General features: G+C 41.1%; 3 protein-coding genes and 1 long non-coding RNA gene across 12 annotated transcripts; 1 reads left to right on the top strand and 3 right to left on the bottom strand.

Annotated features, from left to right (window-relative positions):
- Positions 1-15243: 15243 nt before the first annotated feature.
- LOC120902189 (transmembrane protein 164) lies at positions 15244-72766 on the bottom strand. 9 transcript variants are annotated; one of them, XM_040310736.1, is made up of 8 exons: positions 72623-72743; positions 72436-72536; positions 71917-72200; positions 36427-36497; positions 35761-36336; positions 35483-35681; positions 35297-35397; positions 15244-16283 (listed from the first exon to the last, which is right to left on the bottom strand). In XM_040310736.1, the coding sequence occupies exons 5-8, from the start codon at positions 36325-36327 to the stop codon at positions 15921-15923; spliced, it is 1230 nt and encodes a 409-aa protein (XP_040166670.1). In that variant the 5' UTR covers positions 36328-36336; positions 36427-36497; positions 71917-72200; positions 72436-72536; positions 72623-72743; the 3' UTR covers positions 15244-15920. The 9 variants fall into 9 exon arrangements, with proteins under 9 accessions (XP_040166670.1, XP_040166675.1, XP_040166672.1 ...); XM_040310741.1 differs by lacking the exons at positions 72436-72536; positions 72623-72743 and adding an exon at positions 72750-72766 and having other exon boundaries at positions 71917-72031; XM_040310738.1 differs by having other exon boundaries at positions 71917-72031; positions 72436-72743.
- Positions 51973-52943, bottom strand: LOC120902190. Its single transcript, XM_040310745.1, has 2 exons — positions 52592-52943; positions 51973-52525 (listed from the first exon to the last, which is right to left on the bottom strand). The coding sequence occupies exons 1-2, from the start codon at positions 52700-52702 to the stop codon at positions 52256-52258; spliced, it is 381 nt and encodes a 126-aa protein (XP_040166679.1). The 5' UTR covers positions 52703-52943; the 3' UTR covers positions 51973-52255.
- Positions 72767-112570: 39804 nt separating the features above from the next.
- Positions 112571-118275, top strand: LOC120903629. Its single transcript, XR_005739629.1, has 2 exons — positions 112571-113640; positions 117391-118275. It is a non-coding gene; the product is annotated as an uncharacterized LOC120903629 (long non-coding RNA).
- Positions 118276-118939: 664 nt separating this feature from the next.
- On the bottom strand, positions 118940-122358 carry LOC120902860 (protein MMS22-like). Its single transcript, XM_040311907.1, has 2 exons — positions 120525-122358; positions 118940-120460 (listed from the first exon to the last, which is right to left on the bottom strand). Exons 1-2 carry the CDS (start codon positions 122281-122283, stop codon positions 119004-119006), a joined length of 3216 nt encoding a protein of 1071 aa, XP_040167841.1. The 5' UTR covers positions 122284-122358; the 3' UTR covers positions 118940-119003.
- Positions 122359-127008: the final 4650 nt, after the last annotated feature.

Here is a 127008-nt window from a genome sequence, read left to right as displayed (position 1 = left end):
AAAAGTTACCACCTGTACTGTGTATGGAATGGGCACGACTCCGAAAGCGATTGCGATCAGTGAACTTGTACCAGTTCGGAATGTGGATCGGCGAGCTTGCGGATGATCTGTGCGCGGTTATCGACATGCCCGAAGCCAGCACGGAGCAAGCTGAGAGGAGCGCACCACCCGTGCGTCATAATGTGCAACGGCATGCGCCACATCGACCCACGCCAATGCAGCCTCACCGTACCGTTCCATATGTACGTACTACTCCAGCTTACTGCAACGCCGTGGTACTCCAGGATGAGTCCAGCAGCGGTGTACCTTCATCGAGTAGCCACCCGGAGTCATCGTCGTGTATCCTCTGTGGGGGGACGTGCGTGTCGTTGCGCGTCTGTGAGAAGTTTCTCAGGACTACGGTAGCTGCCAGGAGGGCGTTCATCAACGAACGCAAACTGTGTCGCAGATGTCTCGAATACCACAACGGAAGATGCAACATCACAACTCCTTGTGGCGTAGATGGGTGCAGTATCTTGCATAATTCACTGCTGCATCAGGAAGGCACCCATGGTAAATCCGGTATGTCTAATGAAGCAAATAATAATTATTTTAATACACATTCAGGAGTGAACGAGAGCGTGCTGTTGAAGTACGTACCAGTGACGCTGTACGGGCCACGAGGAAAGGTGGAAACATTCGCTTTCATCGACGATGGCTCAACGTCAACGTTTATGGACCATGGGTTGATGGACGAACTTGGTCTTGAAGGCACGCCCCACCCTATCCAGCTTCATCGGACCGGTGACGCTACGAGAGAGGAAAGGGACTCGGTGCAGCTCTCGGTTAAAATATCGGGTAGACAGGGTTCGGCCACGCCGTATCTGCTAACCGATGTTCATACCGTGAAGGAATTGGCTCTCCCGAGACAATCGGTCAACACTTCCCAGCTTGCGGCAAAATATCAGCACCTACGGGGACTTCAGCTGCCGTCGTATGCGGATGCAGCACCACGCATCCTCATAGGGATAGACAATTGCATCCTTGGGCGTTCGTTGAAATGCTTTGAAGGGAAATGGGGGCAGCCGATCGTCTCAAACACTCGCCTAGGATGGGTAGCGTATGGGCCCTGTCCGATAGCGACCAATACACCAGGAGTTTCTTTGCAAGCTTTCCAAACACGGGCACGCGAGAGTTCCGTCGATCTCGTGACTGTTGAGTTGAATGCACGATCTTCGCCGCGAATCATTGACGTCAAAAGTGCAGAGCGTAGAAAGGTCGAAATTAGGGAACCAATTCGAGTGACAGCGGTACCGTGTATAGAAATGCGTTTCATAGAAAACACGGTATTTGGTACTTCGCCGCGTTGTACATATCTGAGGAAAGGCAGGATTGTTGTCTTAGACGGTTCACCAGGATGTAGTAGAAAACACTATACTCACTTGCCAATAGAGACGGTCAAAGAAGACGGTAAACAGGATAAACACCGGAGCGCCGATAACAATGCGGATTTGATGAATGTGGTGCGGTTGATTGAAGATAGTTACACGCATCGAAATCTTACTCGAATAGGCAGAATAGATTCGGAAAGGTCGAAGCGAATTACGAAACCACCAGCTGAAAAGAATAAGCGAGATAATTAACTGAACCGCGTATGAACTTACCTTTAGAAGCGTCGGCCGGGTAGAACCGCGTGTATGCACATTTCATTGTAGCGCGGAAGTAAACAAAGCAACGGAACAAGAGTCTGACAGATATGCGAGAGTGCGACAGCGATAGCTTCTCAATCGGGGGGACAATGGGGCCCTTTCCGTTTGAAACTCGTAGGCTAAAATTTCAGCCTGTCAGCTGTTTGCATTGTATAGCAGTTTTCGAGCAGCTATCTGAGGGAGTTTAATATACAGGTGGGCTTATCCCAAGGTGTATGAATTTACAAGACTGATTTTTATCGCTTCTGCTTCTGAATGCAGATTTTAAGAGTATTTTGAATATTCGTCAAGCCTCCAGAAAGCTTGTTTGAGCAAAAGTTTTCACCCGTTCTGCCAAAAAGTGACATTCAAATTTGATTATAAAAAATGCTATGTGACCACCTGGACTACATACACTTTGATTCCAGATTCGATCACCTGATTTCTTTAATGCACCTTGGGAAAAATGTAAACAACACCGTGTTTTCGAGCAGGTACTCGAATCTAATTCTAGCTTTTAGGCTAAAATTTTCTAGACTGAAAATCGCAGGCTAGTTTTTTGTGTGGTTTTGTATGGATTGTTTACATGATTTCAGCCTCCAACTGTCAAACTCCATACAAAAAACTAACTAGAATCGTGAAGGCCCCCAATTTTGGAAACATTTGTAAGGTTCCAACATCTGTCAGACCAGGCGATGTTTTGATCCGGTTCAAAACATATAAAAAGGGAGAAAAACCGCGAAGTCGGCCCTTAACGACAAAGCGAGCAAGTGTACAAACGATTATAAGAGAGAGAATAAAAAACACTAATTTTTTGGCACTGCGTAGAAGTAGCCTAAAGAATTTAATTCTCTCACTTTTTTTACACGGGAAGCAAACGTTCTCCAACAATTATTATTATTATTATTATTTATTTCGAAAGTTATCCAGCTGGCATAAGCTTACATAACTTACTTACTTCTATAGTTAATGCTAAAGAACAGTGCTAACAAAAACGCATAAAAAACATAACAAGTTTAACTGACAATCAACCAAATAAAAATAAAAAACAACATAAACTGTGGAAGCGTCGTATTAAGCTATGTAAAAAGGTCCGTAAATTGTTTAAGTTTGAGTTCAAGTCGACATTGTTTCCTAGCGAGTTATAGGCACTTATCATTTTTAATAAAAGATCGTTAGATCCAAAATTAGTCGATCTGAATTCTATGTTAAATAATGTCCTGGTTCTTAACATTCTACTGGGGGCCTGAAAGTTCAATTTACTCAGAATTGACGGGGCGTCTAAAGATCCGCTAACAAGTTTGTGTATAAATAAGCACTGTGCCGTCTTTCTTCTATGTTGCAGAGGTTCTAGTCCAAATAACAGGCACCTTGTACGGTAAGAGGGACAAACAGAATTACGAGACCACGGGAGACGGTAAAACAATGAACGAGTGAGCTTGCGTTGAACCGATTCTAGCCTATCTATTAAATATTGCTGTGTCGGAGTCCAAATAATACTAGCGAATTCTAAGGTAGGACGGACAATTGCACAATACAGAGCTTTTATACTGAATGGATCTTTGAAGTCTTTCGCAACACGCAAAATGAATCCTAACAAACGGAAGGCTTTTGAAAGTATTGCTTCATAGTGGTTCTGTAACGTTAGTCTGCTATCTAAATGAACGCCTAAATCGCGAATCACATTTTTACGCGGCACTGATCTATCATCAATTTTATAATCGTAAACAATGGGGGTTCTTTTTCTAGTGTAGGATATAACAGAGTATTTAGATATGTTGAGACGCATACAATTTGAATTACACCATGAGTTAAATCGAGTTAAGCAGTTTTGAAGAGTAAAACAATCGGTTTGATCTGATATCGGTAGAAACATTTTCATATCATCTGCATAAAACAATTTTTCGCAATCTGGTATAACATAAATAACATCGTTTATGAAAATGTTAAAAAGAATAGGTCCGAGAATACTGTCTTGTGGAACCCCGGACGTGTTGGTGAATGGTGCAGATATAGAGGAGGAAATATTCACTGTTATATACCTATCACTTAAATAACAGGAGAGCCAATGAAATAGCGCCCCATTTACTCCGTAGCTTGATAGTTTTGAAAATAGCATTGAGTAATTTACGGAGTCAAAGGCAGCACTGAAGTCGGTGTAGATTACGTCTACCTGTTTACCATTGTCCATTGCAGGATAGCAGGTGCTCAATAAAGAGAGAAGGTTTGTTTCAATTGAGCGGTTGGGTAGAAAGCCGTGCTGATCATTGGAGATTATATTTTTAAAACCACTTGATAGGTGTTTCGAAATGGTGATCTCAAAAATTTTGCTGACTGCACATAACATATAAAAACCACGGTAATTACATATGTCATTTCTATTTCTATTTTTTGTAAACCGGGAACATGAATGAAGATTTCCATGCTTGAGGGAAGCATTTCTGCTGCAAAGACTTGTTGAACAATGTGGTCAAGACAGGAGTTAAAGCATCTCTGCAGCGTTTGAAAATAGCACTGGGTATAGCGTCAGGCCCAGTAGCGAATGAAAGCTTCAACTCGTTGATAGCCGAGGCAATGTCAGCTTCAGACTAGTGGTGGGAGCTCGGAATCGGACATACCCGATTCCGATTCCGTGTTGGGGATCAATTCCGGAGCCGATTCCGATGCTGGAATCGATTCCGATTCCGGAGCCGATTCCGGAGCCGATTCCGGAGTCGATTCCGGAACCGATTCCGGAGCCGATTCCGGAGCCGATTCCGGAACCGATTCCTATTCCGGAGCCGATTCCGGAATCATCTTTGGAGCCGATTCTGGAATCATCTTTGGAGCCGATTCCGGAGTCGATTCCGATTCCGGAGCCGATTCCGGAATCGATTCCGGAAACTGATTCCGGACCTACTAGCCGGAATTGATTCCAGAAAACTGCGGAGCTAGCCGGAATCGATTCCGACAAAAACTTAATTTTTCCCATCACTACTTCAGACAGAACAGGAAGAGGAATGTCGGCAGCATCAGGTATATGGTTGGACGTAACAGCATTAGTGACTGGTGGCGAGTTACTCACGTATGTTGATGAAAAGTAATCAGCAAATGCTTGACTGATTTCAACATTACCGGTGTACGACCTTCCATTCAGAAGCATCATTGATGGAAGTCTGTTACTATCTCGTTTTTGTCGAGCAAAACTAAAAAACGTTCTTGGATCCCTTTTAAATCGGATTTCTATTTTTCTTACGTAGTTGGCGTAGGCTCGGCGATTAAATGTCTGGTACAGACGGGCAGCTTTAATAAATATTCTTCTATTGACCTCGTTCTTATGTTGACGGAACATTTTATGGAGTCTTTTTTTCTGTTTTCTCAAGTCTTTTAACCGTGAGTTAGACCAGGGTGGCTTGGTTGGGGTCCGATAACGAGGGACAAACTGATCGTAAAAGCTTGTGATTTTGTTTGTAAACAACAAAATGTTTTCCACACACCGAAGAGTGGAGCATAAAGCATTTATTGTGTGGGTGTCGTTGCAACGATCCGGTGCAAGGTAGATAACACCAACTATAAGAGAATTCGTAGGGGTTCTCAGTTGAATCCACAGACTCTCAGTTATGTTTGAGAGAGGAGTGCAAGGGCTAGAGGCAATTTTTTTTAACTGCAATAAGAACTCCCCCTCCTCTTGTCTTTGTACTATTAGTAGTGGAACGATCGGTACGGTAAACTGCGAAGCGGTTGTCGTCAAAAAGCATCGTCGAGCCATGTTTCAGTTAAAACTATAACGTCATATTCTGATTCATAACTTGCTGCATATAAATCAGCTGTTTTAGTGCGTAGCCCACGCACATTTTGATAATATATCGAAAGTTCACTCAGGGGAGGCTGTGAGTGTGTGATCGTTGGGAGAGTGTCGGAGAGCGAAACAGTATGATGTTCGGTGTTCGGGACGATCTGTGATCTCATAGTCATACTGGTGAGTTGTATATGGTATGTGGTGTAAAAAAATCGTTGATTTTTTTTATTACGGAACTCAAATTCGGCGTATACGAAACCGCGGGGCCAAGTTGCAGGTGAAAGTGCTTTATTATTAAGTGCATTTGGGAGACTGACCTTGAATGAGATGAATCGAAGCGTTGCAGGATCACGATCACGAGGAAGTATTTTTTTTACCATACAATTTTTAATTTTCAAGGCGATTGGTAATAAAAGTTGTCATATCTTCTTCAGTAACGTGCGGTGCGATGTGAGTGACAAACATCCATACTCGTGGCTCAACATTTGGAACGAAGCCTTCAAACGATGAACTTGCATCAGTTGCTGCACCGGTAAGCAATGCGTTTCGATGATTAAAGGAATGATTAGCCGAAGCAGCACTGCCAACACCGATTCTTCGTTGTGTTTGTTCGCGTGGTGAAGTAGATGAAAGAGTGTGAGTGATATTGCGTGTATGAGAACATCCAGGCAGCATTTCCGAAGAGCTCGTGGTATTGTGAATAGTTTTGACGGGATGGACAGGCGTAGTGTTCAGTCTAGTAGTGGAAGCCAATCTTTCGTTGAACTGTAAAGTGTTATTGGCATGGTTCCTAGTGAGTGTGTGAGGATATTCGGAATAGTTTGTGCGTATTCGTAGATCAATCTCTGCAATCATTTCTCTCTTCAACTCATTTAGTAGGTGAGATATTTCGTTCTTCATCTCACTAATCGTTTCGATGAGGCGGGGTGCCTTCTCACCAAGAACCAAGCCATTATCGGAGTTGTTGTTGGTGCACATATTGCAAATCCAAACAATATTATTGCTATGAGAAAAACTTTTTATGCTCGATTTTGGCATTTTCAGACACTTTGGATGGAAAACCTGTTTGCACGAAGAGATGTTCAAGTAACCGCCACATATGATAACTGCTTCCTCGGTGTCCAGTAAGCAAATCCGGCAGTGAGTCATGGTGAATTGACGAGCAATAGCACAACGCAGAGCACGACGAAAACAGGAAATTATACCCGAAACAGACCGATTTTAATGCCACTAATCAAGTGTTACAGCATACTACTGCAGCTAATTCTCTACTTTCAGAGTCTTCAAACTAGTGATACTACAAGCGCGATCACAATAACGCAAAAATTATCTGATTTGTACGGAGAAAACCTAAACCTGGTTATAAAAAAATGCTATGAGACCACCTGGACTACATACACTTTGATTCTATATTCCATCACCTTATTTCTTTAATCCCCCTTGGGAAAAATGTAAACAACACCGTGTTTTCAAGCAGGTACTCAAATCTAATTCTAGCTTTTAGGCTAGAATAATCTAGACAGAAAATCGCAGGCTATTTTTTGTGTGGTTTTGTATGATCGTTTACATGATTTCAGCCTCCAACTGTCAAACTCCATACAAAAAACTGACAAGAATTGTGAAGGACCCCATTACCAGATAAATGAAACGACAATCGACGCATTTTGACCATATCGAATTATGATCGTCTTTACACATAGTGTCATCTCTTGCGCTTCAGGGTCTCACGCTCAGAGCAAAAATTCTCCTATCTTCGCAACGGTGGGTGCGTTCAGCTGTGGAGGGCTGGAGGAGTGCGATTGTGTGTCTCATGCACACAGCGAAATTTTGGTCAACATCTCGATGGTGGGAGCGTTTTTCCATGGGATGGGGTAGTGGAGTACGAGTGTGTCGCATGATTCCTTTAAAACTAAGGCCAGGGGTAGCGAGAGGCATCAAAATGAGTTACTCTTTGCCAAGCGGGCTGCGGAAGAGACTGTTATAGGGGGCCTTCACGATTCTAGTTAGTTTTTTGTATGGAGTTTGACAGTTGGAGGCTGAAATCATGCAAACAATCCATACAAAACCACACAAAAAACTAGCCTGCGATTTTCAGTCTAGAAAATTTTAGCCTAAAAGCTAGAATTAGATTCGAGTACCTGCTCGAAAACACGGGTTTGTTTACATTTATCCCAAGGTGCATTAAAGAAATCAGGTGATCGAATCTGGAATCAAAGTGTATGTAGTTCAGGTGGTTTTATAACCAAATTTGAATATCACTTTTTGACAGAACGAGTGAAAACTTTTGCTCCAACGAGCTTTCTGGAGGCTTGACGAATACTCAAAACACTCTTAAAATCTTCATTCAGAAGCAGAAGCGATAAAAATCAGCCTTCTAAATTCATACACCTTGGGATAAGCCCACCTGTATATTATACTCACTTAGATAGCTGCTCGAAAACTGCTATACAGTGCAAACAGCTGACAGGCTGAAATTTCAGCCTACGAGCTTCAAACGGAAAGGGCCCCATAAACAGGTTTGAATAGCACTGGCAGTGTAGGATGGCTAGAGCTACACAATAAGTTTGAGAGATCGGAAGTGTAAAAATATGGGCGAAAGATAATTGGCCAAAATGATGGCAAAAAGTTGTAAAAAAAAAATGGCGGAAAGCGGAAAAACTATAAATAGGGCCGAATATAACACGAAACGTTCTTTTCGGATCGTATCTTTTGAGTACATAATCCAAAATGTTGGCTGGCCTTAAGTTGCCTAAAATTGTTATAGAACCTAATTGTAGGGCCGCACCCTGGCAGCTATCGAAAAAGACATTAGAGTCGAGCAAAAGTAAAGAGTTATGTAGAGTAGCACCATCAGGCTTCTCGAAAAAACCACACAAACATCAACTCGGACTTATCCTTGTTTTTAGAGTCTGATCCCTTGCTTGTTCGGTAGCTGCCAGAGCGCGCTCTAAGCAATATGTTTTGCATTTTATCCTATTTATTGTATATTATATTGTATTTCCTGGCTCATATAATGTGGATGTCAGTTAAGGCAATTGCTACTAGCTGGTTTGGGGGCCGTTTTTTTTAATTTTTTATTTTTATATAGAAACACAAGAAATTTTATCTCATTCATCAATTTACCAAAGAAGTGTCGTCATTGCAAAAATATTGAATTACTTCAATAGAAAGCGTGCTCCAAACCCCATTGTTTCTTAAGTATTACACTAGTAGCTATGATTTCTGAATGATTTATCGTGTCATTTGGGTTTGAAGTACTTTGTTAAATATGTGACTTTTCTTCAGACATGCTCGGACATAATCTAATGCACCTAGTACATTTGGGTTTTATTTTTATTTTTTAATTAATTGTGAATCAGAAACTATAATGCTTTGATTCCATACAAATATGTTTTAATTTAGTTATCATCAACTGTTATCATCATACAGTAAAAGTAATCAATGTACAGAGTGATTCAGTAGTCATTTACCATTGATATCTTTATATATTGACGCCGGTTTTCAATGAACTTTTTTGACATTTACTTTGCTATGCTGCTTATAATTGTTATGTAATAATTTTAATGTATTCTTGGTTACAAAGGCACGCCGAGTTTATTGATTAATAAATAAACAAAAATATAGTGTATCGGCGTTTAGGACAATTTCTTCTTAATAAAACAATTTAAACGACATAATGGTCTCTTGCTCAATTGCTTGGCATAGCTTGCAAAAAAAAAGAATTTCTATATTATACAACTAGGGTTATTTGCCAATTGTTGCACACTACCTGATTATTGCAAACTGCGTGTAAATTATAGTTTATTTAAATATTTATAAACATTGAAAACATGAAAGCTAACATTTTACATACAGGAATTTCCTTTAGAACTCAAGACCGCGGGATACTTTGATAAACCTGCGGGAGTTAATCGCAAGACTGCGGAACGATACTTGAAAACGTTGACGATACCGGGATCTGCGCATTTGTATCGTAAGACTGCGGCACACTATCGCATCCCAGAGACATATAACTTGACAGCCTTGGAGTTTTTTACAAATCTGCAAGAACTGTGTTTTTGAATAGGGTTAAATCAATATGTCTGTCTTTATTTATAATTTGTAACCTTCAAATAAAATATACATATTATTTTTCAAACCATACTGATGCATACAAGACACACATAACTTAAACAAAGTGGTTTTATCCATTTCATACAAAGGAAATTTGTTGGCTGTTTCTTTAAGTGTGCAAAAATTTTTCAAATTGCTCTATATTTTGATGTACAACAATTAAATGTTATCCTAGCATAATTACTTTTCCGCAATGGATTACAAAATTTAATCAACTAGGAAACTGATTGCACTATGTTTACCCGCTGTTTATAAGGTGAACCCGCAAATTTATTAAAAGAGCGATGAGTGTATTCGCGAGATGTCTTTATGGTAATATTGTCTGGTATCAGGCCGATTGTTGTTTGTGAGCAATTCAGTGACTGCTTAGAATTAATATATTGAATAAGTTTTGCGTTTGATTTAAATATGTTTCAAATAAGTTAAACTGATTCATTTATCACGCCCACACTGCATACAAATAAAATTTGAAAACAATTCATGAGATAGCCAGGTTTTCGCGTCAATTTTATGAACAACTATTTATTGGATTTAATTTAAAATACCAAATAATTTAACAAATATTTTACAGAGCTACTGGTCAGTAAATACAATATTGACACTGAAAAATACCGCGTGACTTTTTTTACACTGTTTTTATTGAAGTTGCTTACTTTTGGCTATGAAAATGTAATGCTTGTCACATCGCCCTGTTTTGCGAGCATTATTCTCATCAATGCTCTCAAATGCACCTTTCGCTCTAAGACGAACGCTTTGTTAAGGAGGTACTTGTTAAGGGAGGGCACCTTTACAGGGTTTTCGAGGATTATATAGACATGTTCAGCGAGATGTAGATTTGTTCAGGCATATAATAGACTCTTTCAGCGAGTTGTAGATGCGTTCAGGCATATAATAGACTCTTTCAGCGAGATATAGAATTGTTCGGAAGTAGGCGTAGACATGTTCAGCGATTCTGTAGAGCTGTCATTTGTTTTGTTTACACACTGTGCCGCAGGGTTCAATTTTTCATTCTTAAAAGTCCTAAAAGTAGCTAATACAGGGTTTTCGAGGATTACAGGGTTTTCAATGATATTATTGACGTGTTCAGCGAGTTGTTGATTCGTTCGGGCATATAATTGACACTTTCAACGAGATATTGAATTGTTCGGAAGCAGGCGTTGACAAGTTCGGCGATACTATAGAGCTGTCACTTTCGTACCCCTTGGACTGCAGCTTGGATCATTCTCATCAGAAGGTAAACAAACGGGTTTCGTAAAAATATGTTTGTTTTAACTAATTCATGAATTAAACAGCTTGGGGAATGATTATTAGCTACTTTTAGGACTTTTCAGAATGAAAAATTGAACCCTGCGGCACAGTGTGTAAACAAAACAAATGACAACACTACAGAATTGCTGAACTTGTCAACGCCTGCTTACGAACAATTCAATATCTCGCTGAAAGTGTCAATTATATGCCCGAACGAATCAACAACTCGCTGAACATGTCAATAATATCATTGAAAACCCTGTATATAGACATGTTCAGCGAGTTGTAGATTCGTTCAGGCATATAATAGACTCTTTCAGCGAGATATAGAATTGTTCGGATGTAGGTGTAGACATGTTCGGTTATACTGTAGAGCTGTCACTTTCGTACCCCTTGGACTGCAAGTTGGATCATTCTCATCAGAAGGTAAACAAACGGTTTTCGAAAAAATATGCTTTTTTCAACTAATTTATGTATTAAACAGCTTGGAGAATGATTATAAGCTACTTTTAGGACTTTGAAGAATGAAAAATTGAACCCTGCGGCACAGTGTGTAAACAAAACAAATGACAGCTCTACAGAATCGCTGAACATGTCTACACCTACATCCGAACAATTCTATATCTCGCTGAAAGAGTCTATTATATGCCTGAACGAATCTACAACTCGCTGAACATGTCTATATAATCCTCGAAAACCCTGTAATTACAGCATACTCTGTATTCAGAACTATTTGATAACTTTTTGATTGTTTGCCATTCCGTGACCAGGAACCACTACCGTATGCAACGGCCTTGTTGGAAGAACGAAAAGAATAGCTGGCATAAAATAGCACAGAACATTCTGCAACTGGGTAAAAGAAGTCCTATTTTTTAGATAAAAATCAAGTAATACAGTTTTTTTTCATCATTCTCTTAGATATAACCTACTTTACTTTTAGACTAAATTTAGCATCTGCTTTAAACCTTGTTTATCTATATGCAGGTGGATTTAATTTTTAATTATTCCAATCACGTAATTGCTGATTAGCTTGATTAATTGTTTTACCTTAATGTAATTTATACTAAAGACTGATTTTATCAATCTATCGAACGGCAATACTCTAATCATGAGCTCTTGAGTTATTTCACCGAATAGTTCCCAGTTCCTCTTTCTCTCTCGACTCCTATTTACTTTCAATTAAACACTGAGAGTAAAATGAAACATCCAACCGGCAAACACTGGTGCAATATGCATACCTTCCGTTGCTTATAACCCAGCGACAAATAATAAATGAGAACCTTGAATAAAATCAGCCATAGAACAAATAATTTTTACAATTAGGAGCAAAAAAATGTCTGGAATAGCAAAAAAAAGAATATTCGGCATCGCAAATAAATGAACACATTTTAACAGTCGTTTAAAGTTCATTATAGTTTAACCGAGTTCATTTGTGGTTCATTCCTGTTAAAATAAACGATCGTCAAAACAGGTAATGACTGCTCGGTATCGCATATAGGTAAACACGGGGAAAAATCGAACAGTATAATTAAACGACTGTTAATTTGTATCACATACGTTCTTGACAGTCGTTTGTTTAACGACGGCATGGGTTTAACGACTGTCTAACGATCAGTTAAAATTAACAAATGAACTCAACGCGTTCGCGATGCCAAATTCTAGGAATTTTTAATAACTGTGGTTAATTTGTAACAACTGTTAATTTTAAACCATTTCTTTCGCGATAGCGGCTAATGTTAGACTAAACTGTCAAATTTTTCACTTTCTGTCTATTCGTTCTAAACTCCTCGACTTTTTCTCTTTCACGGACCGTGGGAAAAAAGTGTCAACTAAAAAGCACATATTCAATAGTTGACAGTGAATCGAAGTTCAAGAAACACCACTACTAGGAACCAAAAACAGTTGCAAGATCCCTCGTATCTCGAATCTCCGCGTAAGTCGAATCTCGTGTTTTCCAGCCATAATATCACTAGTTCAATTTAATTTTAAGTTAGTTTTTAAATGTATGAATATACATTTAGCGAATTTGTAACATAATCATTATCACATCATTTGTTGGTGAAACAATAACGACTATCACAATTACATTTCGTAATTAGCAATAAGCAGATTAATTTCTATGGAAACCACGATTGGTAAGCGACACATAATTTTGATAGATTGTTTTCCTATTATATTAAGTTATCTAAATACGTATTCTTATCCAACCGTCATCGATTTGATTTAAAGGAAGTGTTCATAGAGATAGGAGACCCCCGTAAACCTAGTGTTAATGCAGACTGAAAAGAAAAATCGTATTTAAAATTTCCGCGTATGTCGTAGTTTCACTGCTTCGTGTTATGAATGGTTATATGAATGGTTTTTCTGGTTCAATTATTTGATAGAATTACGATTGAAAATTTAAAGCTCATATCTTCTTTTTATGAAATTCGACCAAAAGGAAGTTTATTTTGCATTTATTTTGCAATGTATGTGTCAAATCAAGTAGTACAAGTAGTACAAGTACAAGTAGCTAAAAAACTTTAAAATTTAGAAATCCGCGTATCTCCGAATTCGCGTATAACAACTACTGCTTTTCTCGGGGACTTCCTATGCTTTACATTCCAGATCATTTTCAATACTTGAATTATTCTCTGAATAGATAGTTTTTTGTAACTTGGTGGCTGACCTTAATCCAATTTTTATTTTTTGTTGTTTTTAAACGCTTGATTGCTTTCCAGAAATTCTTTTTAGGCTAGACATACCTTTCTACCGTTAAAACAAGGTGCATTAAAGAGATCTGGTGATGGAAAAGCGTCTTTAGGGATTACCATAATTGAGGAATCTCACGTCATTTTAAAATCATTAATTATTAGATTCCGTTAATGCAGCATAGCAAATAGAACATAATTTTTATCACTTTAGTGCAATTTTGCATGTTTATTGATGTTATCGGGAAAATGAGTCAAATTAACGATATTGTTGAGAATTTGTGTAGTTACGAAATCTAAATTCAAGTTAGTAAAATTACCTATTTCTCTTGAATCGTCTATGCGTCTCGTAGATAATGATAATTGAATGTAGAAAAAGTAATATAAACGATTATTTAATTGTCATCCTTGAATATTTCGTTAACACAGTGAATTATACATTAAATTCACGAAATATCACTCATTTTATTTACTCCTCAATCTCAATTTTAGTATTAAATAAGAGCTTGCAAGGCCCAAAATATGTTTAATCATTATTAGTATACAGTAATTCACAAAACATGTTTGATAAAATCCATCTACAATTTAAAAAAAAATTAAACACTGGTTTGAATCCCGGGGACCTTATGTCAAAATGCTCTATGTTCCATCATCTGATCTCCTTAATCAGCCTAAAATTTAAGCCAGAAAGCTGAAATTGTAGCCTGGCGGTGAACAATATTTATCATCCGTGCTGTATCCATTTGACAGTTACGTTCCGCTATATTATATTTCCCCATTTGTAAACAAACAAAGATGCATGTTAACACTGTGAGTGCCAGAACATTTTTGTATATGTTTCCCTAGGGGCTAAGCACTTTTTGTTTACATTATTGATGGCTATCATATATGATACTCATAGCCCCCAGGGAAGTATTACTGAATGTAAACAAACTAAAAAATGGTGAAAATAATTATTTTAAATACTATTTTGGTTGATTTATTGACGTTTTTTCATTGTTTTGCATGGTCTTGATAATTATATTGGCAAAACAACAGTTAAAATTTATGTATAGATTTGTTCTCAACAAGATGCTTCATTGAATGAGGATCAAGTAACTAACGTATGTTGTCATTTAAATAATAATTGAAATAATATCTGCTGTATATCAGATGTTTTTAAAACTCACATTATAACTAAAATATATGTGGCTACACTATATTAATCGAAAGAATTGTTATTTTGCATTTATATTCTTTTATTTTGACTATTTATGGTTATAGTTGGGTATATATGGTTAAGAATTATTATGTAAAAATAAATATAATACAAATTACAAACACCGTATAAATTGCAAAATTATGTATCATTTAGTTGATCTTTTTTTGCTAAAATTCATGACAATACCCCCAATCTGTAACAAGATATTAAGATTTGAAGTCAGTCATCCCTGGTTATCATACATGATAGACATGGCACCCCAGGAAACAAAACTGGCTATCATATATGATAGCAATGGCACTCAGAGTGTTAAATACGTTTGGTTTTCTTTATTTCTGTTTGAAATAGGTTAAACAGTCTGATTCCGAGTGGCGCGGTTCTCGACACACGCGGATTCCAAGATACGCGGTTTTCTAAATTTGACCATTTATATCTCAAATCAAAACAACGTTTGTTGTTTTGTTGAAAAATTGTAAAATACAAAATAAATTGTGTTTTTGCTTTCCGCATTTTAAGTATTTTTCTAAATATCTTTATTTTGTTGCACAAATCATTTTAATAAAATGATAAAATGTATACAAGTATCAAATTTAACAAAAAATATTCATTTATTATGTGCATTTTGGATGAAAAACGTGATATTCGAGATACGCAGATGCCTCGGGTACACAAAAACCATGTATCTCTGGATGTTCCTCAAGAACTTATAAATCAAAAAAATATCGAATCAAATAGTTTTTAATAATTATTAATTAATTATCTATATTTCACATGAAAGAATTCAATCATTTATGAGCATGAGTCTGCAGTGAGTCTTTTTTACATGTTTTTAAGGCTGAAATAATCAAGGCTGAAAATCTGATGCTATATGGTTTTATAGTAAGTGTTGAAATTATTTCAGCCGCCAAGTGTAAAACTCCTTATAAAAACATGACTTGAATCGTAAACCCCTCTATAATTAGAATTTATAAAACGATACGTACCGAATGTGGGATAAACTTCGAACATTGAAAACAAAAAAAATACAAAAATTATATTTTATATCATACTATTCCATGCACTTTCCTAGCATGGGAAAGATAATAGATTAAAATTGTAATTATTTTTATCTATGAACAGCCTTTATGTATATAGATACTGGACGTGAAATTTTCTCAACTATTGTTGACTATTATCTTAAGCCCGAGTATGCAACAAAGAATTTGAAATAGACTAAAACTGTCCTAGTCAATTTTACTAGTTTTTATAATAATATTATTCTCCTGCAAAATAGTTGATGCTTTCGCTGGTGATGACGATCTTGAAGATGGGCGAGATGAGGTAATAAGATGTGGAGGAAGCGATGTAGACGTACTCATAGCAGCAGCAGAAATTACTGTAGAAACGTCGGTTGGTTTTCCGTTTTTGATGAACGGTGGACGATTTATAATTGGCGAAGGCAGCGGACTGAACAGAAAAGTGATTATTTTGCAAAGTAGTGTGCATAGGATTGCCTCATGGAACACAGCATAAACACGGTAGTTGGAGCCTTCGAAAGGATCTTTCAGTGCTGGACAAAGCATGTGGTTCAGATTTACTTGTACGGGCTACAAAAAAGGAAGATAATTTAAGTTAATCTAAGTTCGTGCTATCTTTATGTTATGTGTTTGATGAATAATAAGCAAAAATTTATTTAAATTAAAACAAATTTAGTGGGTTGTTAAAAGTATTAGGTTTAATGAATCTTTCGTTGAGATTCATTTATATGAATATTCAGTGATGAGATTCAGGAGTCTTCAAAGATTCATGTATCTTCAAATATTCAAGAATCTCTAAAAAATCATGAATCTCTTGACTTGCCCGTTGTGGGTTCAATCTTCGCATGGACCGTCTCCCCGTAGCAAAACATACTATATTACTGCGTGGTACTTTCCAAGAAGTCTCGAAAGCCTAGGATAGGATGGCATAACCATGTGAGCTGTTATGCCAAGAAGAAGAATAATACAAAGTTAAAAGTTTATAATTTTATACAGATTTATGAATCCCTTGAGATTCATGAATCCTTAGTCATTCGTTAATCTTTAGAGATTTTAATTATTAATATCCAAGTTACCACACTGTAAATATCTTATTAGTATTTGTATGGGTTATTAGATACATAGCTAAGTAGTATTGCATTGATAGTGTTAGGTTTAATTATAAGTATGCGTGAACCACATATGTAATAGATATTTTCGTAGAATAAACCCAGTCTGTAAGCAACCTCCGAAGAGAAGCGACTCGACTCGATAACTGGCTCCCGAATAAAAAGAAAAAAAATAGTAAACGTATAAGCTCCTAGTACTGGAGTGAAGCTACCTTTAGCTGTCTTTGTTCAACCAGAGAATACGACATCCAGCCTTAGAGCTATCGCCTTCCAATTGGTGATTTGCGGTGTTGTAGCGCGAATAGGTGCGCTAATTTATTCATCGTGAAAGACCGTTCGATCATTTTTTTGTCTACGTCTACCTAGTTAGAATCTAGTTAGAAAAAAAGATGGAACAACGCCAAGAAGAAATGAAATTTTTCATACAAATGGGACAGGTCCCTGACATCCTTAAAATGTTGCCGGAATTTGACGGTAACCCGAAACATCTCAACACCTGGGTTGAGGATGTCGACGGAATATACAACTACTATTCCGCATTTGCAAATTGCCCGACGCAATTTGGAATAATAGAACGTACAGTGCGTAGAAAAATAATTGGTGCGGCATCGGACGCTTTACATGCCAGTAATGTAGGATTTGATTGGTCAGCAATCAAAGAAGTGTTGGTGAAGAAGTTCAGTGATCGTCGTGATTTGATGAGTTTAGATTACGAACTTACTACAATTAAGCGTAAGAACTATGAAAATATCGAATTATACTTCGGTAGAGTGAACGAACTTCTTACATTTATTACAAACCACATTCAAAATAATGTTAAGTATAATTCTCCTAACCATGCGTTTTTAGATTATTTTAAAGATAAAGCCGTAGATAGTTTTATAAGGGGATTAAATAGTGACTTAGGAATATATGTTAAAACAGCTGCGCCAGACAGCCTGAATAAGGCATATGAACTTTGTGTGGAGCTCGAAAAATTACGAAAAGGTACATCGGCACAAGGTTTCCTACCAACACAAAAGATCCCTCCGAAACAAAAACCGTACGCACCAATCCCGAGCGAAACGCACACGCGTCAAGAGCCGATGGAAGTAGATCGTACCATGCGTACACATTTGCATTATCAAAACCGGCCGGCTCAAGCTTACGCTCGCTAAGAGAATGATAGCACGGCAGCTCAGTGTAGCCCAACTTTTTTTGGGACAGACTCCAATACCAAGAGCCTGCCAAAGTAAAAAACAGTGGGTTAGTGTTGCCGTTTATTAAAGTGCCTACAGAACATGGTTTTATTAAACTCCTAGTTGATAGTGGTGCAAATATAAACATTATTTCGGAGAAGTGGGCAAATGTGATAGGCAGTGAAACAGTTAGAAGTGAAACAAAACAGTTTAAAAGTGTTGCCGGGATAGGAAGTGCTTCGCAAGTAGTTTTTCTTGATATTTTCTCTCCAGTGCTAGAAACAAAATATAAATTTGTGGTGTACAACTTTCACGACTTTTTTGATGGCATAATTGGAACTTAAATAGTATTTGCACACAATATCAATTTAATTACACGTTCCCGAGAGATCGAACTAACAAAGCCGGACAATAACAAGTATAAAATACCACTGCATTTCTATTATCCGAAAAAAATCTGTCGTGAGTATAGTAGTGTGACAATCGATCAGATACTTGACGTAGAATCTAACACAAACATCGCACACCTAACAGAAGAAGAGCGAGAATCTCTCGTTACAGTTCTTAACCAACACAGTCATGCTTTTCACGATACAGACTCAAAGCTGACGTGTACCACTAATGTCGAATGTCGAATAAGAACCACAGATGATGCACCGGTGTATCAAAAAAGCTATCCCTACCCCGTCGCTTATAAAAACGAAGTGGAACAGCAAATTTCAAAGATGTTAGCGGATGCAGTGGCGGATCTAACGGTAGGCGGACTAGGCGGTCGCCTGGGGCCCCGCCGATTTAGGGGCCCCGTAGATTGCCATTCTATAGTATGCCGTATGGACAGAGTACTAGCGACAAGGGCCCCTGGAGCCTGTGATTCACAAGAGCCTGTGACTGATGATCGAAGGGGCCCCCGACTGTTCAATCTCGCAACAGCAAGTTTAGCGCCGCTACTCCCCCCCCCAACAAAAACATTTACCATTTACAGGAGGCCTCAACTCGTCTTTCCGCCTAGGGCCCCCGATACCCTTAATCCGCCACTGAGCGGATGGTATTATTCGTCCTTCACGATCCGCCTGGAACTCGCCACTTTGGGTCGTTCAAAAAAAAAGGAAACAGTGAATGTTCTGACGGAGAGAAAAAGCTACGATTAGTGATCGATTATAGGCGTCTTAATCAAAAAACCATTTCTGAAAAATACCCTGTCCCAGACATACAAAATATTCTTGACCAGTTAGGTGGGAATAAATATTTCACTACACTCGACCTTGCTTCTAGTTTCCATCAAATTAAGGTCAATGATCTCGACATAGAAAAAACAGCATTCTCTGTTAATAGCGGAAAGTATGAGTTTTTACGAATGCCATTTGGCTTGAAAAATGCGCCAGCCATTTTCCAACGTGCAATAGACGATGTGTTTCGTGAACACATAGGAAAAATTTGCTATGTCTACATAGACGATCTTGTGGTTTTTGGACGCAATTTAACCGAACATATCCACAACTTAAAAGTAATTTTGTCCACTTTGGAAGAAGCGAATCTTAAAGTTCAGCTACAAAAATCGAAATTTCTGTGTCAAAGTGTGGAATATCTCGGTTATATAATTACGTTGGATGGAATAAGACCTAACCAAGCTAAGATATTGACCATAAAAAACTGGCCAAAACCAACTAACACAAAGGAATTAAGAAGTTTTTTAGGCATGGTCGGCTACTATCGACGGTTTATCAAAGGGTATGCTGATCTAACTAAACCCTTGTCTAACCATTTACGAGGAAAAAATAATTCTGATTCTTCGCCAATCGAACTTACATCAGAAGAGTTAAAATGTTTCGAAAGTATGAAACAGGTAATATCGGGAAACGATATTCTTACGTACCCAGACTTCGACAAACCCTTTCTGATAACAACTGATGCCTCTAACTACGCCATAGGCGCCGTGCTCAGTCAAGGTGAAGTGGGGAAGGATAAACCAATACATTTTGCCTCGCGAACGCTTAACAAAAGAGAAGAAAATTTTTCAGCGACTGAAAAAGATATGTTAGCAATTTATTGGTCGCTGAAAGTTTTTCGAAACTACATTTACGGTCAAAAGTTTAAAATCATAACAGACCATCAGCCTCTAACATTTTCACTATCGTCAAAAAACGTCAATACCAAACTAAAGCGCTGGAAATCTTACTTAGAGGAACACGACTACGAAATGGTGTATACACCTGGTAAAAATAACGTGGTTGCCGACGCGCTCAGTCGCGTTCAGATATTTAGCCTAACGTCAACTCAGCATTCTGCTGAAGAAGACAGCTCAGACATGATTGAATGTACAGAAGCTCCTCTTAACGCTTTCAAGCTTCAAATAGTGTTAGAGAAGGATGCTAATGAGGATACTCTAGTTTCCTATCCATTTCCCGGGTTCAAAACAGTAAAAATTAGAATGAACAAATTTACAGAACAATCTCTAACGGATATTATTAGGAAAAACTTCATTCCTAATAAATTAACCGGTTTTAATTGTTCAGAAGAAATCCTAGGAAAATTTAAAAATATTTTCAAAGTATATTCAAGCACAAGAATGTATAAGATACGTTTCACGCAAAATATTTTGAAGGATATTACGAACACAGAAGAACAAGAAAACATTATACAAGTTGAACACGAAAGGGCCCATCGAGGCATAGAGGAAAACAAACGTAAAATTTTGAGGAAATTTTATTTTCCCAAAATTACACAAAAAATTAGAAATTTCATCAAAGTTTGCGATACGTGCAATACATGCAAATATGATAGGCGTCCATTGAAAGTAGAAATACAGGAAATACCTATACCAAACCATCCTTTTGATATTTTGCACTTGGGAATATACCAGATAGACGGGGAAAGCTTTCTTTCAAGCGTTGATAAATTTTCGAAATTTGGGCGAATGATCCCCATTAAATCAAAACAAACGATTCATATTAGAAAAGCTTTCGAACAAACGATTACATCATATATAATTCCGTCTATTATAGTAACGGATAACGTAAAATCTTTTCTATCAGCAGAAATTTGAGGGATAATGCTAGACCTTAATATAACAGCTTACATCACACCAAGCAATAAATCAGAAGTTAATGGTCAAGTAGAACGCTTCCATTCTACGATTACCGAAATGTATCGCATACAAAAACGTCTGCAACCTAACTACTCAACTAAAAGGCGTATGGCGATAGTAGTAGGAAAATACAACGACACTATACATAGTGTAACTAAGAAAACCCCAAAAGAAATCGTTTTAGGAATTTCTCAAAATTCAGCATCCGTTGAGGAAATTGACGAAGTTAGAAATAGGAGTTATGATGAAGTAATTGTACAATTGAAAGAAGCTCAAAGCAAGCAATTAAAAACTCATAATAAACTAAGGCAAGTACCTCCGCAGTTAGAAGTAGGCCCAGAAAACTTTGTTAAAGATAAAGTCTTTAAGGGAAAAGAAAAGCCCATATTTAAGAGAAGTTTCGTCCAAGTTGACAAACGTGTCACTGTTCAAAATGAAAATAACCATAACATACACAAAACAAATGTCAAAAATTTGAACATCTCAAAATAACCATAAAACGATTTTTTGGCTTCAAAGTTGATTCAGGAGAATCAACACTAGAAGGATGGGGCAGTTACCACACTGTAAATATCTTATTAGTATTTGTATAGGTTATAAGATACATAGCTAAGTAGTATTGCGTTGATAATGTTAGGTTTAATTATAAGTATGCGTGAACCACATGTGTAATAGATATTTTCGTAGAATAAACCCAGTCTGTAAGCAACCTCCGAAGAACTCGAAAACTTTCATGAATCTTTCCAACTGAGATTCAGATTCATTTAATCATTCCAAAGATTCATTCAGTATCACTAATCTGAATCAGATTTACCCAACACGAGCAAGGGGTATGGGTGTATGTATCGCTTACATTGAATTTAAAAAAAATTAAAAGTGCCAAAAATCACAATGTTTCAAGCATATTTCATTTCAGATAAGGTATGAACACATTGCATGTGATTTGAAGATGGACTTTCAAAAACCGATTTAAAATTATACCACACATGCCACTATTGAATAACAGTGCAAACAGCTTTTTTTTGCGCACACTACTAAGCTAGCATTTCAATTGCCGAACAGATGGCAATAAAATTAATGAGATTGAACATTCATCGTTTTATGTGATGAAAAATCAGGAAAAGGTACAATTTATCAGAATAAATATTAAAACTGGAAAAACGGGAATTCGAAAAATTTGAATACTTAAGTTCACATTCGTGTAAATAACTTCAATTATTTAATTAAAATTTCCGAAAGAAAAACCATAGATCGTCAGCTTGATCTCATCTTGGCTAATCCTGTAGCAGTGTCGGCTTGCACTGCAGTCATCAATTCTACATCGCCACTCCTTAACATAAATGGCCAACTTACCGCAATTTAAGTTGAATTGGCTGTAACGTCTTTTCCTTTAAGATCGAGTAGTCAAGCCCATCATCCAGGTTGAGCTAGGCGCTTAAATGTTCGTAGATTTAACCAGTCGTACTATAAACAATTGCAGATAAACGGGGCAAGGACCAAACTGATGGTGGCAACATCAGCGGCCCTACCAATAAATAATCAGAATCTACGTAGGCGAGACGTACAGATAGGTGAACGCACTTTTGAAGTCGTCCCAGAATTCAACTATATCAAAGGGTAAAAGGTCAACAACGACAATCACATGGTAGCTAAGCTGCACGCAAGGATACTGGCTGCCAACCGGTCATGCTCCGGGTTTCCCTACCAAATGTGGCATATCTTTCCCTGAGAGCGAAGCTCAGACCCACGTAGGGGAGAGCGAAGTGGAACTTAAATGTTTTATGCAGCAAGTCAGGGGGTGCGTCAAGTAATCGCGCAGAGATGCCGATCGGTTCCTAGCAATGTTTTCCGTCACAAGGTGGTATTGGCACCTGTGCAGAGTGGCCGTTAGCAATGTCTCCCGTATCACGGTGGTGTTCTACCACTAGTGCAGAGTGACCGCTAGCAATGTCTCCCGTCACAAGGTGGTAGCCCAGTAGTGCAGAGAAGCCGATAGCAAGTCTCCCGTCTCAGAGTAAGCAGGTCCGCGAAGTGCAGAGTAACCGTTAGCAATGTCTCCCGTATCACGGTGGTATCATTCCACTAGTGCAGAGTGACCACTAGCAATGTTTCCCGACACACGGAAGGAGTAGGTCCACGAAGTGCAGAGAGATCGCTGAACCATAAATGTATCCCGTCGTGGAGAGCTTACACGCCCGTAGGACAAAACAGTGGGGTGTATTCAAGTGAAACATCAGTATACGTGAGAGTGCAGAGTACCGATTGGACTATAGTGGTCAAATAGCAGCCCGGTAATTCAACTCTGTAGCCGTGCAAAGGTATCCATCTTCCCAGAATACCGTACGGTTTACAGTTTTAACAAAAATGCAGTCACGGTAATTTCAACCCAACCCACTATATCCATTCAATGTATCCGTCAGGACTATGTATACCGATCGGAGTAGCCAAAGACAATTTTCGTCTAGTGTTGTTGGGGTGTACGCGCCCAGAGATGCCGTTCGGTTCCTAGCAATGTTTCCCGTCACAAGGTGGTATTGGCACCTGTGCAGAGTGACCGTTAGAAATGTCTCCCGTATCACGGTAGAGTTCTTCCACTAGTGCAGAGTGACCGCTAGCAATGTGTCCCGTCACGAGGTGGTAGCCCAGTAGTGCAGAGAAGCCGCTTTCAGCAATGTTTCCCGTCACAAGGTGGTATTGGCACCTGTGCAGAGTGGCCGTTAGCAATATCTCCCGTATCACGGTGGAGTTCTTCCACTAGTGCAGAGTGACCGCTAGCAATGTCACCCTCCACATTGGTGGTAGCTCAGTAGTGCCGAGAAGCCGCTGTAGCAAAGTCTCCCGTATCACGGTGGTATCATTCCACTAGTGCAGAGAGATCGCTGAACCGTGCAATGTGTCCCGTCGTGCGCACCCGTTCGACCAGATGGAACAAGTTGGGGTGCAAGTTGCAAGTTAACGCGTAGAGATGCCGTTCGGTTTAAAGCAATGTTTCCCGTGCAGAGTGACCGTTAGCAATGTCTCCCGTATCACGGTGGAGTTCTTCCACTAGTGCAGAGTGACCGCTAGCAATGTCTCCCGTCACATTGGTGGTAGCCCAGCAGTGCAGAGAAGCCGCTTTCAGCAATGTTTCCCGTCACAAGGTGGTATTGGCACCTGTGCAGAGTGACCGTTAGCAATGTCTCCCGTTTCACGGTGGAGTTCTTCCACTAGTGCAGAGTGACCGCTAGCAATATCTCCCGTCACAAGGTGGTAGCCCAGTAGTGCAGAGAAGCCGCTTTCAGCAATGTTTCCCGTCACAAGGTGGTATTGGCACTTGTGCAGAGTGACCGTTAGCAATGTCTCCCGTATCACGGTGGAGTTCTTTCACTAGTGCAGAGTAACCGCTAGCAATGTCTCCCGTCACATTGGTGATCGCAGAGAGATCGCTGAACCGTTCAATGTGTCCCGTCGTGGTGTGCTTGTACCGAGCACGTAGGATACACCTTGCTTTGTTGGTTTGGGATAGGAGTGGTCGTGCAACTGCCTCCACGCCGTAGAGTGCCAGTACGGATTGAAGGTCAACTTTAGCCGTTCAATGCATCAGTCGGTGGGTGTTCAGATGGCATCACAACTTCCCCTAGGTGCTCAAGTTGGTTGGGTTGTAAAACATGTACATATGCGCAGAGTATCGTACGTACTAGCAAAGTCTCCCGTAACGGTGGTTATGAATGAGTTCCATGCAGAGAGATCGTTAGTGCGTGCAATGTACCAGTCGATGTGTTATGTTCACGCATGCGCAGAGTATCGTACGCGAACTAGCAAAGTCTCCCGTCACGGTGGTTGAGAGTCGCATGCAGTGCAGAGAGATCGTTAGTTCCGTGCAATGTACCAGTCGATGTGTTATGTACGCTTATGCGCAGAGTATCGTACGAACTAGCAAAGTCTCCAGACAGACGTTGGGGGACACCCACCCCACGCAGTGCAGAGAGATCGTTAGTGCCGTGCAATGTACCAGTCGATGTGTTATGTACGCGCATGCGCAGAGTATCGTACGAACTAGCAAAGTCTCCAGACAGACGTTGGGGGACACCCACCCCACGCAGTGCAGAGAGATCGTTAGTGCGTGCAATGTACCAGTCGATGTGTCGTACCGGCATACAACCCCGCTTAGAGGCTCGTCACTCGAAGACGACAAGCAAGAGTGCGCAGAGTGAATGAATCACATTATTTCACGCTAGGCAACACCAGTTGATTTGTCGGTATTCGTTGGTAAGCTTTAGTGCATCCTCAGGAATGAAACAGTGGACGTGGAACGGTGAGTTGCAAATGTAACAGCTAATCAGGTCATGGGTGATTTGGGTTGCGCAAGAGTTGCAAGTATGCTCCATTTTGAAAAAAGAATTCGCCGGTCGATGCCTTGAGCGGTTAATAGACGCACTACGCGGATGATGCGACCGACGAGCAATTGAAGAAAAACAAGCAAAATTGCCAAAAGTATTATAATACGTTTTGGGCAAGCTCACTACACAAATTTTGTACTTAGAGATGACTGTTAAAATAACCGAAATACGGAAAATAATCACGGAGCTATACGTAAACACGTCTTACTATGCCGATTTGACAGCTGATATATGAAATAATATAAATATAAATGAAATAATATACAATTTGTAATGAACAACTAAGGTGTTTTTGCACTCAATATAATTTCATAAGGAACTAAGTTAGCTATCTTTTCTCTCAATTCATTGATTTTTATGATCACCACTTCCTTTGATTCTTTAACAAACAATTTCTAATGGACGACAAAATCTTGACAAAATGTCTGATGTGTTCATACCGAGATATTCATACCGAAATGGTTGATGATATTGACTGTGTCCGCTAGAACCGTCCAATCCCCAGGAACATAGCAGATCAAGATGCAAAATATTTGGGTTTTCTCCTTGATATTTTTGTATTATTTCTTCGTTTAGAATCTTTACAATCATTATTGCTGTATGATTCAAAAGTGATTGAAGCGTCGCTTATGCTTTGATTTTAGTATCTTTTATAAATTTATCGCTTAGTCCACAAGTTTTTCTTAGTGTGGCAATGTAACCCTACGATGAAAATTTATTTTTGGACGTCTAAGACATAATTGTATACTGTGCTTTCGAAAATGAATTGTTGATACAGCAAACCCAACCTTCTTCAGGGCTCACATTTCTGACATGGTTAGATGTTAAAAGTGATAAGCTTTGCGGATTTTTCAATACATTTTCAACAACCTTCATTATCTTCAAATCATTCTCCTCGGATGCAAATAATCTAACAGTTCTATATAGTTGTCAGCACGTTGCACACAAATTGTTAAACAATTTTTTTTGACCGTCCGGTGGGTTTTCTGGTGATTTCAAAAGAGCTGACATCGAATGATTTTTCTAGTCACGTTTTTTGTGAGGTTAAGAATTTTTGAAAAATTCTGTGAATTTTTTATGCGATCCTTAAGTGCCTGCTCTATTCTTAGAACTTTCCCTAACACAGCTGCACATTTTTTCCATCAATATTTATTCTGCTTTCGATGAATGTAAGAGCACATTCAACATTCATTCGCGAAGTGTTTTTTTTTGTTTTTTGAAGCACTGCACTATGTCACCATTTTGCATTTTGCACAATTAACTCCAATCGAACATTCACAAAACTTCCAACGTCAACTTGGATAACGGATTTCAGAATTACACAGAAGTAGCTTAATGATGATCAAAGAATCACAGTTTAAGAAACAAAAAAGTTTCTATGGTGAGGTCGGCCGCCAGGTGTGCCCTCTCCTCATCCCGAGAGCGCTGTAACCTCAACGTAATGTCATGGGCTGCATCTGCTATCCGGGTCCAGCTCACCTGGTTCCTGAAGCACGTGCCGTATTAGATTCTCTGGTCTCACCGAATCGGGCCCGTCTTCGCCCAACAATCGGTGCTGAACTTTCGCAAAACGCGGACACTCCAACAGCACGTGCTCTGCGTTTTCTGGGACACCGATGCAGTTTTGGCAGTCCGGGGACGACGTGAAACCTTTCTTGCAGAGGTACTCCCGAAAACATCCATGTCCCGAGAGCAGTTGCGCTCAGTGAGGATGAACTGCCTGAAATTGACAGCCAGGCTGCGATGTCAGGTATCACTCGGTACGTTCACCTCGTGTACCGACTGGCGTCATCGCTGGCTGCATCGGTATCCCATTCCTGCTGCCACAGGTTGATAGTGATTGTCGCGGTCCGGGGTGTGCTGGCGCGCGTACACCCGGGTGTCCGGCCGGATGAGGTGGCAGATTGGCGTGAGGCCGGCAAGGAGGGTGGCTGTGGCTGTCTCGTACCTAACGGTACAGAATGATCGAGCCACCCTCAATGCTGCTCTGCGCTGGACACGGTGCAGCATTTGCCGGCACTCGCTGATCTTTAGAGTTTCCGACCACATCGGGGCCGCGTACCGTATCACCGACTTCGCCACGTACGCCAGCAATCGGGCCTTCGACGCCCTCGGTCCGCTGTGGTCTTGCAGAAGGCAGGTTATAGCTGACACCATTTCAGCCGCTTTTTTGTTATCCTAGCGACGTGCGCCAAACGCAACGAAGGTGATCTGGAAACAGATCGGAGACTATGCCATCGAGAATTGCACGATCCATCTCCTTGGGTGTCCAGCTCCCCCGAATGCGAGCCATGACGGCACGATAACCAATCTTGAATTCATTTTCCTCTGCCAGGCGGATGAGCTCGTCGAGGCAGCCGCGTTTGATTGCCTTTATTGCACGTTGCAGCTCTGCCCTTGCCGACCGATGGTTTGCAGCAGCGATACTCCTCTCCTCAAGATCGGTCATCTGTTACATTCGGTCTCGTGCGGCCTTCTAGCTGTCTCGCAGGTTTGCCAGGAGGGGAGACCATCAAAAGGTGTTGCGATGTAAGTTATGGGTCGTTGATGCACGTTGCATGATCTCTGCACAAGCCGATAGCATGGCTGTGACCATTTCCTCCTGGCTCCCGGCGCATTGGGCAAAGTCCTAGCCTATCAGCGCCTCCAGGAATGCCGCTGCGGAGAGCTGCGTTAGCCTCCAACTCCTGCCAGAGTAACGAGTACGCTCCCGGCCGAAGGCGGAACGGCCTCGCTGAGATGCTGTTCAATGCTGCTGCTGCTGCTGACGTTGATGCTGACGCTGCTGTATACGCTGTTGCTGTCGCAGCTGCTGACGCTGCTGCTGCAACTGCTGCTACTGCTGGGGGGTGGAATGCTGCTATTGCTGATGCCAGAGGTCAGGCGTTGGTCCCGCAGTATACAGAAAGTACCGGTGATCAGACGCCGTATATCTCGTATGACTCCGGACGTGCTAGCGAGGGGCTCGTAAAGGAGACGTCGATGACGCTGGCATTGGCAACCGCGTTTCCATTGAATGTCGCCGTGCTTCCCCTGTTGAGCACAAACAGGTTGAGCTGCTGTTCTATTCCTAGCAGTTGCTCCCCACGTGGGTTGTCGCGCCTGCTACCCCACTCCACATGCCAGGGTTAGAAGTCGCCAGCGACGACAACGTGGGAGGCAGCTTGAAGTTGAACGACCTACAGGAACCGTTCAAACACTTCAGTGGTCTGTCAGGGCGGGGCGTAGCAGCTCAAAAAAAACGACGCGCTCGATCTGGGCGGCAACCAAGCTCGTGATGTCACTCAGCCACACCCTCTGGATTGGTAGTTCGCCAGCTGCCACCACTGCCACCTTCTTAGCTTCAAGGAAAATCTACCTGCCGTTGTTCCTCGGTGGACGGTAGATTTCCGAGAACAACAGCACGTCGATCTGCTTCTCCCTTGCTGCCTGCAGCACTAAGTCCTGAGCATGCTAACCACGACCCAGGTTCGCTTGCAAGACCCTCATTGGTCGGATCATTGGTACGCTGACCGAACGCTTTTGGTGTGGCCAAAAGTGTGCTGGCCACCACATTTGGCACATCTGGCCTCCGCCTTACAGGCCATGACCAAGTGCCCTTGCTGTCCACAGCGAATGCAGACGCAACTGGCAACGGCATTCACGCGCCAAGTGGTCTCGCTTTAAGCATCGGTAGCAAGGTAGCTTTTCCTGCGACGGAGGTGGAAGTAGTCGGACCTTGCAGACACAAAGCCCGAGCCTCAGCTGGTGCCGTTAAGCTGCTTGGCATTTTTATGCGGCAGGCGAACCCGAGCACGCTTCCACCCATCGGGAAGCTGCCACATGTCGATGCTGACATTGCCTGTGCCCGACTGGAGTTGTCTGTCGAGGGCTGCCTGTAGCTCGGCCTCGTCCGCCGTTGGATCCACATCATTCAACATCAGCGCTGCCATCTCCGTCACATGCCGAACAGCACCAGCACTCCCTACGATGGCTCTTACCTGCTGTAGCATGTACGACGCGTCCGCCGTCTTGCTCAGCGTAAGCCGCCACAGCTGCTTACGAGTGCGCCTTTCCCTCACAATGTAATATTTGAGCGACTTGTACTGATCATTGTTGTTTGCTGCCGCTCCCAAGTCTCTCCTTCGGCCAGAGATATCAGTTCCGGCGTGGGGCGTCGACGCGTCTGTTGCTGCTGTTGTTCTTTCTGTTCTGTCTTGATAGGGGCCTTGATGTGTAGAGCCCGACCTAAGCGTTTATAAGCGTCTGAACTGCAATACAAACTGCATGGGAACAATATCGCAATTTTTCACTGTTTTTCGTTTTTTTTCTTCATAAATCGTCCAAACTTAGGTAATTTAGGTGCTCTAGACACAATCCTGGCGCTTTAGAGTCGATTTAACCGCGTTTTAAAAAACTTTTTCACTAATTTAATGAGAGTGTGATGTATTCATGTGTTGTCACTGACAGATGTCAAAACCCCCTTTCAGATTCCTGAATCGCTTGTAGCCTGTGTAACAGCAAGGTGGATTAATAAGATATAGTGGCCCGCACGACAAAATCGAGCAGTTTTGTAGCTCGGATTTTCGATCACTTTCCACCAAAACCCGTTAAACATTGCGAGGGTTGCGTGTGGTATCGCTTTTGGCGGAAAGCGATCGAAAATCCGAGCTACAAAACTGCTCGATTTTGTCGTGCGGGAAGCGATCGAAAAAGCGAGCAGAAATGTCAGGGAAAACGCTTGGATTCCGATCGAAGAAATATATCAATCCAAAAATTTCAGCGCTGAAAATTTCGAAATATTTAATTTATAAATTTGCAACAATTTTGAATACGAAATATTTCACAGTCATGCGCTGTGAAATATGTTTGCAGTTTGAATTTGAGAAGTTTTCGATCGCTTTGCGCAACGGGTTCGATCGGTTCTTCGGACATTTCTACTCGCTTTCGCGATCGGTTTCGGCGGAAAGCGAGCTAGAAAGCGAGCTCAAAAACTGCTCGATTTTGTTGTGCGGGCTGTTTCGAGGCGGATTTTCGACACTTGGGGGACATAACTAAACTCTTGAAATAAGTTGGAAGGCGAAGGTTTTAGGCAGCGTAATGTCCTATCTTGGCAGTCCGAACGAATCTGACTTGCCACGGTCGGAATTGGTTTTATTTATACTCAATTTAGTTAAGGGTTTCTCACATTTGGTTCCGGGTTTTATGTTGGAAAGTTACTGTTTTCACTCAGCTAGTTACGTTTGTCTTTTGTTGACGAGAATGATGGTTCATGTCAGTAAGTTCCTGTTTTGGGTTTAATGCGTATACTGCTCCTGCTTTTGGTTATAATGCATAAACTGTTCCTTTTTATGTTGTACCTTTCGGTTGGTTTTGATAAGTGTGTCACAATTGTTTTTATATGAACGGTGTGGCCTGAATTCTTCTGGTTGCGTTGTTATGGTACGATCTGATTTGCTTAGTGTGTTATAATGAATGTGTTGGAATGGTGTGATTTGGCATTCCAGAGTGTGTTACAATGTGTCTATAACTGATAGTGTGTATTATAATAAGTTGTGTATAGCAGATATGCTACACTGATATTTTTAGCTTTTAAGTGGATTAAATGTATTAACAAGAATGGAATTTATACTGCATTGGACAATTTTTGAAGTATATGTTATTGATTTGACATATGATTTGTCAAATTTAGAAAATCGCGTATTTCCGAACCCGCGTAAGTCGAGAACCGCGTAACTCGGGAACAGACTGTAAGCCCAACATTATCCCCACGTCTCAGCCAACCAACTATTTTATTTGACTCACCTTCGTCGTCAATCATGCTGATGAACCCGTCGCTGATCCTCCTCGATTCAGCCAAGATCAGCTGCTCTTCAAATTCCAGCTCTCGTATCTCAAGCTCCAGCTTTCGTCGAGTCAAATTCCACATCCGAAGTTCCAAGGCACAAACAGCTCCGCTCGACTCCGCATGCTTGTCCGCCATCGTCCTCCCGGGTGTGTGGTGCGATGGCGTTGGCTGATGAACGTTCCGGGATGGCCGTCCGCAGTACGGTTCCCACAGAAGCGCCGTCCTGCGATGGCGCTGGTAGTTCAATGTCCTCGATGACCGCTCCAGATTCAACGTCCACTGCCCGTGGCACGGTTCCTGCCGAAGCGCATCTCTGCGATGGCGCTGGTTGTTGCACGTCCGCGGTGGCCGCTCCAGATGCACCGACCGCTGCCCGTGGCACGCGGATGCAGAAACTTCGCGGACCTCCGAAGTCAATCTATGCTGCGGTCCCCTCAGCAACAAAACTGCACCTAATGATGCGTGCGACCTTGAGTGGTCAACGCTCTCCAAAGACGAGGTTACCATCCAAGCTTGTCCAGTCGGCGCGAACGATCGGAAGTGAAGTGAATCCACGACCGGTGCAAGTGGCCTATGATCCAGTGCTCCCGTTTCGGGTTGCTGAGACTCGTTCGTTTGTGCTACCGCTGGAGGTGCTTTCAATTCGTGCTCGTGTTCCATAGTGAGAAATTACGTATGTTAGTGTAATGTGTAACTTGCACCTCAACTATTCTCTCGCCGTCCGACGTATCGTCTGTTGGTCGCGCTCCTAGGTGTTTCGCGGCCTTAACTGTCTTACGACACGGTTCACTCACGCAATCGAGTAAACGTGTAAAGTTACAAAACTTGTTGTTTTTTTTAATGTTGCGTTAGCAACGTCCGGTTGGGCCGGTCTGGTCGTCAACTCGTACGACGTAACAACATGCCCGTCATGGGTTCAAGTCCCGAATAGACCGTGCCCCCATACGTAGGACTGACTATCCTGCTATGGTAACAGTGTCTGCGTACAAACGGCACCCACGGGCCTGCCCACGCCCGAATGCAGAGCCTATTGCATACGATTCTATTTTTACCATTAACATGAGAGAGACAGGGTTTATACCCCGAACGTACACGAAAGGTACGCATGATGTACTCATCAGGATCTAAAGGCAAGGACAAGGCAAAAGAGACACAGAAAAGATTCCTCACGGCTACACATGTCCTCTAGACGCGTTGTCTTTGCGCCTCGCTCGGTATCACAACAGCATACAGCAGGTAAGCAGTACAAATGGTGCTACCTCATACGCACACATGTTTATCGAACACAACTATTCGGTTCGGCTCGGTAAACTTCACGAGGACGCCGGAACAAAAGGGCGCAGACTTTTTCATGATTTTGTGTGACTTCTGCTGTTTTGGACCACGCGTGTAGGCGCTGGCAATAAGTCACTGAAAGCCAAGCTCACTTCACGAAGTGGGTACAGGCAGGCCTTGACCGACAGCAGTTGTTGTGTGCCAAAGAAAAATAAGAGAAGCAACGTCCGAAATGAATCACTCGCGACGGTTAACGTTTTCTTAACTCCACTTTATCGATTTCAAATATAGCAGTACGTAACGGTGATATTGTAAAGGAGTTTTTAACACAAGTGCTTAAACAAATTCCACTGTTTCTAATCGGGCGTTAATTTCGGGAAAGAGAATGATTTGCAATTTTTCCAATTTATACCTTTCCATCATCGCGAATTCGCGGGTTTGCGAATTGCTCGACCTTCACCCCATCAGTCGAGCCTTAATGTGGATTAATGGCACCGCTTGACACTTGGGCTGGCATTCGATGTTTTTTTCCCATTATCAACAATAACAGTTATTTTAACAATAAATACATAATATTTCAAAAATATAATTCTTAAAGAGATAAAGCACTGATCTCAATCCTATAATCTCAAAATCCGTGTTTGAATTTGCAAAATCATGCAAAAGACCTCTGAAAAAAAAACACCTTGCGCGTTTGAAAAATCATATTGCCCCTGTGAAAAATAGCATCGGTGCGGTCAAACAAAAACTTTTAACTACTAAACTGAATCTTTTACTACTGAAATTGTTTTGCAGACATTCGATTCTGACTTGTAAAACCCTACATTAGGTTGAATCTTTTTTCAAACGACGCTCATGATCATACGCTTACAAAGTTCGGTAGATTTGTTGACACAGTGGTTGTAATAGGTTAAAAAACAAATATTGAAGAATATCCCAACAACCTTGAGATATTGTCTGGTTTCACTATCAATAAGAATTTTATCTGTTAGTCTATGAAATCAGTCTTCAACCCTTTAAAAGATTTTCCCGAGTGAGATTTTTCCGGGCTGTTCCTTTGTTCTCCGTTTCGATTAAATCGTCGCGTGGGGGGAGGGTGAAGGAGATAAAACAATGATAACAATGATTTGGTCTTTAGCGTCCTTGTAATTGTTATTGTTGTTATTATTGTGTTATTGTAACGCGTGTGACTATTTTTGTTATATTCCTATTGTACCCTTACATATATCGAGAGGGCTTATGAGGTCCGTCGATCATTTAATAAATATACAAATATACAATATAATATAATCGGCCTAAGCACAATTTTTCGTTCGAAAAAAATCGATAGGCGCTCACGTAAAACTGACAGTCGGCCTCAGCTCAATTTTTCGATAGAAAAAATTCGATTGATCCGACTGTCGTTTTGGTGTCATTTGACACTCATTTCGCCGCCAAGGAGTTCATTTTACTGAAAGGAAATAGTTATACTGTCAGTTTTACGTGAGCGCCTATCGAATTTTTAGATCGAGAAATTGTGCTGAGGCCGAGTATAATTATTTCTTTCATACTCCTACATGAAGTCGATTCCCATCGAGTTCGGTATTTAGTGTAGGCAAACCATTTTTTTAATTTAACAAATGATTTTTTATCACCCAAAATATGGAAAAAGAACCAACACATTTACCAACTTGGTTTTGCATAACGTTTTTCAAAAACATCAACCTTGATTTATGGCATTTTTCCGATATTCGATATTTTCCGCAGCACAATGCCTCGCGGACAGTATTACGAACAGTGATAGTCGTCGATATAAAATTTTACAAAATGACACTTTTTGAAGCATCGCATTCTAGGTTCACGCATTCATTCGACAATCACGGAAAAAATATCATTTGACACGATGATATTTTTCTGCTACATTCATTTGACTTTTTGATTTTGCCGTACCTCAAGTGAACTAGATCTTCATCGAAAATGGGTCCTTTTTCGTGTTTTCGGGTGAATTTCTATACTCCTGTAAGCGAACACTATTTTCCTGGTTGACTGAGTGAAAATATCAAATGGTCTAATGGCTAAGTATCAGTAAATGCACGATTAAGCAGTTCTGGCGTCTCATGAAAAATGTCAAATGACATTCATTCTACATTTTTTGCAATCATGTCATCGCAAAAGAATTGATCGAAAAATTATGCTGAGGCCGAATGACACATATTGCATATCGTCTTATGTGTTTGTATCGCAAAAAAGAAACGTTTTACAGAACGGGCCAAAATTATTTTCTTTTGTCAACTTTGTGTCATTATTTGATTACAGGGTTTTCCAAGTCACTTTCGAATAATTTCAACCAACAAAAAAACTTTTTAAGTTCTTCAACATGATTTTCTATACTTCATCGGCCTGATGCCATCGTTTTTTTTTCCACGGGGTTTGAAGCCGAATCGCATCAGCAGTTGACAGGTGAAGTGTTGAAAATCATGCTGAAGAAATTAAAAACTATTTTGATGGAAATGAAATGTAAGATCGATGTGGATTGACAATTTCATACGGTGAATAACAGTATCTACATTTGAAACTGTCTTGAAAGTCCCTGTATGGGTCTGTGAATTTTCTAAAAATTGTGGGACTGTCAAAGGGTTAAATAAGTTTAATATGATTCAACATAGACGTACAATTAATGATGATCTTAAGTAATTCTTAAAAAGAAATAAAATCAACAAAACCAAAATAAGTAGATGCCAAAAGACTCACAGATGCTATAACTTGCAGGATTCCAAAATGATAGAGTATCAAAGTAGCGTAACCAATAACGTTCCAAGTGAAATCATTTAGAGGTTCCATAATATAGACTCCTACAATGTACGATAAAAAGGTTTAAACATAGTAAATGGTGTGAGTATTCAAATAATACACATGTTACCCTTCCAGACAACTTACCTCCACTTTTTAATAAGAATATAGGTATAATACACATGAGTGCGTGTTGAATCCAGTAGATTGATGATTCAAGTGGTAGCTGGCGGCTATCAGTTTCTGGAAACATGAAGGCCAGTAATGGACCATTCAAATAGTTCATCTGTAGTCGAAAAAGTACGGTACTGCTTTTGGTTGATTTGTTACAGGCTAATAGATATATCTGAAAAAATTCAATTACAGTTAGTAAAGTAAAGACGATTAGTAACGAGAATATAGATGTTTTACCATAATTGGCTTACCTGCATTATGGTGGTAATATGGCACGGATTTAAAATGTAAATAACAGTTCTCGTTGCAAATTTAAATCCAAGCTCAACACCTAACGTTAATGTCATAGTAACAAGAAGAAATTGTTTACCCCAACTAGGAACAGAAAAGTCAACAGGAAATGCCATTCCTCGAACTGGCGTAGCACTTGGATGCAAGCATCGCTGACAATGAATATCTTCTACAATGCCACTAGCAATTGATGCTGAAGAGAATGAACGTTCTCGATGATGTGGCATAAGTAAATCTCGCGGTTCTTGTTCAACCATATTCCGTTGATAGTTTAAATTATTGAGATTATAATTGCTGGTGCTAAGTGTTCTATTACCGCTAAATGGACTACCGGAAAAGCGATCCATCTGCTGGTATGCGATCGGTTTTAGTCGGCTCACGGCGCACTTGATAGCTATTAGACACAACGGTATTATCACCATTGTTTCTACCAGTTTACGAACAGGTGATAAGTAATCAGCACATTCTGGACCAGCATTCCGAGGCACAGACCCGTTTACGCCATCGTACGCCCAACTGAGTAGCATTATGTCTAGCTAGAAGTTCAAAAACATTATTATTCATGTTATATAATTATTGTCTATTTGCATTACATTTGACGCAGCATATATATGTTAAATACGTACCTTGTGAATATTCAACAGGCAATCTGTGTCATCCAACTGTACAACTGAAATATTTTGTTAATACAATTCATCTGGAAGCAGAATACAAGATTGGCAGTATGAATGAAATCATCATTGAATAAAATTAAATTAACTTTTTGGTTCATAGGGCATTCGTAATAAATGAGATTCGAATAGATTTGCTACAGAATGCAGCAAATACTTAGGGTGTGAAAAGATAAACCGCGCTAAAATATGAGGATTTAGCAACTGAATGCTACATGTATCAGTGATTATTCACCTTTACTTAATGAAAACGTATATATACATTTTAAATATTTTTTTTTATTCAGGAGTAACGGTCCAAAAAGGCCGTATTGGTCAAAAGTAGAATATACAGATATATTTCATGGCGCTTCAACCCATACTGGCTGGGATACATTTTCTTCCCTGAGCCATGGAAGGGCACCTTATCCCGGGTGTAATCGGACGGTTTGGTTTTAATCAACCCAGTCCATGATTTTGTGATCCTATGAGCGTGGCGAAGGTCTACATCATTCGGATGTCGAGGTTGTCTATTCCACTTCAGTGTTTAAAATGGCATTGCTGGGGTCTGTATCGTTTGGATTCCAGGCATTTCAATAGATCCATCCATCAGAAGTGGTCCGAGTATTGTCCCGTTTAGTGGTCCAAATGACATTGCGAGGGTCTGTATCGTTGTAGTTTTTTCCATCAGTGGTCCGAGTGACATGGCGGGGGTCTGTATCGTTCCAGTTATCTAGTAAATTCTTGCAAGAACATCGTTCAAGCAAAGATCTTCTGTCTGCCGTCAATGCCGGTTACTCAGCCATACACATTGCATTCATTCATTCTTACATTCATGCATACATTCATCTATCACAAACACACAAGCAATGTACCACATGGACAAACAAGAGGAAGTAAGATAGGATGCAAGATTGCTGTTGCCAACAATGGGGCTCTTCACAATTCTAGTCATTTTTTTGTATGAGTTTGACAGTTGGAGTCTGAAATCATGTCAACACTCCACACAACCATACAAAACCACACACAAAACTAACCTGCAATTTTCAGTCTAGATTATTTTAGCCTCAAAGCTGGAATTAGATTCGAGTACCTGCTCGAAAAATGGCAAAACAAGGTGGTGTTTACATTTACTCCTAAGTGCATTAAAGAGATCTGGTGATGGAATCCAGAATCAAAGTGTATGTAGTCCAGGTGGTCTCATAGCATGTTTTTATAACCACATTGGAATATCGCTTTTTGACAGGATCGGTGAAATTTGTTGTTCGAACAAGCTTTCTGGAGGCTTACACGAATACACAAAACACTCAAAACGAATACACAAAATCTTCGTTCAGAAACAGAAGCGATAAAAATCAGCCTTCTAAATTCATACACCTTGGGATAAGCCCACCTGTATATTATACCCACTTAGATAGCTGCTCGAAACCCGCTATACAATGCAAATATCTGACAGGCTGAAATTTCAGCTTATGAACTTAAAACGGAAAGGGCCCCAATGTTGGTTGGTTCCGTTTTCATACAGAAATAGAATAAATTTTCATACAGTTTTCATACAGAAATAGAGTGATAGGAATAGTTCCGAAAATTGAGAAACGGAACGAACCTGCCAATCTGGAGAAAAAGAACGGAACGCGGAACGCAGGTTCAAGATAACCTATCATGTTCATGCGTTTTTCAGTTGCTCACTTTATTTATGAATAACTTGAAAGTATTAATTTAACACTGTGTAACATCTTTTATGTGCAATAATCACACAGTTTCAATTCATGAAAAGCTAAACAATAGCTTATTGAATGTGTAAAACTATTCTACTGCTAAAAGAAAAACGCTTAACTTAAGTATCCCGCTATACAGTGCATTTTATATTGAAAGGTCGATATATTGTGTTGTTTTCGTTTTTAACAAAAATTCATCATTTTTCTATTTTTATTTTTCTAATTAATGATTTAAATTAGAGTTGTTTTGCAACACACATAACGCTTATTGAACTAACATTTTTCAATAGAAGCAGTTAGCATCGAATCATCGGTCTATAACAAATACACATAGAGCGTTAAGTTGTTTCCGTAGGGTTGACATTATACTCTACGGTGCACTAACGGATTTTCCAATTTTCTGGTAGTGCACTATAATTGGTTATAAGAAAAGCGCTATTCCACGGGTCGATAAACTGTGTTTAATAAAGTATTGCGGAAGACTAAACGTGTCGTGCAACCAGAGATATGCGAAACGAAACGAAATTCTTTCTCGGGGATACTTCAAATTTCCTCCTTCAATCAGGTATTTACACTTAAAATGGAACTGCACGACTCTGGTAAGCTGGCACTAGTTATACTTTGAGAAGTACTAGGGTGCACCTGTAAGGAAACAAAATCATGATAGACCTTCATGATTTTGCATTTAGAACCTATCTCTTGTAGTGTTTTAAAGTTCTCGATTATCAAGGGATTTGATACTGTAGAGCGGACGAAAAGGCGAAGCGATAGTAGCTAAAAACGAAGCTTTAGTGGCATCACTCCGGACATCACTTAGAGTGACATGTTGTGAGTCGACTTCATGCTACCTAGTGCGATTCTAAGACAACGATACTCAATCCTCTCAAGTCGGATTAGATGCGACTTGACTGCCCAGTGGAAGCATATGCAACCATACTCCAAGACAGACAGTATCGTTGTCTTATATAGGTTAAGGACGTCTTTGGAATGTGCACTCCACCAGAGTCCGGTAATCGTTCTGAGAAAATTGATTCTTCTAGTACATTTCTGTACCAGATAGTCAATATGTGTCCTCCATACAATTTTGCTATCAAACCAAACCCCTAGGTATCGAAAAGATCTGGCAATGGATATCTTTTTACCATATAAAAAGATATCGACCTTTGGGTCAACCAAATTCAAGCGTCTATTACTCTCAGTGTTGTAAAAGAAAGAGAATTTCAGCATTTCCGTTTTCTCTGGAAAAAAACTCGATACCTAGGTTTGTCCTACACACTTCTAAATTGTTAAGTGTGGTTTGCAAAGGACTTTGAAGGTCGGCGATGTTGTTGCTGGCGACTGATACAACACCGTCGTCCGCCAATTGCCTTAGGTTACAGCCAGGTGCAAGGCATGCATCAATATCGTTCACATAAAAATTATACAACAAGGGGCTCAAACAGGACCCTTGTAGTAGTCCATAGTAACTGACTCTTCGAATTTTCATGTGGCCATTGTCGAAATTCATTGCCTTTTCCGAAAGAATAAGACGTTATTCAGTCTTGGGATTAAGCCCGCAGATTCTAATTTTTGACACAGAACAGTGACTGCCCAAGTAGCAGAGCCGAAGTTTTTCAGAGATTTTTCTGTGTGCCAAAGCGAGATGCCCTGTCTTCTCTCTCTAGATTTTGGACAGCAAACCGCCGCGCGTGTAGAGGTGTGTGCGTGTGACGAAAAACGATGGATGACAAACGCGAGCAGCGGGGTCTGAAGTCTTCGTTGGTCACACACACCAACTACCAGCGGATTGCGCTGCACCGTGTCTACCCATCTTTCTCGATCTACCATGATTTTTTCTGCTATCGCACTCATCCGGGTGTTAGGCATCCTCAGTCTGTCTAGAACTTTCGTTGTGGAAGGATGTGCGGGTGTGATGTGCGATTTCTTGTGTCCACTACTTTCCTTGTTTACGTTTTGCGCAGTGTTGCTTCTTATTCCATTGTGGAATGATTTATCCTAGCTACAGTATCGGACATTAAGATAGAACCCTGGTGTTTTCAACGCACCGTGCACTTGTTTTGCCACGTTACTTGTGTTTGTTTGTGTGTGTGTGTGTGTGTGTGTGTGTGTGTGTGTGTGTGTGTGTGTGTGTGTGTGTGTGTGTGTGTGTGTGTAGTAGAAAGAGAGTGTGCTTTTTAATGTGTATTTGCAAGTGCGCGGGTTTGTGTCTGAAAAACGTAGCTTGCCATGATGTCATATTGCGTTGATAGTATTCTGATAAAGTGTGTTATCATGTGAAACATCGTGCGTTTACTCTTGGATAAAAACTAAAGTTTGCATCGACAGCAGCGCTTGTTCCTCGGACGAAAACGCAGGTGTGCTGTTTCATGAATGTGAATGCGACACCGGTGCGAAATGGAAACGCGCTCAATAGCAATGAACTCGGCATTCCCTCACAGGTGTTTCTCCAGTGCACGCCATTGAAAGGCCTTCGTGCATCTCTGCGTTGAACGTTGTGTGCGCATGGAAAACTTGGTGCGTGCATTCAGCTGGTGCGCGGTTGTTCTTTTCAATGGGCGTTTTGTTTCATGAGCGCGGCAGTATTCTGTTCTCGATTTTGAAGGGAAGACAATTACTCGCGTACTCGTTGATAGTTTTATCCATGCGATGTTGTCGCTGCTCGACAACGATGTGATTCATCGCGTATAGAAGTAGAACGCAGGCAGAGCACGGGATCAGCCGTGTCCAAGTTTTTATCCAGCCCGTTCTTGACGGTCCAAGCAAGCAATGTTAGTAACAATGGGTCGAGGTAAACATTGTACCGATTATCAGCGCCATATGATAAACCGAATGGCGGCTGCTGACATTAGGCGCAAAACGATCGAGTTCGTAATGGAACGATCGCGCACTTTTGTGGCAAACGCGCTTCGGACAACCGAAACGTGCTTAGACAACCGAAACGCGCTTGGACAACCGAAACGCGCAAGTCAACCGGACGTCCTCAGAAGACCACGGCGAAAGAAGACCGTAAAATTGTTAATATATCGAAAACACACTGATCGCGAGGGCGGTGGTCCTGCTTATTACATCAAAAACCTAACCCAAAACACAAAAAACTACTAACAAAACTATCCGAAACGACCTACTTGTGAAACAAACACACCCACAAATACACATTCACACATACATACACACATACACACCCACACATGCACACACACACACATGAACACACACACATACACACACATGCACACACACACACAAACACAAACACACAAACCACACATAAATCTGTCCCAACGGATGCATGCTGCGTTGAAAACACTAGGGTCCTATCATTCTGTCCGATACTGTAACTTGTTGAGGTAAGTTTCTTGATCTCATATGTGCTTCAATGTACTAATTCAACTAATGCTTATCGTCTTCAAAGTTACAGGTGCATGCGCCATTCATCAACACCTACCTGTTGGCATCATCAACAATCTTCAAAGTGGGTGACGGAAAGAAATTGTTTTCCAGTTTTAAAATATTAAGGTAAGTGTTGCTCTCATCATATACGTAAAACTATCCAAAGTAATACGTACTACATGCAATAATTATTGGTTCATTTTTATTGACAGCGTTCAGCACAACTCAGCCACAAAACAACGCACTGGATTACGCTAAGAACCTGTCGAAACGCGCGCAGCCCCTGGGCGCAGTAGGAGAAAGGAAGAACGAGAGGAGAAAACTAAAGCCAGCGCGCAGCTCTGATGGTACCCCGGACGCGGTAAGAAGAAAAAAGATCGAGAGGAGGAAGAACGGTAAATTTGAAAGGGGGAGACCGTTCTGCCGTCTCCACAGTGTGAGTATGCCAAAGCACGTGTTGGAAGGGAGAGAAAAAGTGTGGAATAAACCGCATGCGAATGTGAATGTCAAGAGGAGTTGCACAGTCGATCAAGTCCACGTTAATTGTGACTTAACGAGGAACATCGACTGGGCAAAATATGGCGACTAAGTGACCGCTTTGCTAAACCGCGTAGAACCCAGTTTCTCCGTAAATGAGGAGTATACAAATCTCGTTAAGGCGATAAACGAGTGCGCCCTCCAGGCGAGGATTTTTAAAAGACCACCCACTTCTTGGTGGGACGCGGATTGTAAAGCGGCAGTCTCAGCGAAGCGGAAGGCTTTTGCCAGGTATAGAGATACCGGTTCCATGAATCTAATACATACATTATAGAGGCCTGGAGCGTAGGTGCAAACACTTGCTTAAAGCAAAAAGAGAGGTCAAGAGGTCATACTGGCCGAGGTATGTCAAAAACCTCAAACCTTCCACTTCGCTAACGGGGCATCGGAGTATGGCAAAGAAGATGCGCAACAGCAAAGCAACAAACGAGAGCGAAAGGGTTTCTGGGGCTTGTCTAGAGCCATTTGCACAAAAAGTCTGCCCTGATTTCGCTCAAGCACCACCATTTCAACAGAGTGCTAATGGGAGTGATTCGCAAATGAATTCCTCTGCTACTTGGGATAGGTAAACAAGAGAGGATCACTTACCACAAATAGACACACGAGAGCGAGAGTAAACGACGAACGAGCGCTACGCACCTGTCCGACGAATGCGCTCTACACTCACAAACCTACACTACAGTACACACAACACTACGCACTACACACCGTACGCACTATACACTAAGCACAGATCGCTTCCGGATCGTTCTCGCACGTATTCCTTTGCAGTGCGTATGGTCGAGGTCAGAGGCTTGTTGTCCACTTGGAGCACGTATCGATCACGTCTGATTCGCTTCGTGGTTGGGGACAGAATGAAATTTTACAAATTACGATTGATAATTTACAGGCTATCTTTGTTGTGTGGATACCGTTGTTTATCAAACTACAGTGAAATCTCTCTAAGATGACTCTTCGCAAGTCTCTTCGCAATGATTTTTTTAAATTAGCATTTTAACAATCCCGTCTTATTCCATACATATTTTGCTTAAATTGACATATCTAACATATATAGCATAAAGGCACATGTTGAATTTCTCTAAGGCGTCATCCATCAATTATGTAACGCTGTAAGGGGGTGTCATCAAACGTAACGCTGAATAATATGTTTGAATTTTTTTTTCGAACAAGCTTAAGATGGCTAGGATTTTGCAACAGAATCCCGAGTATTTTTGAATCACTCGAGACTGTACTCAAACACCTTCACATGCAGTCCTGTTTCCCCTATCTTTATCGATATTTTCTTTTACAGACCGAGACATGAGTTCAGTATCCTCATAACATGCCCCAGCGATCGTATCCTGTCAGCCTTCGCCATCTTCAGGATGCTCTATCTGCCGTACAGCTCAGCAAACTCGTTGTTCATCCTTCTCCTCCAAACTTCATGCTCGAACACACCACCAAAGGTGGTTGGAAAATGTGTCACTCAAACACGCTCAAAGCGTTTGCGTCTTCCGCTCGAATGATCCAGGACTCGTGTCCATAGAGGACGACCGGGCAAATCAATGGGCGTTATATCTCACATTTCATGCGGATTGAGTCTTCTGGATCTCAGCAGTCGATGAAGCCCATAGTACACACGATTCTCCTGCACGGAATTTGCTACATATGTTTTTGTTCGAAGTAACCACCAAACCAAGAAAGAAGAACTTCTTTACGACCTCGAGTCTGTCGCCGTCAACTAATAAACTGCTCCCCAGTTGGTCTGAGTCTGATCAGTAATTGTTGATTTGCATTTTAGTCACCTGCGTTTATACGCCTCACACACCTTCGCTGTTTCTTAATAATGAAACATTAACCATGAAACAGACTTTCAACATGAAACAATTTTTTCGGCTGCATAAAAAATGACACCTACCAGGGCAATGTTGAAGAGCAGACAGAACAGTCCGTCACCTTGACTCAGAACCTGTGTTCGTCAACAGCACGCTGTGCGTTTCGAACGATTCCGACATCAAGTTTGATACTCTTTCCTTGCACTGCACCTCGTTCATAGGGGCTTCTACCATCCAGATCAACTTCCCAAGAAAGTGGTTCAGCTGCATGATTTTCTATAGCTTATACCGGACTAAGGTTTTGCAGGCTGCCTGAAGTCGATGAATAGGTCAGTGGTGGATTTGCCTCCAACAAACCCTGTTTGGTAGCTGCCGACGAAATTTTTAGCTAGGGACGCATACGTGCAGAACAGGATCTGGGGCAGGATGTTGTAGGCGGCATTAAAGAGTGTGATGGCACGAAAATTCGAGCATTCCAGCTTGTCGTCTGTTTTTTAATTTAAATGTCATGGGTGAATGAAACCCAGCGTCCACTAATTTCTAGCAGATATTTCTGTTCCCAGATTCTTATAATCATGAATGCACCAACCATTTCGACGGTAAGCTTCACCGGATCTGTATTGAAGAGCTTGGCCTCTAGCTCATCACTGCCAGCAGACTTATTGCTCTTAAACTGCTTGATAGATGGCGAAGTTACCTTGTCGTCTGTACAGTTACTGTTGCTGGTGTTATTGATGTTTCCCATTCAAACAGTTGGAATTTCGATTCGAGCCAAATTTGCAATTCGGTTTCATAAATGTGTTTCTATCATGTTCTGTTTGGCGTACCGTCCTATGGGACGGTCCATTCTAAGCTTGAACCCATGACGGACATGTTATTGAGTCGTTCAAGTTGATGACTGTACCACGAATCAGCCCCATCGTGTTCTATCGTGTTACAGGTTCCTTTACCGTGTAACAGGTTCAAGATTGATACCATCCTAAACCTTTTTTTCATTTAACTGATTAACAATATTTAGAAATCAACTTTTTTTTTAAATTTATTTATACAAATGTCCCCCTCGAGGGCTTAACAATGTTTCTTAATTACTAAGGAAAGGATAAGGTTGAGGAAGAATGAAGACGAGAACGGAAGAGGGATAAACGAGTGTTAAAATCGAACAAATGATAGTATGATTTAAATGCAATCTGAGCTTTAAGGAATGGGTCATTTTGCGCATATCGAGTTAGTCGAGTGGGAATATAGAGAGATGGCCTATTGCGAAGATGGCGGGAAGGGGCATAAAAGGAAATGGCAGATAAGAGATAAGCAACATCAAGCTCATTAAGGATGACGCTGGCAATGAAACAAGCTTGCAAGTGCGAGTGGCGAGTTTTTATCGAGTCAAGACCCAAGAGTCGACAACGATGTGGATAAGACGGGATTACTGCATTCTCATGACCCGAAAGAAAACGCCTCGTGGCAAGTCGAGTAAATTTGCCTTCCAATCTAGCAATATCCTGCACACTATTGGGGGATGAAACTACACAAGCGTAATAGAGGATAGGGCGTACCCAGCAACAATAGAGAGACTTGAGACACAACGGATCGCGAATAAAATGAGACAAACGGGTAATAAGGCCCAAAGTACGGTATGCTTTGCTTGTGACAAAATCGATATGGTCTTTGAACGTAAGCTTTTCATCCAACCAAACGCCAAGATCTTTGACTGAAGTTACACGATTGATGGGAATATCCCTCAACGTGTAGTTCCAAAGTACCTTACGGGTGGAACGACCAAACGAGATGGCGTTGCATTTTAGTGGACAAAGACGCAAGCCATTTTGTTCACACCAAACAGAGAAAGAGGAAAGTACATTTTAAAGATCACAACAATCCTCAGGAGAATAGACAGGAAAGAAAATTTTTAGGTCATCCGCATACATAAGAAGACCATCGGGGGGAAGCACATTTAGACAGTCATTTACAAACAAGACAAACAAAAGGGGGCTTAAAACACTCCCCCCCCTCCCGGTACACCAGACAGGCCCACAAAGCGGTTTGATAGACAATTTAAGACACGGACTCGGTAAGATCTTCCAACTAGATAGGACTTCAACCAGGCGACCATAGATTTATTAAATCCAAGTTTAGCAAATTTGGCCTATAACAAATTGATAGGAACACTATCAAATGCTGCCTTGAAATCCGTGTAAATCGTGTCCACTTGACGACCACAGGCCATGTTGTTGAAAATGAACGAAACTAGGGACATGAGATTAGAAGAGGTCGATCGATTGGGCATAAAGCCATGTTGGTGAGGTGAAATATAATGCGCTACACGTTTAAGTAGTGAGTGTGTGTGAATAACATGAAGTGAGTGTGAAGTGTGAAGTGAATAACATATTCGAAAATCTTGGCCGAAGCACAAAGTAATGACACCCCGCGATAATTTTTGGCGTTAGCTCTTTCACCTTTCTTATGTACAGGCACTAGCCATGCACATTTCCATAACATTGGAAACGAGCCGGAATTTAACGACTTTCTAAATAAACGATACGGTAATGGAACAAAAATCAATACGCATTTTTTAATCACAGATGAAGGAATACCATATCTGGATATCTAAAGATGTTATCACATTTTAAATTTATTTTACATCACACAAATAAAAAATCATTCTCATGTGGCAGCAAAGCCCATTGACAGAACTGATTGTCCTCCTTTGCACAAACTACCATCAAGAGGTTCAACCCGGTACTGAATTTTACTTACTTTCCGTTCCGCCTACATTAACTGAATTTATGTTGAATCTAACCAAATATACACGAAGCAAATGGGGCGGTCTCGTGGTACTTTTGTCAAACCAAACGACTCAATAATACGCCCGCAATGGGTTCAAGCCCGGAATGGACCGTCGCCCCGTAGTAAGGACTGACTATGCGGCTATGCGATATTGAATAAAGTATTGAAAGCCTGTATAGGCAGGCATGTCCTCGTAGGACGTTTACGCCAATTAGAAGAAAAAGAAGAACACGATGCAAAATTGATTTTATTTTTTTATTTGTTTTCAACTCAACTGTTCATCAATACTGCTGTGTGTCCGATGAGATTTTTGTCAACCGCAATAATTCTTAGAACACGAAATTCAACCTGTGCACTGCTTCCATTTATGAGGTCAGAGTATAGTTGATTGCAATGATTGTTCATCTCCCATCAAAAGACACAGGGACCGCCACTGGCGTACGGGAAAGTTCGCTGGTGGTGTAGACCGCCATAGGGCTGAACGTGTTAATCTGTGTTCTACCTTCTGCAGGATTTTATTGTAGAAAAAATGATTTGACTGAATCAAACGCCGTAGCTCTATGATTAACAACTTGCATTCTGCTTAACATTCACGGTTTTGCTTTGAGTGTTTAAATGTAAGTTGATAATCGCTGGTTTTTGAGTTTCATACATTATAGATGATGAGTCCTGCAGTACTTGGACGCTAATGTTTATACCCAGGAAACGGCGCCAAAGTAGCAACAATTTGAAGCTATCGTTGATCTCATCAACGTAGGTGGATCGTAAAATTACAGGAATTATTTGTCTTAAATTGTGTGATAGGAGTGCCATAATATCAAAATCTACTGTTTTGTGTTTAAGTATGTGGATTTCTGTTCAACACATCAAAGAAATAAATGTGTATGTGTTTGTCCCATAATGCATCCATCTCAGTTTGAAAGGTTGAATTGGACATGTGAGTTTATTTTGAATATTCCTCTTCCTGCATTGCTTGGAAGCTGAAAACATAAACAATATGTAGTGAACCAAACTAAAAAGGACGCAGGTCTTTTTTTTGTAAAACATTTAATGAGTGTGATATTGAATGAATGTAAAACCGTTTTTAAACGACAGCGTTGTAATTGTGTTTATGACATTGTTGCTAAATTTAACACCGTATAAAAGCCAATCAGAATTAATCACTTTTTTATATGATATTTTGCATGAATTTTTCAAGGGCGATGTCGAACATGCATTTGTATAAATCATCATCGTCATCAATTTTTTATCATAATCAACTTCCAGTCATAGGCCGATATATGATTATGCTCAAGCATCTGAATATAGTTCTTAATCGACTTGCGATTTTGTTTCGCTTTGCTAAGGAATCACACACGTCCTTGGCTGATTTCGGAAAGTAAAGAAGAGAATTCGCTGGTTGTTAAGTTTGAAATTCTTTCCGGAGTACTTCCGTACGTTCTTTATTTAAACTCTCATTCACAGCGACTGCGATGCATGTTCTTCTTTTTGTCTTTGTAAATTTTTATGTTTTTTTTGTAGTGCCTGTTGCGCCTGTCCATCTTTTCTCCTACTCTATTGCGTTCGTCTTCTACAACTGGACGTTTAGTTACCTGTACTTGCTTGGTCCATCCATAACGTACATCTCCTAACCCTCCTTGAAACAAGATACTTCATATACCCATTGTTTCGTTTTTAGGTGCGAGATGAGCCACCTTTTTCCTTCTGTCTTCTTTAGTTGTTTCGTTGTTTCAAAAGCTATAGAAAAAAGAAAAACGGTCGGTTAATTTATTTGCTAACAGCTACGAATAATATCGATGTGCGATAAAATACTCACCATACTTTATGGATCTTCCTTTGTGTTTATCTTCATACTGTACGGATCTCCATCTGTGTTGCCGTTTGATGTCCTTGAAACTATTAGATTGGATCACGCTGGTCAAGGATTCATACACACATGAAAAAGATACACTGTTTATGGTTAGTACTAGAAACATCTGTACAAAAAATCATCCAACTTACCAAACTTGTCGCGTTTGAAATTCATTAGACTAAAGCACCATTTTCGCAAATATCGACATGTATTTTCTTTCCACAAGCTCGATTCACCTCAACACAAGTTTGATCAATACCCAAGCAATTCAATTGATAAAAAAAACTTGTCCCAGCACCAGTTAAAACAGTTTCAACGGCTTTAAAAAAATATTCCACAAAAAAAACAAATCCAATTCCATCAACCCGATCGAATCCGTACTGTTGAAAGTAACTGCTAGATCAAAACAGCCGGTCAGCAAAAGTGTCCGAGTACGGTGCACGTGTACGAAGAAGAGCAACCAATGAGAAACACACCGTCTCCGTAACACCTCTGTAACGACGTCACCGTAACGGCGTCGCCGTAACGGCATCGCTGTAACGGCGTCACCCCGTTGCCATGGAAGCGTTACGCGCTAAGGAAAATTTATATATAGATAACAGATGAGTAATAAACAAGGATTCTTCTTCGTGTCCGTTCCGTTCTTCGTTCTTCTTAACAAGCTTCGCAGGTGATGTACAACGCAGCCGAATAGTCCGTCATTTGGTCTGTCGAATTTTGTTACCAAGGAAGAACGGATGGAAAAACTGAACTCAGGATCGTCGCAGTAACGTTGTATTCCGTTTATGCAATGAATATTCCGTCCATAGTGTTCGTGCAAATCGATTGTACAGGCAGACATTTGATAATAGTAGTGTTGGAAACATTTGTAAGGTTCCAACATCTGTCAGACCAGGCGATGTTTTGATCCGGTTTCAAAACATATAAAAAGGGAGAAAAACCGCGAAATCAGCCCTTAACGACAAAAGCGAGCAAGTGTACAAACGATTATAAGAGAGAGAATAAAAAAACACTAATTTTTTGGCACTGCGTTGAAGTAGCCTAAAGAATTTAATTCTCTCACTTTTTTACACGGGAAACTAACGTTTTCCAACATTCCAAAAAATTACTTGTTTAACAGTTTACAAGCTAATTCGTCGCGAGTCGTATAACCGAATCGATAAAGTACCGCGTAAGTGAGTTACACCCCGCGTCCGCGTAGTGAAAACAATAAAACTTAGTGGGAAGTTTACGAAGGTTGAGAACCGAACAATGGATCAAGCACGGAATTTGCATTACGATGTACAGGAGGCTTATTCCACTCCTGTGACGAGTCATGCGACAGGGCACAACGGCGTTCAAACTCCAAGAGCGTCGTCAAGCTCGGTTCCGGAACGCGATGCTGTGAAAAATATTCCGCTGGAAGCAGGCACAAGCCGGTGCGCTACGGGCGGTAACGCAATACCGCAAAGGCAGGAGCGGGACGAGACAGCGTTGGATGCAAGATCCAGGACATCGACCGTCAGTATCGGTGAGTCAGTGAAGGGCAACGGCATTTCGAGCCAAAGTGTGGTCAAGGAGGTGCGTGAAAAGCCGCGAATGTCGTTCGAAGAACGACGGCAACGAGCTGCCGACATTAGGCACGAGCTTCAAGAGCTGCTAGAAATGCATGAGCTCGAAAAGGCGGAAGAATGGTGCCGGGAAACTGACCGTTTGGGGGCACCAAGATCAGCACCGCTAGTACACGAGTATGGTAGGGTACGCGAACCTGATTTCGACGAATGGGTTCGCGGAATGGAAAATTCGTTGCAAATCAGTGATAGGAGAGAAATCGGACCGGCTCGGGTTCAAAACCCTCCGATACAGGTTCATGACCCAAACTATGATGGCGTGCGGATGACGTACGGCAATGGCGACTACGCTGCACAGACGGCGTCATATGGCAGGCGTGGCGAACACGCAATGTACAGAGAACCAGCAATGTACGAAGAATCCGGTGCTTACAACGAAGGCGCGGTATTGACCGAACGTTCGATGCTAGGAAAACGCACATTGCACGATGAACGCGTGATGTATAATGAACGCACAGGGTTTGATGAGCTGGGAATGTACGACCGAAGGGGAAGCGCACACTATGCCACAGGACGCTCTTCGTATGCGCCACACACCACTGCACACACTTACACACAACGAACACCAGCGAACACATTTCTTAACCAAAGCCAAGTAACAGCTCGAAACGGTTTCCCACGGGATCTGCCGAGTTTCTACGGATCCGTAGATGAGTGGCCACGATTCATATCGACATATAATCGAACCACTATTTCCTGCAACTACACTGATGGCGAAAACCTTGAGAGGCTGCAGCACTGCCTCAAAGGTACTGCGTTGGATATAGTCGGTCACTTGTTACTGTTTCCGGAAGGTGTGAAAGCGGCTATTAACACTTTGAAAGCTCGTTTCGGAAGGCCGGATTTGATTGTGGATCGGACGGTGGAGAAAATAAAAATGATGGCAGCACCCAAAATGGAACGACTAGATACCGTTGTTGAGTTCGGTTTTGCGGTGAAAAGGTTGATAGCGACGGTGCAGGCTTCTGGATTGGTGGATTACATCCACGACGTTATGCTGCTGAAGGAGCTGGTAAAAAGTTACCACCTGTACTGTGTATGGAATGGGCACGACTCCGAAAGCGATTGCGATCAGTGAACTTGTACCAGTTCGGAATGTGGATCGGCGAGCTTGCGGATGATCTGTGCGCGGTTATCGACATGCCCGAAGCCAGCACGGAGCAAGCTGAGAGAAGCGCACCACCCGTGCGTCATAATGTGCAACGGCACGCGCCACATCGACCCACGGCAATGCAGCCTCACCGAACCGTTCCATATGTACGTACTACTCCTGCTTACTGTAACGCCGTGGTACTCCAGGATGAGTCCAGCAGCGGTGTACCTTCATCGAGCAGCCACCCGGAGTCATCGTCGTGTATCCTCTGTGGGGGGACGTGCGTGTCGTTGAGCGCCTGTGAGAAGTTTCTCAGGACTACGGTAGCTGCCAGGAGGGCGTTCATCAACGAACGCAAACTGTGTCGCAGATGTCTCGAATACCACAACGGAAGATGCAACATCACAACTCCTTGTGGCGTAGATGGGTGCAGTATCTTGCATAATTCACTGCTGCACCAGGAAGGCACCCATGGTAACTCCGGTATGTCTAATGAAACAAATAATAATTATTTTAATACACATTCAGGAGTGAACGAGAGCGTGCTGTTGAAGTACGTACCAGTGACGCTGTACGGGCCACGAGGAAAGGTGGAAACATTCGCCTTCATCGACGATGGCTCAACGTCAACGTTTATGGACCATGGGTTGATGGACGAACTTGGTCTTGAAGGCACGCCCCACCCTGTCCAGCTTCATTGGACCGGTGACGTTGCGAGAGAGGAAAGGGACTCGGTACAACTCTCGGTTAAAATATCGGGTAGACAGGGTTCGGCCACGCCGTATCTGCTAACCGACGTTCATACCGTTAAGGAATTGGCTCTCCCGAGACAATCGGTCAACACTTCCCAGCTTGCGGCAAAATATCAGCACCTACGGGGACTTCAGCTGCCGTCGTATGCGGATGCAGCACCACGCATCCTCATAGGGATCGACAATTGCATCCTTGGGCGTTCGTTGAAATGCGTTGAAGGGAAATGGGGGCAGCCGATCGTCTCAAAAACTCGCCTAGGATGGGTAGCGTATGGGCCCTGTCCGATAGCGACCAATACACCAGGAGTTTCTTTGCAAGCTTTCCACACACGGGTACGCGAGAGTTCCGTCGATCTCGTGGCTGTTGAGTTGAATGCACGATCTTCGCCGCGAATCATTGACGTCAAAGGTGCAGAGCGTAGAAAGGTCGAAATTAGGGAACCAATTCGAGTGACAGCGGTACCGTGTATAGAAATGCGTTTCATAGAAAACACGGTATTTGGTACTTCGCCGCGTTGTACATATCTAAGGAAAGACAGGATTGTTGTCTTAGACGGTTCACCAGGATGTAGAAGAAAACACTATACTCACTTGCCAATAGAAACGGCCAAAGAAGACGGTAAACAGGATAAACACCGGAGCGCCGATAACAATGCGGATTCGATGAATGTGGTGCGGTTGATTGAAGATAGTTACACGCATCGAAATCTTACTCGAATAGGCAGAATAGATTCGGAAAGGTCGAAGCGAATTACGAAAACACCAGCTGAAAAGAATTAGCGAGATAATTAACTGAACCGCGTATGAACTTACCTTTAGAAGCGTCGGCCGGGTAGAACCGCGTGTATGCACATTTCATTGTAGCGCGGAAGTAAACAAAGCAACGGAACAAGAGTCTGACAGATATGCGAGAGTGCGACAGCGAAAGCTTCACACTCGGGGGGACAATGTTGGAAACATTTGTAAGGTTCCAACATCTGTCAGACCAGGCGATGTTTTGATCTGGTTTCAAAACATATAAAAAGGGAGAAAAACCGCGAAATCAGCCCTTAACGACAAAAGCGAGCAAGTGTACAAACGATTATAAGAGAGAGAATAAAAAAACACTAATTTTTTGGCACTGCGTTGAAGTAGCCTAAAGAATTTAATTCTCTCACTTTTTTACACGGGAAACTAACGTTTTCCAACAAGTAGTATGCGATTTGCAACGTAAACAGCTGTAATACCAATCCAAGTCCTTACTAACCCAATTCGTTTCAAACAAATGGTCGATGGAGTTAATGCAATCAGCTTTTTTCCGTCAGAGTTGATCTTTGGTCGTAACTTTATAAACATGGCCCGTTCAACCATCATTCTCCAGGATACTCAGTCCCGATCACTTACAGGTCTTGCTTAACCTGATCCAGCCATTGAGATCGTTTTGCTCTCCTGCGCTTTATGCCGCACTGGGGATCGCTGTCGAACACCTTCGAACACCCCACCTTGGTGGGGCATGAGTCCGGCATCCTAATGAAATACCCCAGCCATCGTATCCTGCCAGCCTTCGCATATTGCTCGTTTTGCCATATAGCTCAACAAGCTCGTGGTTTATCCTTCTCCTCACTCTCCATGGTCGAACACACCGCCAAAGATGGTCCGGATGATGCGTCGCAAAACCCCTCAAGAGCGTTTGCATCCTCAGCTCAGACGGTCCAAGACTGGTATTCATTGAGAATCACCGGGCGAATCAATATGCGATATATCTCACATTTCATGCAGGCTTGAAGTCTCCTGGATCTCAGCAGTCAGTGAAGCCCATAGTATGCCCGATTTACCTGGACAATGAGTCTCGTTTCTGCTGATGTCGTTGTTCGAAGTAACAACCGTTCCAAGATAGCAAAACTCCTTTACTACCTCGAGATTGTCGCCGTCAACTAATACACTGCTTCCCACATGGTCTGAGTCTCCGGAAAGCAGGTACTTCGTCGCATTGATTCTCAATCCAATTCTTGCTGCATCGTGGTTCAGTCGGGTGTACGCCTCATACACCTTCGCTGTTGTTCTGCCGATGATATCGATGTCATCCGCGAAGCCAAGAAATTGGAGAGACCGATAGAGGATCGTGCCACAAATTTTATTTTATTTATATTATTTTATTTTATTATATTAGTTGCTCGGCCACGTTGGGTTACAGCAATAGTGCTTACTGACTGTAGTATACAATTATTCGCGAAGGAGTTGGGAGGAGTTTATGGTACGGAAAAGGAGCGAATACCGGATTGGTAGACAGGATAAGTTAGGTTGAAATCGAACAGATATGAAGTACTATTAAAAGACGACATAGCTGTTACAAAAGGCTCATTGCGAGCAAAACGTGTACGACATATAGGTAACTGGAGACGAAAACGATAACGTAAGGTGCGACAAGGTGCATACAAATGTAAGCGCGATAGAAGGGAAGGAGTATCAATCGTATTGAGCAATATGCCAGCAACGAAAGAAGCCTGAGCGACCGAGAGGCGGTGCTCCAACTTGGTAAGGCCTAATAGGGTGCATCTATCGTCATACGAAGGAAGCGGAATAGAGTGATGACCCAGCGATACGATCCTTGTAAAACGTCTCTGGATCCTCTCAATCCTTTGGAGCAGAGATAGTTGGACAGGAGACCAGATGACACAGGCATATTCTAGTACGGAACGGACCCAACAACAATAAAGGGACTTAAGACAAAAAGGATCACATGCCATCACAAAAAGGATTTCAGTGGACATGCGACAAATATAACCAAGACTTTTGTTGGCCTTGTTGATGACATAGTCCGTGTGCTCTTTGAAAGAGAGACTCGGGTCAAAGAAGACGCCAAGATCCTAAGACAAGGAAACACAGTGAATAGGGGCATCACAGACACTATAAGCATGAGTTATACTTGTAGAAGATCGGAAGAAAGACAAGACAGAACATTTTTCAGGACACAGGACTAAACCGTTAGAAGCACACCATTTAGTAAATTTACAGAGCCAGGATTGAAGGACTAGACAATCAGCTGTAGAAGATACAGGAAGAAAAATTTTAACGTCATCCGCATATAGCAAGAAGCCGTTAGGAGGAAGGATTGAAGTACAGTCATTGAGGAAGAGAATGAACAGTAAGGGACTAAGAACACTATCTTGTGGGACACCAGAAGAACTAAGAAAACATTCAGAGAAAGAGTCACTGATTGTAACTACATATGAACGATCCTCAAGATAGGAGTTGAACCACGGCAATATAGAGCCACCGAAACCTAATTTTCGAAGCTTAGCAACAAGTAATGATAGAGGTACACTGTCAAATGCCGCTTTGAAATCGGTGTAGACAGTGTCTACTTGCTTACCACTAGACAGGTAGTGATATAGAGAAGACAAAAAACACATTAGGTTGGTGGACACTGAGCGATGGGGCATAAAGCCGTGTTGTTCCGTAGAAATATAATTTTTTACACAAGGCATTACAGATAAATGGACAATTGACTAGAGGATTTTAGAACACGCACAAATAATAGAAATGCCTCTGTAGTTAGATGCTAGCGTGCGATCACCTTTCTTATAAATGGGAACAAGCCAAGCTAGTTTCCATTGACTAGGAAAAATCCCTGCACTAAGCGAGCGAAAAAAAAGACGAGTAAGAATAGGAGTCAGGGTATTGCTACATTTTTTCAAAACACACGCAGGGATGCCATCGGGGCCTGGTGAAAACGAAGTTTTAAGTTTGGATAAAGCGGATTTTACTAGACTTTCGCTATGTCATTTTGTAGACCCACACTTCGAATGACACCTTACAGGGCAATGTTGAAGTGTAGGCAGGAGAATCCGTCCCCTTGCCTCAGACCCCTGTGAGATTTGAATGATTCTGGCGTCAAGTTCGATACTCTCACCTTGCACTCCACCGCAAATGCAAATTGGGTCGGTGGTAGATTTGCCTCCAACAAACCCAGCTTGGAAGCTTAAAATTTGTAGCAAGGGGCGCAAGTCTGCGCAACAGGATCTGGGACAGGATCTTGTAAGCGGCATTCAGGACTGTGATTGCTCGAAAATTCGAGCAATCCAGCCTGACGTCCTTTTTGTAGACTGGGTGAATAACACCCAGCTTCCACTCTTCCGGTAGTTCCTCTTCGGTAGTTAGCTCGGCCGCCAGCCCATCACTGCCAGCAGACATTTTACTCATAAGCAGATTGATAGTTCTGGCATACTCATCCAGAGATGGTGGGGGTACACCTGTGGACATAAAAATAGGATCTTTGTTTCTGACCGAAAGACATAGTTCTTTTCAGAATCATTTGGTAGCCCTGAAAAGAGCTGTTTCAGTGGTGGTTGGGAGGTGGTGTTGCGGTGTTCCACAGAGCAAAAACACATTCTAACGGTCAATGTGTTGACCATTATTATCTTTCACTGCCTGGCAGCGAGTAGCCATATCTTCGATGAGCTTCCGGCAGGTGCTTACGGGTATGCGTTTCCACATTACCTCGCAGCGGGCCCATAGCTCATTGGCTGAAGGTGCATACTGGTTCTTGAGCTGGTCCTTAAGAATCGACCACAGATTTTCTATCAGGTTGAGGTCAGGACTCAACGCAGGCCACGGTAGAACATGCACATCCTGGTTTGCCAAATAACATCTAACTGTTCGCGATGTGTGCTTAGAGTCGTTATCATGCTGAAAGATGTACTGCTCTTCGTCTCCGAATTTTTGTCGAGCATATGGCAACATCTTATGACTAAGTATTTTTCTGTACCCTTCCAAGTTCAGTGTCTCGTTTATACGAAACAAAGGACCCGTTCCGTGCCAGGAGAAGCAACCCCATACCATCACGTCAAACGCCTTGTGTCTGGTCGAAGATTCTTTGTGCTCCGGAAAGTTTTCAATATTATTCAGTGAAAACACATTTCCTGCACAACTTGTCTGCTTGGGCAGTGGATCCAGGAACCTGATTTTCATTTACAATCATATCATCCACCTACAATCACCTGGGAACGATTCCTGGCCTACCATCAAATCATCGCTTCAACATTCACTGCACCACAAACAATGTCCGGTATCTGTTCCGCCTGTGCCAATGGCATCGTAGCTGCTGATCGCGTTGTGAAGTGTCAGGGTTGGTGCAACTCTGAGTTTCACTTCTCATGCAGCAGACTTTCTGAGGAGCTGTATATTACTATTGAGTCCTGTGCAAAACTTTTTTGGGCCTGTAAGGCCTGTGTGAAGTTTCATAAGGATCCGCGTACGGCCGTCTTGAGGTCTTCCACCCCCTACACCCACACTTCTGATACACTAGACACCATTCCACACACTGATACGCAAATGTGGCTATTCTTTACGCGTTTTCCCCCATCGGTTACTACTGAGCAGATTTCTCTTATGGTGCAAGTACGTCTAGCACTCGATAAGCGGTGCTTGTACACCGTCTGACGAAACTTGATGCCGACACTAGTACACTCTCATTTATTTCATTTACAGGGTTTTCCATTCCAATTAACAACTGTCCACAGTCTACTAGCAATCTTCGATTTGAAAAACACGATTGTCTACCACTTACAAACAAGTCAAGCCGTTTTTGGTACACTGTCCATTTCAATTTCACAATTGTCGTCTTCGAAAACACACGACAGATGCGGCACGGTTTTGGCTGGAACGTGTATCACTTGTCTGTAAGAATTGAACCATGTTGTAAACAGGTCTTGTTTGAATATCAGAATATGGGATAGCTGGGCAATTTGGACATATTAAGCAGTTTTATCATTTGGTTTTAGCTATTCTTGGATCGTTACAGTTTTTAGGTTATTTTGGGACGTTGTAATTTTTTTTCACTGGCTGCAAGTAAAAGCACCGATAAATGTCAACATTTCTGCATTGTGTTGAAAGATTAAAGTATATATAAAATGCCTAACTTGTCCATGTTGCCCAGCTGTCCCAACTACAAGTGATACAAGTTCCAGCCAAACCCAAAACAATGGGATTGATGGGATGCATAGCAGTGGTTTATTTCAGTTGAGTGGTATTGCAAATCAATCTGGACGTTAATTGGATCTGGTCTTCGCAAACTTAGCCGCAACCAATATTTTGTGCGACTCAATCACACCTCTGTATTCTGTGAATGGTATTTCGGCTCTAGAGAACTCCCTCCCATACGTAACACACTGTAGTATTCCACTTCTCAGTGAGGACTTTCATAATCCTTCATTGGATATGATGATTTATTATCCCGTAGAATTATCTCACACCACCAACAGTCACTCTCGCAGTACAGTCAACATAAATTTCTTCAAAATGAATGTGGAACGTATGAATCCTCTTATTGTGTCGTTTGACCGCAATTTTGACTGCTCCAACTTTGCCACTATCGACGAAGCCACCGATTTCTTTAGCGTTTTTATGCGCTCAGCGATTAATTCCTGTGTTCCTGTTGCTCAACGAAAGTCTGGCCCCGATAGGTCTAATGCATCTTTAAGACGGTTGAAAAAAATAAAATTTAAAGCCTACGCGGATTACAGAAGAACGAGATCATCGCTGCATAGGATAATTTTTTTCGATGCACTGAACAATTATCGTCGACAAAATCGTGTGCTCTACCGCTCCTTCATTCGCCGTACTGGAAGGCAGCTGTTTTCTAAGCCGACACGGTTCTGCAGCTTCTGGAACAAACGGCGCAATATAAGTAGTATCCCTCCGTCAATGAGCTACAATGGCGAAACTAGTATCGATACATCCGATGGCGTGGCACGTATCCTGCGTCCTGGAAACATGGTTCCTATCCATAAGAAAGGCAGTCGACTTCATGCTAGCAATTATCGTGGCATTGTTTCCCTATGCGCTTGTGCAAAGGTGTTTGAGCTCATTCTATACAATCCGCTACTCACAGCAGTTCAAAACTAAATGAGCCCTAGTCAGCACGGATTTCTCCCAAGGAGATCTTCCACCCCAAATCTTGCTGAATTTGTTAGTTACTGCTTCGACAACATGGATCGTGGTACTCAAGCTGATACAGTATATATCGACTTCAGGGCTGCGTTCGATAGTATCTCTCATGATATTCCACTCTCGAAGCTTTTAGCTCGGTTTCCTCGAATGGCACATCACCTGGCTGCGTTCATATTTAACTGGTCGTTCGTACTACACAAGCATAGGATCTCATCGTTCTCACTCTTTCACCAGCTCCTCCGGTGTGCCTCAAGGGAGTAAGTTGGGACCGCTACTCTTCCTCATCTATATAAATGATCTATCTTTCGTTTTACCGCCAGGCCAACACCTAATGTACGCCGACGACGTAAAAATATTCGCTCCAGTTAGAAACGACAGTGACTGTGTACGCCTTCAAATGATCCTTGAGAATCTCGACAGCAGGTGCAGCAGAAACGCCCTCCAAGTGTGTGCTGATAAATGCCAGTGTACATCATTCAGCAGAGCCCGTAACCCTATCTCGTTTACATACACTATGCTCAACACGGCTTTGGTTCACACGACATGTATCCGTGATCTGGGGGTGCTACTCGACCAGAAGATGTCATTTCGCCCTCACATTGACAGCGTTGTTGCGAAGGGAAATCAGCTACTCGGTCTAATTACGCGGACCTGTAGCGAGTTTACCGATCCCATGTGCGTCAAGTCGATCTTCTGTGCCATCGTAAGGTCGTGCCTGGAGTACTGCTGCCCGATCTGGTGCCCGCTTGGTGTTGGTGACATCAACCGCCTCGAAGCCATTCAACGGAGAATCACCAGCTACGTGGTTTGACTCCTTCCATGGCAATCCCACCACGCTCGGCCCTCCTACCATCAGCGGTGTCTGCTTCTCGGACTTGAACCACTCGGCTCTCGACGCAAAAACGCGAAATGCCTTTTTATATTCCGGCTCCTTAACGGAGAAATCGATTCCCCGGCATTACTAGCCAGCATCAATTTGTTCGCTCCCTGTCGGATTCTTAGATCTAATTTCCATCTCGGTGTAACGCGTACCCGCAACAACCAAAGACAGGGACACGCTATTATACGTATGTCCCTCGAGTTCAATGAAGTGTTAGATTTGTTCGATTTTAGTATGTCTACCTCCACGTTCAAGGGGAAATTGCGTCTACGTCACATTTAATGTTTGTTTATAACTAGAGGTTTATTTATATGCTCCTTAATTTAATCATAAGGTTGCCGATTAGACACGATGGTCCGTCGGTTATATATGACATACAAAATAAATAAATAAATAAATAAATTACGTGGTCGCCTCCGTGACTAAGGGTTTTTAGTGTGTTTTTCGGATGATACGCTGATTGGGAAGGCGCCAGACGTATTTAATGCCGTCCGACCATCCAGATTGATTCTGGACTCATCCGAGAAGAATATTTTCATCCACCAAATGATGGATGCAGTTAGATGTTCTTCGGCAAACCGAATGCGCGCTTCTACGTGGTGCGGCTGTAGCTTCCGAACCTTCCGTGGTCTCCGGGCACAGAACCCAGCCGCGTGTAAACGGCAAGACACCGTCTTCGACGAAACTTGCAATCCAAGCTCCTGCTTGATGCGAGTGCAAGTTTTGAAAGGGTCCGCCCTGATCTTTTCAACAATCTGCGCGTCAACGTTAGCCGTTGTTTTTCGCGGACGACCTGTCGACTTACCCGTAGCCTCGCTACGAATGGCGTTGTCAACAAACGTCCGCGAACGGCCGAACGTCTTGCAGATTGTCTTTATTAGGACGTTCTCACGAAACAGCCCCTGACTATGTTTTAGCTCCTCTGGTGTGCAGTGCTTTCCGTGACCCATGATGATTTTGTTGATTTTTTTAACAGCAACCTTACAGGTTGACCACTAACTGAAGAATGAAGCGCAAAATGGATTGGTTCTCCTTTTATACTGCCGCGAAACGCTATCGGCACTCGTAACTCAGGTAAGTGTCGCACCAAACATGAAAGTATTCTTCTTCTTCTTCTTTGGCTCAACAACCGATGTCGATCAAGGCCTGCCTGTACCCACTTGTGGGCTTGGCTTTAAGTGATTAATTGATTTTCCCCCATAGCAGGATAGTCAGTCCTACGTATAGCTGCGCGGTCTATTTGGGGATTGAACCCATGACGGGCATGTTGTTAAGTCGTATGAGTTGACAACTGTACTACGAAACCAGCACAAACATGAGAGTATATAAGGCAAAAATCGGCGATTGCAACTTCAGTACGCCTCGCACTCTTGCCGATGACACACCTAGCGCACGCATTGAGCTAAAAACAAAACACACACAAAACAAAACAAACAAATTTTTTTTTTCCTTTTTTTAAGTACAGTGGTGTATCTCGTCGGTTGCGCCAATGCTGTTGCTGTTATTACTACTGTCATGCTGCTGTGGTGGTTGCCATGTTCTACCACTTGCACCAGCCTCTCCTGCCTCTGCGCCATTCAGGTGTCTTTCGAAGAAGCACTTCCACCTTTCGATCACCTGCCTCAATAACTCTCCTTGTTTGTCAGGAGTTTTCCTTCCGCATTCCAGCACATTACGGTTTTAGGAGCAAACCCACTCCGTGCCTCATTCAATCTCCTATAAAACAAGCGAGTGTCCCTCGACTGAGAAAGCTGCTCCAGCAGCTGTTCGTCTGACTCTTCAAAACGGCGCTGCTAGGCCTGGAAAAGGTTTGTTTTTTCCTCAGTCGCCTATAGTTTTCCACGTTTTGATTTCCACGGGTTTCATGCCGTTTGAAGGGTTTCATGCGGGTTTCATGCAGGCGCGGGCTGCATTCTTCTCGGATAGTGCTCGTCTGCACTCTTCGTCGAACCATACCTTTTTCTCTCTACGTGAAAAGCGGACGATCTAGTGTTCGGCTGCAGTGCTGATGGCTCGTTTCACCATACGCCAGTGATCTACGAGTGCGCTGTCGCGTACCCCTCCACCACATCAGACTTGGGGTGGGCTAATTCCGTTGGTTGTTAACCACGAAGAGTTTCCAGGAAATGGTCCGATTCGACGTTTGCGCCTCTATGCGTTTTAACGTCGATAATATCCGAGAAGTGCCTTCCGTCAATCAGAACGTGGTCTATTTGGGACTTTTAATCACCCCTCGGGTGTCTCCAGGTGTAACTAAGGTGGTGTGCATACTGGAAGACGATGGTGCAGATGCTTATGTGCTTGAAGGAAGCAAAGTTTATCAGCCTAAGGCCGTTGTCGTTTGTCAGCTGGTGGACGCTGAAACTTTCGATTGTTGATTCATACACCTCCTCCTGTCCGACCTTAGCATTAAGGTCTCCAGAGACGACCTTCACGTCATGTTTTGGGGAACGGTCGTACTCCCTCTCCAGCTGCGCATATAAGGCCTGCTTCTCGTCATCGGTGCTCCCTATGCGCGGTCTGTGCTCATCAATAATGCTCAGGTTAAAAATCCACGAATCCTCAATCTACACATCCAGTCGTTGAACGGCCACCACGCGATTACCCTCTGTTGCATAGTACTTAGCACAATGAACGCAGTACCAAGCTCCCGCATCTCTTCACCACTGTGGTAGATCGTGCAGTCACTATGGTACTGGCGCACCGTCACGCCTTACTAGCATACCTCGTCAAGTGCTATTATTTCGAAGCCACGGGCCCAGGTCACATTGAGCGCAATTCGGATATTTACATTCGATGAGAGGATTTTGCAGTTCCATGTCCTGAGCATAAAATCGTAAGTCCTTTTTCCTTGCGTGGGTCTGGATCGATTGGTCCAATACGGAACTTCTTCTTTTAGACTTTTCGTTGCGGTGAAGTTTTTACGAGGCAGGCTTGCAAGGCCTCTCCCCTAACCTCCAGTCTCGTCAAGCCAAGCCAAGACGGAAGAAGCCAGCGCAGCCCTTCAGGGAGAAGCATACGATGGGGGGAAGACGCTCCTGACATGGAGAACAGACGCTTCCAGGTAGAGTCAAGGGGATCAATTTTCTACCCCCCCCCCCCCCCTCTCAATATTACTATGCAATCCATCCTCGCAAGGGGTTGGGTTTCCCCGTATACCCAAGCTTTAATTGATAGGCATGTTACCGTTCTGTACGACGGGGACGTATTGAGTAGGAGTAGGAGGTGGAGAGCCTATGTTAATCTTCTAGAGGCTTCGGATCTACCCTCGTATCAGCGAGGTATTGCTACAGCACTGCCAACAGAACCTGAACTAGTATGAGGTTAAAAAAACACACAAGGGGTTTCATGATACGATCATGAGCGGGTTGGTTAAAGTCTCCCATGAGCACGAATCTGTAATTTGGACCTAGTGCTTTACAAATGCTGTTGACGGTGTCCAGTGGCGGATCTAACGGTAGGCGGACTAGGCGATTGCCTGGGGCCCCGCCGATTTAGGGGCCCCGTAGATCGCCATTCTATAGTATGCCGTATGGACAGAGTACTAGCGACAAGGGCCCCCGGAAGGATTGACGGTGGGGCCCCGAGGCTGGCGAACCTTTTGAACCCCCCCCCCCCCCTTTAAAGCCGCTACAACATCGGGGCGGTTGAATAGTTGTTGAATTGTAGTTTGGTGCGTTTTAACGGTGTTTGGTGTAGCTGTAGTTGTTTTTGGTGGAGCAGGCGATATTAACGTGCAGGTCATATCGGACGATAGTTGTACAGGGTACATCAGGCTATGTTGAGCGGGTATAGGTGAGTTTGTGTTGGTGAGTTAAGGACGATGGTGTGACGGTCTTTGCGGGAGTGAGATAAACTCACGCACATCGAGCCCGGCCGGCCAAGATCCTGCGGTAAGTGCTTTATCTCGAAGAGCAGCGATAATTCTAACCTTAAAATTTAGTGCGCTAACAGAGCTAATGGTTGTTCCCGCTTTCAGCAAACTAAAAGCGATGGTAATGGTGATATCGGTGCCTGTTATTATTGGTGGTAGTGAAGGGCGACTTCTTTGGTAAGTATGGTTGGTGTTTGTATTAATAGGGTATAGTGGAGCATTGTCAACAACAATGGCTTCCAACTTTGATTAATTTCTCCAACTTTGTTATTTACATGTTTCCATTCATAATTTGCTAATGGTTCTGTAATGGGTTTGAGTTCTGCGTTTGTTATATAAATATTTCCCTGCCTTGAATTGATGAGTTTAATTAACTGATTATCCTTCGAAATAATAGCTGCCACAGAATACTCCTGGTTGAATTTCTTGTGCGAATACTATGGTATACACTGTAATGTTTGGAAGATATACTTTACGTACCACTTCACTTCTAATTTGTAAAATAAATCCTTTTCCATCATCTTCTTCGATATTATGCTGAATTGCTACTACCTGACCCAGCATTTCTAAATGAGAATTAATTGAACATCTGTTGTAAAAATTCGAGGCGTTTATGAAAAAAGAACTTCCGATACTGACACACCGATACTGATCTTTTCAGTTTGAGATCTAAATAGCAAGTGTTTATGACCAATTCAAAAAATCCTTATAATCTATTTTACATTCTAGGTTAACCCGATTTTAGCGATCATGGATTAATAGCGATAGCGATAGCGATCATGGTCCCTAAGTATGATGTTTTGCTAGTCTGAACTGTCGATAACTCTGTGCTATCCTGTTGCAAAGTTTATTCGGCTGAATTTGTTAGAAATCTGAACTTATTTATGATAAGCTTTTTCGTACAGCATTTCCTGTCAATGTTTTATTGCTTTGAGTAACTACAAAAAGACGGCGTGCAAAGTTCAAAATGTTGATTTAACAAAATTTACTCTTATCTTTCTTAACGTTTCTTTCTACCTTACATTTTTAAATTACCGTTAAGTTTGAAAATGTGATCGTCGTGGCGATCACTCGTAAAGAGAAATTGATTTAAATGAAATTCATAAAATTAAGGGTGTCGTTAAAGTTAAACATAAGTCGAAAATGTCATCGAGAAATGCTCGTTAAAGAAAATCATTTAAATTTGAATCTAAACATCGCCGTTGGCGGATAAAGATTTTAAAAAAATGTTCATTAAAAATGATTGATTAAATTTAAATTGTCGTGCTCTTAACATCTATATAGTTTGTAAAAGTCTCTGCCTAATATACCATCTGGTCCTATATTGAATTCATCTGGAACTAATACAAAATCGTGTTCCAATTCTAGATTGTTGAAATATATAGTGCGTACAATATGCCATTTGAATAAATTGGTTTGTTAGATATCCCAGTTAATGATATTCAGTCTGAACGTATTGGGCCATGATTTTTCGTTAACTTGCTTGCTTTGAATAAAGAAATTGACACTCCTGTCTCAACAACTAGTAATATAGATGTTTCTTTATTTGCAATGTTCAATCTAATCTTTATATAATCAAATCCATTTAGCTCTAAAGAGTAAATTGATCTAGGATTTGGGTTGAATCCTGTTGGTCTAAAAAAATATTGTCGTCCACTTCCTGTATCTGAGCTGGTACATGTTTCGTTGTTGTTGCCCTGTTTTTCCATTTGTTATTGCCCTTTGGTTTTTGTATGGTCGGTCCTGATTACCATTGTAGTAGGAGTTTTTTCGAACCATAGTTATTTTGATAGTTCCTATTCTGGTTTCCTTGATTGCTAGGATAGTTTCTACTGTAGCGTTGTGTATTTATGTTAAGGACATTAGTAGCTCTATTTGTTTCTTCACTTTCATTCTCGATTACTTTCTGTGTTGCATCGGATATTGTCGCAAAAGTACCTGCCTTCAACAGTATTTTAGTATTGTATTTTTCTGGAATTCCTTGTTTTAGATAAATTACCTTTAGTTTTTTCTGAAAGCAGTTCGACCTCATTAGTTTTGCTATTACTTTATTACTTTATTACTTTACTTCACATCTTCCCTTGATATTACTGATTTATTCTTTAAAAGTCGTTATATTGCTGAATAACCCTATTCTAGTCTTACTAGTCAGCTTGATTCTTATTAATTTTACGAGCATTTTTTATGGTTTGGATTTAACTCGAACAAAGCGTCCGCAAATGCATTAAAGGTATCGGGTGACCCGTCATATGTGGGTGCATATCAAAATTAGCCATTTTAATTTTGTTATGCAGCTTTAGTAAAACTAATATTATCTGAGCTAAGAGTTCAAATGATAATCTACTGGTTGTTAACAGTGATAAATTGATATTTTTATCCTCTAAGCTATTTGTAAAAAAATCAGATGACTTGTTACGCGAGTTGTCGTTGGTTTAGATGTACTCATAGCAATGATATTTTGTATTAATGCATTAGAAATTTTGCTGAATTCTAATAATTTGTTAAAAATATATTTGAATCTATTTTTTTATACCATTTTGAATATCTTTAAATATTCCTTCGGTTTGGATTCTTAGTTTTGTTCTTTTACAAGTTCTTTGATTAGAATCCTGTATTTTTTAAAGATATATTTCTAAATTTCGATTTTATCGCTTATAGTAGGCATTCCTTTTTCATATTGCTTTCATTTACGTTCATGATATAGAACCCATTTCCTAGCTTAAAACTCATTTGATTATTTTTCAAAGTTACAATAGCTTGATGGAATATGCGGCGTGCATTTTGTTGCTGCTGATGATGATGCTACGCTGTTTTTATACCGTTGCTTGGTGTTTAATCGATGTTTGATACATACTCGATGTTTGATGTGAATTTCCACGATGCTCGATGTCTTTTCGGGGTTGTCCGTTCATTCTTGCTAGTCAATCTGTTCGTCTTCCACGTAGGGAACGGTTGTTCCATTCAATCACGCTGGCCACGACTTGTTTCGTAATGCACTTTATTGTTCCATATCACTTGCTTCAAGAATCGTATAGATTGCTGTACTGTACCATGCTGTACTTGGGTTATTGTTAAAGTTAGCTTTTTTTTCGTTTCCCATTTCAAAGTTAGTCTTCTTGGTAAACCGATCGCATAAACGTTAATACGTTTTTACACATTTAGGTAGGTTTTCACAACACTGTGTACGGGTAATGTTTGTTAATCAATTAAACATTCTTTTTTGCACTTACACTACACTAAATGTTATTAATTTTCATTCTACACTGAACTTGCTTGTTCTTTCATCGTTATTGATTTTTTACAAAGGGGTTACTAGAGCCAGCTGCATTGATGAATGTTCCGTAAAAACTGCACATTTGACACTTTTTTCACTCTCCGTCGAATGCCGGTTATGGTCACAATACTATTGGTAGGTCACACAACACTTACGCTTTACGTTACCGTTGTACGTATCACATTTTACTTTAAAATAATTTGCTTATTCTTCTGCATATCGATTGCAGATTAAAGTCACGGCCGCCATGTAATGTGATGATCGTACAACTGTACCTCGAGTACTGTCGCGGTAGTTCAGTTTTTACTGACATGAGTCGAGGTGGAATACACCTTTGTTCGAGTGGACTTTTCGACACTTGATCGTCCAGGCGATCATAGAAACCTTTAGGAGGTTTCCCTTACTGGAAACGTTGGAGTTTAGAGAACTTGCCTTGGGTAGGAGGACATAACTAAACTCTTTAAATGAGAAGTCGATAGATATTGGATGGGCATAGTCCTATCCTGACAGTCCGAACGAATCTGACCTGTCATGATCGGAGTTGGTTTTATTTATACTCAAATGAAGTTAAGGGTTTCGTACATTTTGTTCCGGGTTGTATGTTGGGAAGTTATTATTTTAACTAAACTAGATACGTTTATCTTTTGTTGACAAGAACGATGGTTCTTTTCATTAAGTTCCTGTTTTAATGGGTTTAATGCATATTGTAATGTGATCGAACGTACGCGGGGCCGTCGTGCACCGTTTTTGCGGGGAGTCAGTCTTTACTGACATGAGCTGAGGTGGAACGAACTATTCGAAGCGGACTGATTTGATCGTCCAGGCGATCATGGAAACCCGGAAGGAGTTTCCCTTACTGGAAATGTTGGAGTTTAGAAGCCTTACCTTGGGTAGGGGGACATAACTAAACTCTTGAAATAAGTTGGTACACGAAGTTTTTAGGGAGCGTAACGTCCTATCTTGGCAGTCCGAACGAATCTGACTTGCCACGGTCGGAATTGGTTTTATTTATACTCAATAAGTTTCGTACATTTGGTTTTGGAATGTGTTTTTGTCCTAATTAAAGGTTATTGATATGAGGTGCAATTTATACATTATATTGGAGTGAGGTGTCTGTCAATTTGTGCTTATGCTGCGCTTTTAGTGTTTTTACAAAGGTTCTGGAAAGTTTCAACTGTTCTAGCCAAATAACGAGTGCGTTCGTCGATCATTGCCTACACTGCGCTTTTAGCAATAAGTTGCTATGCGTTCTCTGTTTGTCCACTTTGCTGCAGTAATGCTTGAATTGCTTATGTTGCGCGTTTCGGTTGTTTTCGATAAATGTCTCAATGGTTTTTTCTATGGATGGTATGGTCTAGGTATGTTGCTATGGTGTGGATTGATTTGCTGATGTAATATAATGAATGTGTTGCAATAGTGTGATTTGGCTTTCCGATGTGTGTTACAATGTGTCTATAGCTGATAGTGTGTATTATAATAAGTTCTGTATAGCAGATATGCTACACCTCCTCCCTTTAGGAGAATAACGTAAATAATAAAATGATACTACCTGACTGATAATAACGATAACTGTTCCTGCTTTGGGTTACATACTGTTCCTACTTATGTTGTGCGTTTCAGTTGTTTTTATAAGTGTGTTCATAGTTAATATGAATGGACGGCCTAAACATTTCCGGGTGTGTTGTAGTGATGTGCTGTATGGAGCGCACCCACGACTCCATTCCGACTCCGACTATTGTTAGTTCGATTCCGACTCCGGCAAAATGGAACCACTAGATCCACCCGGAGTCGGAGTCGTTCGGTGTCGCCCGGAGTCTAACGGAGTCTTCCGGAATCGTCCGGAGTCGTTCGGAGTCGTTCGGAGTCGTCCGCAGTCACCGGAGTCGGAGTCGTCCGGAGTTGTCTGGAGTCGAACGACTCCGAACGACTCCGACGACTCCGAACGATTCCGAACGACTCCGGACGATCCTGACTCCGGGCGACTCCGGACGACTCCGAACGACTCCGACGATTCCGAACGACACCGAACGACTCCGGATGACTCTGACTCCGGGCGACTCCAGACGACTCCGGATGACTCCGGACGACTCCGGACGACTCCGAACGACTCCGAGCATTTCCGGACGACTCCGGATGACTCCGGGCCTTTTCGGACGATTCCGAATGACTCCGGGCCTTTTCGGACGATTCCGAACGACTCCGGATATTGCAGCGCGGACCTACTTTCCGGAGTCGATTCCGAATTTATCGGAATCAGATCGGAGTGGACTCCGGATTTTTACCAACTTTACCCATCACTAGTGTGTTGTTACAATGTGTCTATAGCTGATAGTGTGTATTATATTAAGTTGTGTATAGCAGATATGCTACACTGCTATGCGTAATCAAAAAGTCATTAAAATCCAAGCCCACTAGTGATACAGGAAGGTCTTGTGCCAAAGAAGAAGTAAAATGATTACAATCTGTTCCCGAGTTACACTGTTCTTGACATACTCGGATCCGGAAGGAGGTAGGAGGTTTTCAAAATTTGACAGTTAATCCAATCAATTAGATTTGCTTCAAGAATTGTCATATAGAAAATAAATTGCTTTACTATCAATTGTTTTAACCACTCAAACGCCAGTTGATTAATAATTTTCTACTTGAATCGTAATGGTTAATTAAATAAGAGTACTACAGTTAATAAAAAATACCTATTTCTCATAAGTATTTCAGCTGACAAACTTGATACTCGACTTACGCGGATATTCGAGGTCTACGCGGATGCCTCGGTAACGCATGAAAAAACCTAATGGTTCATGAAAGAACCTAATGATAATGGTTTTAGTTCCATACACATAAAGAGTCTTAAGTGTCCGGAATCGACTAATACTTTATTTGTTTTATAACATGTAGGTAAAGGTACGTAAAGACGAACACTGTAGGGAAAATGTTAAAATTTAGGAATAAATAAATACAACGACCATGAAAATGTGCATACATTAGCTTACACTCATATTTCATCAGAAAATGTATTGAATCTTTAAAGTTTATATCGCCTTTTGTGTTTTTTCAAAAATTAAAAACTTTTTCGTGCAGTTTTCAAATGATTGTGCAAGACGGAACCTGATATAGGAATGATGGACACCATGAGGGGTAAAATTTACACATATAGAAAACGTTGGAAATTGAAGAGGTATTATAAACCTTTTGTTGAGACACAGACACGGAAGCCCTGTCATTTGTCGTGTTTAACGAGACACGAAGATCTTTTCGTTAAGTTTTGAGCTTTCGGCTGGGGCGATTAGTTTATAAGTATAAGTTTAGTTCTTGAAATAAATCCTCTTCTAATTTTGCAACTGAACAAGCCACAACCACCGGTAAATATCGAACGCTAGAAAAATTACACCGAAACACGAAAGAAAAGATTATCCAAAATCGTAAGATCAAACACCTATTTTTAATTATACCATTGCTTCCCACGTCGTATTACGTACGTAAACCAACTCTAGGCCAATTGCAACGATGGTCCATTCAGATGTGAACTTAGGAATTGTAAGCGCCACTTTTAACACCATTGCAGCATTGGCGTATTAAACGCTAAGCAAATTAAGCGGCCGCGTGGGGCCCCGTGGTCTCGAGGGGCCCCAAAAATAGGAACCCTCCCGCTGGTTGCAAGTAAAATTGCTACTCAATCCTTCTCTGGTTGAGAACATTTCCCTGCTAGACTTATCAACCAAGCCTACATTTGTGTGACTGCTTAGGGCCTCCACTCGTTTTAATCTGTCACTGCCTTCTAGAATGCAGAATATAAGGCATTTTTAAAATATTGGGCACTAACAGCTGACGCTGCTGTTCCAGGTTGTAAAACTTCCATTAGGGTTTTTTTTCGCGGCAAGTCTGCGACCATAGCATTTTTGAGCGACTTGTTAATAGGCGAAGCCATATTTTCCATTGTAATCCCATAGAATCGCTCATTTATTCCTGAAGGATTTCATATCAGTACTTCTTATTTTTGTTGATTAAAGTTGTCCAAATCGTAGCAAGATATTGGGTTACGAGAAGTGCCTCACCAGCGTCGAACGAGTAATAGCATAACGCATGACAGCTATTGTGACCGGTGTTTCGTTTTTCGCTTATTTCAATACTTTCTATAATCCTTCCTTTCCTATTGCTGGATGTTACTTCCTATTTGCTGGATGTTTATATTTTCAGAATACCCTACGGGGTGGTCCCTTGGTACAGCTGTCAACTTGAACGACTCAATAACAAGCCCGTCATGGGTTCAAGCCTGTAATGGAACATACCTCCATAGCAAGAACTGACGATCCGGCTACGTGGTAATGAATAAAATCCCGAAAACCTGTATAGGCCGATTTTGCCAAATAGAAGATGAACGCTTATTAAATGTGTTTGATGAAATATATTCATCACCAATTGATATAAGAAGTAAAATAATTCAACAAATTAGGAGTCCATCTTTCCCTACGACAGAGTGTCCATTTTTGCCGCTTTGGTGTCAGGATGTTTAAACCGCAAGAAAACATTTTTTTGCTTTCATTCTCGTTCTTTCGCCAGTTGTTTGGCTTAATAATCACAACAACTCATTCATATAATAAAACTTCCAAAAATATAAACAATGTAAGCTACAGAGCTTAAGATCCGTAGTAGTCAAATTAGTTAGAGGGTGCGCACGATTGAAATTTTGTTTTGTTCGTGAATTTAATCAAATGTTGCATATATTTTGCCAAAAATGTGTTGTTTTACTTTCACTTTGAATTCTGCGTTCTTGAATTATTCAAAAATTATCTTTTTCGTGATTTCATGGGAAGTGTCCATCTTACCCGCAGTGTCCGTCTTTACATACCTTCTCCTAAATGTATCAATACTTAAAGAGAGTGAATATCAAACATTTCCTTCCAAAATAAAATAACATAGCAGTGGTACACGTACATTGTATCTCAACTTTTTTTACATACCTGTCAAATTCACGATTTGTTGATTGTCCCAAAACAAGTGCTGGTTTGTCAAACCAAACTACATAATCAAGGTATGTAATAAATCACCGCATCGTTCATGTTTTGTTAGAGCATGCTATTACACAATATAATTGATTGTTAGTTGATTAACGCGATACTAGGTTAACTTCGAGACATAATTATGGTTGTGTAGCCCTATCTCTTTAAATAACTAACCACTAGCAATGTAAACCACAAATATTCTCGATTAAGTTTGTGATATTGATATGCACACTGCAACAGTGCTAAAGTTGGAAAATAATTATTAAAATTTGATCCTTTTGGCCATATTAAACTATTGCTTTTATGAATTTTAATACACTTTATCGAACGTTTGATTGATTCGATGAGGCAGTTTTCGCCAGGTAAACTAGTATCTTAGATTTTTTAACATTCAATCTGTATGTAAGGCTGGCCAAACGAAACCAAAAATGATTCAATGTATCTTATGTATACATTTATAATTTAATTTACACATACACGTTGCCCTTGCATTTTTCGACTAAATTGCATTTAATGTCCAGTTACACATTGAATATATCACATTTGTACGTTTTACACCAGAAAAAGGAAGAAAATAACTTGAAAACATCAAAACAAGTAATGTGTCGAATATGCACTCGGTTATTTGTAACATGAAATGAGTTATTGCTTATAAATGTATTACTCTGGAGTAAGCAACACTGTTGTCACTAATAAAATGTATTTCTAGTGCACCAAATTCACTGTATTTGTTCGGTATCGTTTGGTTTTCTCCTATCCTGGCTCTAGTGAAAAACTAAAATCTTCTGAACCTTTGACTACGTCTGTGTTGGGAGTTTCATTATTGTACGAGTGAGCAACAAAATCGATAAGAGAGCAAAATAACATAGAAAAGAGAGTATGATGCATTCTGAGAGAACGCAGCGAGTGAAATTACTGTGGAAAGCAAATTAGATGTCAACTCAAACCGGCAACAATACGTTATTACAGGGGTTTAGACGATATTGTTGACATGTTCAGCGAGTTGTAGTTTGGATCAGGCATATAATTGACTTTTTCAGCGAAATATAGTATTGTTCGGAAGTTAGCGTTGACATGTTGAACTATACTGTAAGCTGCCATTTGTCTACGCCCTGTGCCGCAGCGTTTAATTGTACAACCTTACTTGTCCTGAAAGTATCAAAATATCATTCTCCAAGCATGCCATTACACAATATAATTGATTGTTATTTTTTTTAACGCGATTTACCAAATTTACTGGGAGACATAATTATGGTTTTGTAGCCCTATCTCTATAAATAACTAACCACTAGCAATGTAAACCACAAACATTCTCGAGAAAGTGACGTTCAAATTTAGATATAAACACATGCTATGAGACCACCTAGTCTACATACACATTTATTCTAGATTCCACCACCTGATCTTTTAAATGCACCTTGGAATAAATAAAAACACCACCTTGTTTTGCCATTTTTGCGAGCAGGTGGTCGAATCTAATTCTAGCTTTGAGGCTAGAATGTGTGTGGTTTTGTATGGAGTGTTGACATGATTTTAGCCTCCAACTGTCTAACTCCATATAAAAAAGCTGACTAGAATCGTGAAGTTCATGTTTCATGTTCATGTCAAACTCATGTTTCATATTACAGACGTTTTGATTCAAATCCCGAACATCCTCAAATTTTAATTAATTATCTTAAAATCCACACACACTCGACTCGAGACGTCGACGCGTATCTTGGGATATTTGACATAAAATCGTTGGCTTTAAAAACATTTTTTTTTATGGCTAGAGAAAAAAAATCCAAAAGAACATACGGCAATTTAGATCCCTTGATAGGTAATTATTTAAATTTACTTGCAAAACATGCTTAAGCTGTTGGGGGATGTTGAGCCGGTTCGCTGACTAGCGTTTTGAATCGAGATTCAGCAGATTTATCTCCTAAAATTTTCGCTTTGAGTTGTGGCGTCATTGTCTGCCTCTGCAAAACCAGTGGACACGATTTCTGTTTCCTGACATGTTTGTTACAGGGGCCAAGTCGTTTTCGAATTGAAACATTTTTTTCACCACGTTCAAAATGTTATTCTACATAAACTGGTATTTCATTTCTGTCATAATTTCTTCAGCATGATTTGCTATTCTTCATCTGTCAACGGGTGATGCGATCCGACTACAAACCCTGGTGAAACGATGCCAGCAGCCCGTTGATGTATTTAAAATCATACTGAAGAAATTAAAAATTATAATGATGGAAATGAAATACCAGATCGATATGGAATAACATCTTGCACGCGGTGAATAACAATGTATACATTCGAGAGTGACTTGGAAAACCCTGTAATGTTTCCAAGGTACTTTTTCACTGTTTGACAGGTTGCATCGATCCATCGGCCAAGTAAACGAAGCGATGTAGCCAAATGTTGCTAGGTACATGCTGATTTGGTCTTCAGTTTCCTTTGGAGCTTCTTGTCGCTAATGGTCGTCGGCCATTCGGATCCGGACTTTCTTTCAATGCTCTGATTGTATGGCTGTATTTTAATTTTCATACACAAATTTAAATCAATACAATTACAGTGTGTGTTTCATGCCAATTAGCTCACGTCCGACAGCTGTTGTAGTTCATACGAGAGAGCACCAAACTCTCTCTTCCCTGCTCTCAAATTACTATCTTCGCCGCCCGAGCGACACTCACCACTTCGTCCCCAGGGGCTGGCAAGCTAACTTGTTCGTCCATAAAATACTGCACAATGGTTTATACGAGCGGTAGGGGAAAGCGGGGCAAAATGGACATGTGGGGCAAAACGGGTACCCTATATTTAAGCATTATTGGACTACAAAGATACTTTCCAATGCTCAAAATATATTCATTGGAGTGTTCTATGAACACCATGTAAGTTTCATAACCCTTACATAACAAATAACCAAGAAAAACTCAAAGTAAAGTTTAGTAGCATATTGAAGTAATTTTTGCCACTTCGAAAATAAGCTTAAAGCAGTGTCACAGGGATACGTTAAAATGTTACATGATATATTTTTAAAGATATGATATTTCTATACAATTTGTCTGAAGAAATCAAGGTGATTGAATGCGTATTTTTACTAATACAACAAAAAATACAAAATAATGCTTCACGTGGGGAAAAATGGGCAGCCACGCTTGGGGCAAAATGGGCAGATGCTTTTGACATACTGCCTTTGGTGAGGCTATGGTGTTTTATTTTTCACCTCAATAATGATAACAGTCACAGCTTCAAAAGATTCGATTTTTTAGATTTAAACGTATGAATAAAAACTGTTTTAACATTTAACATATTTTTGGAAGAATTTTAAGGGCTTTCCTGACCAGCAAAACAAAAGATAAAACGAAAATACATTTCACGAAACGTGCGCAAAAGCATAGACCATTACCTGGGCGCAGTTGTTGTGGCCCATATTGTCCCAGTGTTTTAACGTTTCACAGTTTGTCCGGTCCGCGGACCAAATGCGCCCCGACGCGGCATGAAATTCGGCCCACGAAAAGATTTGCTTCATATTGAAATTCCTATCGTCGTTTACAAATTCGTATACTTGTAGGTGTATGGTAAGTATACCAATTATGGCTATATTATGTGATCAAGATACCAACTTTACTCCTGTAAAAATAATTATCGGGTAAAATTTATTTGGTAATATGTTGAACCATGTGCAGAACACGAGCGTATTTTTTATTTTGACCCAGTGTTTATCGAAATTATAGAAAATCTCGATTAAAAAAAGCATTTTAAGCAACCAATCATGGCTATAATGTTCCTAGCAATTCGCCATAGCTGTACCAATTTAGGTTGTCAGCCAAAACTAGTGAATATTTACAACAAAAGTTAATTTGTGGCATTTTTTAAACTCAAATCCAGTAATAATAAGTTCAATGTAAGAAAAAAAGTAAATGAACACCATGAAATAAGTAAAATTAACAGTTTCAAAACTCCGTTTTGTATCACTAGTTGTATTAATATCCACGTTGAGCGCACAATTGATGAGGCTAATCATCCTAAAATATAAGGCTCTTCTTCTACTGATAACACCGTGTCAGGACACACTTCCTATCTCCTGACAATCCTTCATATTCCTTCACTTGGAAGCTATACCGAAGCCAACTACCGTTTCAGTACGAGACACAGAGGAGCGTAAATCAGGATGGTCTGTTTGAATTGGTTTAAATGAAGAATCGTAGACATTTCCTAACTATCTTGAAGATACTTCTGGCCACTTAATCCCTAATTATTGTTCAGAGAAGAACGAAAGCACACTAGGCGATAGGACGACACGAGCGGCGTTCAGTTGACACTATTTTCGTGTCAATAAGTATCATCAAAACAGTGTTATTTTGATGACACTTATTCGATATTATATTCGATATTATTATATTATGTTAGGGCAGGTTGGAATAGCGCTTCACTTGGTGCTTATATCGTCGACTCTTCCATTCCATTCCACCACCACATTACCGTCATGCAGTGATCGTTGCATATTATTCAATCTCGACACCCTCGAATCTAGACGAACTAAAGCATGTGTGTCATTTATCAGCAATTTGTTACGAGGGAATGTAGATGCTCCAGACTTGCTTTCTCAACTTAGTTGGTATGTTCCTTCGAGGTATTTAAGAAATCGAACTGCTCTTGCAATACCTTTCCGCAATATAGCGTTTGGCATAAACGACCCGTGGCTAATTTGTTTGCGTCAATTCAATGAACATTACCGCGATTTTAATTTCTAATTTTATGTTCTGGCTCTTCGTTATTCTTTCTAATTATGTCTCTTTTATTCTTAATTTCTTTTTTGTTTTAAATATTTTCTTCTTATCCGCTGCTTATTTTCCTTTCACTATGGATTTCATTCTGTTACATCCTTTTCTATTTCCCCTTAGTTTAGTTAAGTTACAATTAGTTTAGTACCAATAGGGCCAACTAGGTTTTAAGCAATTATATGTTCAACCCCAGAGGCAGATATTGAAATTAATAAATGAAATGAAATGAAATGAAATGAAATGAAATGAAATGAAATGAAATGATATTCGGGGCGAGTATGGGCTTCGAACGACGAAATCCGTTCGCCGCGGTTGTCAGAAGGCGCTCACTTGGCGCTCAGTTTTAACACGTTGTCTGCCACCATACATGCCCACTGAACTGCCCCGTCAGGCCACGGAATCACTCTTTGAAACGATTGCATTTGCTTTTGCATTTTTTCTCCTTTAAATCAAGTTCACCAATTGTTGTCTCAGTCGCTCCACAATGTTGTTTGTTGGGCTAATTCCATGGAATTTCATTCTTAGAACCCCCTCCCCTCCCTTCCCTTCTCTTTCTTTACCTCTCGCAAAAGTCGGTGACATTCCGACTCCAACTACTGCTTGCAAGGGAATCGGATGTATCAGATTCTGACAAAATCACTTCTATGAATTCCTATTTTTTACCTATAATCAATTGTTCAACTGTGTGCTTCCCTACGAGGTGATGATTTTTTTCGCTGGGTTGAACACCTGCTGTTTTGATCACTTTAGTTGCACTTCGGATTTTTAAGCGCAAGGTTCACTGATCACCCCAAGAAATGTTTGAAGCAAACATGCCAAAGTTAATCGAAGCACAGAATAGCGATGAGGAAGACATCAGAATACCAAAAAAGAATACTAGAAACAGAATAGTATCCTCTGATTCTGAGTCTAATAATTACGACGGTAGTGATTGTGATTGTGACGAATCTTCACTTCCAGATGTTTTTAGAGAATTGGAGTTAGAAGAAAAAAGAAATCACGAGGGCTTACCGCAACAAAAAAGCACAATCCAATCAACTGCATGGAGTGAATTTACCAGTCGACAAAAATCATTTGCTTTTGTGGAAGAAAATCAGTTAAGTTTGCCGCCTTTGGATATGATACCTTATAACGTGTTTCAATTATTCGTCGACCAGGAAATCATTGAAATGATTGTAACCCAAACAAACAAATATGCTTTACAAAAGTTGGATAATGCTACATTCTCCCAAGGAGCACGAATGAGCAAATGGAAACCAACTAATTCGGCAGAAATGAAAAAAATTCCTTGGATTATTGCTATGGATGGTATTAGTAAAAGTAAACCCAGTGGCAAATTATTGGTCCAAAAATACATTATACAATTTTAAGCTTCCATCTACCGTTATGTCCCGGAACAGGTTCGAGATATTACTCAGTAATCTCCATTTCACCGATAACACGTCCATATCCCCTAAAGATCGGCAAGGAAAAATAATAAATTTGATGGATAAACTACAAGAAAAGTATCAGAAAGTGTACACATCAGGAGAAAACATCGTTATTGACGAAACATTGATTCCATGGCGTGGCAGACTCATCTTAAGACAATACATTCCAAGTAAAGCGAATAAATACGGAATTAAAATGTTTAAGTTATGTTCAAGCGAAGGATTCACATGGGCTTCTAAAATTTACTCTGGAAAGTCTTTGGAGGGTATCAGAGAAACTGGATTGGCTCATAATGTTTGTATAAAACTTGCTGAAAAACTTTTCGAAAAAGGACGAACATTATTTATTATCAGGCAGCTTTACTCACTTTCTTTAAATTTGAATTTAAGTTATTTCAAATGTAGGAGGGACGACAGGATTGGATTGACTTTATAAAAATGTATAAAAATACTGATTGATTTTATTTTAACGAGTTATAAACGTTATTTACATGGTAATTTATGTTTAATATTATTATGTTTAATATTTATGTATATATATTTATGTTTAATATAATATTTATGTTTAATATATATATATATATATATATATATATATATATATATATATATATTTATATATAAACATAATAATATTAAACATAAATCACCATGTAAATAACGTTTATAACTCGTTAAAATAAATCAATCAATACATTATAAAGCCAATCTTGTTCAAATTTATTTAAAGTAAATTAAGTTTTTCTTCTCATTTTTATAACATAACAAACATTTAATTCCCGCATGACAATTTTCTCGATGAAGTTGATTTTATCCATCAAATTTATTATTTTTGCCGATCTATGGACCCAACTAACATACCAATACCACTGGGTTCTGACTACCATCCATCAATAATCCAGCGACTGCCGAATTAGGGTTTCCATTGCTCATTCGTGCTCCCGAGAATGTAGCATTATCCAACTTTTGTAAAGCATATTTGTTTGTTTGCATCATTTCAATTTCTGGTCGAATCGTTATGCCAAAAACGATTTTCTTCCAATTTCATGTCTTCTCGTCAGAAAGACTGTTTCTAGTATTCTTTTATTCTGTCTTTCATCGCTACTCTGTGCTTCGATTAACTTTGGCATGTTTGCTTCAAACATTTCTTGGGGTGATCAGTGAACCTTGCGCTTAAAAAGTGCAACTAAAGTGATCAAAACAGCAGGTGTTCAGCATAGAACAATTGATTATAGGTAAAAATAGGAATTCATAGAAGTGTTTTGTCAGAATCCGATTCCGCAATAGTTGAAGTCGGAATGTAAGAATGAAATTCCATGGAATTAGCCCAACAAACAACATTGTGGAGCGACTGAGACAACAATTGGTGAACTTGATTTAAAGGAGAAAAATGCAAAAGCAAATGCAATCGTTTCAAAGAGTGATTCCGTGACGCAGTTCAGTGGGCATGTATGGTGGCAGACAACGTGTTAAAACTGAGCGCCAAGTGAGCGCCTTCTGACAACCGCGGCGAACGGATTTCGTCGTTCGAAGCCCATACTCGCCCCGAATATCATTTCATTTCATTTCATTTCATTTCATTTCATTTCATTTCATTTATTAATTTCAATATCTGCCTCTGGGGTTGAACATATAATTGCTTAAAACCTAGTTGGCCCTATTGGTACTAAACTAATTGTAACTTAACTAAACTAAGGGGAAATAGAAAAGGATGTAACAGAATGAAATCCATAGTGAAAGGAAAATAAGCAGCGGATAAGAAGAAAATATTTAAAACAAAAAGAAATTAAGAATAAAAGAGACATAATTAGAAAGAATAACGAAGAGCCAGAACATAAAATTAGAAATTAAAATCGCGGTAATGTTCATTGAATTGACGCAAACAAATTAGCCACGGGTCGTTTATGCCAAACGCTATATTGCGGAAAGGTATTGCAAGAGCAGTTCGATTTCTTAAATACCTCGAAGGAACATTCTGCATCCCCCTCGTAACAAATTGCTGATAAATGACACACATGCTTTAGTTCGTCTAGATTCGAGGGTGTCGAGATTGAATAATATGCAACGATCACTGCATGACGGTAATGTGGTGGTGGAATGGAAGAGTCGACGATATAAGCACAGTGTATCGAATATAATATCGAATAAGTGTCATCAAAATAACACTGTTTTGATGATGTCAACTGAACGCCGCTCGTGTCGTCCTATCGCCTAGTGTGTTTTCGTTCTTCTCTGAACAAGTTAGGAAATGTCTACGATTCTTCATTTAAACCAATTCAAACAGACCATCCTGATTTACGTCTTCGGTATAGCTTCCAAGTGAAGGAATATGAAGGATTGTCAGGAGATAGGAAGTGTGTCCTGACACGGTGTTATCAGTAGAAGAAGAGCCTTATATTTTAGGATGATTAGCCTCATCAATTGTGCGCTCAACGTGGATATTAATACAAAACGGAGTTTTGAAACTGTTAATTTTACTTATTTCATGGTGTTTACATTGAACTTATTATTACTGGATTTGAGTTTAAAAAATGCCACAAATTAACTTTTGTTGTAAATATTCACTAGTTTTGGCTGACAACCTAAATTGGTACAGCTATGGCGAATTGCTAGGAACATTATAGCCATGATTGGTTGCTTAAAATGCTTTTTTAATCGAGATTTTCTATAATTTCGATAAACAAAAATACGCTCGTGTTCTGTGTGTGTATATATATATAAATAAATATAAATATATATATATATATATAGATATATATATATATATATATATATATATATATATATATATATATATATATATATATATATATATATATATATATATATCTATATATATATTTATATAACTTTCTCATTTTAGATATTTTTATGTATATTTATATTCCGATATATTTTATGTTTTTTATATAAATTTTCAAAACTGATGAAAACTTTTTTTATTGGAAATAGATCACGAAACATTTTCAAAATGTTACATACCTCTAAGTTCAATTCACTTCAATCATTTAAAGCAAAATTTTAAGCAAAACAAAACATTGAAAACAACATTCGTTCCAAATCCGCAGCGCAAGACCTCGCGGATTTCACCCCATACAAACGGGAACGTTCGACCCCGGCAGATAGAACTCATTCTTTCGCGCGCTTCTTACGGTCTCTCAATGGTACGTTATTTTAAAACTGAGCGCCAATTGAGCGCCTTCTGACAACCGCGGAGAACGGATCTCGTCGTTCGAAGCCTACCCGTCCGGCAAAATGAGTGTATTTTTTGAGTGATTTGAGTGACGCTTTCGAAATACACCACGCAAACAATGAGACCCCAAATTTTGAGTGATTCAGGCCGAGGGGTATGAGGAAGCTTGAGGAAGCAAGGAGAAACGCGCTGCAATGAGAGTTCGCATTCTGTTTTACACGCGCGCTTCACTAACACCAATACAAATACCGTGCTTTGACGAGCCGTCTGTGAATGTGTGTGTCTTCTTTCAGCGAGCTCATCTTGGAGCTGCTCGTCACATCGTGTTGTCTCGCTTACACTACAGCATCGAACCATCGCTCCGTATGTCCCCCCTCCTACGCGTACAAAACCACCAGTACAGCGCGACGCTTTTCGGGAGATGGTTGTGCGTGTTTTGTTCTAAGTCCCGCGCGCAGTGTTTGTGCGTTGGTGCGCATTTCGTCTAAGTCTCGTGCGCCGGTGTGTTTTGGTGAAGTGTGAAGTAAAAAAAACAGTGTACACAGACGCACATGCAGTGCGTGGATTGACAGGTAAGGATCCATTTATTCACAGATATGTGTTTGCTGGATGGAGGTCGTACTTAGCAGGACGACGACATGATGTGTGTTTTTGTTAGGTTCTAAATGTGTGACGAAAGTTTACATTTAGTTTCAATAAAGTGTTTAATGTAACCAAAAATGACCGTGTTTGTGTTTGCTTTTAGAATAAGTGCGCATTAGCGATCGTGTCTATTCATGAAAGAAAACGAGAAATGAAAGAAACAACTATCTTTACATGTGTTCGTAGCATGACTCGAAAGAACACAAACACATTGAGAACTGCAGAGCGCACCGTGCGTTACGGGTGGGGTGGGGGAGGGCTCGCGTGAGTGTGTAACTCATTGGTCGAAGGGACACTGTCGGGGCGAGTACCGGCTTCGAACGACGAAATCCGTTCGACGCTCATGAGAGAATGAGAATCATGAGATACAACTGTCAAGCATTTAAAGACGTTTATATCTACGATTCAAGGATGGTCATGTTTTGAATTTTGATTTTTTGCCGTTGGTATTGGATTTCATTCGTTACATCATTATTGGATGATTTGTTATCAATTAGAAGGCAGCTTGACACACTTTCTTGAAATTTGAATTTAACTTATTTCAAATTTAGAAGGGAGGACAGGATTGGATTTACTTTTCAAAAATGTGTAAAAATACTGATTGATTTTATTTTAAAGAGTTATAAACGTTATTTATATGGTGAAAATGTTTTGCGATATTTTTCTATAAATTTTTCAGACATTTCAAATGAAAAACATAAAATTTGACCTTTACACGAATATATACATATATATATATATATATATATGTATATATATATATATATATATATATATATATATATATATATATATATATAGATATATATATATATATAAAATATATATATATATATATATATATATATATATATATATATATATATATATATATATATATATATATACATATATATATATATATATATATATATATATATATATATATATATATATATATATATATATATATATATGTATATAAATATATTATATATATATATATATATATATATATATATATATATATATATATATATATACATATAAATATAATATATAAATATATGTATATAAATATGTATACATATATACATATATATATATATATATATATATATATATATATATATATATTGTATATTATTATTATATTATATTGTATGTATATTATATTATACATATATAATATATTTATATAACTTTTTATTATAGATATTGGTATGTTTATATATATTTCGATATATTTTATGTCTTTAATATAAAATTTCAAAACTAATGAAAACTTTTTTATTTGGAATAGATAACAAAACATTTTCAAAATGTTACATATCTCTAAGTTCAGTTCACTTCAATCATTTTAAGCAAAATTTAAAGCAAAACGTTACATTGAAAACAACATTCGTTCCAAATCCGCAGCGCAAAACCTCGCGGATTTCTCCCCATACAAACGGGAACGTTCGACCCCGGCAGGTAGAACTCATTCTTTCGCGCGCTTCTTACGGTCTCTCAATGGTACGTTATTTTAAAATTGAGCGCCAAGTGAGCGCCTTCTGACAGCCGCGGCGAACGGATCTCGTCGTTCGAGGCCCATAGTCGCCCCGTGTATTTCGACAGCGTCACTCAAATCACTCAAAAAATACACTCATTTTGCCGGACGGGCAGTGTCCCTTCGACCAATGAGTTACACACTCACGCGAGCCCTCCCCCACCCCACCCGTAACGCACGGTACGCTCTGCAGTTCTCAATGTGTTTGTGTTCTTTCGAGTCATGCTACGAACACATGTAAAGATAGTTGTTTCTTTCGTTTCTCGTTTTCTTTCATGAATAGACACGATCGCAAAAGCGCACTTATTCTAAAATCAAACACAAACACGCTCATTTTTGGTTACATTAAACACTTTATTGAAACATAAAGTACACTTTCACAACACATTCAGAATCTATCATACACACGAATGGCGTCATACTGCAAAGTACCGGGTCGAGCCAGGCTGCGGGAAACTTGTCGACAATCTGTGTTGCCTCTGTTCAGCAAATTCTTACCTGTCGATCCACGCACTGCATGTGCGTCTGTGCACATTGTTTGTTCACTTCACACTTCACCAAAACACACCAGCGCACGAGACTTTGAACGAAATGTGCATCAACGCACAAACACTGCGCGCGGGACTTAGAACAAAACGCGCACAACCATCTCCGGCAAAGCGTCGCGCTGTACTGGTGGTTTTGCACGCGTAGGAGGGGGGACATACGGAGCGATGGTTCGATGCTGTAGTGTAAGCGAGACAACACGATGTGACGAGCAGCTCCAAGTTGGTGAGCTCGCTGAAAGAAGACACACACATTCACAGACGGCTCGTCAAAGCACGGTATTTGTATTGGTGTTAGTGAAGCGCGCGTGTAAAACAGAATGCGAACTCTCATCGTAGCGCGTTTATCCTTGCTTCCTCAAGCTTCCTCATACCCCTCGGCCTGAATCACTCAATATTTAGGGTCTCATTGTTTGCGTGGTAGTGACGACCCGGTTACTTGTATGGGTATGTGCCATGGTCAATTTCATCGAGCTTGCACAAGGCTTACTAAGCCAGCGGCTAAGATGATTAATGACATAGTGAACGTGAAGTATTGGTGCGATAATTGCTTGGAACAAGAAGGCTCAGGTGCATCAAAATCCGGCGAAATGCTAGAAATCAAAGCGATTTTAGAAAATATTAAATTGTCAATTATTGCTATCGAGGAGAAAATTAAAAAGAGTGTGTGTGAAGTTGTCAGCATTGGTATTACCAATATGCAGAAAATTTCGATTGATGCTATTGAAACGAAATTGGCCAGTAGTGTTAGTGATGCGGTTAACACCGGCATCTCTAGCATTGAGAAAAAATTAAATGCAAAAGTTGCAATATGCCACAAAAAAACTTGGTAGAAAAATCTGATGCAACTTCCCTTATTTTGCAGGATACTGAACACACTGATTCAATAGGTACAACAGAATGGACAACTCTAACTCGTAAAAGAAAAAGGACAAATAGTGGAAGGATGGAAACTCCTAGAAATACCAAACTTCCCAATGTCTCAAAAATAGGTAACCAAGTAAAAAACAATACTGGGACTTTAATAATTATACCAAAGATAGATCAAGCTTGTGACAAAACTAGAAGCGACATGAGAGCGAATTTGGATCCAAGAATACATAAAATAACAAATTTCCGTAATGGTAAGCCTGGTCAAATTATTGTTGAATGGGCTTCACAAGAAGGGATTGACCATATAAGAAAGGAAATACAGACATCTTTGGGTGAACAGTATCTAACTTCCTTGCCAACTAGGTAGTTCCGTATTATCGGTTTGTCGGAAAATTACAAAGAAGACGAAATGGTAGATCTCATCAACACGCAAAATAATGGCTTTTCAGCAGCGTACATCAAAGTTTTGGGAAAATTTGAAAAAGCTGACTATAAATACAAAAAGTATAATGTCATAATTGAGGTGGATCACGACACAGCAATTTACTTAGACAGAGAAAAAAGATTAATATTGGATTTGATAGAGTCTACGTACACGAATCTTTTCATATCATGAGATGTTTTAAGTGCGGACAATTTGGTCATAAAAGCACAACATGTGATAATGAAGAAACTTGTTCCAAATGTAGTGGTAAACATAAAACATCAGATTGTAAGTCGTCATCTGAAAGCTGCATTAACTGTTCCACCCAAAATATGCAAAGAGGATTAAAACTGAACACTGCTCATTCAGCCTTCAGTAAAGAATGTCCCACGTTTAAATGGTTGAAATCAAGAAAACAGCAATTGAGTAAGTAGCAATTGCAGAATAAACAAAGTAAGAACATACAGATATTATACATGAATGTGGTTGGATTGTCGTCTAGTCACATAATGTTGAATCATATTGTACAAACAATTCAACCTTGGTTAGTGTTTATAACCGAAACACACATTGTGGAAGCTGAAGCTTTCGAACAGTATGGAATTCCTGGATTCACAGCAATTTCATGCTTATCCAATTCTCGACTTACTGGAGGTGTATATTTATAAAAGAGTCGATAATTTACAAAATTTTAATTAATGAAACTCGCGATGGAAACTGGTTTTTATCAATTTCAGCGACAATAAGTAACAAATCATTCATATTTAGTCTAGTGTACCATTCACCAAGTTCTAGCAATGCCCATTTTATTAATTTACTCGAATGGTGGTTTGATAAATTTCTTGATCTTGGACAAGACAACATTCTAATAGGAGATTTTAACATCAATTGGTTGAACTCCGCAGAATCTAAACCACTGAGACAGCTAATGGAATCTTTGAACATGAAACAGATTATCACTGAGGAAACTCGAATAACTCAGCGAAGTAAATCTCTAATAGATCATGTATACTGCAATCATAACTCATTCATAGCCAAGACTGATCCTACATTGAAAATAGCAGACCATGAAAAAATTGTTCTAACTTTACAAAAATGCAACGTTTCATTAAACAATAAAAAACATTTAAAAGTTGTAAAAGATACAGTAAAGACAAAATATGTTCATCTGTGACTGTTAATCTACCAATCACAAATTTTGATTGATAAAGAATTGATAAAGCACACCAGCTAGAACAAGTAATAAAAAATAGTATAGCTCAACTCATTGATGTTGCTGTAGTAAATAATAACAATTATCAAAAGTGGTACACCGGGGATTTACAATGTAAAAAGCAGCGCTCGGACAAACGCTACTTCACATGTTTAAAAACCAATTCAGAGTTAGACTGGTTATCTTATAAAACCAGTAGAAATTGCTACCTACGTGAGCTCAGAATGACGAAAAGAAATTATTCTGAGCGAAAAATAAATGAATCAAAAAATGATACCAAACAATTGTGGAAGTTGTTAAAAAGTTGGTTGCAAACAGGTTCCAATGAAACAGGTAGGGTGCAATTTAATGACAAGATAATCGAAGATGAATCAGAAATTGCCCGGTTGTTTAATGAACACTTTGTCAATAGTGTTATGGACATACATAAAAGCATTCCTCAATGCAATGAACCAGAGCAAATTAAAAATATGGAGCAAACAAGAAAAAGATTTCACTTTCAGCCGATTGATATTCAAACACTCCAAAGAATCTGTTTCAAATTGAAAGGAGCTTCTGGACTTGATGATATAAATGGTAAAGTGATACGAGATTGTCTCAGTGTCACAGGGGACACGTTACTTAACATTATTAACGATTCTTTGATTACGGGATAGTTTCCAAATACTTGGAAAGAATCAATAGTGATTCCCATCCCTAAGATTAATAGTACAATCATTGCAGAAGAGTTCAGACCGATAAATATGCTAAACACCCTAGAAAAATTTTTAGAACTTGTGGTGAAGGAGCAATTGGTTCAATACTTAAAGGAAAATAAATTATTAGTTCCAGAACAATCAGGATATAGAGAATCTCATTCCTGTGAAACAGCTCTGAACCTGGTACTTGAGAAGTGGAAAACCAATTTAAACAAAAAACATATAACATTAGCTCTCGTTTTAGATTTGAAAAGAGCCTTTGAAACAATACCGAGACCTTTGTTAATCAATGCCTTAAAAAACTTCGGTATTGTGGGACAAGAACTTGATTGGTTTAAAAATTATTTAGAAGGGAGAACTCAGAGAACTCGTTTTAAAACCACAACATCGGAATCTCTTGAAAACTTCCTTCGCTTACACTCACACTGATAGCACGTACTACATTTCGCTCCGCTTTATTTGCGTTTTGTGCACTTATTTTCGCAAATTCCGATCTGGTTCTATCATTGCACTGTGTTTTGATTATCAGTTGTGCAAGCCTCAATAAACTGTTCATATACTCAAGTGCTCAAAGCCTGTATAAGTGATATAAAGTGTATACTCCTTGGCGCGGTGAGCCTGTTGAATCGTCATGGCTGATCACTGTTTGACCTGCGCCCGTGCTTCGTCATCCGAGGAACTTACTTACACTTGCGACGGCTTCTGCAAGCGATGGGCTCATCGTTCGTGTCTTGGTGTGAGTAGTGCCGCAGTCAAGGATCTCATCAAAGAAGATTCTCAAATTCTGTGGCTCTGCCACAATTGTTCGGAGAATCACTGCAACAGACACTCAGTGATGATTGCTGAGCTAACGGCGGCACTCACCGATCTCAAATCTCAGCTGTCAGCTGAGTTCCAAACACGTATGGATGCTGCCGCGGAATCGCTAAAACGCACGATGCTATCCTCACTCGATCAACACACAGATACTCGTCCTGCTTCACACACTTCTACATTCACCATTCAACGCAAGACATCGACATCCAAAGCACCAGTTCTTTCGTCAACACCAGCCACCGAACTTAGCAACCCGGCAAAACGTCGTTTAATGGACCGTTCTCCGCCGTCCGTTGTCGCCACCTCTCCGCTTCTAAATGGCACCGCACCCATCGCCACTTCAGCTCATGCCACATTGCTCCTACCACCAGAAACGCCTAAATTCTGGTTGTACCTGTCGCGCTGCCGCCCGACAGCCACCAATCTTAGAAGTGGAGACTTTCGTCAAGGAGCAAATCGGCATCGAGGATGTCACCGTTTTTAAGCTGGTGCCACTTAACCGCGATGTCCGCACTCTGACTTTCTCTTCGTTTAAAGTCGGTTTGTCGCCGGATTATAAGGAGAAAGCATTATTATGCTCATCGTGGCCGATCGGAACTGTCTTCAAAGAGTTCACGGATCGTAGGAATGCTCCTATTTCTACATTGTCGACAAATCCCCTGACCACTGCCACTACAGCACCAACAAATACACACGTACCTGTCACCACAAACACTGATGTATCTATTCATATGGAAACAAACAACAACATTACTGCCTCCACCAACAACACTGCAGTCTCGACGTCACCTCCTCGATCATCACAGCAGCAATAGCAACACTACTTACACACTCGCACTCTAAATCTCCGTTAAAATTTTACTACCAAAACACTCGCGGTCTCAAAACCAAACTTTCGGATCTTCGCATCTCTCTCGAAGTTGCGAGCTATGATGTCATAATATTAACTGAGACATGGCTGGACGATTCGATTCCTTCATCCCTCTTCTGTGACCGAAAGTATACCGTCTATCGTTGTGATCGTTCAAGCGCTAACAGTACCTGCTCTCGCGGCGGTGGTGTACTCATTGCCTGTTCCGCTAAGCTCTTGTCGCTGCACATTGAAGTATCCCAATGCTCGTTAGAACTTTTATGGATTCAAATTAAACTGAACGGTCATTCACTCTTTGTTGGTGGTGTGTATTTACCTCCAAACCTCAGCTCGAATACTGACACGTTAGACTTATTCTTCAATACAATTACATTAATACAATCTCGCATGAAAGATAGGGATTTGTTTGTCTTATGCGGTGATTTCAATCAACCTGGACTATCGTGGTCTCAAAATGAGGATTATTTCGCACCGCTTGCCGTTAACCCTGCCTCATCCTACTTTATAGACGGATTAGCTGAATTCAATCTGCGTCAACTTTCAGGGGTCGTAAATATTTTTCGGAGGCAACTAGATTTAGTTTTTGTTAATGAGTTAGTGACATATTCATGTTCACCAGTTTCTTGTAGTATTGACCCTATTGTTAAATTAGATCATTATCACCCACCTCTGGAATTCGTAGTAAATGTTCCTTTACCGCATAATGGTAATAATGTTAGAGATAACAAATCTGAGTTGAATTTTCGGAAAATGAACTTAGAAAAATTTAGGGAAATCATAACCAACTCTGATTGGAATTTTTTAGAAATTAGAACCGATTCTCCCTCCACTGTGGACGTAGCGGTGGAGCAATTTAGTAATATTGTTAAGGCAGCTCTCCCTTTATGTTGTCCTCGTTCTAAACCCTCCTCTCGCCTTCCTTGGTATGATGCTACATTGCGGTCATTAAAGGCGGATAGAACACGCGCCCTCAAAAAACTCGGTTCAACTCCTTCTGAGTATAATCGTAGAGTTTTCAAATATGCCGCTTCTGCTTTTCGTATTTATAATCGGGCCAGTTATAGGTTGTATCTTGGAAGGCTTCAATGCATGTTATACCGTAATCCTAAACTTTTTTGGTCTTATGCCAAGAAGCGTCGTAATCCCTCTTCCCTTCCTACTTCCATGTCGCTCGGTTCGGTCACTACGGACAATGCTGCTGACACCTGTTCCCTATTCGCTGAGCATTTCGCCAATGGTCTGTCTAGACCGGAGAGTCAACCTTTGACGGAGTCTGAGGGCATATTGCCTGGTTTAAACTCCGTCGCATGGGAGGGTATTGTCAATGTTAATACAGTCTCTGAAGCTCTTAAAAAACTTAAGCCATCCTTCTCCCCTGGACCGGATGGAATACCAGCCTCGGTTTTAAAAAAGTCACCTTTTCTATTCGTCCCTCTATTGGTAAAATTGTTTAACCTATCTTTGTCCTCATCTTCATTCCCTTTATTGTTGAAGCGGGCATGGCTAGTTCCCATTCACAAAAAAGGTAACCCGTCTGTCATTTCCAATTACCGTGGCATCTCAATACAATGCGCAATAACCAAGGTATTTGAGCATATTATCCATACCTATGTGTTTAAACTCACCTCTTCTACTATTATCCCTCAGCAACATGGCTTTTTTCCTAACCGTTCTACAACAACTAACCTTATGTCCTTCACCTCTTTCGTATCATCCCAGTTAGAGTCAGTTAAACAAGTTGATACTATTTATACTGACTTCAAATCTGGATTTGATCGTATTCCTCATTCCTTACTTCTAAATAAAATTTCACAACTTGACGTCAATAATCTTTTTGTATCTTGGTTACGTTCTTTTCTATGTGATCGTTCCTATAGTGTTAAATTTAATGATATGTTTTCGACTCCCTTTTCATGTAGTGCAGGCGTACCGCAAGGTAGTGTTCTAAGTCCTTTGCTGTTCATAATTTTTATTAATGATGTCCGTACCACCCTCCCTCCTGAGTGTTTCCTCTGCTACGCAGACGACCTCAAAATCTTTCTCCCAGTTTCGTCTCCTAGAGATTGCATTTCCCTACAAAATATTCTTGATCGTTTTTCGTCTTGGTGTTCTAGTAATTCCCTCACATTATGTCCTGATAAGTGTAACGTCATTTCGTTTAGTCGTTCGCAGTCTCCAATCACTTACTCGTACGTCCTAAATTCTGTACAAATCAATCGTGTTTGTGTCGTAAAAGACCTCGGTGTCTTGCTTGACAGAGGCCTCACCTTCAGCCACCACATTGACTCAGTTGTCAATCAGGCGCGGAAAACATTGGGTCTCCTAAAGAAAATTGCGTGCGATTTCTCCGACCCAATGTGCCTGAAGACTCTGTTCTGCTCTCTGGTCAGATCGATTTTGGAGTACTGCTCAATAGTCTGGTCCCCTACAGCTCGAACCCATGTGGAACGTATCGAGCGGGTGCAGCGATCGTTCACCAGGTTTGCTATATGTAAAATCCTGGGTAGATTGTCCTCCCCCATACCTCCTTACGAGGACAGGTGTCGGCAGCTTGGCCTGGAACTATTGGAAAACCGCCGTTCCCATGCCCAGTCCACCTTTATTGCCGCATTACTCCTTGGTAATATTGATTCTCCTTCCCTTCTTTCTTCTATCCCTTTCTACGCCCCTAACCGTGTTCTTCGAAACCGCCCTCCCCTAGTGATCCCTTCCCGCCGAACTGCAGTGGGAAGTAATGACCCCTTCTTCGTGCAATTCGTCGATTTAACTGTGTATACTCTATGTTTGATTTCAACCTTCCCTTATCCTCTTTCCGATCCCGCATCAGAACCCTCCATAATCCCGTGCTGCCCTAATTTTTAATTTTTAAATTTTAGATTCTAATTTTCTAAAAAAAAAATTTTCTCAAATTTTTGATAATTTGTGTTAATTTTTGTTAGGTTAGGAACATAGGTAATAAGTATTATTTAAGCATTTGTGTAACCAAAAGGTAGACAAATAAATATGAATATGAATATGAATATGAAAACTCATTGGGAGTCCCCCAAGGAAGTGTGCTTGGTCCTATTTTGTTTATTATGTATATAAATGACATGAAAAATGTATTAAAATTTTGTGATATTAATCTCGTTGCTGACGACACGGTGGTCTTTCTCTCTTGTAGCTCTGTAAAAGAAGCAACAACGAAGCTGAATGAGGATCTGGCCTCGCTAGAGGCCAAAAAATTGAAGTACAAAAAATTGAAATTAAATGCAAAAAAAACTAAAATGTTAGTGCTGTCCCGTACCAAGACCCTCTTTGACTTACAGATCAATATTGATGACGAGGCCATAGAGAGAGTTAAAGAAATAAAATATCTAGGAGTCACAATAGATGAAGAACTGAAATTTAAAAGCCACATTGATAATTTCAATAAGTAAATGGCGAAAAAATGCGGGATTATTTGTCGACTAAAAAAAGACTTAAGTGTTTTTGCAAAAATACAGCTTTACAAGTCTCTTATGGCTCCACATCTGGATTTTTGTCCGTCAATTCTTTTTATGGCTAATGCAGGACAAATGACAAGAATGCAAAAACTGCAAAACAGAGCAATGCGAGCTATTCTAGGATGCGGATGGTATACGTCGTCATTGATTATGCTGGATACCCTAAAATGGATGTCGGGGAAACAGCGGGTAATGTACCAAACAATGATTTTTGTTTATAAACTCCTGAACAGTCACTTGCCTCAATATCTTTGTGAACAACCCGAGGATTAAATATGCACGACTACAACACAAGAAAAGCAGCAGATCCGAGAGTTCCTAAGGTTGAGACAGCATCAGCAATGAACTCTTTGTTTTTCAAAGGCATACAAACTTTTAATATGATGCCCAGAGTGGTTTGTAATGCAGAGACTATACCCCAATTTAAGAGACTGTGTGCAACTCACATCAAGGCCACTATTGTATGAAGTATGACTGTTGTGTTGTGTTGTACAATAGTAAGTAAGTAGATTAATTTAGAAAAGACGAGATCCGCGAAAGCATGAATGAAATATAAATTGATAAATAAATGTTTTAGTCACTTGTTGTGTAAACCTCACTTGTCATCACCAGCTTTGATGATGATGATGATTTTAGCTTTTTTTTGCTTTTATCTCTTTCTATACATCTTTTTAAAATTAAATTTAAAAAAATTAAAATAAATAAACAAGTAAACACAAAAACAAAAATAAAAGAAAAGAATGAGTCGATATAGCATTGACACACGCGCGCGAAAAATAGTATGTATAATTTGATAACTTTCCTAGGGGTAGTGGTCTGGTCCAATGCAACCCGAAACGTGAATCGTCATAAATTGTACAGTAACGGAATAAGGAAAAAGTATGCTGTGAGATAGTTTTGAAAGTGGTTCTCTATCGCCATTAGTTGGTTGTAGGTTGAACCGGCTATACAAGAGAAACGAAAGCAGGTACCATGTATTGAGACCGACCATGACTGCTTCATAAAGAAGAGAGAGGAGAAGTTTTGTGTTTTTTTTTTACAACTACCGCTACGGTAATCGAGGTATAGTTGTAAGATCATCGCATTACATGGCGACCTTGACTATCTTTCGAACACATTACATGGCGACCGTAACATTATCCAAACCCTTTACAAAGGAACCTTGTTGGCGTTGGAGAGCGTAGAGCAGACCATGGCGCAACTCCCGTATTTAGTTCCCCCCTCCGCCAAGGACCAGGAGCTAGCTTCCAGCATAAGTAAACTGCAAGAAGCTCTGGCGGTTGCAAGAGAGTTGCATGAGTTCACCATGGATCGGAACAATGTACATGCTCCGATCAAAAAGATGTCGGTGAGCATCCTGTCGGCGATAACCTGTATTGAACGGACCGAAAAGGCGTCTATGAAACCCAAGGCAGGCTTTACAACTACACCGATCTCGGGGAAGAGAAACTGGAAGGCGAGAACACCAGAGGAAGAAGAGGAGGTAAAACGGGCAAAGAACGATGCCTTGTAACCAGCCAGCCTCAGAACCAAGTGAAGAGCAGGAAAAACCAGAGAGAAGCGAGTTATGGAGCACGGTGGTCAGCAAAAAGGCCAAAACTAAGGCTACAATAGATTTGGCCACAGATGTTAGACAAGGTAGACCTGGTGCATCCAATGGTCCAACTAAACTGACCTCATGGCGACCGAAAACGGAGGCGATCCTAGTCGAGACAAACGAAGTGTCTACACACAAGGACATACTTCGAAAACTGAAGACTGATCCCGAGCTACAGCTGTTTGGCAAACAAGTCACACGAGTTAGAAGTACCAAAAATGGAGGTTTACTCTTTCAGCTAAAGAAGAACGATGGTACCTACAGTGAAGATTATTCCGAGAAAATCCAAAAGGCCATCGGAGAATCTGGTAAAGTAAAAACCCTTGGGCAAATGGAGACTGTCGAAATTCGCTAATCGATGAAGAGACAAAGGCAGCTGATGTCGAACGACAAGTGCGAAGTCAATTTACCTGCACTGAAGGCTGTAGATTGGAAGTAAGAATGAAATCTTCTTACAAGGGTATGCAGACTGCCATCGTGAAACTTCCAGCAAAGCTAGTGCCGGCGATGTCAGCAGCAGGAAAAATATAAATAGGCTGGTCAGTCTGCCCAGTGCCGGTCAACACTCCGGGTAGAAAATGCTACCGCTGCTGGCAAACGGGCCACATCCCGCAAGACTGCAAGAGTCCAGACAGGAGTAAATGCCGCCTGCGTTGCGGAGAAGGTATTGATTGAAGAGGAGGCAGATATTGCTATTATATCAGAGCCTTACATGGCTCCAATCGGATGTACGAATTGGGTGACTGATAAAACTGGCGCAGCAGCAATTTGGGCGGGGCCAAGATATCCTATTCAGCGGGTTGTTTCAAATACGTTCGAGGGCTTCTGCACAGCCGAAGTTAACGGAGTATTCTTTGTCAGCTGTTATGCACCTTCTAGCTGGGAACCAGAAAAAGATGCGGTCCTGTGGTGAGTGCCGGTGATTGCCGTAAAGCCTGGGCTGGACACACACCCACACACACCCACACACACACACACACACACACACACACACACACACACACACACACACACACACACACACACACACACACACACACACACACACACACACACACACACACACACACACACACACACACACACACACACACACACACACACACACACACACACACACACACACACACACACACACACACACACACACACACACACACACACACACACACACACACACACACACACACACACACACACACACACACACACACACACACACACACACACACACACACACACACACACTCACTCGCTCACTCACTCGCTCACTGAAGGGCAGAAGCGCGGAACGTGCCTATCTCGTGTAACGCGAGTGAAGTGTGTGGCGGCATTAAAGAACAAGGTTGTTTTCGAAGGAAGTGCGGTTGTTTGTAGTGATGTTGCCTTGGAAAGTATCTCCTGCATTTCGGATGCACACTGTACCACTCAAATATTGATAGTGCGCGTGAAGTAAAGTTCGGTATTACGGGTGCCTCTACGCACACTTGAGTTTACCCTACAGGCAAAAACAGCGAAATTTACAGATGAGGGGCATGTAGAAACAGGGGGAAGGGGTTCGGTCGAATTTTTATTGTCCGCCATAGTCGAGCGGAAGTGATTTTTTCCGAATTGAGAGTAAGCGCGCCCGTCCGGCAAAATGAGTGTGTTTTTTGAGTGATTTGAGTGACGCTGTCGAAATACAGTGTCTCTTCGACCAATGAGTTACACACTCACGCGAGCCCTCCCCCACCCCACCCGTAACGCACGGTGCGCTCTGCAGTTCTCAATGTGTTTGTGTTCTTTCGAGCCATGCTACGAACACATGTAAAGATAGTTGTTTCTTTCGTTTCTCGTTTTCTTTCATGAATAGACACGATCGCAAATACGCACTTATTCTAACAACAAACACAAACAGGGTCATTTTTTATTATATTAAACACTTTATTGAAACATAAAGTACACTTTCACAACACATTCACAATCTATCATTCTAACGAATGACGTCATACAGCAAAGTACCGGGTCGAGCCAGGCTGCGGGAAACTTGTCGACAATCTGCGTTGACTCTGTTCAGCAAATTCTTACCTGTCGATCCACGCACTGCATGTGCGTCTGTGCACACTGTTTATTCACTGCACACTTCACCAAAACACACCGGCGCACGAGACTTTGAACGAAATGCGCACCAACGCACAAACACTGCGCGTGGGACTTTGAACAAAACGCGCACAACCATCTCCGACAAAGCGTCGCGCTGTACTGGTTGTGTTGTACGCGTAGGAGGGGGGGGACATACGGAGCGATGGTTCGATGCTGTAGTGTAAGCGAGACAACACGATGTGACGAGCAGCTCCAAGTTGAGCTCGCTGAAAGAAGACACACACACATTCACAGACGGCTCGTCAAAGCACGGTATTTGTATTGGTGTTAGTGAAGCGCGCGTGTAAAACAGAATGCGAACTCTCATCGCAGCGCGTTTCTCCGTGCTTCCTCAAGCTTCCTCATACCCCTCGGCCTGAATCACTCAAAATTTGGGGTCTCATTGTTTGCGTGGTAGTTAGTGTATTACGGTCATTGAGTGCGTGAGTGCCTTTGAGTTAACGTAGTGCGTGAGTGCGGAAGGAGCATCAGGGTCTTAGGGTGCGCATACACTCAAAGAACTAAATGCGCTGCGTATCTGGATTCGCCTGACGGAATGAACGGAAACGAATCGCTTCATCCTCGTCCGCTAGGGTCTGCCCTTAAGGACATAGGCGCCTTTTTGGTCGTAACAACAAGACGCCAAGATCGCCCCCGGATGATAATGTGCAGGATTCTGTATCACCGGCGGTGGATGTCGTTGAAGTTACGCTGGAAGAGCAGACTTCAGCCAGCATGGAGTGCCAGGAAACTTCCCATCCTATCAAGGAACTGGGTTTTGAGGTTAGTGCCAGCAAACTGCAAGAAGCTCTGATGGTAGCAAAGGAGCTGCATACGTATACGAAGGATCGGAACAATGTACATGCTCCGATCAAAAAGATGTCAGTGAGCATCCTCTCGGCGTTATCGTGTATCGAACGGGAGCTGTTGACTATGAAGTTGCAAGCGGAGAGGGCTTAAAAGGCGCTTCGCGAGGTCCAATCGGAACAACCAGAAACACCTATGACTGGGAAGAGAAGTAGGAAAGTGAGAAAGCCAAAGGAAGCAGAGGACGCTAAACGAGCAAAAACGATGCTCCCACTTGTAACCGTCCAGATGCAGAGTACAGCGAAGGGGGGAAAAGCTCAGAGAACGGTGAGCTATGGAGCACGGTTGTCAGCAAAAAGGCCCAACGCTAGAAGAAGATGGGAGCCATGGCGGAGGGTAAGCAAACAAGAGCGGATGAACACAACGGCCCAGTTAAACCCGTACCGCGACGACCAAAAACTGAGGCAATCCTAGTTGAGACCACTGAAGTATCAACGCACAAAGACATCCGCCGCAAGCTTAAAGCTGACCCTGAGCTTCAGTCGTTCGGCAAACAAGTTGCTCGAATAAGAAGCACAAAAAATGGAGGATTGCTATTTGTGCTTAAGAAAAGTGATCAAACGGAGTGCGAAAGCTTTTCCGGAAAGATCCAACAAGCTTTTGGTGAAGCTGGCAACGTAAAGTCTTTGGGACAAATGGAGACAGTAGAAATTCGTTTCACTGTTTCACGTACTGTTGTGGACCAGACAGAAGGGACTGCTGCCTGCGCTGCAGGGAAAAAGGGCACTTCGCTGCTACGTGTCGTCAGCCACCACGATGTGTGCTTTGTCCAGATGGATCCAACGCGCATCACTCTAGCGGAGCAATCTGTCCGTCGGCTAAGAAAATAGTACCATGGAAGTAATTCAGATAAACCTAAACCATTGTGAAGAGGCACAGGCACTACTAAGCTAGGTGATGGTGGAGGAGATTGTAGTGACCGGAGGAGGAAATACGCTTTTCGGATCTCATTAATACGCCACGCACTCACAGTATATGTGTTCCAGCTGACAGTTCTAACTCAACTGACGATTTATTTTCTTCAATTCCATTCCTTGTCCTTCTCTCGCTGTTGATACAACTATCCATCTATCTCCTTTTTTTTCTTTTTCTCTCTCACTCTCTTCCTCCCATACCTTATAATCCCTACAGAGATAAGAGATATTGCCATAGTCTCTGAGCCATACAACGCTCCAACAGGCAGTAGCTGGGTGGCAGATAAGACTGGGAACGCTGCAATATGGGTGACAGGAGGTACAGTATCGGACATTTAGTATCGGAAGAAAGAGTTTTTTTTTTCAACGCACCATGCACCTGTTGGGACAGGTTTATGTGTGATTTGTATTTGTTTGTGTATGTGTTTGTATGTTTTTATGTGTGTGTGTGTGTATGTTTGAGTGTGTATTGGTGTGTATGTTTGTGTCACAAGTATGTCGTTTCGGATAGATTTGTTAGTAGTTTTTTGTATTTTGGGTTAGGTTTTTGTTGTAATTAGCAGGACCACCGCCCTCGCGATAAGTGTTTCTTCGATATACAGTGGAGCGCTGTTTATCCAGGCATCTCGGGTCTTTACTTCGCCCGGATAAGCGAATAACACGGATAATGAGTCAAATGATATATTTCTTCACCAATTCCTGGTTATTTTTTGCAAATTTATCTTATTTTTTGATAAAAATAACCCAGTTTTTATTAACTTCATGTTTTTCGATAGATAATTTTTAAAATTTGCTATGAAGTATAGTGTTTTTGTTATGACAATGTGGTCTTATAACCGCTTTTTCAAATATCCTTCTCATAACGCAATGTCACTTTTGCATTGAAATGTCATTTCTCAGCAGCACACATAAACGGAAATCCGGATAAAAGGTACCCGGATAAACGGCGCTAGACTGAATTAACAATCGTGCGGTCTTCCTATACCGTGGTCTTCTGAGGACATCCGGGTGACTTGCACGTTTCGGTTTTCCGAAGCGCGTTTGCCACAAAAGTGCGCGATCGTTCCATCACGAACTCGATTGTTTTGCGCTTTATGCCAGCAGCCGCCATTCGCTTCATGATATGGCGGTGATAATCGGCACAATGTTTGCTTCCATCCATTGTTACAAAAATTGCTTGCTTGGATCGTCAAGAACGCACTGGTTAAAAACTTGGACACGACTAATGCCGTGCACTGCCTGCGTTCTGCTTTTATACGCGATGAATCACATCGGTGTCGAGCAACGAAAAAAAGCATATGGATTAAAACTATCAATGACAAAGCGAGTGAGCGTCTACCCATTTAAATCGAGAACCGAATACTGTCGCGCTCATGAAACAAAACGCCCATTGAAAAGAACTGCGCGCCTGCACAATGCACGCACAAAGTTTCCCATGCACACACGAGGTTTAACGCAAAGATGCACGCAGGCCTGTCAATGGCGTGCACTGGAGAAAACACCTGTGAGGGAATGCCGAGTTAATTGCTAGTGTGCGCGTTTCCATTTCGCATCGCTGTTGCATTCACATTCATGAAACAGCACACCTGCGTTCTCGTCCGAGGAACAAGCGCTGCTGTCGATGCAAACTTTAGCTTTTATCCAAGTGTGAACGCACGCTGTTTGACATGATAGCACACTTTATCAGAATACTTTCAATGCAATATGACATCAGATCAAGCTACGTTTCTTCAGACACAAACCCGCGCACACACAAATAGACACAAACCCGCACACACACACACACACACACACACACACACACACACACACACACACACACACACACACACACACACACACACACACAAGTAACGTGGTAAAACAAGTGCACGGTACGATGAAAAAAAAAACCCTATCGTATTGTCCGATACTGTACCCAATACAACGGGTAGTATCTAACACCTTCGAGGGTTTCTGCTTAGCTGAAGTAAATGGAGTGTTTTCTGTAGCTGTTATGCTCCCCCAAGTTGGGAGCAAGAGAGTTTCCATGTTATGTTAGACAACCTCGTAGCAGAGCTGGATGGGCATAGACCACTTGTAATTGCCGGTGATTTCAATGCCTGGGCTCTTGAATGGGGGAGCAAGCGAACTAACAGCAGAGGTGATGCTGTTCTCGAAAGATTCGCTCGGCTGGGAGTAGCGCTGGGAAATACCGGCACAACCCCCACGTTCAACAGAAACGAGAGGCATCAATCGTTGATATTACGTTCTGCAGTCCCACCCTCTCGGAGAGATTAAACTGGCGAGTTAGTGATGCACTCATTCTCAGCGACCATAACGTTGTCAGATACGTCATCATCCAAGGACATAGGCTAACATCAGCGCATGGGTCCCGAGTAGTGATGGGTAATCCGGAGCGGAGTCATGGATCAACTCAAAAAATATGACACCCATGGGTGCCGGAGTCGGATCAATCCGACTCCGGAAAAAATTGTATTTACCCATCACTAGTCCCGAGTTGGTGGTAGAGGCTGGAACCGAATCCTTCAATGAGAATTTCTTTGAGGAGCTTTTGGCTTTCGGAGATTTCGGCGAAGCAATGAGCGCCTCTCAAATCGTGATAGCCCTTACCAAGCCTGCGATGGCGCTATGCCAAGAATAAAACCTCCTAACGGACGACGAACACCTGTGTACTGGTGGAACGCGTCGATTAAAAGACAACGGGCTGAATCCGTAGCAGCACGGCGCAAAATGCAGCGAGAAAGATGCCCTGAAGTCAAACAGCAACTCAGGATCGTATACATTGGGGCTAGGTCAGAACTTAAAAGAGCTATTAAAGCCAGAAAAAGGCAACACTTTCTCAAGCTATGCGACGAAATCGCTCGGAAGCCCTGGGGGCCTTCAATACACTCTTGAACAAGGTAAAGTCTTCGGAACCTGTAGAACAGTGTCCTGTAAAGCTGAAGAGTATTATTGAAACCCTGTTTCCAACACCAGAACCGACGGAATTGCGGCCGAACTGGTCAAGAATGGAGGTGCACGACTAGAAAACGAGATTCATCAAATTGTTACTGAGGTGTGGGATAGCGAATCGATGCCTTGTGATTGGAATCTCGGCATCATCTACCCCATATACAAGAAGGGAGACAGGTTGGACTGCAACAACTACAGGGGTATTACGGTGTTGAATACTGCCTATAAAATATTCTCCCTGATCCTTCAGGATCGCCTTGTCCCGCACGTCGAAGAGATAGTAGGAAACTATCAAAGAGGATTCCGAAACGGAAAATCAACCACTGATCAGATCTTCACCATGCGGCAGATCTTGGAGAAGATGGCTGAATACAGAAACGACACATACCATCTCTTCATAGATTTCAAAGCCGCATACGATAGCATAGCCAGGGTAAAACTGTACGACGCTATGAGCTCATTTGGAATCCCGGCCAAACTGATAAGGCTAGTTAGAATGACTATGACCAACGTCACATGCCAGGTGAGGGTGGATGGAAAACTCTCAGGACCTTTTGCTACCACCAAGGGTCTGCGCCAGGGGGACGGGCTTGCCTGTCTCCTATTCAACTTGGCGCTAGAGAGGGCCATCCGCGACTCGAGGGTGGAGACTACGGGAACCATCTTCTATAAGTCAACCCAGATCCTGGCATACGCTGATGATATAGACATCATTGGTCTGCGGCTCTCCTATGTAGCAGAAGCCTACCAAGGGATTGAGCAGGCGGCAGAGAACCTCGGATTGCAGATAAACGAGACAAAGACCAAACTGATGGTGGCAACATCAGCGGACCTACCAATAAATAATCCAAATCTACGTAGGCGTGATGTACAGATAGGTGAACGCACTTTTGAAGTCGTCCCAGAATTCACCTATCTTGGGTCAAAGGTCAGCAACGACAACAGTATGGAAGTTGAGTTGCGCGCAAGGATGCTGGCTGCCAACCGGTCATTCTACAGCCTGAAAAAGCAGTTCACCTCAAAGAACCTGTCGCGACGGACGAAGCTGGGACTATATAGTACCTATATAGTACCAGTACTCACATACGCCTCTGAGACATGGACACTGTCCAAATCTGACGAAGCCCTCTTAGCCGCGTTCGAGAGGAAGATGCTCAGAAGGATACTTGGCCCCGTATGTGTGGAAGGACAATAGAGGAGCCGCTATAATGACGAGCTATACGAGATGTACGGCGACCTCACTGTCGTACAGCGTATTAAGCTCGCCAGGCTCCGGTGGGCTGGCCATGTTGTACGCATGGAAACGGACGACCCAGCCCGTAAAGTCTTTTTAGGCCGTCCACAAGGACAGAGGAGGCGTGGTAGGCCCAAATTGAGGTGGCAAGATGGCGTGGAGGCGTCCGCCATTAAGGCCGGGATAACGGACTGGCAGACGAAGGCGCGAGACCGTGAGCGGTTTCGGACACTCCTGAGGCAGGCCAAGACCGCAAAGCGGTTGTAGCGCCGGATAAGTAAGTAAGTAAGTTTCCAACACATGCACCACCGAACCTCAGTCCTACGATCAACACGCCAGAGACTGACCCTGTGTCTATAACGAGACAGGAGATTATTAACCTGGCTAATCGTTTAAAATGTGGCAATGCTCCTGGGATTGATATTGGGACAATGCCTTCCCAATATGGCGATCAAGGCTGCTATGTTGGCATACCCTGATGTGTTCAAAAACGTTCTAATGAACACCCTGACTATCAGCCAGATTCCGTCAATGTGGAAAAGACAGATATTAGTCTTGATACCGAAGCCAGGTAAGCCGCCAGGCCACCCATCAGCTATGAGGCCCTTGGGACTTGTGGATAACCTTGCCAAAGTGCAAGAGATGGTGATTTTGGACCGCCTAACAAAATACACTGAGGGACCACACGGTCTGTCTGATCGTCAATTTCGCTTCCGGAAAAAACGATCTACAGTGGACGCGATACTGGCGGTGCTGGAAAAAAGTAATGCGGCGTTTCAACGGAAGCAATGTGGAGCTCGATACTGTGCGCTCATCACCATCGACGTGAAGAATGCCTTCAACAGTGCTAGTTGGGAGGCAATTGCGGCAGCGGTAGAGCGCATGAAGATTCCCCCGCATTTGTGCAGGCTGTTGAGGAATCTCTAAGGGACATTACTGTCCAACAGGAATACAAAGCCGCTTTAGACGAGTCTCTACTACCAGAAAACAGATATGAAACTACGAGCGAGAGGTGGAACGCTCTAAAAACAAAAATAATAAACTGTGCAAGAAATATACTCCTACCACGTCAAGGCAACACCAAATCTGGCTGGTTCGACGATGAATGCAGACAAGTGACCGAACGTAAGAATACTGCATACCGAGCAATTCAGCAGGAGAGGCAGAGGAATATTCACGGCTCAGACGCGAAGAGAAACGAGTTCACCGCTCCAAGAAGCATGCTTTGGAAGAGCAAAACATGCGGGAACTCGAGCAAACCAGAGAGGCGTACAGACCGACACGAAAGTTTTACCTAGCGATAGCAGGTCACCGAAACAACGTTGTACCTAACGTTACCTGCTTTCGCAACAAGGATGGAGATCTGGTCAGTAACCAGCCAGAAGTCCTCTCGAGGTGGGTTCAGTACTTAGATGAAATACTCAATGACCAGTTTAGCGAACAGCTAGAAGCGCCACTAGCTGATAGTGTCATGCTACTGCCACCTAGCATAGAAGAAACACAAAAGGCTATCCGTCGGCTGAAAAATAACAAGGCACCCGGAACCGACGGAATTGCAGCTGAACTGGTCAAGAATGGAGGTGCACGACTAGAAAACGAGATATTCAAGAAGGGAGACAGGTTGGACTGCAACAACTACAGGGGTATTACGGTATTGAATACCGCCTATAAAATATTCTCCCTGATCCTTCAGGATCGCTTTGTCCCGCACGTCGAAGAGATAGTCGGAAACTATCAAAGAGGATTCCGAAACGGAAAATCAACCACTGCCCGACAGACAAAGAGAACGAAATTTTCAGGCGAGGGGTAGGTAGAAACACGCGGTGGGGGTCCGGCCCAAGCACGGATCCGAAGTCCGTTGTTTTGGGCTGAGAATTAAAAATGGCGGATGGAGCGCTACCACGGAGAGAATGCGCTCTCTTGCTGCCTTTAAAATACACGAGGCGCTCTCGCTGTAAAGAACGCTCGCTCGCGCTGTTTCATCATATCCCTTCCTCCCCGTTTCTTTCGGCTTGCGCTGCGCTGAACTGGTACCCCCTCCCACTTGATTCCAGCGAATTGCGCTGCGCTGGACTGACACCCCCTCCCGCTCGTTTCTTTCGTAGCTGTGCGCTTCCCTTCATTCGGACTTGGTGCACCCGAATCAAAACAAAAACTTGAACACATCAAACTTGGTTTACATTTTATCACATTTATTGCAAATAAAAGCACATTTAAATACATTGCTTCACACAATCTTGCTTCAAACCACACACATTCAATATATAAAAAAAATCGTCGTATTTTAAATAGCCGTCTAAATGCGTGGATCCCGCAGTTGATGTTCAATACAGCAAAAAAAAACATTGAAATAAAGCAGCGCAAATCACACATTTCAGTTTAATGGTGAAAGAAAAGCGCAGCTTCATTTCAATGTGCACAACACTTCAACACTTAGCGAAACTTCGATCGCCCGAGACTTAGGCTAACATGCGCGCAGCCTTTCACGGCGAACGCTTGAGCTGAACTGACGATTTCGTGTGGTGGCAAGAAGGGGAGCGCACAGAGGAACACTCGCTGCACTAGTGCGAGCAAGACACCGATACCCGCATGCCGCTGCGAGAAAACCAAACTGAGCGCGCAGGCTGAAAGTGAACGCACACATTCACACATGTGTAATTGTGTGAGTGCAAAAACTGTGTAGAAACCAAAACACGCTCGCGCCTCCGAGCAATTCCGCGAATTTCCAACCGTCTCCCCATGCTTCTACATGCCCCTCGCCTGAAAGTCGCACACTATTTCATTCTCATTGCTAGTAGGGTGATCAGATCTTCACCATGCGGCAGATCTTGGAGAAGATGGCTACAGAAACGACACATACCATCTCTTCATAGACTTTAAAGCCGCATATGATAGCATAGCCAGGGTAAAACTGTACGACGCTATGAGCTCATTTGGAATCCCGGCCAAACTGATAAGGCTAGTTAGAATGACTATGACCAACGTCACATGCCAGGTGAGGGTGGATGGAAAACTCTCAGGACCTTTTGCTACCACCAAGGGTCTGCGCCAGGGGGACGGGCTTGCCTGTCTCCTATTCAAACTGGGACCTTCAAGGGCCATCCGCGACTCGAGGGTGGAGACTACGGGAACCATCTTCTATAAGTCAACCCAGATCCTGGCATACGCTGATGATATAGACATCATTGGTCTGCGGCTCTCCTATGTAGCAGAAGCCTACCAAGGGATCGAGCAGGCGGCAGAGAACCTCGGATTGCAGATAAACGAGGCAAAGACTAAACTGATGGTGGCAACATCAGCGGGCCTACCAATAAATAATCATAATCTACGTAGGCGTGATGTACAGATAGGTAAACGCACGTTTGAAGTCGTCCCAGAATTCACCTATCTTGGGTCAAAGGTCAGCAACGACAACAGTATGGAAGTTGAGTTGCGCGCAAGGATGCTGGCTGCCAACCGGTCATTCTACAGCCTGAAAAAGCAGTTCACCTCAAAGAACCTGTCGCGACGGACGAAGCTGGGACTATATAGTACCTATATAGTACCAGTACTCACATACGCCTCTGAGACATGGACACTGTCCAAATCTGACGAAGCCCTCTTAGCCGCGTTCGAGAGGAAGATGCTCAGAAGGATACTTGGCCCCGTATATGTGGAAGGACAATGGAGGAGCCGCTATAATGACGAGCTATACGAGATGTACGGCGACCTCACTGTCGTACAGCGTATTAAGCTCGCCAGGCTCCGGTGGGCTGGCCATGTTGTACGCATGGAAACGGACGACCCAGCCCGTAAAGTCTTTTTAGGCCGTCCACAAGGACAGAGGAGGCGTGGTAGGCCCAAATTGAGGTGGCAAGATGGCGTGGAGGCGTCCGCCATTAAGGCCGGGATAACGGACTGGCAGACGAAGGCGCGAGACCGTGAGCGGTTTCGGACACTCCTGAGGCAGGCCAAGACCGCAAAGCGGTTGTAGCGCCGGATAAGTAAGTAAGTAAGTTTCCAACACATGCACCACCGAACCTCAGTCCTACGATCAACACGCCAGAGACTGACCCTGTGTCTATAACGAGACAGGAGATTATTAACCTGGCTAATCGTTTAAAATGTGGCAATGCTCCTGGGATTGATATTGGGACAATGCCTTCCCAATATGGCGATCAAGGCTGCTATGTTGGCATACCCTGATGTGTTCAAAAACGTTCTAATGAACACCCTGACTATCAGCCAGATTCCGTCAATGTGGAAAAGACAGATATTAGTCTTGATACCGAAGCCAGGTAAGCCGCCAGGCCACCCATCAGCTATGAGGCCCTTGGGACTTGTGGATAACCTTGCCAAAGTGCAAGAGATGGTGATTTTGGACCGCCTAACAAAATACACTGAGGGACCACACGGTCTGTCTGATCGTCAATTTCGCTTCCGGAAAAAACGATCTACAGTGGACGCGATACTGGCGGTGCTGGAAAAAAGTAATGCGGCGTTTCAACGGAAGCAATGTGGAGCTCGATACTGTGCGCTCATCACCATCGACGTGAAGAATGCCTTCAACAGTGCTAGTTGGGAGGCAATTGCGGCAGCGGTAGAGCGCATGAAGATTCCCCCGCATTTGTGCAGGCTGTTGAGGAATCTCTAAGGGACATTACTGTCCAACAGGAATACAAAGCCGCTTTAGACGAGTCTCTACTACCAGAAAACAGATATGAAACTACGAGCGAGAGGTGGAACGCTCTAAAAACAAAAATAATAAACTGTGCAAGAAATATACTCCTACCACGTCAAGGCAACACCAAATCTGGCTGGTTCGACGATGAATGCAGACAAGTGACCGAACGTAAGAATACTGCATACCGAGCAATTCAGCAGGAGAGGCAGAGGAATATTCACGGCTCAGACGCGAAGAGAAACGAGTTCACCGCTCCAAGAAGCATGCTTTGGAAGAGCAAAACATGCGGGAACTCGAGCAAACCAGAGAGGCGTACAGACCGACACGAAAGTTTTACCTAGCGATAGCAGGTCACCGAAACAACGTTGTACCTAACGTTACCTGCTTTCGCAACAAGGATGGAGATCTGGTCAGTAACCAGCCAGAAGTCCTCTCGAGGTGGGTTCAGTACTTAGATGAAATACTCAATGACCAGTTTAGCGAACAGCTAGAAGCGCCACTAGCTGATAGTGTCATGCTACTGCCACCTAGCATAGAAGAAACACAAAAGGCTATCCGTCGGCTGAAAAATAACAAGGCACCCGGAACCGACGGAATTGCAGCTGAACTGGTCAAGAATGGAGGTGCACGACTAGAAAACGAGATATTCAAGAAGGGAGACAGGTTGGACTGCAACAACTACAGGGGTATTACGGTATTGAATACCGCCTATAAAATATTCTCCCTGATCCTTCAGGATCGCTTTGTCCCGCACGTCGAAGAGATAGTCGGAAACTATCAAAGAGGATTCCGAAACGGAAAATCAACCACTGCCCGACAGACAAAGAGAACGAAATTTTCAGGCGAGGGGTAGGTAGAAACACGCGGTGGGGGTCCGGCCCAAGCACGGATCCGAAGTCCGTTGTTTTGGGCTGAGAATTAAAAATGGCGGATGGAGCGCTACCACGGAGAGAATGCGCTCTCTTGCTGCCTTTAAAATACACGAGGCGCTCTCGCTGTAAAGAACGCTCGCTCGCGCTGTTTCATCATATCCCTTCCTCCCCGTTTCTTTCGGCTTGCGCTGCGCTGAACTGGTACCCCCTCCCACTTGATTCCAGCGAATTGCGCTGCGCTGGACTGACACCCCCTCCCGCTCGTTTCTTTCGTAGCTGTGCGCTTCCCTTCATTCGGACTTGGTGCACCCGAATCAAAACAAAAACTTGAACACATCAAACTTGGTTTACATTTTATCACATTTATTGCAAATAAAAGCACATTTAAATACATTGCTTCACACAATCTTGCTTCAAACCACACACATTCAATATATAAAAAAAAATCGTCGTATTTTAAATAGCCGTCTAAATGCGTGGATCCCGCAGTTGATGTTCAATACAGCAAAAAAAAACATTGAAATAAAGCAGCGCAAATCACACATTTCAGTTTAATGGTGAAAGAAAAGCGCAGCTTCATTTCAATGTGCACAACACTTCAACACTTAGCGAAACTTCGATCGCCCGAGACTTAGGCTAACATGCGCGCAGCCTTTCACGGCGAACGCTTGAGCTGAACTGACGATTTCGTGTGGTGGCAAGAAGGGGAGCGCACAGAGGAACACTCGCTGCACTAGTGCGAGCAAGACACCGATACCCGCATGCCGCTGCGAGAAAACCAAACTGAGCGCGCAGGCTGAAAGTGAACGCACACATTCACACATGTGTAATTGTGTGAGTGCAAAAACTGTGTAGAAACCAAAACACGCTCGCGCCTCCGAGCAATTCCGCGAATTTCCAACCGTCTCCCCATGCTTCTACATGCCCCTCGCCTGAAAGTCGCACACTATTTCATTCTCATTGCTAGTAGGGTGATCAGATCTTCACCATGCGGCAGATCTTGGAGAAGATGGCTACAGAAACGACACATACCATCTCTTCATAGACTTTAAAGCCGCATATGATAGCATAGCCAGGGTAAAACTGTACGACGCTATGAGCTCATTTGGAATCCCGGCCAAACTGATAAGGCTAGTTAGAATGACTATGACCAACGTCACATGCCAGGTGAGGGTGGATGGAAAACTCTCAGGACCTTTTGATTCCACCAAAGGTCTGCGCCAGGGAGACGGGCTTGCCTGTCTCCTATTCAAACTGGGACCTTCAAGGGCCATCCGCGACTCGAGGGTGGAGACTACGGTAACCATCTTCTATAAGTCAACCCAGATCCTGGCATACGCTGATGATATAGACATCATTGGTCTGCGGCTCTCCTATGTAGCAGAAGCCTACCAAGGGATCGAGCAGGCGGCAGAGAACCTCGGATTGCAGATAAACGAGGCAAAGACTAAACTGATGGTGGCAACATCAGCGGGCCTACCAATAAATAATCATAATCTACGTAGGCGTGATGTACAGATAGGTAAACGCACGTTTGAAGTCGTCCCAGAATTCACCTATCTTGGGTCAAAGGTCAGCAACGACAATAGCATGGAAGCTGAGTTGCGCGCAAGGATGATGGCTGCCAACCGGTCATTCTACAGCCTGAAAAAGCAGTTCACCTCAAAGAACCTGTCGCGACGGACGAAGCTGGGACTATATAGTACCTATATAGTACCAGTACTCACATACGCCTCTGAGACATGGACACTGTCCAAATCTGACGAAACCCTCTTAGCCGCGTTCGAGAGGAAGATGCTCAGAAGGATACTTGGCCCCGTATATGTGGAAGGACAATGGAGGAGCCGCTATAATGACGAGCTATACGAGATGTACGGCGACCTCACTGTCGTACAGCGAATCAAGCTCGCCAGGCTCCGGTGGGCTGGCCATGTTGTACGCATGGAAACGGACGACCCAGCCCGTAAAGTCTTTTTAGGCCGTCCACAAGGACAGAGGAGGCGTGGTAGGCCCAAATTGAGGTGGCAAGATGGCGTGGAGTTTTGGACACTCCTGAGGCAGGCCAAGACCGCAAAGCGGTTGTAGCGCCTGATAAGGAAGGAATCATTGTTACTATCATTTTCATATTCTTTTGTTAAGATATTATTTTCTTTAATTATTCTTTCATAGTCGTCTCTTGATCTTTTCATATCATTATTTGTTTCATTATTATTTATTATTTCTTTAATCTTCAACGGGCCGTACGGCCTAATTAAGATGTAACAGTTCAATAAAAAAAATACATAGCAAAACCAAGATTTGCATCGCAATTCACTGCGGCCACGGCAAAAGCCGGAGACGTTCCTTGAAGCACTGAGTTGAGATGTCGAAGTCGAAGCAATCCGAGACAGTGTTGAAGACAGCCGACATGCGGAACATAGGGTAAGACCGACCAGCACTGGAACGGGGTTGAGCGAGCCGTAGAGTTTCTCTAGATCTAAGTGTTCGGGATGGTGCATAGATATCGACTCGATCCAACAAAGGCGATGAGCCGATGCATTTCTTCTTTTTGATTTATCTTCATATTTTCTGTCATTATAGTTTGCTTTGTTGTTAATATTTTTAAAATATTTTTTAGCTTGGTCATTCATTTGATTAGTATTTTTATAGTCTTCATCATTTTGGTGGTAAATATGATTCTTATTTAGTTGATTATTATTATTGAACTGTTCAAAATTTCTGTTCTGTTCTGTTCTGATGTAAAAACATTGGACATTATTGGATCTGTTCTGACCACTATTGTTATAGTTGTATTCGCGATTTTTATATCCTTGGTTAACTTGACTCTGACTACTACAATTGTTTAACTGATGGTGGCGTTTATAGAAACTGAAGTTGTTATTTTTTCTATAACTGTAGTTGTTGGGTGTTGTTTGAGTTGTTATTGACTGATTAAAATTTGGACAAATTTGATAATTAATAAGGGTGTCTTTATGATGATAATCCCTAATGTTATTTCTGTTATAGTTATTTGATCCTTGGAAATGATGTATCTGTGCGATGTTCTGCCTAGATTCACATTCATTTACTATTCTAGTCGCTTCGTATATTATTTCTAATTTCCCTACAATGAGAGCTGTTCTTGAGTCTGTATTTGTAATTTTATCAATAAGAGTTTCTACTCCTTTTCTTACTGCCAGCCAATTCGTTTGCAACATCGGCTGGTATATTTTTTTGTATATGTAACATTTTTAATTTTTCAGTAAGCTCTTCTATCTCATTGCATAGGATTTTTGTATTCTTTGTTTTTAACGCTATCATATCGGATATTATATTTCCTAGTTCTATCTTTTTCTCGCATCTTGATCTTATATCTTCCACAATTTCTGCTACTGTTGATACATTTGAAATTATTCCTGATTCAGCTTTTCCAGTTAATCTGGTATAAATAAATTCAACTAGTATTGATTCCTGATTTGCTGGATATATTTTTTTGGCAAAATATATTGATCTTATAAATGAGTTAAGTTGCTCGTTTGAGCCATTATACATTGGTACAAGAGCCAAAGCGTCTTCCAAATTGTATTGTGCCATTATTTGCGTTTTATAATTTTTTCAATTCTATTCAATTGTTTGAGATTATATAGTCTAATAAAAAATATGTTATCTTGTTTGATTTATGCTGGACGTATAGGGCATAGAAAATGTTCTGTAATGTTTGTATTTATCTTTTTCTTAAACTTGATGCTCAATATTGTTGGATTATATTTGAAAAAAATCAGTATCGAAAATATGATTGTTTCTTACTTCTTTAATTGTTTGCTGGGTATAATATTTTAATATTTTTTAATATAATATAATATTAATAATATTTTAATCTATCCTAACCTGTTTTTTAATGTAGCTCTCGCCAATCTATACATCATCATTAGTAATATTTCAAATTTACGGTACCTTCTTTAAATACATAGCATGTATTTGTTGTTGTTGCTGTTGCTGATGCTACGTTCGTTACCGGTGCTTGGTGTTTAATCGATGCTAGGTACATAATCGGTGTTGAATGTGAAGTTCTGCGATGTCTTCTGTCGTCGCTCGATGTCTTGTCGGGGTTGGGACACTTGTCCATTCTTGCCTGCCAATCCAGATTGGGCAGTAAGCTAGCCTTGTCTTTTCGTCTTCCAAGTTGGGAACGGTTGTTCCATTTAATCACGCTAGTCACATCTCATGGACCGTAGTCTCGCCATTCTTTCTATCACCTTTCAGATGAGCATTACTTTTACATAGAAAAGGCGTATGGTTACACTGCACTTTGTCTGTGTGGTGGTGACATCGTTATTTGTTATTTCCGCTTACGTTGGTTTAGATTCGATGCGTTATTTTTTTATTCACAATCAGGGTTCATCTACTTTGCAAACTGATCGCTCTCAATTGTTTTTTTATGACGTTGTTGCATTTTTGCACGTTGAGGTAGGTTGTCACAACACTTTCGTCGCGCATAATTGTTGATCACCACACACACACACACTTTTTTTTTACTCCAAACGGTTCATCACTTATATTTGCGATGAATTGTCATTTTGTTCTTCACACACACTGTACTTGCTTTTTGCCGCTCATTTACAGTTATAGTTTTTTTTACGTATGGGTCACTTGTCCAGCTGCGTTGTAGAATGCTCCTACAAATTTGCACATTTGACACTATTTTCACTTTCCTTAAAAAATGCACATTTCAAACTTTTGTTCATGCGTCTACGCGACACTGCTCACATGACTTTCGGCGCGTTAACATGTTACTTGCGCTTTACGTTACCGTTATACGTATTGCTGCAAATACACGACGCGTATAACAATCCAGCCATAGAAATGAAAGCCCAACCCAGGTGACAACTGTTCTACTTTTTTTTTTCATTCGACTTGTGACAGCTGAAGTGTGCGGACGTATTTCTTATACCTCGTGCTCTGTAGTCTGTGATTTGTTACCCGATATTTTTCCTCTTTGTTTCGTGTGCGACCTTGCTGTGAAGTGTTACTTTTAGCCGTTCAATGCAGTCCTTTTCAGGACTAGTTTTACGTGGTTAGGGATAATATCTGTATCACAGTGAAGTGTTTGTTGGTGTGGTGATTCTGTGATTTAAACAGTGATTTGAAATTGAAATAAATAATTGTTTTAAAAGAAATATTTTTACATTGGGCCGACAACATGTCAGACCCTCCCCCCTTAGGGGGGAATTTTCCCCCTCCCGGGACCACTCGTAGAGTGAGACCTATGCCCCCGTGGATGGACAAAGACAATGAGAATGGTGAACTTAAGTATTTGGTGCTTCAAATGGCTAATGATTCTGTCTTGCCCGTAAACCCGTTCATCGTAGGTAAAACCATCAAGGACGCCGTTGGCAGTGATCTAAGTGAGTTTGGCCGTAAAATCGACAGTGGAAAGAAGCTTTTGCTGAAAACTAGGAACCAAAGCCACTTCGAGAAGCTTCAAAAAATTACAAAGTTAATCGATGGAACCCTTGTGAAATTTGCTCCTCATGTGACCCTCAATAGTGTTCAGTGTGTTATTTTTGCCCCGGATCTAAAAGGATTAAGTGATGAAGATATTCTGGAGAACTTAAGTGCCCAAAAAGTAATGAATGTTCGGCGTTTTACGCGTAAAGTGAATGGTGAAATTGTGCCAACAAACATTTTTCTACTTCGAATCAATGCTACCTCCATTCCGGAGTTTATTCGCCTTGGTGCTTTACAAGTGAAAACAAGAGCCTATTACCCGAAACAAATGCAGTGTTTTTAGTGTGGACAGTTTGGACATACACAGATTCACTGTAAACTGTCGCCTACCTGCACTAACTGTGGTACCCCTGCGCATGGAGAGTGCACCGTAGATCCCGTGTGCATAAACTGCAAGGACAACCACAGCACCACGTCTCGTACCTGTCCCCGCTACCTCCAAGAAGAACAGGTCATCATGTACAAGATCGGCAACAACTGTTCTTACGGTGAGGCTCGTAAAGCTCTGCTTAATGTTACCCAATCCACAAATTCTAGTCCCATTCAAAACCGCATCACATACGCACAACAGACACACACAGTAGATGAAAAAGACACCCAAATTGCAGAACTCAAGAAAAAGAATGAATCTCTAGAAAAAATGATAATTTTGCTTACACAAACAGTAACTAATCTAACAACAAAAATCGAAGATTAGGATAAAACTATGAAAAGAATGTGCAAGAATTTTGAAAAGAGTTTAGAAAAAAAGAAAATAGAATCTCAAATGGAAATTGAAGAGGATGAATGTGACGAAGAATTAGACAATTTTAGCACGGAAGAAAGCACAGAAGAAAGCACTGAAGAAGAAACTGAAGAAGATAATGAAGACAAAAAAGTAGAAAAAGTAAAACATGTAAAACAAAATGACGTAGACGAACAAAATAACACCACTAACAAACGGAAACGTTCTCACCAAAAGAACACCCCCTCCTCGGAAGAGGTATCCCAACCCCGAAAAATTATCCCCATCTCTCACTCATCCCAATCCCCCAACCCTCCCACATCCAATCCTTCTCCCTCTGTCGCCTCTGAAAAAACTCTTAGATCTTAGAACTCTTAAATCTGTAGATTAGTTTATAATTTCAATATTAACAATATCCTTCTGATTATAAGCATTAACGTTTATCCATTTTTCCTTTACTACATAATTCAATTCATCATATCAATCTAATAACTTTTCATCCTTATTTGAATTATTCTGGAATATCAGAAGCATGAACCAAAATATAGAAGAACTAAAACTAGTAATCAATAGACACGATCCAACAATAATAACCCTTCAAGAAGTAATGACAGTTTCCTCTTTCCTTAGCTCTCCTCTAAATAGATACAATTGGTACACTAACATACACCCAACCATACCTCATCATAGTGTAGCTGTAGGCATTTTAAAACACATTCCATCATATAGAATAGCTATATCCACTAATCTTCCCGCAGTAGCTGTAGAAATTTCTTCTCCCGTGCAATGCTCCATAGTATGTTTATATCTTTCTCATTCAATCAACCGTTTTACAATAATTTTCGATCTCACTTGTACCTTTCAGCAAATTAATAATAATTTAATTGTTTTAGGGTATTTTAATGCCCAACATACCACCTGGGAATGCTCGACCTCATGTAACAGAGGGAACAGCATTGCTTGTGTTTTTGAAACGATTGGTCTGGAAGTAATTTCAAACCAATCCGCTACACGTATTTCTCCCATAAACGGCAAAGGCTCCATACTTGACTACTGCGCTGTGTCATCTTCTATGGCACAGCAGTTCACAGTTACAGTTTCTAATGACACTCATGGTAGTGATCATTTTCCACTTTTAATCCACAGTAGTTTAAATCCCCAGCGGCCACTTCTCCGCCCCAGGTGGAAATATGAAGAGGCCAATTGGGCAGCATATCAAAGAGAAATAATGTTCAATCTTCCACTTGATGAAAATCCCCCTCTCTCTCGTTTTAGCATGCATTGAATACGCCGCTTCTCGGAGTATTCCCCGTACAACTGGAAAACCTGGAAAAAGATGTGAACCAACATGGTGGAACGCAACAGTTGCTGCAGCTATTAAAGCTCGCAGAGCTGCTTTGCGCAAATTCCGCCGAGCTAGCAAAAATCCGGATAACTTTTTCACACCCATTTTTGCTGAGGAATATCGTACAGCCAATCGACTTGCCAAGGAAGCAGTTCGTCTTGCCAAAAAGAATTACTGGGATAATTTCATTAATGAAATCTATCCTCAGTTATCTAGCAAGGAAGTGTGGAGGCGAGTCGGATGTTTGAATGGTAAAAATCAACAAAGCTCCACGATAGTTCTCAAAACCCAGGACACTATCATAGCCCCTGCTGAAGTACCTGAAGCCTTTGCCATCCACTTTTCTGATGTTTCTGCCACATACAATTATCCGAGTAATTTTCAAACCCATAAACTTAACACTGAATCTCTTCCCATTTCTTTCCCTGATGCCACTGAACATAGATACAATAGTCTTTTCACAATAACTGAACTCCATTGGGCACTAAGGAAATGTAAAGGCAGATCTGCTGGTCCCGATAACATAGGATATCCCTTACTGCAAAACCTTCCTGTAGAATCTAAATCCACCCTTCTTAACATTTACAATAGTATTTGGTCTTCCGGTAATATTCCTAATGATTGGAAAAGTAGTTTAACTATCCCCATACCCAAACCTAACAAACCTAACCACAACGTTGATAGCTATCGTCCAATCTCCCTCCTTAGCTGCATGGGTAAAGTTTTAGAACGCATGGTAAATCGCCGCCTCTCGCAAGAATTAGAAGACAAAAACCTGCTTAGCTCTGACCAACACGCTTTTCGGAGCGGGTTGGGCACGGAAACATATTTTGCTAAATTAGATGATACTATTCAAAAATCAATAGACCAGGATCATCACATGGACTTTGCCATCATAGATATTTCCAAAGCTTTTGATCGCACTTGGCGCCATTCCATTCTTTCTCAACTAGCTTTTTGGGGCTTTGGTGGCCGGCTCACTAATTTCATAGACAATTTTTTTACAGACAGATCATTTAGAGTCCTAATCGGTAATAGTGTTTCTAATCCGAATCCTCTAGAAAACGGTGTCCCTCAGGGGGGCATCCTTTCTCCTACACTTTTCCTTATCAGTATTGAATCTCTGTTTTGCTCCAATCCATATGAAATCAAACCTTTTGTCTATGCCGATGATATCATTCTAGTCTCTTCATCGAGATCTGTTAGCACGTCTCGTCAGCTTTTCCAAGAAGGAGTTGACAAGATAAGGCACTGGTCTCGGTGGACAGGTCGTGAAATATCCCATTCCAAATCTCAAATCCTCCATATCTGCAAAATGGGCTTTCATCGCAAACTACCAATCAAACTTCACGACCACATCATACCAAATGTAAACTCAGCGAAAATATTAGGTGTTACATTTGACACAAAACTTACTTTCATTCCCCACTCCAACCGGATAAGAAAAGAAGCAAAAACCAGACTGAACCTCTTTAGGATGTTAGGAGCTGGATAACATCGTGCATCACGTCAAACACTTCTGCAGATCCTCAATAGCTGGCTGCTTCCCAAACTTCTCTACGGTATTGAGATTGTCTCTCGCCAAAGAGAAAACTTTGAGAAGCGTATTGCTCCCATATACCATACAGCCATCCGCCTTTCAACTGGAGCCTTCTGCACCAGTCCAATCCTCTCTCTACTTTGTGAGAGCGGACTTCTTCCTTTTGATTACATTATCACCAACAGATTAACAGCAGCAGCAGGACGCATCCTAGAGAAGGACATCAAAGCCGAATCATTTATCAACAGAGTCAATGCACAATTTCATACGCTTACCAACAACCAGCTTCCCCATATCAGCAAGCTTACCGGACGCGGAGGGCGCCCTTGGTATCGTCAACCGGCTACAATAGACTGGTCTTTAAAAGATAAACTACGTGCAGGAAATTGCAGCCATATCGCCGGCCATCATTTTACCAGTCTCATCCAAAGCAAATACCAGAATCACCATCATATCTTTACCAACGGCTCTGTCCTCAATGAATCCGCCGGTTTCGGTATTTTCTCCTCCAACAACAGTTGTGCCATCAAACTACCAGACCATACCTCTATATTCTCAGCTGAAGCAATAGCCATGATAGTCGCCGCGCAAGAAGGTATTTGCCTTAATAAACCAAATATTATTTTCAGCGACAGTGCCAGTGTTCTAGCCGCCCTAGAACACGGTAACATCCGAGATCCGCACATCCAACTATTAGATCAACTAGATAACTCCCCGGTTATAACATTCTGCTGGATACCTGGTCACTCGGGTATCAGCGGAAACGAGAAAGCTGACCAATTTGTAAACCAGGGTCGGCTCCGTCCTCCAGAAAACAACACAACCATAGCCCGCAGAGACTTCAACAAATGGAGCAAAACAATAGTTGACCAAAAATGGAACCTCACCTGGCACCGGAAACAAAATTCTATTCTTCGAACCATCAAACCATCAACAACAGCCTGGAAAGACACACACTCCAGCCGGAACCAACGAGTGCTATCACGCCTCAGGATTGGACACACCCGGCTTACACATTCCTATCTCCTAGAAAAGTCCAGCCCACCGTTATGCAGGTTTTGTGGCGTAAACATTACTGTTCGTCATATTCTCACCGATTGCCATGGATACACCACCGAACGCGCCTTATGCCATCTTGATACCAGCATAGACATCATCCTATCACCCGACCCCAAATGTCAGCGAAAACTCCTCAAATTCCTTTGTATGACAAACCTTTATGAAGAAATTTAGTTTATCAGAATAATATGTGTCGTAAATTAATATTGATCTTAAATTGATAAATTATTAAATTGATCTTCCTTTTAGTTTTAAGCTTAGTTTTAAGGAAACCGAGCAAACCCGGATTAAGGTTTACACAGGGAGGAAATCCCCTGGGTAAGAAGATTGTTAGGTTTAAGTAGTTTAAGAAGAGGCGAATGAAGCCGAAAGGCTCAAAGTCTCTATAAAAATCAATAAAAAAAAAATCTACATTTTTAGCTTATAAGCTAAAAATGTAGAACAGTTGTCACCTGGGATGTTACTTGCACTTTACGTTACCGTTATATATATGGCCGCAAATACACGACGCGTATAACAATCCAGCCATATAAATGAAATGTCATTCGAACGCGCTACCGCGGAAACGCAGAGATGCTCATGCTGGATATCTCTGCGGAACTGTTATACGCGTTTGAACGCGCTCGCGGAAACGCGCGTCGTGTATTTGCGGCCTACCACATATTACTTGATTTTAACTTCTGCCCGTCGATTGCAGATTATGGTCACGGTCGCCATGTAATGTGATGATCGTACAACTGTACCTCGAGTACCGTCGCGGTAGGTCAGTGTTTCGTTGACATGTATCGAGGTAGAATAACACTTTGTTCGAAGCAGACTCATGTAAGAATCGGAAAATGTTGTCCTTACAAATTGGTGTGATGTTGATGGCCTATGGTAAGTTGGGAACAATATACAAAACCCATTTTTTTCGGAAAAATAAAATTCCCGGCTAATTCCCAGTTTTCCCTGCGTTTTTGGGTGGCCACCCTGCGTAGTTTTAGTTTCGACATAATAAGACATATTCGGAAAGGGGCCCACAGTCTTGAAAGATTGAAATAAGATTTATAAGATAAGATTTATAATAAGATTTATAGAGATTGAAATAAGATTGATTTAGGAAGATTTACTTCATGCTTATATGTTGCAATTCTTACATTATTTTTATTATTACATCTATGTAACAAAAAATACATTATTTTTACTATATTTTATTCTGTTCACACACGGTTTCTAATCGATGCAACGCATTCCGTAAGAATAAATCTGTTTCCTGACCACGTATTTTTTCTGCTTGCCCTACCTCACTGCGAACCTCATCAATTATTAGACGTATAAAATTTGGATTGCGATCCGCAAGTCGACAGACAAATGTAAAGTAACTTTCCGCATAAAGTGATAAATATTTGCGAGTAAATAGAGAAAAAACATTTCGCATTTCTTGTTTTACTATATTTGAAGGCCCTTCTGTGCTGATCATTAAATTGTTCAACAACTCCATAGCGATAATGCGAGTAGAAAACGTTTCGTTGCACATGAAAGCATGTTGCATTACTGATAGACCCACTGTTCGTATAAAAAGTATTATTTTCCCGTAGTCCTTTCGCTTCAGGAGAGATTCTATTAGCGTTTGCAATATTTGCATAGCTTGAAGAGCATTCGATTTTGGAAGGCATCGTTGGAGATCGACGTAAGTTAATACGAATCGCGGCATTGCGTAGAGAACTAATTCTTCATTACGACTGCAGAAAAACAACATTACTGGCCTTAATGCATGTTCGGAATTAGACAGTTTAGCAAATTGTGGTACCCATTTGATCAACATGTTAATCACATTATCCCCAATCATTGGATCGCTCCTATATTCCATTCTTCCGAGGATTTCCATTACTTTATGCCAAACTCTTGCAACATCTTCAATATAATCTAGTTGAACATAACGGTCGGTAAGAACAGAAAATGGCAGAAAGAAGTGCTTAAAAGCTAGATGGTATAGGCACGTTGAATTTGATTTTATATAAAATGCATGAGTACATTCTTTTAAAGCCAACACTAGAACGGCAAGTATTCGCTGTCTGATGATTCGACTGGGATTGGGTATCCATTTATCAAACTGTTGAAATATCGTATGAAGCTTCATTTTCAAATCCATTTTTATGATATTATCTACTTCTCGATAACGTTTACCAACAAAGCGAAAAAATAGTTCAATTGGAATTGCATTACTTTCGAATATTTCGTACTGCGGGATCTCACATAATGCTTTGAACTCATCTAACCCATATACTACTCGTGTCAGGTCCAAAAGAATTTCGCGATCATAAAAAAAACCCATTTTTAACCAAAGCCGTAGAATAGTCTTTTCGTCTATCAATGTTAACATTTTGCGGCTTTCTCCTATCAATTTCAAGTAAGTCAGCTGTTGATCTGAATGTGCCGTAGGACAATTGGCATAGGTACTAAAATATGACAAAATCTGACCATTTTGAGCATTATTAGATATACTTCTTATGGTTATATAGGCGGCAATTTGGGCTATGCACGGTGGAGTAGAGATCTTTTTTGAATACTGTTCGTTGACAAATGGCATGACATGTTGATTAATCGCCGTTAAAAAATCTTCGTCCATTGAAATTGAAGATTTTAAACATTTGGATATCGCTAAAATGGAAGAAATATAATTAATAATAAGCAACGCAATGAAATAATAGTCAGGCATTCTTACCATCAAGTAATTTGTGCCATCGATCAGATGTACTATGACGTATATATTTCAGCATCCATGGTCCAATTAGACTTTTTTCACCACGTGCTAGTGACCTTTTAGAAATTGCTTTATTGTAAATTAAAATTGTTCCTTCCGCTATCAATTCCAATGCTGGTTGCAAACGATTACCATACTTTTGAAGAGCATTTTCAAAGCTTTCCAAAAAAGTGACACTATGTGATGTTTTATCGAAACATGTGTTACTAAACAACACTAAGAGAGCCATGTGAGCTTGTGTCGCAATTGTGATACGTTTAATAATAATATCAACAGGTAAATTTATTGGTCCACCTGTTAGTCGGATCAACTGCATTTGTTTCGACACTCTACAATAATCCTCTTCGAAGTTCGTGGCACTAATCATAGTAAGTAGCATAAGCCCAAGGTTATATATAGATTGTTCTGTCATGTTTTCGTACTTTTTAGGGCCAAGTTTAAGAAATATGCGATTGAAAATAATTTGTACTTTTGTCTTCAACGCCTTTGCCGTGTTATATCGTATCATTGATGTCAACAAAATGAGAAACATATTGAAACTGTTCATTTTAGGATTCAAGCTATTTTTTGTTGATTCTGGTGAAGCAAGCACGGCTGCCTGTTTAATAAAATCATCGATTGACCGACTAACACAACAAACAGCATCTAACGAATCACTATTCGAATGAAATGATGAGTTTAGTCGGACACTAAAATAATCCCAAAGGAGAATAACAGTTTCAAATCGTACCGGCCACAGTTCCGTGATTATTGGTTTCAGCAATATCAAAAATACTCTCACATGTTGTTCTGTGTTGCATGATTTAATAAATTCCTTCACGATATCGTCAATGAGGGTGTAGTGATGAGGAAGCTTTGCAATGGGCTGTTCAATTCCTTCCAGATCCTTCTTTTGTTCGGAGAAGTGGGCCAATGCATTTATAAGCCATATCTTAAATATATAACCATCCTTTCTTTCCTTCAGTAAAGCTGGGAAGCACTCGTTTAAATTTGTCCAAAAATTTATCAGTTCTTTGTTTGTTTCCGACAAGACCATCATACCAAGCCACATTAACTTTACACAGTTACATTGATACGGAGCTTCAAAGATGACATCTTCTATCGCATTTATGCGAAATTGATGAAATGCCAGTTCCAGCATATCGATCAACAGTGTACGATAAAGTCTTTCAAAAGTTATGAGCGAATTTCTTTTGCTGAAGCATTTTCCACTATCGGTATTAGATGTGTTCATAAATTCTTTCATTTCCTTTGCAAGCAGCAGAATAAGCCATCGCCATTCCAACACTCCGTGATAGATTTCATAACCACAGTATTCTCCATCGAATACGCTGTTCCATCCGTATATTAGTAGAGGCTCCATTAATTTTGGCAGGCAATTTAAAATGATTGAGATACCATCACATAATGTTGTTCCCTGCAATCTAGTTGCGTTTCCTAAAACAAGACGCAAAAACCGCGTAATTTCCAATCTTTGTATCCGAATGCAACGACTTGATGTGTTCTGTAGCAGCATCAGTTTTTGAATCCTTTCTCTTGCATTTTTCGACAAATCGTGCACTAATAGATCGTACAATTGATATATTTCAACACCGAAGATTGTTACCAATGTGCTTGTTTCAAAGTAAAGGCCAAACGAAACACCGCCATCCTGTGCTAGGGTGTTGAGAAGTTCGTGCCTCGAAGAAACACGCCAATCCGATGGTTTACAGTCAAACATTCTATCTACAATCACTTCAATAACTTTACACTTGTTAATCTTATTCTTGAAAATTTGTCTTTGCAGGTAAAAGTAAGGTTCTGCCCTCTACGTTACATTGCAGAAGCGTTACATCCCTTAAAATATTCCCAAGCAGCATTTTTATTACAGTTTTGTCATCCAGGCGAACGACCAGTGTACATTATTTGAATAAAAAATATTTTAAATTGCGATAAAAAAAATAATTGCTTTAAGATGAATCGATTTCTACGAGATTTAATTTTTAAATAACAATTAAATCGAAAGTTCAATATTTTTCATTGTTGCATTATGATTTATGAAAAATAGTCTGAAAGAAGGAAGTTCATAAACATCCCAAAAGCTTTCAATTGGAGTAAAATTTCTTATGATTAGAAAATATAAAATATTAAAAATATTTATAAATAAATAGTATATGTGAAATATAATTATTACCTATTCCATCTATTGTTCCGGCCATTTTGAATAAACATTACTTTAGGTAATTGCGAGGGCTCTTTTTTAAAGTTAGGTAAATGAAGTTAGTAAATATTTGTATGTATTTCATTATCCTGCTTTATCAATAGCTGGGAAAATAAATAAATAATCATTTTTTATAAGTAACCCTTTCTTATGTATAGTATTTTTATTATTTATAATACTTGAAGTTGTTACAACTCTGATTGCTGTTAAAAATGATGGCCTAATAGTAATACTATAATTTATTTATACTCATGAAGTATCAATGAGTTTTATCTTTATTAGCGATTGCCGTTCTTTTTTATGATTATTCAAAAATTGTTGCTTTTCCAATAATCATGTAAAAATAAGCAATAATAAGACATGATAATCTATTAATTTGCTCATCCACGGCGGTTAAAAAAGGCGTTCCAAAATGCTGCTTAGGTTTGTGATAAACTGGCGTTACGCGTTACGCTAGCGTAACGTAAAGGGCTGAGCCTTACTTTTACCTGTTCACAATATGTATTAACGGGGCCCAAGGTGGATTAAAAATACCAGGTGGTGGAAAAGAGCTTTAGGGTGGTGGCCAAGGTGGAATATAGAGGAGGTGTCTTCTTAGCGTTTGGCATGTTGCCATTTTGAGATTCATTTTGACAACAGCCGTCGATATTTGTTTACAGGCAGCAGCAGCATTACAACGTGTAAAATGCCGATTTATGGAAAGTGGATGCAAAATACATTTTTTTAGTGCTAAACAACTGTTTATCAAACGAAAACAATTCATTTATCATATCCAGATACCAGCAACATTCGTCATATCCAAATACCAGCAACATTTGACAACTGCCGTCGATCCTGGTTTTGTGCTTTTTTCTAAAGCCTCGATCCCCAATTGTTCTACATGACGACACCTCCTTTCTACCCACTTTGGGTGGTGGCAACGCTTTTTCAGAGGCGATATATCGGACGGTCTGTCAAATTTTTATATGGGATTTGACATATAACCAAGGATAATGTATTTAGAAGGTTGATTTTTATCGGTTTTGCTGGGCGACATTGTGGGGGACATCTGTCACTCTCTGCATACAAATATCATTATCCCGCACCAGACCAAGGATAATATATTTAGAAGGTTGATTTTTATCGATTTTGCTGGGCGACATTGTGGGGGACATCTGTCAATCTCTGCATACCAATTTCAATACCCCTCACCAGCCCTCCCCGATTTTTATACCGGAGCCCCCGGAAGAGAAATGTCAAGTCGAGAAATGTCATTTTGCTCTGAACAACTTCACCTTGTCATTTATAACACCTTGCATATAACGTCGGACGCAAGGTGAATTAAAAATGTTAGGTGGTGGATTAGGGCCTTTGGGGGGTCGCCATAGTTGAGGGACTTTACGTCATTTTAGAACCGTTGACCATTGGTTTCCGCACTCAAAGCTTAGCAAATAGAAGAGATTTCTTTCTTATTATGTGCATTTTTGTGTGTCTATTGATTTTATCGAAAAAACGTAATATATTAACAAAAGATTTGATGATTTGTTTATGCACGAAATTAAAAATTATGCTAGCATGAGATCTAATCTCAAGTAAATTGTCCATGCAGCTCGTAGATAATGAGGAATTAATGTAAAAATTGAAAAAAAAATTAATGATTTCTTAATTTTTAGCATCAAAAATGTCGAAAACACAAAGAAATCTAGAATAAATTCACAGAATAACACAAAATAACACACTTTAATGTATGTTTCAATGTTAAATAAGGACTCACAAAGTCCAAAATATATTATTAAAAAATATTTATTCGAAAAAGTGGGGTACATAAATTATATGAACAAATTTAATTAATGTAAACAAAGTTTGAATCCTGGGGACCTTACGTCAAGTGACGAATTGTCAAAATGCACTACCCAGTCAGACAAATCGGACTTAATTTACCCCTATCTTACCGCTAAATTACCGGTAATTTAAGAGTAATTTAATGGTAAATTAGCAGTCGTTAATTTACCCATTCGAGCAGTTTTGACAGATCCTATTCCTTCCTCTATTTTGTTTTTATTTTTTTCGGCTAAATTGTTAATAAATAACACGAAATTTATTATATTACAGTTTACTGGTTATATTCAATCATTTTCCTTAACTTATACAAACGGTTACAATGATTTTTTTATAGCAAACTCGACTTGAACAGCCGCTTCACCCGGAGAAGGTGGTGCACAATTAGCACTAATAAACACTATTTCTCGGCTGTTTTTTTTTTACATTTTGCAGTTTTAAACACACCGCCGACGTCTTCTTCCACTAAAATATCATTGAAAGTTTTGTGTCTGTCATAACAGTAATTTAAGAGCAATTTAGCGGTACGAAGTGTTGTTGTTTGTTGTCAGTAAAAAGATATAAATTAGACCAAAATGAGTATTGTTTTAATGATATTTTAGTGGAAGAAGACGTCGGCGGTGTGTTTGAAACTGTAAAATGTAAAAAACAGCCGAGAAATAGTGTTTATTAGTGCTAATTGTGCACCACCTTCTCCGGGTGAAGCGGCTGTTCAAGTCGAGTTTGCTATAAAAATTCATTGTAATCGTTTGTAAAAGTTAAGGAAAATGATTGAATATAACCATTCAACTGTAATATAATAAATTTCGTGTTATTTATTAACAATTTAGCCGAAAAAAATTTAACAAAATAGAGGAAGGAATAGGATCTGTCAAAACTGCTCGAATGGGTAAATTAACGACTGCTAATTTACCATTAAATTACTCTTAAATTACCGGTAATTTAGCGGTAAGATAGGGGTAAATTAAGTCCGATTTGTCTGACTGGGTAGAGTCCACCACCAAGGTGTGTTTATTAAGGAGGTGAATTGTTAGCGCGTTTTTCGGGCGCCATCATTGAGTATTGTTATGTCAAATCGCATACAATTTTCTATACCCCCCTCCAGCCCTCCTCGATTTTAATACCGGAGCCCCCAGTATTGTTATGTCAAGTCGTGAAATGACAATTTGCTCTGAAGCAAGGTGTATGGATATTAGGAGGTGAAGTGCTTCAGAGCAAATTGACATTTCACGACTTGACATAACAATACTTGGGGGGCTGGAGGGGGTATAGAAAATTGTATGCGATTTGACATAACAATACTCAATGATGGCGCCCGGAAAACGCGCTAACAATTCACCTCCTTAATAAAGACACCTTGCTCTGAAGCACTTCACCTCCTAATATCCATACACCTTGTCCACCACCTGATATTTTTAAATCCACCTTGGTCGGACGACGCAATCGCACGTCCGACGTTACCGTCCAAATAGACATACAGCGAAAACGCCGCGCGCGACGACTTCGCGCGCAGAAAAAAGTAGCTCAATTTTGCAAACAGAGCTACTCGTCTCGCGCGACAGTTTTGCTTCATCCGAAATAATCGAATTATCCACTTTGTTTACAAGCCAGATTCATGCCAAACGCAAAAAAATAGATTTGAACACATTTTAACCTATTTTTGTGTGTTTTCAAATAAAAAACAAGTTGGTTGACTGAGTCAAATGAGCTACTTTGATCTACACCGAGTAAAATTTTGAGCTATTTTTCGTCGCGCGCGACGTTGTCGCTCTATGTCTATTTGGACGGTATGTCTATTTGGACGGTATGTCTATTTGGACGGTAAATCTCGTCCGATAAAATCGCATCCGATGAGCGTTGCCACGAGGCCCGTGTCTGTGCTCCATCACCGTCGCAATAGACGATGCGCTATCTCAGATTGCGCATATATTTATCTGTCAAACGGGTCGGTTTGATATATTTATCTGTCAAAAAAAAATTATATATCTCGGACATATAATCTTGAAAATTTAAGCGCAATCTTGGCGCAATCTGAAAATGTATGGAAATGACGTTTATAGCTCAGGGTTGGCTACGCGAAATGACTTATGTTTTGATAAAACGAATATATGCGCAATCTGAGATTGCGCATCGTGTCCCAAGCGCCACAGATTAAGCTTAAACGACTGGAAAATTGAATATCCATAGAAAAAAATGAAAGCTCCACAGCTTCATTGGTTTGATCAATAGATGGCGTATTACAACTCATCATTATATTGCTATCCTTTTCTTGCAATGTGTTTCGACAAGTTTCATCTTATCATGACCTATATAGCCTTCTAACTTTCTGAGCAAAAATCTATATGAATGGTCGTGTGGTCAGATACGTGGGTATCAACACCAACGACCATTACTCAAATCTCACTTTCTTCAGTACTGGTGTTTTCC

The sequence above is a fragment of the Anopheles arabiensis genome, chromosome 3, assembly GCF_016920715.1.
Source record: "Anopheles arabiensis isolate DONGOLA chromosome 3, AaraD3, whole genome shotgun sequence".
NCBI lineage: Eukaryota > Metazoa > Arthropoda > Insecta > Diptera > Culicidae > Anopheles > Anopheles arabiensis.
Note: the sequence above shows the minus strand (reverse complement) of the source record. Positions and strands in the feature narration are given on the sequence as shown.

Excerpts from the sequence above, each read along its gene's own strand:
- LOC120902189 (XM_040310741.1), bottom strand. The coding sequence starts at position 36,327 with ATGCTACTCAGTTGGGCGTACGATGGCGTAAACGGGTCTGTGCCTCGG. Across the intron at positions 35,682-35,760 it reads ATATTACCACCATAATGCAG|ATATATCTATTAGCCTGTAA; the intron begins GTAAGCCAATTA and ends GAATTTTTTCAG. Across the intron at positions 35,398-35,482 it reads ATTCTTATTAAAAAGTGGAG|GAGTCTATATTATGGAACCT; the intron begins GTAAGTTGTCTG and ends CGTACATTGTAG.
- LOC120902860 (XM_040311907.1), bottom strand. The coding sequence starts at position 122,283 with ATGTTTGACTGTAAACCATCGGATTGGCGTGTTTCTTCGAGGCACGAA. Across the intron at positions 120,461-120,524 it reads ATGGCACAAATTACTTGATG|CGATATCCAAATGTTTAAAA; the intron begins GTAAGAATGCCT and ends CTTCCATTTTAG.
- LOC120902190 (XM_040310745.1), bottom strand. The coding sequence starts at position 52,702 with ATGCGTGTAACTATCTTCAATCAACCGCACCACATTCATCGAATCCGC. Across the intron at positions 52,526-52,591 it reads TTGGCCGTTTCTATTGGCAA|ATATGTACAACGCGGCGAAG; the intron begins GTGAGTATAGTG and ends GTCTTTCCTTAG.